The 144179-nt window shown below is 43.7% G+C and overlaps 1 protein-coding gene across 1 annotated transcript; it reads right to left on the reverse strand.

The window, feature by feature from the left end:
• Positions 1-32905: 32905 nt before the first annotated feature.
• TMCC3 (transmembrane and coiled-coil domain family 3) lies at positions 32906-101717 on the reverse strand. Its single transcript, XM_082666673.1, is given in 6 exon segments — positions 32906-34915; positions 40019-40154; positions 42927-43843; positions 62971-62991; positions 62993-63031; positions 101493-101717. Coding segments are annotated over 6 exon segments (1494 nt in total). The 5' UTR covers positions 101571-101717; the 3' UTR covers positions 32906-34612.
• Between the last annotated feature and the right edge of the window lie 42462 nt (positions 101718-144179).

The raw sequence follows: 144179 nt of genomic DNA on the forward strand, positions 1-144179 counted from the left end.
CCCATGAGGCCAGCCCTCAATTAACATTTGCTGAGTTGACCCCAATTACTGTGACTCCACTCTTTTTCGGGAAGGCACAAGGCTCTTTACTTCCATCCTCATCCCTCAGGTACCCACAGCTTTCCTCTGGAGGCAACTAATATATGAGTTTCCGATGTAACTTTATTGACATGTTATGCTTGTTCTAACAATACACACAGGGATAGCTTCCTCCCACCCATCCTTTTTAAAACAGTAATAGTGGATAGAGTACTTTATATTTCTTCTACATCTTGCTTTTTTCACTTTATATATCTTGATGATCATTTCATGTCAGCTGACAAAACAAACTTCTTTATCTTTTTCTACAGCTGAGTAATATCCCGAGGTACGGGTATACAGTAATTTATTTCTTTGGTCCCTTCTAGTTGGACATGTGGGTTGTCTCCCATCTTTTGTTATTGCAAAGGGTGCTGCACATAATCTTGTCTATATGTCATATCATGGGTATGTGACCACATCTACTGGATAAATTCTTAGAAGTCAGATTCCTGAGTCAAAGGGTATATATGTGCTTGTAATTTGGGGAGATATTGCCAAACTGCTCTCCACAGAAATCGTATCTACACTCCTACCAACAACTTATGAGAAAGCTTGTTTCCCTGCATCTTTACAGACTTTCTTTTATCTCTGCCAATCTGATCGCTGGAAAGTGATATTGCAGTGCTATCCTATTTTGCATTTTCTTATAGTGAATAAGGTTGAACGTCTCTCCATATGTCTCAGCGGCATCTTTATCTCCTTTCTCATGAACTGCCTATTTTTCTAGTAGATGGTTGGTTTTCTCAAAAATCGATGTATAGTAACTCTGATATATTAGGAAAATTAATCTCTGGCTGTGATATAAGTCACAGATATTTTCCCCTAAATGTCATTTGCCTTTGGATAAAACCATTGTATGTCTTCTGCCTTTTATATTTTTAGTCTAATTTCTGCATCTGTGTATGTATGTGTGTGACTGCCACCTTTTAATTTGCATTTTATCTTATGTCATCATATGTTTGCCAGTATTCTTGGAAAATGCACCTTTTCCAGTTTCATTTAAGTTGATGCTTCCCTGATGGGGCTTTTAGGATCCACTCTCAACTCTTGATGAATTGGGAGGCTACCCTGTTCCTTGAGGAATCCCGAGAGATTTGGAAAGCACTCAAACTGCAAAACCTTCATCTGTTCCATGTCAGCTCTTATAAGTCTGTTTCAGAGATGTTGACAAATTTTTGACTTTTTCAGGATTCCAGAACCTACCACCTCTCTTAGTCTTTAATCATCTCTCCACTCATTACAGGTACAGGAGGTGGAAGCAGCTGCAAAGCATCTGTTCCCCGAGAAAAGGAGCCCTTCTCTCAACGTCACTCTGCTTGACCAGAACCCACCAGGCACCGTCAACCTCGACGGACCTGCCCTCCCCTCACCCCGATCCCCGTCCTCCATCATCAGCACCGCCACCTCCTTCCTGCTCCACTTCCAGCCCTGACACCCCTCTTCTCCACCTCTGCTCCAGGCAGGCCACTCATTCCCACCTCGTCACTGCAGCCTGAGCATGGGGGCTGACCCAGGTTTACTGGGGCCTGAATCGGGTTCACTCTTTGAAAGAACGTGAATGCAAAATGACAAGTACAAAACTAAATGCAAAAATGAATAGGAGAAAATAAATCATTACAAACTTTGAAAAGTGGGAAAATACAAAACACAAAATATAGAAAAATAAGCTATTCGTTAGTGTTAATGAGCTGCCTGGCACACTTCTAAAATACTAGTTTTCTTCCTTTTTGGCTGCATGCTCTTTGATTGTCTCTTCATACGACAGTAAGCTGGAAATACCATTGTCCAGAGAGGGAATGGAAAGAGAGTTCAGGTTTTTATCCAGCATGGTTGATCATTTAGAAAGGTTGATTTTAGCTTCACAACCTGTTATTGGTAATGTCTTGGTAAGACGTAGTCGGATACATTAGGCGACATTATGCGACTTCCCATACAGACATGTCCACTATTATTTACCTCCCACAGGATTAAATTCCATTTGCCACAATTTCCATCAAAAAAGAAAAAAAAAAGTATAATATGTTTCTGTAGCTTTATCTGGTATATTCCTGCAGGGGACAGTTTCAATTTTGATCAGAAGTCAAGAATTCAGTCCTCCATTTCACAATTTTCCACATCTGATAATTGGAAGAATTTTTTAACAGACCAATCTTCAGCTCTGTATGTTTCCAACTTGTTTCTCCTACACTTCCCACAAATTTCTGGAGGTGAGCACCGTGGGACACAGTCTTATCGTGACATGACCACTCGCCCCGCACCTTCTTGTCACCTGGCAGGGTGAGTCAGGCAGTGGGAGTACTCCTAAAACCATTCCTACACCCAGCCAACGAGTAAACGTAATGAAGCAATTGGAAGTCACATAAAAATATCCATTTAACACACTGTAAATGCATCCTCAGCTCAATTTCCCCCTAGTTGGTTTTCAAAAATGCCCACGGTCATGTCAAAACTGGGGGGAGGGAGGATTTAATCGAGGGGAAGTTGAAATGGAAAGAGACTGACTGATGTGGTCTTAATAATTGCAGCTAATGCACCTCCTAAAAACTCTGCAAATATCTATGAACATGACTCTCACCCAGAGTGGTGGAGGAACTCATGAGTGAGTAGCCTTGAAACTTAAGCGTCATTAGCCTCGAGATAGATTCCCCTCTGCTCACACTGTCTCCCCACCCCTCCTCCACTGCCTAGCCTTCATTTATTTTATTTTCTTCTTGGCCACGTCCCGCGGCATGTGGGATCTTAGTTCCCCGACCAGAGATCGAACCCGCGTCCCCTGCATTGGAAGCACGAAGTCTTAACCATTGGACCACCAGGGAGGTCCCTAGCCTTCATTTAAAATAGGTTCTGAGGGGCTTCCCTGGTGGTGCAGTGGTTGAGAGTCCGCCTGCCAATGCAGGGGACACGGGTTCGTGCCCCGGTCCGGGAAAATCCCACATGCCGCGGAGCGGCTGGGCCCGTGAGCCATGGCCGCTGAGCCTGCGCGTCCGGAGCCTGTGCTCCGCAACGGGAGAGGCCACAACGGTGAGAGGCCCACGTACCGCAATAAAATATATAAAATAAAATAAAATAGCCTTTGTAAATGTCAAGATGATTTTGATTTCTAGGGACAGAAACCCAACTGAAACAAACCGAATGGAGGATATATCGATTTCCAAACTGCTGGTCTTAAGAACAACTGGGACCAGTGCTGGAAACACTGCCAGGACTCTCTATCTGTCCTCTCCACACCTTGGTTTCTAGCTCTACAAGTGCAGACTAAAACTTCTACCTCACAGGAGGTTTCCTCTCCACCAACTCCACACTCACATTGCATTGCTTTGCTATTTAAGAGAAACCCTCAAAAAACTCAGATTGGGCCAGCTGGGGTCACGTGACCACTCTAGTGGGGCGCTCCCCAAAGATGTCCATGTCCTAATCCTTGGAATAGTGACTGTGTTACCTTACGTGGCAAAAGGACTTTGCAAATGTGATTAGGTTAAGGATCTTGAAATGAGGAGATTATCCTGGATTATCTTGATGGGCCCAATGTAAACACAAGGTCCTTATAAGAAGGAGGCAGGAGACTTAGAGACAGAGAAGTTGATGTGATGAGAGAAACAGAGTAATGGGGGCCACGAGCCAAGGAATGCTGGCAGCCTCCATATACTGGAAAAAGCCAGGAATGGGCTTCCCTGGTGGCGCAGTGGTTGAGAGTCCGCCTGCCGATGCAGGGGACACGGGTTCGTGCCCCGGTCCAGGAAGATCCCACATGCCGCGGAGCAGCTGGGCCCGTGAGCCATGGCCGCTGAGCCTGCGCGTCTGGATCCTGTGCTCCACAACGGCAGAGGCCACAACAGTGAGAGGTCCGTGTACCGCAAAAAAAAAAGAAAAAAAAAAAGCCAGGGAACAGATTCTCCCATATTGCCGGTGGAAGGATTGTAGCTTTGTTTGGTTTTAGGATTTACAGAACCGTAAGAAAACGAATGTGTGTTGTTTAAGCTAATAAATTTGTGGCAATTTATTACAGTAGCAACAGCAAACTAATACACGTGCTGAGAAGATAACAAAATATAAGCCCACTGTACCCTTTCTCTCTTCCTTCCTAGACCTACCCATCTGTTATAGGCTGAACAGTGCCCTCTCCAAATTCATACGTCGAGGTCCCAACCCCCCACGCCTCAGAATATTTGGAGATAGGGCCTTTAAAGAGGTAATCAAGGTAAAATGAGGTGCTGTGAGTGGGCCCTAATACAATATGACTCATGAGAAAAGGCGATTAGGGGCACAGACACACACAAAAGGAAGATGATGTAAAGACACAGGGAGAAGAATGCCACCAAGGAGAGAGGCTTCAGAAGAAACAAACCTTGCAGACACCTTGATCTCTGACTTCCAGCCTCCAGAATTGTGAGAAACTAAACTTCCGTTGTTTAAGTCACCCATTCTGTGATATTGTGTTATGGCAGCTCTAGCAAATGAATACACCATCCTTCAAGGCAGAAGTGAAATTCGACCTCCTTTCTCCAACTGTCTTGATTAGACTAGCAACAGTGTAACCATGGTCTTGGGAAACCTAGTGGCTGAGAAAGAAGGACAGCCTGCCATTTGCAACAACATGGATGGACCTTGAGCACATTATGCTAAGCGAGATAAGTCAGACAGAGAGAGACAAGTCCTGTAAGATTGCACTTATACGTAGAATCTAAAAGAGTCAAACTCATAAAAACAGAGAGTAAAATGGTGGTTACCCGGGAATGAGGAGTTGGGGAAAGGACAGATGATGTTTAAGGGTACAAACTTACAACCAGCAGTAAATAAACCCTAGAAATGTCATGTACAGTATGGTGACTATAGACAACAATATTGTATTATAATCATCAAACTTGCTAAGAGACTAGAACTTAATTATTCCAACCACTAAAAAGAAAGGAAAATTATGTAATGTGATCGAGGTGCTAATTATCACTACAATGGCAATCACATTAAAATATATCAATGTGTATCAAACTTAAAAAGGAAACAACTGAGTGTCTGTCACCTCAGTTTAATGCAAGGGTCACAAACCAAATCCCTACGCGGCCAGGAAGAGAACTGACATGAGGGAACTGGCTAAGTGAAGGAACATAGTGCCTGTAAATTACACGTAAGTGATATACACCATCACAAAAATAGGCCCACTCTCAGGTCTGCCTTTTGCTTTCCCACCTTTAATAGAGGATGGGAAACCTTCTCTCTCTCCCTGGCAGCGCTATGGGTTGAGGTGGCAGTACACGGGGAGAGAGGCACTGGCCCTCGGCCCTCATTCTACATGTCCAGGAGCCCATGAGGGCAGGGGCCAAGGGAGCTGGGTACAGCCCTGCCCTGTGTAAAGGGGCAGCTGCAGCCCAGCTCCAGCCAGTTGTCACCAGGGCCAAGTCCAGGCCCCAGGGCTGCTAGAACTTTGCAAATTTTCAAAAGAAACTGGAAATTTAGATTAAAAAGATAAGAAAGCTGATTTTTAAGCATTGGCAACCAATTAAAATTTTTTTCTTGGGCTTCCCTGGTGGCACAGTGGTTGAGAGTCCGCCTGCCGACGCAGGGGACATGGGTCCGTGCCCCGGTCTGGGAGGATCCCACATGCCGCAGAGCGGCTGGGCCTGTGAGCCATGGCCGCTGAGCCTGCGCGTCCGGAGCCTGTGCTCCTCAACGGCAGAGGCCACAATGGTGAGAGGCCCGCGTACCACAAAAAAAAAAAAATTTTTTTCTTAATTGTGCTGGCCACTTGATTAGGATGACTACCATCAAAAAAACCAGAACATTAATTGTTGACAAGGATGTGGAGAAACTGGAACCCTGTGCACAGTTGGTGAGACAAAAAGACAAATACTGCATGATTCAATTCATATGAGGTACCCAGAGTAGTTAAATCATACAGATAGAGAATAGAATGGTGGTTGCCAGGGGCTGGAGCTGGGAAGGGGGGTTGGGGAGTTATGGTTTCATGGGAACAGAGTTTCAGTTCTGCAAGATGAAAAGAATTCTGGACGGTGGTGATGGTTGCACAATATGAATGTACTTAATGTCACTGAACTGTACATGTAAAAATGATCAAGATAGTAAATTTTGTGTTAGGTACATTTTGCCACAGTAAAAAAACTGGGAGAAAAAAACCTGTGCTAGCTAAAATCGTTATTGCCAAACAAGACACACTTAAGGGCTCCATTCAGCCCACAGGCCACCAGTTTGCAACCTATTGTTTAACACTTAATTTTTCGAGTTGTTTTGTGTGTTTATGTCTCATTCACTCAACTAGGAAGTAAAATGCTATGAAAGTAGGAGCTGTGTCTTAACCTCCTTTGATGTCCTGCAGGCAGGAGCTCTGGGCTCTGCAGCCGGCAAATCATAGGTGCCCTGCCAAGTATCTGATGACACACACACTCACACACATACACACTCAACTCACACACTCCACTAGCAACTAATTATTAAAAAGCCGCACGGTACGTGGAGCTGTGAGCCCAGGGGGCTGCGTCATAGCAGCTCAGGAGTGAGAGGGGGCACCGCGTTGGGAGCACTGAAAGGACGTCACCAGACAAGAAGGTGGAGATGCTGTGTCAGGAGAGACAGGCTGAGGGTGGGCAAGTGGGGAAAGTGGGCCTTGTCAGCCATGTTTCTGGAGGTTCACCCTCATCGCAGTGGTGATGGGAAAGCACTGCAGGCTCTTAAGCAGACAGTGACAAGATTGGAGCTGATTTTGGGATAAATCCTAAAAACTAGAGCCTGGAACACCCTGGCTGAGGGACTCAGGACAAAGCTGTGTCCCCAACAGATCTCTGGGGCCTCACACGTGTGTGGGAAGAATGAGGAGACTGGGACCCCAGGAAGCACTGGGGGAGCTCGGGGGGCTTCAGTGAGAGGGGTGATGACTTGGCTGCATGCCCCATTCAGAGCGAATTGCTGTGTGTGTGTGTGTGTGTGTGTGTGTGTGTGTGTGTGTGTGTGTGTGTGTGTGTACACGTGCGTGTGCACACCAATAGCTGGAGTAATTCTCAGGTGGATCTGGGCAAGCCGACTGCCCACAGGTTCAACCTGTTTCCCTCTGTCAGGGAAGAAGACATTTTCCTCTACTTTTCCAGGTTCTTCTGGCTTGTCTAAGAATTAAATTCACATGAGACCGATGAACAGGAGAAAATCAAACAAAACTTAAAAATGTATACATGGGGGCTTCCCTGGTGGCGCAGTGGTTGAGAGTCCGCCTGCCGATTGGGGGGACACGGGTTCGTGCCCCGGTCCAGGAGGATCCCACATGCCGCGGAGTGGCTGGGCCCGTGAGCCATGGTCGCTGAGCCTGGGCGTCCGGAGCCTGTGCTCCACAACAGGAGAGGCCACAACAGTGAGAGGCCCGCGTACCGCAAAAAAAAAAAAAAAAAAAAAAAAAAGTATACATGGGAGAGAGCCAGGAAAACTGTGTAACTCACCAAAATGGCTAAAACCCTCACCTTAAATACCATCTTCAGCTAAAGACATAAGAGGATGTTGGGGGTAGTGGTTTGGGACCTCAAAGGGGAAGCAGATAATTGACATGGAGATGGAAAGCAGATGTTTTGTAAACAAACATTTGCTGGGTAGGCAGAGAAGGTGGGCCAAGAGGGGGATTTTAACAGATGTTGCTAGGTTCCTCCCTCCTCCACCCCTGGTTCACACTGCAGTTATCTACGGTGATGGCTCCCTTCCTGGGACGGGCCCCAGTTAGGGGGAAGGTCAACGTTTCTTCCTGAGTCTTTTGGGTCATGATTGTTTTCAGCTCGAGATAATTTGCATAGGAAAGAGACACTCTGGGGGGACAAATTTTGCTCCCCTCCACTTCCTTTACATGCTTGCTAACCAGTTCCAGGCCCTGATCAGAAAAGGATGGTGTCCTGAGGTCCAGCCATCAGATCATCTTTGCCCCCTGGGGACAGAGGAAATAATAAGTGCTCTCACTTTAAACTGATCCCAGACAGGGTCCCACGCACTCAGTAACCCGTGGCAACCCCTAGAGGCTGCTACAACCTCAGCAATGAGGAGGACTGTATGCAGGGAACTTACTGGTTCCCCAGATGCAGAAATGACTGAGCCCTGGTGACCACCGGCAGTCTAAACGTGCACAGAACTCTCATGCTGACGAGGTCTGAAGGGGCAAAGGCCCAGTCCCCTAACACCCTTCTCTGAGGGAAAGAAGAATCTTAGAAGAAATGATATGAACAAAAGAGGATACTTCTCGGGTGGTTCTCTGGCGGCCAACAGTGACTGAATGTTTATTAAGTGTATTTCTCTCTGTTTGCTCAAGGGCAGCTCTTCACCACTGGGACTTGAAACAATTTCTTCAGAAATAATTAACCAGCCACAATTAGTGTTGCCTCATAAAGCCTGGAAAATACAGTGGTCAGAAGAGCCGCATCGAAGGGGCAGTCTGGGGAAGCTGGAGGCACAGGGATGGGACCACTGTCGTCAGAGGTGGAGTTACTAAGAACTGGGTGACGTCTGGACTGCTGGCCCCAGGGATTTTGAACTTAGGAACGGAGGCGTCATTCTTCATTTCCAAACTTGACCAGTGGTAAAGATGCCAGGATGCCCACGATTGCTCAACTGATAGTCATCAACACATCCTCAAATCAATGTGCACTTCTGAATATGAACAGGGATGCTTCCAAAGGGGCTAGAGTTCTGCGGAGCCCCCATTAGCCTCTGGGCCCCCTACACGCTGGATCTCATCCTTGTTGCCTCTGCCACTGGCACAGTAGGGATTCTGCCTGGTGCTTCCCCTAAGCAAACAAGAGCAGCCACTAGAAGCACCTATAGTTCCAAGACCAGTTCCCCAGCCCCGGTCTCCAACCAGATTACCACTCCTGCACCCCAAGATGGTCTTTGGAGCTCAGCGCAGGAGATGGCCATGATCCCTGTATGATGTGGAGGCAGTCATGTTATGGGCTTCATGTTATAGGTGACCTAAGAGAGGTCTCAGAGGTGCCCTGGGAGCAAAGAGGCTAGTTGAGAAAGAGACGAAGAATGCCCCAGCTAAATGGCGCTCCCCCGCTCAATCTGGGAAAGAAGTGTTCCCATCTTTCCTAAGCCAGGCATTTGACATATCTTGCTCCCATCTTACTCTCACATCACCCGTTCTCTGCGTTCAGTTGGCTCCCACGTTAGCCCAACCCAGGCTCCAGGCAGTTCCCACACACTCAGCCAAACTGGACCACTTGCTGCAGCCTTACCCTCCTCCACATATTCCTGCCTCTACACGTCTTTACCCAAAATGCACATGTGATGGAGGCCTATTTCATGTGACCATTTTGACCCAGATGTTTGATGTGACCAGATTAAAATACCCTCCACAAAGGTACTCAAAACACTACTTTATCTTAAAAATTGCAGTCCTAACTGAAAGGAAACCAACAAAGGACAGGGTGTGGGTTCATATAGATAGAAGCACATGATATCTGTTAAAGACATTACTCAGTGATAACAATAAAAAACTAAATATTTAATCATTTGGTTCTCCCCCCAGCTACCTAAAAATACACTTCACGCTAAAATAGCCGCTTTAGGATCACTATGACAACATGGCACAAGTTTGCGCATACTGCTTCCTCTATCCTCCCACTGTCTGTGTCAGTTAGGAATGCCTTATGATGTAATTAGCAGCCACTAAGAGAGCTTAAGCAGGAAAGACAGTTATGACCTCACACCACAAGAAGTCTGCAGGTAGATGATTCCTGGCATTGACTCAGATGCTCAACAGAGCTGACAGGGACACAACCTCTTTCCATATTTCTACTGCCATCCTTACGCTGGCTATCAGTTCTCACTCTCATCACCTCACGGTCACGATATGGCTGCCACAGTTCCAGGCATTGTATCCTCATACAAGGCAGGGAATAAAGAGAAAGGGACAGTAGTTAAAGAGGCTATTACAACTGTCCTGGGACGAACTGAACCATAACCAACCTGGTGGCAGCTGAGATGGAAACATGACAAATCTGAGACATATTTAGAAGGTAGAATTGACATGACTCTATGGTAGCAATGATGAGGAAGACGGATCAGAGGTCTCTAGCTTGGGTGACTAGGTAGGTGGTAGTGGTGGTGGTGACTTCAGTGGAAGCAAGGAGTACAGAAAGAATAGATCTGGTATAAGGGAAGAACAATGACCTTAGTTTTTTTAGTTTGAGGTGCTCTAGGGACATCTATATACATACAGATATTTTATAGGAAACCTAAAATTGGATCCATGGCTCAGAAAAGAGGTAAGCACTAACTATGTAATTGGGGTACTACCTGTCAAACAGGTGATGCTGAAATCGTAGACAGTGTGTAGAAAGCAGGTAGAGTGGAGATAATGGAGCCCCAGAACTCTGAAGAGGGGTGGAGAAGTAAAAGGACATCCAGGGGCATGGTGTTAAGGAGACCCCCTAAGGGAGGAGACAGCATCAAAGAGCAGGGAGAGATCTGCACTGTCGAATGAACTAGAAATCAAGTAAGACCAGGGCTGTGCAATATATGTACTGGTTTTGGCAATTAGGCAATTGATGACCTCACTGAAAGCAGTTTATGGGAGGGAGGCACTGATTATACTTTATTGTGGTTTGAGGAGCCTTAGGAAACAAGGAAGTGGAGACTATTCCCTCAGGAAACATGCTGTGAGGTGTGGCCATATGACTGACTCTGGCCCAGGAGTTATAAGGTTGGTCTTGTTGGGGGCCTAGAGATGAGATTTTCCTCTCTGTACAAGGCAAGGAGTGAGGAGAGCCTGCAACTCCTGTCGTGTTCTTCTGTGTGAGGATGTGATGGCTGGGTCTGGGGCAGCCATCTTATGGTCAGGAGGACAGACATCATTGCCATAACTGAGGCTCAGCAGAGCAGAAGGATGGGATGAGCTTGGCCCTTGGCCTTCACTGAGCTGATGAACTATCCCTGCAGCCACCTACCTCCCAACTTCTTTTTAGGTGAGGAAAATAAATCCTTGTTGCTGAAGCCACTTTTACTCTGCTTCTAACTAGCATGTTGAGCACACTGCTCATGAGATGTGATAAAAATGAACTCTACTACTGTTTCCCACCATCCCTGGAAACTCTTCAGTGGGGATAATATCTCCCTATTCCTAGATGAAAACTCTGGCAGACCCATGACTTTTGTCCTCACCCTTAGGTAACGGTCTAAAGTCTCCTCCTACAGTAAACATGGTTGTAATTTTGGAATTAAAATGGCCAAAGACTAAATCTGAACCTGATTTTCCATCAAATCTCCCCTCCATCACCAGGCCTGTGTCAGGCCCAAAGCCCGAGGTGGAGGGGCCACAAGGCTGGCTTCTCTCTTTCTCCACCTCACGCTCTTCCTCCTTCACCCAATGCTTATCTCTACCTGCCTAGGGTCAGGGTGTGGGGTGATGAATGCTAAGGCCACTGAACAGGTCCTGCTGTCAGCCGGCTGTGGCTCTCTGGTCCTGGCAGAGGTGAAAGCTGACCTTCTTGTGGGTGCTTTCTGTGCGCTCTTAGAAGCTTCCCATCCCTGGGGATGCTTGCAGTTCCCTTGGCCTGAGGGCTCCTTCCTCAGCCACAGGAAGGCTGTGCCCACCTCTAGCTTCCTTCTGCTGTGCTGCCCCCCAGCCCCACCCACTGGCTCAATCCGACTCATACCACGCAGATTTGTCTGCGGCGTGGCCACGTCAGCCCATGGGAAACACTGGGCGTCTCTGTAGCTGACCCCGACGCAGCCCTCCTCTCCCGGGCAGCCACGGGCTACTTCAGCCGTCTTACTTGTCAGTCAAAGTCCTCTTGGGGACCTGCTTTCAGGTGAGGGCAGTAGAACACCCACCACAGACACCTCAGAAGAAATCCAAGGAAAGAAAGAAATCAAGAACACCCTCTTTCTTGCCCCTCTCTCAATCCTTTTTTTGTTCTGGAATTGGTGAGGGGCTCAGGAGCACAAGGAGAGGTTCCCAATCACTCCCTTTGGAGGTTCTACATAGAGAACCTGGCTTTGGAATTTCATCTTTTGTATTCTGACAACTTGCTCAAAACTTTGGTTTAGCTGCCCACCTCTGAGATGCTTCTTAGTGAGAAAAATAAACCTCTATTGTTTCAGCTCAGTAGTCTATCACCAGGCATGGAAAGCAGTTGAACCACTTCAGCTGGCTTCATGACTCTCCTGACACGATAAAGTCAAAGCTGGTGATTTATAACAGTAAAAAATTAGAAACGTCCAACCACAGGAGATCCAACACGTGAAACATGCATACGATGGAAAATTATACAGCCTTTTAAAATGATACTTTGAGGGACTTCCCTGGTGGCCCAGTGGTTAAGAATCCGCCTTCCAATGCAGGGGATGCGGGTTCAATCCCTGGTTGGGGAAAAAAGATCCCACATGTCGCGGGACAACTAATTCTGCGTGCCGCAACTACTGAGCCCGTGTTCTCTGTAGCCTGCTCTCCACAACTAGAGAGAAGCCCACACGCTGCAACGAAAAATCCTGCGTGCCGCAACTAAGACCCAACGCAGCCAAAAATAGATAAATAAACAAATAAATAAATAAATACTTTTTAAAAATGATACTTTGGAAGAATACAAATATAGGAACATAGGAAAATGTTCATATTTTGTTAAATTATATATATGCAGAGGAAAAAAACTAACAGGAAATGTCAGAAAGGTCAAAGTCCAATACGGCTGAAAGAAAATAAAACACACACATGTTATATATGCATAGAAAATAGCTGGGTGGATACACAAGACATGGGTATCAGCAGCTGCCTCTGGGGAGGGGCCCTGGATATGGAGGAGGCGGCAGGGGGCGTGATTCCTGAAGTTTTCAGCCATATGCATGTGTTCCTTTTTCAACTAAAGAAACTGAATAGTGTTGTTGTTATTTTTTGTTTGTTGTTTGACACTTTTAGAGGGAAAAGGATAATAATAATTTTCTATGGATGGAAGATTTAATGGAGATTTAAAACATCTTTTTGTTTCTTTATTCTGTATTTCCAAATCACCATGTATTACTAAAATAACCAGGAAAACACACACACACACACACACACACACACACAGTAAAATGCCCTCCCTCTCCCTGTTTCCTGCCCTTCCCTCCCTGAACAGTTTGGTTCCAAAGCCATGAGTGATGAGTGGACACAGAAGGTCGGGCTCCGTGGGGGGAAGGGGATGGCCTAGAGCAAGGTGGCACAGCTCAAGCAGGGGGACAGGACCTGGTGGGGGGGTAGCCTGGCAGAGGCAATCAGAGCCCCGGAGGGTGAGGAGGGCTTCCTCGTGCGTCACAGCCAGAGCAGGGTGGGGAGGACATCCATGCACTGGGGTGACCCGGTCAGTGTGCCTGAGACTGCAGCAGGGTGAGGAGAGAGACCCAGTGGAGAGGCAGCCTGGCGTTGAATGCCAGCACCCCAAATCCACCCACATCTGGGAGGGGTGGGAAGCAGAGATGGGGAGTCAGTTACACATGGGGGTTGGGCAAGTGAGTAGGTATATTAGAGACCATGGAAGGCAGTGTTTCACTGTTGGAGAAGGGTGTGCAAATAAAGAAAGGAAGACAATTTGAATGCGCTCGTGGGGTTGGACTGGCGTCAGAAGGGTTGGTGTAAACTCATGGTCTTCAACGTACAGATAGATACAGAAATAAGCAGAGATCTAAATGTATATCTATGTGAATATACGTATATAAGCAAATATAGATGCTGTCTTAGTCAGCTCAGCCTGCAGCAATAAAATACCATAAATTGCGTGGCTTAATAGGGTTTTTTTCACAGTTCTTGGAAACTAGGAAATCCAAGATCAAGGGTACAGATTTGACGTCTGGTGAGGGCCCTCTTCCTGGCTTGTAGATGGCCACCTCCTCACCGTGTGCTCACCTGGCCTTTCCTCGGTGCATGCGCCCCTTCTGCTTACGAAGCCTCTGATCTCATCATGAGGAAACCACTCTAATGACTTCATCCAACCCTAATCACCTCCCAAAGGCCCCATCTCCAAATACCATCACCTCAGGTTAGGGCTTTGACACATGAGTCTGGGGGACACGCACAAATGCGTGTGTTCCCTACTTCTGTCCACTGAGAGGGGCTGCGAGTGGTGACACTCCAATGGCAAAGAGCAAAGCTAGCAAAGCTAGCACCCAGAGCTTGGCTTTTCCATACTGTTTTCCACTAAAAGGAATCCGGATTCCTTGAAAAAACTGCCAGTTGCAGGTCTAGGGTGGGGAAAGCACAAGACGAACCTGGAACATCTTGTGCCAAAAAACAAAGGGTGCTCAGAGGATGATGAGGACGCGCCAAAGGACACAAAAGACAGCGTGAATGCGCTCCCACTCGCCACTCAGGGGACAGCATGTCATTAAAATGAACAGTCAGTATCATGGATTATAACCCTTTGGATAAAACAGAAAGCCATGATCCCATACTGAGAGAAGTAAATTAATGAATACATTGAAAGTTTGCTGAGGAACAGGAGGTATGAAGTACCTTCCCACAAAATACTTATTAATTACCAGGGGGAAAAAATGTCTTTACAGTGACATCACCTTAATCAAGAGTTCAAAAAAAAAAAAAAGAGTTCAAAGCAAAAGCATCCATAGTGAGACACAGCAAAACTGCAGCCCATCTGATAGGATGCAGTGAGAACACGGCGTCACTTCTGTGATATTCCTGCCAGAGGTGGATACGCTGAATCTAATCATAAGGAAACACCAGCTTGGGGGATGTTATACAAATAACTGTAAACTTCAAATGCTCCAAGATCATGAAAGTCAGGGAAAGATGGAGGAACTGTTTCAGACAGAAGGAGACAGAAAAGACAACTAAATGCAGTTCATCCTTCTGGACCAGATCCTCTGGCTGCAAAAGACATTATTGGGACAACTGGTGAAAGCTGAATGGGGTCTGAGGATGGGAGGTCAGTAACACATCTATCTAACTTCCTGATTTTGATGGTTGTATTGTGGTCATGTAGGAGAATGTCCTTATTTTTAGCAATCACACAAAAAAGGGTGTGTAGGTGATAGGACTTCAGGTTGGAAACTTACTCCCAAACGGTTCAGGAAAAATAAAATTCTTTGTACTAAACATCCAACTTTTCTCTAAGTTTGTGATCATAAAAATTTTTAAAAACCCAATAAATTCTATTTACATATATGAATTAAATATCCTTAAGTATAGAATCGGGGTGGTTATATACTACATAGTTATTTTATTTGTGTACTAATACGGCATATACATATACAAATACAGAGCGCTGGGACCTACAAGCAGACCTGGACCTCCTTGTGCTGAATGGGGGCTGCAGCCCCTGGAGATCCAAAGAGGCTCTGGAGATATGGGCCAGCCTCTGGGGGCCGCCTGACTATAGTTGGAAGCTGGGCCCCTCCCTAGAACATCTAGCCCCCCTGTTCTGAGATAATGGCTTCCAAACGTCCTAGAAAATACAGTAATCAGAAATTCATAATTCCTGGCCTGAGAAATCATTGAAATCCCAGACATTCTTCTATTTCAGGATCCCCAGGGCGCGTCCCAGACAGTCTCACGCCCCTGATGGTGGGACCCATCATGGCCTGATGATGTGGAGTCAGACAGAGGAGGCTCTGCCTTCCAGCCCCGCCAAGTTTGTGCCTCAGTTCCTCCACGTGTAAGACGAGAAGAGGGCTGTGGTGGGGAAGAGGTGACATAATCCATAAACCCCCCAGGCCCTGTGCCGGGTAAATGACATGCTTGGTGACAGGAACTGTTTTTCTTTATCAGTTAAAAGTTCATGTTTCCTTGTTTAGATTCCAGAAATGTGGTCACCATTTCGATAAAAGCCACCAGTACCAAACGCCAGTAGGGCTGGGCTCCGAGGTGTGCTCTATTTTCAGCCATGTGGACTTCAGACCCCAGCGAAGTTTTATGAGACACGCTTTATGGCCCCAGACTTCCTTCTGATACTGGGAGAATGGCAGGGTGAGGTGACGGTCAGACCAGGGAAAGTCAAGCTGAAGGGAAGCTTTCCAAAAGCGGCACTGTTCCCGTTAGATATCCTCATCCTTCTGCATTGGGAGGGGTTTCTGGTAGAAAGTGTGAGTAACCCTGATTCCATACTCAGTAATATGTATTAAACACCAATTGTCCAGGAACCGCAGATACAGAAGAAAGAGATGCAGCCCACCAAGTGTTCACAATCTAGTGGGGAAGGAAGGCAGCTCCACTGTTACATTATCTGGCCTCTTTGTTCATTGAATCTATTGATTACCACCCACGTGCGTGGCACTCAGTGAGGTCCAGGGGAAGAACCAGATGAGGAGAAAATGGCTCGGGCTATAAGGAACTCACTGTCTACTACTGGGACAGACATAAACCAAACCCTCCCTGATCACTAGGATAAAGGGATCATAACAGGGCATTCCTTTACAGAATACAGAGTGGGGAAGGGAAGCACAGGAGGTCTTCACAAAGCAGATATGTGAGAGGGTCATGAGGAAAGAAAGTAGAAGAAATGTGATCACAGGCAGAAGAAAGCACTCAGGCATTGCCTGAGGGTATGAAATAGCAAAGTGGGTTCAGGGCCGGATGTGTGGAGCTGGGGCAGGAGGCTGGGAAGTTGGGTTGGCTCCAGTACATCAAGGACCTCATGCAGCTTTGTTCAGAAATTCAGCCTTGACCCTGTGGGCAGTGGGAACCCCTGAAGGGTTTAAACAGTGGAACAGGGTGATCTGATTTGCATTTTAGAAAGATCACACTGGCAGTCACATGGGTTGGGGGGGGGGCGGTCAAAACCAGGCCAGGGGAACCACTGAGGAGCCTGTTACAACTGTCCTGGGAGAAATAATGGTGCCCTGAACCACAGTAGTAGCAAGTGGGATAGAGTGAGGTGAACAATTTGCAGGTTTATTGAGAAGGTGGAATTGATACGACTTGGTGGTGCTGGTGAGGAAAAGGAGGAGGGCTCTGAGGTTTCTGGTTTGGGTGGGTGAGTGGATGGTAGTGGTGTCTTTATGAAATTAGGAAGTGAACAGGAACTCGGCAAAACACCGAGCTTGGTTTTGTGATCTGAGGTGCCCTAAGGATATCTCTGTAGAGACGAAGGGTGAGTCATTGGAAATACGGGTTTGTGGCTAAAAAAAACAGGCAGGTACTCACTACATGGAGCTGGTAGTTATTAGTCAGAGATGATGGCTGAGTCATGGGGAGTCTGTACAAAGCAGGTGAAATGTAGATAATGCAGCCAAAGAAGACTAGCGAATGGTCGAGATGTGGTAGGAGAAGCAGAAGAGTGGCAGCAAGGAAACACCCAATGAGAGCAAAACGTTTTGGCCAAGTGTGAGCATCACAGTGGCAAACGATGTAGGAATTAAGTAAAGATACAGGCTGCAAAGGATGCATCAGATAAGCAAACGGGTCATTGGAGAGAAGTGTTCTGTAAGTTTGGGGGCTTATACTAGTTTTTAGTGGATTAAGGAGTCCGGGGAGAGTGGAGTGGAGACTGTAACTTTAAGAAACATGGTGAGGGGACTTCCCTGTTGGCACAGTGGTTAAGAATCCACCTGCCAGTTCAGGGGACATGCGTTCGAGCCCTGGTCCGGGAAGATCCCACATGTCGTGGAGCAACTAAGCCCGTGTGCCACAACTACTGAGCCTGCGTTCTAGAGCCCGCGAGCCGCAACTACTGAGCCCAAGTGCTGCAACTACTGAAGACCATGCGTCTAGAGCCCATGCTCGCTCTGCAACAAGAGAAGCCACTGCAATGAGAAGCCCACGCACCGCAACAAAGTGTAGCCCCCACTCACCGCGACTAGAGAAAGCCCGCGTGCAGCAACAAAGACCCAACGCAGCCAAAAAAAAATAAATTAATTAACTTAAAAAGAAAGAAACATGGTGAGGGGAGAAGAAGGAGTGGTGAGCTGAGGAAAGGCAGGATCCAAAAAAGTGGGTTCAGGATAGCAGCAGTGTGGACAGTTGTGTAGGCTGAAATGAATCCATGGAAAAACAGGCATGGATGGTACCAGACTTGATGACAGAGGAGCAAGCTCTCTGGAGAGGCGGGGCGGGGAGAAAGTGGGCACAGGTAGGAGGGTCATCTTGGACCAATGCGGGGGTGTGGGGACAGAGGAGAGCAAAGAACGGGAAGAGGAGGGAACCGCTGAGCAAGTTTAGGCCCAGTGAGTAGGGGTCCCAGTGCTCTGTGGAGGGAGAGCTACCAGGGAAGGGAGTGTTTTCCTTGGCACCGGCTGCGGGTAGGCACACTGAGGCCCCAGGTGGTGAGGACGCCCCAGGCTTCCGGGGATGCGGGTTCATCAGCTGAACCCCTGGGTGCAGGTGCAGGGAGCAGCTGGCCCGTCCCGGGGTTGTGCCTGGGGAAGGGTGGCATGGGTAAGGGCCTGGGGTCAGGGCCCAGAGGCGCCAGTGAGAAGCTCCTAGGGGTCCGGAGGAGCTAGCGGGGAGCTGTGTGTCTGCTCAGGGCTCAGCATCCTGCAGACGGGTTACTCACCGCTGACTCAGGTCCAGGTGTTCATTGGCATGTTATTCATTTCAAGCCAAAAAGAAAAAAAAAAAAGGAGCAGGAATACTAAGAGCATCTCATCCTCCTTCCAAATGGAACCACCCCAGATATTCCCAGCACTCCTGCTGTCATGTTGAGTTTCACTGACCTAGAAATCCTTCCACTTTGGAGGGCTCTCCTCAGTCAAGCCCACACGGCTGTCTGTGAAACTGAGCTGGGAAAAAAGCACTCAGAAGTTCATTCCTGGGCTTCCCTGGTGGCTCAGTGGTTAAGAATCTGCCTGCCAGTTAAGGGGACACGGGTTCGAGCCCTAGTCCGGGAAGATCCCACATGCTGTGGAGCAACTAAGCCTGTGCACCACAACTACTGAGCCTGCGCTCTAGAGCCCGCGAGCCACAACTACTGAGCCCAAGTGCTGCAACTACTGAAGCCCGCGCGCCTAGAGCCCGTGCTCTGCAACAAGAAAGCCACCTGGGCTTCCCTGGTGGCGCAGTGGTTGAGAGTCTGCCTGCCGATGCAGGGCACACGGGTTCGTGCCCCAGTCTGGGAAGATCCCACATGCCGCGGAGCAGATGGGCCCGTGAGCCATGGCTGCTGAGCCTGCACGTCCGGAGCCTGTGCTCCACAACGGGAGAGGCCAGAACAGTGAGAGGCCCACTTACCGAAAAAAAAAAAAAAAAAAGAGAAACCACCGTAATGAGAAGTCCGCGCACTGCAACAAAGAGTAGCGCCCACTCTGCGCAACTAGAGAAAGCCCGCGGGCAGCAACGAAGACGCAACACAGCCATAAATAAATAAATAAATAAAGATTTTTTTTTTTTTTAAAGTTCATTTCCTCTCTAAGAGTATCAAGGTAAGTTTTAATTTTAGGTTAAATGCTCAGTGCACGGCCATTACTGCTGCCAAATATTCTATTTTTGTTTGTCATCGTCTCCTCCCACTAGAGTGTAACCCCCGCGAGGAGAGGGACATTGTTTCATATCTCTGTGCCTAGAACAGTGCCTGACACATGGTAGGTGCTCAATAAATACATTAAATGACTGAAGACCCTGTTCCAAGCACTTTATCTAAGCCTTACCACCCTAGGCATGTTCCAGGTTAGGACAGGGAAGTTCAGAGACGTTAAACATTTTCCCCGGGTTCATCAGATTGCGGGTAGGAAGAAAGCCCCCAGAGTTTCAGGCTGGCCTGCCCACACGTCACACAGTCATTCAAACTCTGCTTGATTAGTCTATTAGGTGACCGCACCTGTGAAAATGATTCATGCTAACCCAACTCCGACAAGACCTGCTGACAAGAAGCAGCAAATGTGCTGATTTCCATTCAAATATAGAGAGCTGCCCAGGAGCTGAAATGCTCTGACCAGCTGCACGGCTCAGTCCATCCCCTGTAGGACAGGCCTGTGACTGAGGGAGCCAGAGGAGCATCCCCCAGCTTGGCCAGGAGCCTGGGCGGAGTCCAGTGCTCTCAGGGAGACCGTGAGCCCACTCTGGGAACCGGACACCAGGAGACCCACTGGGCTGACCAGTCAGGATCCTTCCTTCTCAAGGACCAGCGACATGCTGCTGCCCGCCCTCCACTAGCCAGGAGAGCCAGCCGCCAGCCTTCAGCCTCCTTGGGTCCTTCCCAGCTTCTCCTTTGAGAAGTGCTTGTTGAACGATGAATGGGCCTCCTCCCTTCCAGCTCTATATACGGTTTTCATCAACTCTTAGGTGACTGCTTCTTGTTGATAAGGGGAAACCCTATGCATACCAGGAAATCACCTGGGAAAAATTCTGACTCCCGTGTCTGGGGAAAGCCATCTCTCTGTGAATCCAGGCCTCTGTTTGAGTTCCTGCTGGCTTGAGCCACTGCGGGTGTTTATGTCCTGCCTGTGGCCCGAATGTTGGGGGTCTGTCTTATAGTTTTCTGTTCCCTGCAGCTAAGAGGACCTGGGCTTCAAACCACAGGGAAATGTGATGATGAAAGAGCAATTAAAACCACTCTGGGGAGGAAACACCCAGCTTGGAGAGCACCACTGTTTGTAATGTGGACCGTCTGAGATCAGAGTAGAATCCAGGCCTCTGAGAGTTCCTTTAGTAAATGGAGTCCCTTAACTATGAGTAGAGACTGAGGCATGACTTTGCTTCTTGCAGAACAGAAGAAAAAAAATCCAATTCCCATACCTGGCCCAGAGTGGTGTAACCACCACCAACACATGGCTGATACTCGCTCCCGTTAACTTCTTTGGTCAAGTTAAAGGCCTGGCAGGGGAGAAATTCTGGCTGGCTGAGCAAGGAGAGGAATTTGAGAGTAGCCATCACAGACGGTTGGTAGCAGATACTCCAGAGCACAGGGCAGAAGCCACCAGGGACCTCACCGTCTCAGAGCCAAGCAAAAAAGCTGGTAACTACTCAGCCAAACCAACTGCCGATTATACAGCCCAAGAAGCTCAGGGAGCCAGGGAGGGTGTAGAAGTTTCTTTAGTTAATAGCTTTCCATTCTGTTCAACCACAAATCTGTCAGCCCATGTGTTTTCAAAGATCTAGGATATCGGCTTCAGGTAACCATCCTCACCATAATATGTCCAAAGAGCAAAGGTGTAAACGCACGATTTGCAACTGTGGTAATCTGCAACGGCGGTACTGACTGTTCCAGTCCTGGGGCTAAGTGACCCCTTTTAGGGCTCCAGGAGAGTCATCTGCCTCGCAGGAGGTGGGAGCTACCGAGTAACTAGAAGGCAATCGCTCAGTCCTCCCGTTACAGCACAGGGGAGTGGTTACCAGCGTAGGCTCGAGTCATACAAGCTTGGGGCTGAACAAACAGCCCACAATTACCCACTTCATGATGCTGTTAGTTTTTTAGTCACTCTGAGCCTCAGTTTCCTCATCTGTTAAGCAGGGACAATAGTGTCTGTCTTACTGGGTGTTGCAACAATTATGTTTGATAGTGAATGCAAAGCATTTGGCACATAGCATAGTACACAGTAAATGCTCAAAACATGTTAGCTGTCATTCCACAGCGATGAAAGCCCAGAAGGTGCTGTTTGGCACTGCCATGGTCCTTCTGTGTCCTATAAATTCCTACATCTCATGGTCATACCTATCAGAAGGTAGCTCTGTATGTAGGGCTGCAGGTAATCTGCAACCTTATGACTGTAAATTAACAAAAGCTACTATCATGAACTGCTATGAAGATTTGAAGTTACTCGGTTAAATTGTGACTATGGGTGTTCTCAGGTGTCCACGATAATTTTTTCTATTAGAGGTCCATGTATGATTCAAAATCGGAAAGCACTGCTTTATTGTGTGGCAGTATCTTTCATTATTAGCTATAATCTAACTCATCAAAAATTTTCTCCATCTCTCTTTTTAAGGAAATACAGACTTGGTGTTTTCCCTAAAGTGACACTTGGGAATATGCCGGATTGGTCACACATTTAATATAATCAGGTCTATTTTCTGTGTGTACATCTTCAGACATCAAATAACAATGGGTGTGCAAAATAACAACAGGGTCCCATAAGATTTCCAAAGATTCAAATATGCAAATAACCAGGGCAAGGAATGAGCTGACGTATTTACGAATGTCTCCATCACCTAAACGTGCTAGTTATTTTGTTAGTACAGGGGGCGTGAGTGCTGGATGACCAGAGGAGAAACTGCTTAGGACATCGAGCTGAGTGGAAGTAGATAAAAAGGCAGGAGAAGGCAAAGGCAAAGAGAGCTCAGCTCCCTCCTTCACTAGCTGTGACCTTGGGAAAAGTGTCTGAGCTTCAATTCGACCCATATACCAGGGATAACGATGCCTATGGCATAGGACTGGCTCAGATAAGTTACCACACTAGGAAAATAAAGTGCTTCGTCAGCACCAAAGCACCATACAATGAAGAGAGATGCCACTAAACAGGCTGCTTCTTCAGAGGGTCTGCTCACTCCTGTGCCCACACCTGTCCTGGTGTTGCCCTCCTTCTTGTCTGTCTTGCTCCAGCTCAGGACGGCTCTGCCTTGCCCTCAACATCCTACCACACCTCTTCCCACAACACCAGGGAACATCTCCTAGAATTCCAGGTACTGTGACAAACCGTCCTTCCCTCTCCCACCAGGCTCAAGGAATGGGCACATGGACAACTTTGCACAGGGTAGACTTGAAATTAGTTTAAACATTGATTGGGGATGGGTGGGGAGAGGGAAGGATGAATAGGCAGAGGATTTTTAGGGCAGTGTCACTATTCTGTATGACACTATAATTAATGGTGGATGCATGTCATTACACACTTGTCCAAAGCCACAGAATATACAAGAGTGAACCCTAATGTAAACTAGGGACTTTGGGTGATAATGACGTATCAGTGTAGGTTCCCCCTACATTGTACCCCCTGTTGGGGGATGTTGACAGCAGGGGAGGCTGTACATGTGTGGGGACAGGGGGTGTATGGAAATCTCTGTACCTTCCAATGAAGTTTTTTGTGAGCCTAAAACTGCCCTAAAATAGTCTATTTTAAAAAATGATTATACAGACACACAAACAGATCTGCTACTGAGATGGGCTCTGACAAATGTGAAAATTTAAGAAATCTAGCTCTTTTTTTTTTATAAATTTATTTATCTGTTTGTTTATTTTTATTTTTTGGCTGCGTTGGGTCTTCATTGCTGCACATGGGCTTTTCTCTAGTTGAGGGGAGCGGGGGCTGCTCTTCGTTGCGGTGCGCGGGCTTCTCATTGCGGTGGCTTCTCTTCTTGCGGAGCATGGGCTCTAGGTGCACGGGCTTCAGTAGTTGTGGTTCACGGGCTCCGGAGCGAAGGCTCAGTAGTTGTGGCACATGGGCTTAGCTGCTTCGCGGCATGGGAGATCTTCCTGGACCAGGGCTTAGAACGCGTGTCCCCTGCATTGGCAGGCGGACTCCCAACCACTGCGCCACCAGGGAAGCCTCTAGCTCTTGGTTTAACATCAAAGCCAACATCGTGTTTATTTTAAAAAATGATGGCACCTGCTTTGAATGTGGTGAAGGTCTACAGGGAATTTACAATGTTAGGCTGACAGGAAACTATACGATATCCCACAAAACAGAAATTCTACAACAGACCTCACAATGATCATTTCCGGTTTCTATGCTCGGAGCCACTAACTACTGCCTAAACACATCTTAAACAGCGAGCACGTTTTGTTGAAACATTTCTCTAAGGACAAATACAGCAGACAAGCTTTAAATAAAGTTGCAACACATAAATCATTCCTAAAACAATCAAAGTACTTACTTCCCAGCTTCTTATAAACAGAGAATTGTACTGACTTTAGAAAATTATAAATCTGCTTTTATACCCTCTGGGTTATCACTCCTGTTAAATGTACCTTTCTTTTTAAAAAAGCTTCTTAACTACTTTTAATAAAAATAGGCCAATTTCATTCTTTTCAGTGATTTATCTTTTTAGACCAACTCTTTCCTTAGCACATGTGCTAAACTTCTTATACACCTCTCTCCAGATAAAGTCTTGAATTTTAAATAATGCCATTTCATCCTACCCCCGGTTTCTCAAAATTGTAGAAATATGCATAATAGTTTCTTTAATCATGCATGTTCATATTAGTAAGTATATTTGAATGTTTTCCCAAACCAATACAACTATATTTGGATTCAATGCAAAAATGTTCCATGTGAGGCAAAATAATTTGGTATTTAGGAAACAAAGAAAAAGGATCTAAGTGAGTAGTTGCCCGAGGGAAGCTAGTTCCTCTCACTATTATTGAACCCATAATTAAACCTGATACACTAGAAAAATGACAGGGTGAGAAACATACATAGTGGGGAAATATTTAAATGAATACAAGAGTGACAAATCAGGAGAAGGGCTAAAATCACATGGATGCTAATTGACAGAGAAGGATAATAATAGCATTATGGGCTGCAATGGAAAGGGGAGGAGTTTCAGACGATTTCAATTTAGCAATAGATCACAGCAACCATATAAGCAGAACAACTAACTATACATGCTGTAAACTTGGGACGAATGCTACTTTCTTTTTTTTTTTTCTTTTGAACACGAATTTCTATGCTTTTACTATAAGTGGGTGAAAGATTTACAATAATTTCTTTACATAATAAAATGTAGCTATTAGAAAGAATAAAACAGGAGTTCCCAGGTGGCGCAGTGGTTAAGAATCCGCCTGCCAATGCAGGGGACACAGGTTCGAGCCGTGATCCACGAAGATCCCACATGTTGCGGAGCAACTAAGCCCATGCAACATAACTACTGAGCCTGTGCTCTAGAGCCCGCGAGCCACAACTACTGAGCCCATGTGCCACAACTACTGAAGCCCACACGCCTAGAGCCTGTGCTCGGCAACAAGAGAAGCCACCGCAATGAGAAGCCCACGTCCCACAACGATGAGTAGCCTCTGCTCGACACAACTAGAGAAAGTCCATGTGCAGCAACAAAGACCCAACGCAGCCAAAAATAAATAAATTTAAAAAACAAAAAGAATAAGACAGCTGTATGTACTGATACTTAATATATTTAAATAACAAATGCTACTTTCACTGTCCAAAATCAGCAACATAGAGAGGCGGGGTCAAGATGGTGGTGTGGGAAGACACGGAATTAGCGTCTCCCCACAACTAAGGCGCCTGCCAGCCGCTGGTGGAAGACTCGGACGCACAAGGAGATGGGAGGAACCCCAGAGTGAAACTGTAGGATGCAGGGGGACTGAGGGGGGAGGAGAAGCGGAGGCCAGACAGGATCAGTGCCCCTGAGGCTGCGGATATCATGAGAGGCAAGCAGGAGGGGCCCTCCCAGAGCGAAGGAGCAGGAGAGGAGAGGAGGGCGTTTGCCCCACCCACTCTAGCCCAGGAAGCCTGCTGGGCTCCCAGGTGAGGTCCCCCGCCCTCTGAGCCCAGGGGTGGGGGGCACATCTGGGCCCCTTCTGTTTCTTGAGCCTAAGCCCCACTCCGCCATGTCCCCCAGGGCCTTTTCCATCTCTGTGGGTCCTTAGCAGTGGCCCCGCCCACTGTCCAAACCTCACCCTTGCTTAGGCCCCGCCCTCCACAGCCAAGGCCTTCCCCCGCCCCTACCCTTTGTTTTTTTCTTTTCCCTCCTCCTCCTTTTTTACTATTGTGGTACTGATGTACCTTCTGGTTGTTGATCCATCTATATTTTTATTTTTATATTCTAACATATCTGTTAGTTTCCTAGTATAATTTTATTTTTTACTTTGTTATTGTTCTTTTAGTTTAGTTTTTTTTTTTTGGCCGCCCCACATGGCTTACAGGATCTTGTTTCATGAGCCGGGGGTTGGGCCGAAGCTCCTGTGGTGGGAGCTCCAAGTCCAAACCACTGGACTAACAGAGAACCTCACATGCCAGGGAATATTCGTCGGAGTGAGGTCTCACAGAGTTCCTCATCTCAGCACCAAGACCCAGGTCTACCCAATAGCCTACAAACTCCAGTGCTGGAAGCCTCTGGCAAAACAAACAGGAAGATAGGAACACAATCCTACTCATAAAAAAAAAAAATGAGATGGCAAAAAAATATATCACAGATGAAGGAGCAAGGTAAAACCTACAACACCAAATAAATGAAGAGGAAATAGGCAATCTACGTGAAAAAGAATTCAGAGTAATGGTAGCAAAGCTGATTCAGAATCTCAGAAACAGAATGGAGGCATGGATTGAGAAAATACAAGAAATGTTTAACCAAGATCTAGAAGAACTAAAGAACAAACAGAGATGAACAACACAATAACTGAAATGAAAAATACACTAGAAGGAATCAATAACAGAATAACTGAGGCAGAAGAACGAATAAGTGAGCTGGAAGACAGAATGGTGGAAATAACTGCGGAGGAGCAGAATAAAGAAAAAAGAATGAAAAGAATTGAGGACAGTCTCAGAGACCTCTGGGACAACACTAAACGCACCAACATTGGAATTATAGGGGTCCCAGAAGAAGAGAAAAAGAAAGGGTCTGAGAAAATATTTGAAGAGATTAGGTTGAAAATTTCCTTAACATGGGAAAGGAAATAGTCATCCAAGTCCAGGAAGCACAGAGAGTCCCATACAGGAAAAACACCAATACACATATTAATCAAACTAACAGAAATTAAATTCTAAGAAAAAATATGAAAAGCAGCAAGGGAAAAACAAAAAATAACATACAAAGGAATCCCCATAAGGTTATCAGCTGATTTTTCAGTGGAAACTCTGCAGGCCAGAAGGGAGTGGCAGGATATACTTAAAGTGATGAAAGAAAAAAACCTACAACCAAGATTGATCTACCCAGCAAGGATCTCATTCAGATTTGATGGAGAAGTCAAAAGCTTTTCAGACAAGCAAAAGCTAAGCAAATTCAGCACCACCAAACCAGCTTTACAAAAAATGCTAAAGGAACTTCTCTAAGCAGGAAACACAAAAGACCCACAAAAGCAAACCCAAAACAATTAAGAAAGTGGTAGTAGGAACATATATATTGATAATAACCTTGAAAGTAAATGGATTAAATGCCCCAACCAAAAGACACAGACTGGTTGAATGGATACAAAAACAAGACCCATATATATGCTGTCTACAAAAGACCCATTTCAGACCTAGGGACACATACAGACTGAAAGTGAAGGGACAGAAAAAGATATTCCATGCAAATGTAAATCAAAAGACAGCTGGGGGGCTTCCCTGGTGGCGCAGTGGTTGAGAGTCCGCCTGCCGATGCAGGGGACACGGGTTCGTGCCCCGTTCCGGGAAGATCCCACATGCCGCGGAGCGGCTGGGCCCGTCAGCCATGGCCGCTGAGCCTGCGCGTCCGGAGCCTGTGCTCCGCAACGGGAGAGGCCACAACAGTGAGAGGCCCGCGTACCGCAAAAAAAAAAAAAAAAAAAAAAAAGACAGCTGGGGTAGCAATACTCATATCAGATAAAATAGACTTTAAAATAAAGACTGTCATAAGAGATAAGGAGAGACACTACCTAATGATCAAAGGATCAATCCAAGAAGAAGATATAACAATTATAAATGCTTATGCACCCAGCATAGGAGCACCTCAATCCATAAGGCAAATGCTAACAACCATGAAAGGAGAAATCTACAGTAACACAGTAATAGTAGGGAACTTGAACACCCCACTTACAACCATGGACAGATCATCCAAACAGAAAATAAATAAGGAAATACAAGCTTTAAATGACACAACAGACCAGATAGATCTAACTGATATTTATAGAACATTCCACCTAAAAGTGGTAGAATACACTTTCTTCTCAAGTGCACATGGAACATTCTCCAGGATAGATCACATCTTGGGTCACAAATCACGCATCGGAAAATTTAAGAAAATTGAAATCGTATCAAGCATCTTTTCTGACCACAATGTTATGAGACTGGAAATCAATTACAGGAAAAAAAACTGTAAAAAACACAAATACATGGAGGATAACAGTGCACTACAAAATAACCAAGAGATCACTGAAGAAATCAAAGAAGAAATTAAAAAATACATAGAAACAAATGATAGCAAAAACACAACAACCCAAAACCTATGGGATGCAGCAGAAGTAGTTCTAAGAGGAAAGTTTATAGCAATTCAAATCTCACGTCAAGAAACAAGAAAAATCTCAAATAAACAATCTATCCCTACACTTAAAACAACTAGAGAAAGAAGAACAAAGAAAACCCAAAGTCAGTAGGAGGAAAGAAATCATAAGATCAGAGCAGAAATAAATGAAATAGAAACGAAGAGAACAATAGCAAAGATCAATAAAACTAAAAGCTGGTTCTTTGAGAAGATAAACAAAATTGATAAACCCTTAGCCAGACTCATCAAGAAAAAAAAGGGAGAAGACACAAATCAATAAAATTAGAAATGAAAAAGGAGAAATCACAACTGACACTGCAGAAATACAAAGGATTGTAAGAGACTACTACAAACAACTATAGGCCAATAAAATGGACAACCTAGAAGAAATGGACAAATTCTTGGAACGATACAATTTTCCCAGACTGAACCAGGAAGAATTAGAAAATATAGACAGACCTACTGCAAGTAATGAAATTGAAACCGTAACTAAAAATCTTCCAATAGACAAAAGTCCAGGACTAGATGGCTTCACAGGTGAATTTATCAAACATTTAGAGAAGAGCTAACACTGATCCTTCTGAAACTCTTCCAAAAAATTGCAGAGGGAGAAACACTCCCATATTCATTCTACGAAGCCACCATCACCCTGATACCAAAGCCAGAAAAAGATATTACAAAAAAAGAATATTATAGACCAATATCACTGATGAACATAGATGCAAAAATCCGGAACAAAATACTAGCAAACAGAATCCAACAGCACATTAAAAGGATCATACACCATGATCAAGTGGGATTTATCCCAGGGATGCAAGGATTCTTCAATACACGTAAAACAATCAATGTGATACACCACTTTAACAAATTAAGGAATAAAAACCATATGATCATCTGAATACATGCAGAAAAAGCTTTTGACAAAATTCAACATCCATTTATGATAAAAACGCTCCAGAAAATGGGCACAGAGGGAACCTACCTCAACATAATAAAGGCCATATATGACAAACCCACAGCAAGCATCATACTCAATGATGAAAAACTGAAAGCATTTCCACTAAGATCAGGAACAAGAAAAGGATGTCCACTCTCGCCACTCTTAATTCAACACAGTTTTGGCAGTCCTAGCCACGGTAATCAGAAAAGAAAAAGAAATAAAAGGAATACAAATTGGAAAAGAAGTAAAACTGTCACTGTTTGCTGATGACATGATACTATACATAGAGAATCCTAAAGATGCCACCAGAAAACTACTAGAACCAATCAATGAATTTGGTAAAGCAGCAGGATACAAATTAATGCACAGAAATCTCTGGCATTCCTATACACCAACAACGAAAAATCAGAAAGAGAAATTAAGGAAACAATCCCATTTGCCATTGCAACAAAAAGAATAAAATACCTAGGAATAAACCTGCCTAAGGAGGTGAAAGACTTGTCCTCAGAAAACTATAAAACACTGATGAAAGAAATCAAAGATGACATAAACAGATGGAGAAATATACCATGTTCTTGGATGGGAAGAATCAATACTGTGAAAATAACTATACTACCCAAAGCAATCTACAGATTCAATGAAATCCCTATCAAACTACCAGTGGCATTCTTCACAGAATTAGAACAAATAATTTTACAATTCATATGGAAACACAAAAGACCCTGCATAGACAAAGCAATCTTGAGAAAGAAAAACGGAGTTGGAGGAATCAGGCTCCCCGACTTCAAACTATGCCACAAAGCCACAGTAATCAAGACAGTAATGGTACTGGCACAAAAACGGAAATATAGATTAATGGTACAGGACAGAATGCCCAGAGATAAACCCACGCATATATGGGCACCTCATTTACGACAAAGGAGGCAAGAAAATACAATGGAAAGAAGACAGCCTCTTCAGTACGTGGGGCTGGGAAAACTGGACAGCTACATGTAAAAGAATGAAATTAGAACACTCCCTGACACCATACACAAAAATAAACTCCAAATGGATTAAAGACTTAAATGTAACACCAGACATTATCAAACTCTTAGAGGAAAACATAGGAAAAACACTCTTTGACATAAACCACAGCAAGATCTTTTTTGACCCACCTCCTAGAGTAATGAAAATAAAAACAAAAATAAACAAATGGGACTTAAAATCTTTTGCACAGCAAAGGAAACCATAAATAAGACAAAAAGACAACCCTCAGAATGGGAGAAAATATTTGCAAATGAAACAACAAAGGATTAATCTCCAGAATATACAAACAGCTCATGGAGCTCAATATCAAAAAAGCAAACAATCCAGTTAAAAAATGGGTGGAAGACCTAAATAGACTTTTCACCAAGGAAGACATATAGATGGTCAAGAGGCACATGAAAAGATGCTTAACATCACTAATTATTAGAGAAATGCAGATCAAAACTACAATGCGGTATTACCTCACACCCGTCAGAATGGCCATTATCAAAAAATCTAGAAACAATAAATGCTGGAAAGAGTGTGCTGAAAAGGAACCCTCTTGCACTGTTGGTGGGAATGTAAATTGATACAGCCACTATGGAGAACAGTATGGAGGTTCCTTAAAAAACTAAAAATAGAACTACCATATGACCCAGCAATTCCACTACTGGGCATATACCCTGAGAAAACTATAATTCAAAAAGAGGCATGTACCACAATGTTCATTGCAGCACTATTTACAATAGCCAGGACGTGGAACCAACTTAAATGTCCATTGACAGATGAATGTATAAAGCAGATGTGGGGGCTTCCCTGGTGGCGCAGTGGTTCAGAGTCTGCCTGCCGATGCAGGCGACACGGGTTCGTGCCCCGGTCCGGGAAGATCCCACATGCTGCGGAGCGGCTGGGTCCGTAAGCCATGGCCGCTGAGCCTGCGCGTCCGGAGCCAGTGCTCCGCAACGGGAGAGGCCACAACAGTGAGAGGCCCGCGTACCGCAAAACAAAAAAAAAAGATGTGGTACATATATACAATGGAATATTACTCAGCCATAAAAAGAAACGAAACTGAGTTATTTGTAGTGAGGTGGATGGACCTAGAGTCTGTCATACAGAGTGAAGTCAGAAAAACAAATACAGTAAACTAACACATATATATGGAATCTAAAAAAAAAAAAAGAAATGGTACAGATGAACCTAGTTGCAGGGCAGGAATAAAGAGGTAGACATAGAGAATGGACCTGAGGACGCGGGGTGGGAGCGCGAAGCTGGGGCGAAGTGAGAGTAGCATTGACATATATACACTACCGAATGTAAAATAGTTGGCTGGTGGGAAGCAACAGCATAGCACGGGGAGATCGGCTCGGTGCTTTGCGATGACCTAGAGGGGTGGGATAGGGAGGATGGGAGGGAGGCTTAAGAGGGAGGGGATATGGGGACATGTGTGTGCACATGGCTGATTTGCTTTTTTGTACAACAGAAACTAATACAGTATTGTGAAGCAATTATACTCCAATAAAGATCTATTAAAAAAAAGAATCAGCAATGGAATATTTTTATTTACTGCTACATTATGGGTTTAAATTTTTTTGGTGGGGGGGGAATGAGTGGGGGCGATGTTTTGTTCCGACTCAATCATACTCAAAGTATAAGCTGGAATAACCAATTCAAAACCCACAAGAGTATTCTTAGGTTTTTGTTTTGTCCTCAGCAAACTATCATTATCCTGGTGATCATGAAAATGACATGCACCAAACAATCCAGTGCTAGAACCCAATGTCCAGCATCTTCAACCACTCAGTTAAGTTCGCTGAGGGAGCCGGCGCGTACCCACCCCTCCGCTGGCTTTCATCTCTAGGTACGCACATGATGCTGACTGCCAACGAAAGGTGGGGAAGAGGATTCGTTAAATGTATATTGAATATCCAACTCCAGGGTATGTCATAGCTAGAGCACTATTTTCATTGTATATTTATAACATTTTATTTAATCTCCTTGGAGTGAAAAGCAGCAACAGTGGGAAAGTTTATTCTTTAAGAAGAAAATAATAAACTGCGGAGAGTGAAAGTCTCCTTGGAGGATATCATCTTATTAAAAAGCTTCATGAACTTTCAATGAGACTCTAAAATAAATACACTGTGTAGGTTGAGCATCTCCAAGTGAAAACAAGGTTTCTGAAATCTAATGAGAGTCACCAGAAACATGAATTCTTTAAAAAACAAAAAAAATTCATGATCAGGTGGAATGATTTAGATCCTACAGTATTTCAGAAGAGAGTCAGTTTCAAGCAGCTTCTATTAACAGCTCCAGCCTGGAGGGGGTGAATTGTGTTGCTTTCTTCTCCACCTTTCTCCCCGGGGAGGAGACACACTGATCACAGGTCTGGCTGAGCGACGGAGCAGAGTGTTGGGGCGTGAGAAGGAGGCCCATGCCTACCTGGAGGGAAGGGCCAGGGATCTCACTCTTTCTCTCTAAACCACCAGCAGCATCTACACCTACCCTACTGCCTGGCATCTCCAAAGTGCCTCAGAAATGTTCACAGAAATCAAGAGGAGCCCATCCAGGAGCCATCTTGATTCAAGGGCCTAAGTTACACCTGGCCCTCAGCCCACATGGAGACTGAAGCCCACAGACAACAGGGAATGCTGGTCATGAAAACGGAAAAGCAAAAAGGAGCACAACATTGCTCCTCTCTCCCTTCCCTGGATCTGCAACCTGTTTCTGTCCCCTGGACTGGATGGACCACAGTGTATTTACAGCCAACTTGGGAGACCAGGGGAGAGCCTGGCAGTGAAAGGGGACACAGCCATGAGATGGGGTGGGACTCCCTCTTCCCTGAATGCAAGATACTTTAAGCCAAAGATTTTGTGAAATGATGTTTATTGTTTTAAAAAGCTCAAGTCTGGAATTAGATAGTAATGATAGTTGCCTAAGTGTGAATTGACTAAAACCACTGAATTGTAAACTTAAAAAAAAGCAAGCTTAAGTTGTATGAGACTCACCCACACTGGACTTGTACCAAACGCCTGACTATTCCGTTCCCTCAAACCATGGCTTATGTCACATTTTTTTCAGGAGATTTCCCTAAGAGCAGCTATTTGCAAATCATTACACTTAAAATTTAAATCCAGACGATTTGATGTTTTTTGGAAGAAAATGTACACTAACATGCTTCTTTATGCCTTCAGATAACAAAACAGCTGGTGTGAGAAGGGGCTGAACAACAGTTTCCGTTAGATTCTCATAGGACTTGCTTTTTGTTATATACGCAGAGAAACAGATCTAAAGGAAAATATTATCTGGGCTCAAGGTAGTGAATGGCATCCCCCAAACAGACCAAAGACGTTGACTTTCCATGGAGTGAAAGTGTGGCCACTCCACGTATTACCTCAGAACTTATCCTAAGAGAGAGATGGCAACCTTGGCTCAGACACTGGATCTAATTTATTTTATTCCTGCTGGTCTTTCAAGGTCTGACGAGGACCCTCCCTCAATCTTCATCCAGGTGACCTGCACCCACTCATCTAGCTGCCACCCAGTTAGATCATACGTCATATTTTCTTCCCCTTTTCCAGTGTATCTACCTCAGGGCACTTTAGCTTTATAAGCTACGATGCTGTTGTCCTTGAAGAGAAACAGAAACACTGCAACGTGCGCATCCTTTTTCATTTACTGAGTAAGCTTTGCTATCCCTCATAGACTGAATAAAGTGAATCACATCGCAGAGGGGCGCATCACAGCGAAGATGTGCCCAAACACAAACCTCCAGTGTAGTGCTTATCAGACATCAATTTCACGTTAAAGATGCTTTGGAAGCATCTCTACATGCCTTGAAGGTGGTACATAAGACAACCAGTGAATGTGAAATCAGGAGTGCGGCTCCCTGGGTATAAGAAGGTAAGGCCCATTCATAAATATTCATGTCTTACCATTTAAAGAGAAACCGAACACTTAAGTTAGACTTTTGATGGATCAACAGGTGTGTTATTAGATTTCCATGTGATAGAGAGTCACGAACAGTTGACCACTGTGGACACTGGGCACACATGGGACCTATGGTCATCAGTGAACAGTGGGGCGGATTACACGGGATTTACTGTGCTTCCACGGGCCACACGTGCTCACATGGGCAATGCCTATGCTTCCTCACCTCCCCAAGTCATGCCACACCCTCGCTGCTTATAGGACGCAGGGAAAACACAACCTCCAGCAAGAGTGCAGCTCAATTTTGACAGAGACTTAAGAGAGAGATTTAAAATCCCTTCTGGGTCACTAATCACACCAAGTGCTCAGCAATCAGAGGCTGACCATGCTGGACTAGGCAGGTGGGCAGGAAGCCTGGTCTGATTAAGGCAGTGAGCAACGTGGTGAGAGCATGGAAACAGATTCACGGTAACCACGTACAGGGACCCAGCTGGCAAGTGCTACCGAGAGAAGAGAACTGCAGTTATTTACAACGCGCAGCCGTGGCCCTTGTAATCTTCCGTCGGCACAAACGTTCATTTTAAAATCTGGTAGTATGCAGAGAATTTTCTCCAAAATAAAAACTTGAAAGAACATGAGGACAGGAACCAGCGGCTTCATCTTGGTATTATTATCCTTTCTATGGCACAGAGAATATGGTCCCAGTTTTTACAGAATATTGCCAGGAGAGTCACAGCGAAGAAGGTGCCGAGAATGTGGAAGCGGCTCTTCATCATGGGCGAGATGAACTTGGCGATGGTGGACACACACACCAGGATGACAGTCATGAAGGCCAGGACCACATTGATGCATTTCCCCAGGAGGACCTTGGCGTTCACGGTGTCTGTCTGCAGGGCTTGCTGCTCCTGCTGGTGGAGCTCCAACTTAGAAATGCGAGTCTGGCAGGACTCCAAGGCTTCCTGTGGGCGAGAGGGAGAGCGAGGATCAAATGCTGTTGAGATCACCAGCAACACGTGAGCGTGAGCTGGGACGTGCGCGAGGGCCACCCAGCTCAGGATGCTGCTGCCTGTGCAGCTTCGAACTGACGATGATAACGATGATGACGGTGATGACAGACAGAGAAGTAAGACAAGAATCCCAAGGCTCACGTTATCCTGTCCTTCACAGACAGAACGCGCATGTATCTACAACCATGAAGTACCATGAATGAGGAATTACGGTTAGGTATTTTTGACTCCACCTATATTTAAAATAAAGTGCATAAAATACTGGCATCTGGTGGAACCATCAGGGACAAACCAGAAGAGGGGTGGGATTCCGTTTTGTGACAGGTGACTAACTCCAGTCACGGGGTAGGTGACATCTCCAACTGCTAGTCCTTTTGTTGTTTTCTTTTTGGCTGTGCCACACGGCATGTGGGATCTTAGTTCCCTGACCAGGGATCGAACCGGGGCTCCCTGCAGTGGAAGCACAGAGTCCTAACCACTGGACTGCCAGGGAAGTCCCACCAACTGCTAGTCCTTATTCCACTGCTCAGTCCATGTGCACCTGTTACAGACCAGTGGAGGACGGAGGGAGGGATGGGGCCCGGCTGACTGTGGGGCTCTCATGGCTGCTCTTCGAACGCTGCGTTACCAGGGCACTATCTGAAGCTACAGCTTCTCCCCAGATCTCATTCTTGCCAAGGCTTTGATTACTAGACACGGACGACTCCAAGTATCTCCAGTCCAGCTGTCTCTCTTGAGATTGACTCATGTGTCTACATGTGTCCTGGACATCTCCACTTTGAGCTTCTTAAAAGCACCTCAAATGCACCATGGTCAGTTGTGGATTCATATCTGCACCTTCCCTGCTCCTGCCATCAACCGTGTCCCTTCCAATTCCTCTTCTCAGAAAACAGCACCAAGTTGTCATGTGAGAAACGTGAGAGGCATGCCTTGACACCCCTCTCGTCTAATCCAGCACCCGGCCCCTCCGATGCAACATCTGGTATTTAGCTTAACTGGTCCATTTCTCTCTCCTCCCACAGTAACCCCCCACCTCAGTCATCAGGGTCTCCACCTGCAGTAACTTTCCACTCATTTCTCTTCACACCCTCTTGGTCTTCAACCTCATGAATCCACTTTCCACACAGCAGCCCAAGTGATCTTTGAAGGACGCATATCTGATGTCACTCCTTCTTGTAGAAACTTTTAAATCTTTAACGTGGTCCAGACCCAGCCACTGTCTCCTGCCTTGCTTACCTGGTAAGCCTCCTCCCCCCTCACTGTGTTCTGGCCATACCGGCTTTTTGAAGTTCTGAAAAGGACCATGCTCAGGGCCTTTGCACACGCAGTGTGCTGTGGCCGAAAGGTTTGCCTCCCCACACACCATTCCCCTCTACCTTTCAGGTCCCACATTGATGGTCACATCCTGAGGGACACCTTCCTGGACCCACCAGACTATGTCAAGTCTCCCTCTGGCCCTTGTCCCTAACCAAGGGACCATACCTGCACCGCGCAGGAGGTACGTGCTGGCAGCAGGAGGTACGTGCTGGCTGAATGCTCCAGACTGGATGCCAGTAATGGGATATGAGGCTTGAGAGAGAAAAACCTTACACCTCTCGGGAGAAAAGGATCGAAGTAGAGGTGGTACAAGGAGCTCCTTTTAGTTCACGAGCCTGTTTTCCAACTCATTTACCAATATGTGTTTGCTCAATTAAAATCCAGTCATGTTTTCAGGTTTTAAACGAGCATAATGGCTCCAAAACTTATTTATTTTCCTTCTGCTGAACACACTCTATGGGCCAAGGGTTCTCTGTTACTATAGGAACTTCCATTACACAGGCTACCAACAAAAAAGGTACAACTTCTTCAGATCTCACATTCTAAAAAGTTCCGGCTTTCTACAATGACAGGCGAGTGCCCCCAATATCATGCATTCTTTTCAAACACTTAGGCCCATGGTGTCCTCTCTTTTAGGCATGGCATGGAAAAGGTGATAGGACAGGATAAAAGATCAACATTTTAGGCAAATTCATTCATCTGTGATTGGGTTGATGAATTACATATACAAATAGACTAATCCTAGAACTGCCTTAGAACTTCTGTCAAATTTTTTACCAAAAGGAAAATCCAAGAAAATTAAGCAGTGAATTCGTAAGGAATTTTGGTCACAGCACCCACTAAGAGATATACAGCCCCACAATCTTTAGTACTTCCTCGGGCCCAGTATTTAACTTATTGGGGATAAGGACAGAGGACAGGATTGTCTTTAAACTCTTCTAATTGAGAATTCAGGGTTAAAAAACTCATTTGCGTTTTAAAACAACAACAAAACCCTTGCATCCCTATAGGCAACAGTCACCCTCACCTATACGACTCCATCATCTTGTATAACCCTGCCTGTAAGAACAAAAGAAACAAGAAATAAAGAGGAAGCTGAGCAGGTCCAACTGCCAAAAGCCTCAAGAAATATGGCTACTCATACATAATAAATACAAAAATTGGCCAATATTTATTTTTATCCGCTTATTACGTGTCAGGTAAAGATTTAAGTACTTACATGTCTTATCCCATTTAATCCTCCTGACAGCCTTTTGAGGTAGAGCTCATTAATATTTCCATTATATAGATGAGGAAACTGAGGCACAGCGTTGATGTGTGCAGGTTTACGGTAATAGGCAGAGCCAGGATTCTAACTATCCTAACAAGAAAAGACCCTCCAGTCACTCACACAGGCATCCTCTTTGCACTTCTGAGCTACAAGGTGAAACTAGAAAATGCTGAGATGAACTCTTCTAAATTTTTAAGCTCTCTTTGTGAAGTCCCTCCCTTTATCTTACCCCTCCATCTCTAAAGTATGTTTCTTTAAAAAAAGGAATAATAATATAAACCCAAACCATCCCCTAAATAAGAAAACCATATATTTAGACATCAGCTAGTGGCATCCCAGACATATTCTAAAACAGAATGCTCTAATAAAACAGACTGCACTGTTCACCTGGCAACACTTCACATTTAAACGGCTTCCCATTTTTTAAACCAGTCAGCAGTGAAGTTAAGTCTCCTAGCCCAGAGCAGTGGCAGAAATCCCCCAAGTGTCTTCTGCACCAGGGTCCTCAGAGGCAAACAAGTCTGATCTGTGGCTCCCAGAAGTGTCCAAGTAGACGTCTGGGATTAGCACAGGCTCAGCCCCAGACACAGTGTGGAACAAAACGTGGGTGGCTACAAGTCGGCTTACACATTGTGGGAGAAATCTCTCCTTCTGTTTCAGCCCCTTGTAAAGTGGGGCTGGAGAAAGTAAGCACTGCCTACGAAGAAAATGTGTAAAACTGAAGCTGAGCATGACTGCGAGAGTATACTTTTTTGTTTTTTTCTTTAAAGAGGTGATCAATGGGCATGTAAATCACTGCAGCCATTATGGAAAACACTATAGAGGTTCCTCCAAAAATTAAAAATAGAACTACAATATGACACAGCAATCCCACTTCTCTGTATATACCTGAAGGAAATTAAATCAGTACCTAGAAGAGAAATCCACACCCTCATATTTATTGCAGCATTATTGACAATAGCCAAGACATGGAAACAACCCAAGTGTCCACTGATGGACGAATAAAGAAAATGAGGTACACATACACACACACACCGACACACACAGGCACACTATGCAGCCGTGAGAAAGAAAGAAATAGTTCCATGTGCAGCAACATGGACGGACCTAAAGGGTATTTTGCTAAGTGAAATGGGTCAGACAGAGACAAACAACTACTGTATGATCTCACTTATCTGGCAGAATCTAAAAGGGGAAGGGAGGTAAAATGGATGAAAGGGGTCAAAAGGCACAAACTTCCAGTGATAAGGTGAATAAGTCCTGGGGAATGTACTGTACAGCTTGGTCACTATAGTTAACAACACTGTATTGTATATTTGAAACTTGCTAAGGGAGTAAGCCTTAAAAGTTCTCATCATAAGAGAACAAATTTGTAACTATGTGAGGTGATGAATGTTAACTAAACTTATTGTGCTGATAATTTTGCAATATGTACACATACCAAATATTATATTGTACACCTTAAACTAATACCATTATATATGTCAATGATATCAGAATAAAAATTGGGGGGAAAAGAGACCCTCTAGTACCCCTAAAAAAAGGAGCTCAAGAAGCCTAGGGTTGCTTCACTACAGCGTTAGTATCACATTAATACTGGAGCATGCCTTTGTTTATACTGATCCAGTTACCCCTTCCCTCCATCCATCAGGATCCCACCCACCTTCAAGTCCCACCTCCTCCAAGACATTTATTCACATTCATTACTCAAGGATTATCTGCAAGACCTTGGTCAAGTCACTTAACCTCTCTGTGCCTTGGTCTCTATATCTGAGAAATTAAGAGAATAACAAAAACTACCTCAAAGGGCTGTTGTGAGGAACAGATGGGGAAATTAGACATGTAAAGTGCTTTGATAGTGCTTGGAACACGGCATGCACTCAACTGCTTGAAATTCCCACAAATATGAAAGCTATTATTTTAGAGATGAGCAAATAGACTTAAGGCTTGCTCAGGACCATGAAGCTGGTAAATGGCTGGGACTGAAGTCCAGTGTCTGACCACTAAGTGGACCCCTGCCCCACTTGTCCATAGCTTGCTGGGCACTGCACGCCTAAATTTCTGAGGCTTTCAGAGTCTGCGTCACGTGATTTGGCCCTTGTTCACATTGTCTTGAGCCAAGTGGCAGTTGTGTTACTTCTGACCCTCCACCTAGGCGAGCATGCCGAAGGCAAGATTTATCCAATGTTTTAAAATTTGTAAAAACTGTGGTGATGGTGGGGAGAGTAGAGTATCGGTGATAGGCTTGGGGTAGATAATAAATATTTGCTAACTAATTTAGGCAGAAAGTAAACAGAACATAGCTTAATGTCTATAACATGAGCTAATGGGGTTAATATGGTGAAGAATAAATGTTTGCTCCACATGCCAGAAATCCCTTCAGGCTTGGGGGTAATGCACTTAGTTTGTTAAATGAATGAAAGGCTGGGAAGAGCCCACGTAAGCTCTAGTGGGGAGAGGAAAGGCACCTGGATGTCCCGTGACCGCTCGTGGGCCTGGTAGGCCACCTTCTCCTCGATGCTGGCCAGCTCCTGCTTCAGGTTGGACGTCTCGTGCTGATGCAGGTCCGTGAGGTCATGCAGCTGGTCTTCCAGTCGCTCGTACCTTTCCAAAGAGAGGAGGTGATTCTGAACGTGACATTTCAAAGGTGTTCTGACAGCACTTAGAAAACGGCATCCTTTGTGTCTCACTGTCACCAGTGCCCATTGGCTTGCTCTCATCCCCAGGCAGACTGTGCTTCCAAAAAAGTAAGTCAAGCTGTGGGGAACATGCTTTTGGAAAACACTGAACTCTAGCTCCAGAAAGGACTGGTCTCTGCAGTCTTAACTCTGTCTGCACCGCTGAGGGTTCATGCAAACCAAACCTGGCTTTTCCACCCACATCAGACCAACACCTGGCTGTGGGGACAACAGGACAGGCCTTATCACTGGCACATTCACCAGGGCTGGTCAGGAGACAGGGCTGTCAATCCTCCTGCTAAAGGCGAGGACCCACTGGCATCCTGGTGCTCTTCCCTCTTCTGACCCCACAGTGCCTAATGGTTCACGGCCACAGCTCTCATGCGCCAGAGAGGCTGTAAGGAAATGACCGATTTCTACGCTGGAGCCAATTCCACTTATTTCCCAGTGCACACAGTGATTCCGAATACATGTGTCAGTGCTTAGGACTTAAGTGTCAATTAAAAAATCATGCTTCTTGCAAATTAAAGATGGCTTATCAGGTGGCACTTCCGAAAGTCCAAATCTAAAGTAACAGAACCACAAAGATTCCCATTCCCACCCCCAATCCCCTCAGAGAAGGGGAATTTTGTATTGTATTTGAAACCCTGTAATATTTATTTGGAAACAGGAAGCACTATTTGGGGAAGGTGCATTAGCCTGGATGACTTCGATCAACGCCAGTTTTAGACGCTTAGTCACCTCATAGAATCATTTTAAAAAACACTTTGATATAGATTTAATGATTTTTCTCAGGTAGGATTTCACAGGTGCCCAATGTTGGTGTTTTGTAAGCAAGCCTTTAAAAAATCTCTTGACAGATGAATGGATAAAGAAGACAGGGTACATATATACAAAGGAATATTACTCAGCCATAAAAAAAAGTATGAAATAATGACATTTGCAGCAACATGGATGGACCTAGAGATTATCATACTAAGTGAAGTAATAAGTCAGACTGAGAAAGACAAACATCATATGCTATCACTTATATGTGGACTCTAAAAAAAAATGATACAAATGAACTTACTTATAAAACAGAAACAGACTCACAGACTTAGAAAACAAACTGATGATTTCCAAAGGGGAAAGGTGGCAGGGAGGGATGAATTAGGAGTTTGGGATTAATGTCTACACACTACTATACATAAAATAGATAATCAACAAGGACCTACTATATGGCACAGGGAACTCTACTCAATACTCTTAATAACCTATATGGGAAAAGAAGCTGAAAAAGAATAGATATATGTATAACTGAATCACTTTGCTGTATACCTGAAACTAACACAACATTATTAGTCATCTATACTCCAATGTAAAATAAAAACTAAAAAAAAAAAAAAAATCTCTTAAAGGAAGTAATACAGTGAGTGACCAAATCATGGAGATCACAAACATGTTATATAACAAATGAGAGCCAAAGCTGTCCTAACGGATGCTTGTGACTTGAAATAAAGGGATCCAAAGGGTGCTGTATCCCAAACTATCTGAATGGAATTAAAGTCAATATTATCTGGAAAAACTGTGACGCAGAAACACTTCTTATGTGACAAAGAATCCAAAGTCAAAGATGTAGGTGGAAAGTTTTTAAAAAATCATTTCATAAAATATGACAGCCGAAAAAAGCCACATCTCTAAATTAACACATATATAAAATCATATATCATATAAAAAACGTGTAAAGTAAATTTAAATTTTAACTCTTACCATATGTAATAGGCATTCACTTTTTTTTTTTTGCAGTACGCGGGCCTCTCACTGTTGTGGCCTCTCCCGTTGCGGAGCACAGGCTCCAGACACGCAGGCTCAGCGGCCATGGCTCACGGGCCCAGCCACTCCGTGGCATGTGGGATCTTCCCAGACTGGGGCACGAACCCGTGTCCCCTGCATCGGCAGGCGGACTCTCAACCACTGCGCCACCAGGGAAGCCCTAGGCATTCACTTCTTAATCTACATTTTTAGAAGTTAACATTTATTTGACAAAAAAACTTGGGGGTGCATATTTTTATTGGGAAAATGGTGGAAAATCACCTCATACTTGGGCATACACACTAGTTAAGCTAGAGGCACCTAAAAGCCAGCCTACACAACACCGGACTTTAAAAATTAGCTAATATAATCCACAAGATTTGAATTTATTATTGATTATACTTATAATCTTAAGATTCCTTTTGAAAGCTCTTCATTTAGGGCGAAAGTTTACTGAGCAAAATACAATATCATAAAAAAATACACTATATAAAGACTTCAAGATTTATGTACCAAATAAAAGCTACCTAGCTGGACAATGAATTCGTTTTTTACTTGACAGTTATTATGGAGGGAAATCAAATACAGATCTACGAATTGGTGTACCGAGACCTCATAACAGCAGCCTACTGCGTCAGGAGCTCAATATGCACCAGTCATCGACTATATAGTGATATTTTAACAGACCCACATGTATAAGGTCTTTCTCTAAGCTGTCAGGCTTCAAGTCACAAATTACAAAACTAAGAATCACAAGGTATGACAAGAACTACCGATTCCTAAATGCCTTTTGACCTATATCCATATTTACAGAAAATACAACCACTAGCATATCACCTTCGAGCAATCTCTCCGCAGGTAGTAACTCGTACTCCTGAAAGAATGTGAAGAGAAGAGCATGAAATACCTGTATGTCTCCTCTTGCAGGGTCTGAGAGATGAAGCCATACTCCCTCTTGAACTGCGCCTTCAGTGCCTCGATGTCCTCGGCCAGCTGCGCCTGGGTGTCCTTGATCTCCCTGAGCTCCTCCAGGATGGCCGTGAGCTTGCCCTGGCTGTCCAGTGCGCCAGTGCCCCCGGCCCCAAACGACTGGTTCCCGTTGCTATCGGCAGAGCCTGACGTGCCGCTCGAGCACTCGTCGTCGCTGCCGTACTTGGGCTTGTTCACGATGGTGGCGCTGCCCCCGTAGGCCCTGGCGCTGGTCTCGGGCCGGAACTCCTCCAAGGAGTTTCTTAGGTGAGCGATATTGTCGGCACTGCCAAACTTATTCCGGATCAAGTTGGCGAACTCTCTGGGCTTGCTGAAGACGAACACGGGTGGGGTGAGGGACACCCCCGGCAGGCCCGACTTACTGCTCTCCAGGCTGTGGGGAGCGGTGCGAGCCTTGGCCTGGGCATCCTTCAGAGGGGACTGGATGTCCTTCAGGTTGTCCTTGGCAATGTCCTTTGAGCTCCTGGGGGCCCCATTCTGCTCGAGCTCCCGGAGCTTTCTGTGATACTGCTCTAACTTCTTCTGCAGCTGGGCAATGGATTGAGCCGACTTCTGATTCTTCTTCTCAAAGACCTGCTTGATGCGGCCAGCCTGCTGCTTGTCTGCGCTGCTGACTAGTTCCAGATACTCTGCGACATTCCCATCGCGGGACGTTTGCTCGATTCTTATCTGCTCTGTGACCTTTAGAATTTTCTGCTTCAGGCTGTCCGCGCTGAGTTTGACCTTGTGGAAGTCCAGGATGCCATCTGGTACATCAAAGTTGAGGTTGGTGTCCGACCCGCCTCGGCGGATGTTCAGGGGAAGGCTTAGGGTATTCATGTCATGACGTTCTACCTGGAGGAGACAGGGAAGAAGCACTTTCAGACTAGAAGTCGAAGAGACAGTCGCTGTGATGGAATCTGTGCACACACAACAGACATACTTTACGCCCCAGATTTTCAAACTGCAAGTATTCGAAAGATAAGAACTCCCTACTATCCTCTCAAGTTGAATGCAGAACAACCCAACTCCTCCTGCACCCATGTATACGAACGATGAGATTCACCTCTGCCAGGGTATCTGACTTTCTGCCTGATTAGATAGTAACTCTTGGTTGCCAGGATAGAAAATACATAATGAGATGAGGTTATCAAGTCTGTTCTGGTTTCCCAAAGTGCCCAGGTAACTGGGATGCCTGCCATGCCCCATTCACAGTGAACTTCACCATTATGGGAAATGAACCCAATTCGGTCCTCAATCATTTAAAAGGAAAATGGAAAAAAAAAAAAAAGGAAGGGAGGGAGGGAGGGAGGGAAGGAAGGAAGGAAGGAAGCAAAGTCCCAGTAGGTACATTCGTCAACACAAGAAATTATTTTCTTAATGGAATGATTAAACAGATATGATGGAATAATAGGGAGCAAGATTAATTTTAATAATTGAGTAATAAAACAACAGTATTCAGATATGGAAACAAATAACCCAAAACTCAACCAAAGTGATTAAAAACAACAATGGGAAGGGGGAAGGGGAAGCTGGGACGAAGTGAGAGAGTAGCACTGACATATATACACTACCAAATGTAAAACCGATAGCTAGTGGGAAGCAGCCGCATAGCACAGGGAAATCAGCTCGGTGCTTTGTGACCACGTAGAGGGGTGGGATAGGGAAGGTGGGAGGGAGATGAAAGAGGGAGGGGATATGGGGATATATGTATACGTATAGCTGATTCACTCTGTTGTACAGCAGAAACTAACACACCATGTAAAGCAACTATACTCCAATAAAGATGTTAAAAACAACAACAACAGTGACAATATTAAGACCATGTGAAATAGCTTTCTCACTCAAGGGCCACCTGGAAAAAAGGAATTGCAAAGCATCATTGAGCACCCTGGCAAAGGGGGTGGCTAGATTGTGCTCTAAAAGGGAAAGGCATGCACCCCAATGTTTACTGCAGCACTATTTACAATAGCCAGGGCATGGAAGCAACCTAAATGCCCATTGACAGACAAATGGATAAAGAAGTTTTGGTACATATATACAATGGAATATTACTCAGCCATAAAAAGGAACAAAATTGGGTCATTTGTTGAGGTGTGGATGGATCTAGAGACTGTCATACAGAGTGAAGTAAGTCAGAAAGAGAAAAACAAATACCGTATATTAACGCATGTATGTGGAACCTAGAAAAATGGTACAGATGAACTGGTTTGCAGGGCAGAAATTGAGACACAGATGCAGAGGACAAACGTATGGACACCAAGCGGGGAAAGCGGCGGGGGGTGGGGGTGGTGGTGTGATGAATTGGGCGACTGGGATTGATATGTATACACTGATGTGTATAAAATTAATGACTAATAAGAACTTGCTGTATAAAAAAATAAAATTAAATTAAAAAATTAAAAAAAAAACCATACTAGGAAACTTGGAAGGATTTCCATGAGGTATTGTTGAGTGAGGTATTGTTGCTGACAATAATGAATGAATGAATGAATGAATGAATGGGAAAGGCAAATGTGGTCTGCGCGCCAGGCACTGAATGTCCACAGGGTTTGCCTTGCCTGAGCCTCACCACCATGGCAGGCAAAGAATGTGTTACATCCATATAACATGTAGAAACAGAGACTTAAAGAGCTAGGATTTGAATCCAAGTCACCCTAACGCTGGTCCTTTTTCCACCTCAGGACACTCTACTACTCTTGTCCCCAGAGGACTAAAAACAGGTCTTTATGGAGTCTGAACACAATCTCTAAACAAAAATACTTAAGATCTAAACTGAAGCATCTTATTTTTCAAGTTAACAACCCTTTGATTAGCAAAGTGCCTTGATATAGAGTCTTGACAGAAAAAATGGGAGACAGGACAATATTCAGCTCAAGTTAGCTTTTTTTTTTTTTTTTTTTTGCGGTACGCGGGCCTCTCACTGTTGTGGCCTCTCCCGTTGCGGAGCACAGGCTCCGGACGCACAGGCTTAGCGGCCATGGCTCCCGGGCCCAGCTGCTCTGCGACATGTGGGATCTTCCCGGACCGCGGCACGAACCCGTGTCCCCTGCTTTGGCAGGTGGACTCTCAACCACTGCGCCACCAGGGAAGCCCTCAAGTTAGCTTTTTTTAAGGAGAGAAGAGGCTGACATAGTAAAAAATCGCTAAGATAATAACAGACCTCATACTGCCAAAGTGACTCAGGCTCAAATGTGGACCATTTCCAACAGTGAGCATTAACATTCTGCCACATGAAAAAGGCTACCCAGGGCTTTTTCCGAAAGGGGGGAGCCCAACGGTACAGTGGGACACAATCCCAGGTTGGTGGGTCAGGCCTCTTTCACAACTTACAAAAGTTTGTTAGCGTTATTTCTCGACCCCTCTCTTCCCACACACAGCTTTGTCATGAGAGACCCTGGTTGCTTTATCTGGCAGAAGAGCATCACATAGGAAAGGCTGGAAGGAAATAAATGCCACATCAGTGTAAGACTAGAAAAAGGGATAAAGGAATTGTGACTTCACCTGGTCAGGGGGAGGACGGGTGCAGAGACTAAAGAAGGCACATAATCATCACCTTCAGGTCCTGGAGAGATGACCGCAGGAAGTTCATGGAAGCCAAGCAGCTATGGCTCACCAGGGGACCCAAACAGGAATGGGCTCAAATTACAGTAACAAAGGATGCACTAAGCCCAGGAAATGTTTGTTTTGGGCAGACAGGGTAATTAACGGTAACGGTACAACCACGAGGCTGGAAATTCTATTTCACTGAAGATATCCAATCTGATTGTGCTACTCTACTTCACAGAAAAGCTCTTTGGCTCCCTAGTGCCTCCCAAATTATGTAATACAACTTGGTCACTGTTCAGTCCACAGCTTACCTTTCAGGCCTCACCTTCCACCTGATGGATGCCAGTCATCTTAAGGGAGCCACGCAACCTAAAGTTCACATGCATGATATTCACAATGCCGTCCATCCATCCACCTGTTTATCAAACTCCAACATATCTATCTATCTATTTATTTATGGCTGCATCGGATCTTAGTTGCGGCACGTGGGCTTCTCCCTAGTTGTGGCATGCGGGCTTAGCTGCCCCAAGACATGTGGGATCTTAGCTCCCCGACCAGGCATCGAACCCATGTCCCCTGCATTGGAAGGTCCCAAAATCCAACATACTCTTCACAATCCATTTCAAGTGCTACTTTTTCCATGAATCTTTTCCTAGTCCCGCCAGAAAGCTGCCTGTCCTTTCTGTGATTCCCCCATGGTGCTCTTGTGGCACTTTATCCCTCCTTTTATCGCTCATCTGCTCCTTCAGGGGAGAGGTGGTACCACACCTGCACCCAGCTAGTAGAGCTAGCACTGCCCCTTATTCACAGGAAGCTGTCAATTAAATGTTTGCTGAACTAAAGCGACATCATTCTTTATTTCCAGGAGAATCTACACTGAAATCATTTAAGATACATTTGAGGAGAATAAAAAAATGACCATAGCAGTTCAGTCCACATAGACACGACCATTCCAGGTAAAGATGTTTTCTTAATACCTAGGTAGTAAGTTAGTTCTACGTCATTTCAACCCGATTCAACTAAACAGATTTTTTTTAGTATCAATGAGCAACTTGATACACAAATAAAGACTTAAACTTTAGTTGAAGTTTCATTTACATGCAGAAAAGAGCACATCTAAAAAGAATAAAACTCAAATCTTCACAAACTGTGAAACTAGTGTAACCAGGACCCAGTTTAAAAAAAAAAGAACAGAAGCTCCCCTTGTGCTCCCTTCAGTCATAACAACATCACCCCCATCTCCAGAGGTAACCACGAACCTGACTTCTAACAGAATACACTAGTTTTTTTTTGTTGTTGTTGTTTTTGCGGTATGCGGGCCTCTCACCCTTGTGGCCTCTCCCGTTGTGGAGCACAGGCTCCGGACGCGCAGGCTCAGCGGCCATGGCTCACGGGGCCAGCCGCTCCGCGGCATGTGGGATCTTCCCGGACCAGGGCACGAACCCGTGTCCCCTGCATTGGCAGGCGGACTCTCAACCACTGCGCCGCCAGGGAAGCCCAGAATACACTAGTTTTGATTAATGTATCATGTGTTCCTCTTGTCTTTCTTTTGCTCCACATTGTAAGAGTCATAAGAAGGAGGGCTTCTGCCCTCCTGGAGCTCTGATAAGATCAGATTAGGTTGTTTAAAAAAAACCCACCTGCTTGATAGCCCCTATTAAGAAGTCCACCAAACCTCTGATGATACAGAGGCTTTTAAATCTTACCTTACCAAACACAGCAAGAAGGCATCACCGCATCACCTGCTCCTCTTCCTTTAATTCTCAAGCCCATGGCAGCTGGCCACCCAGCCCCAACATCTCAGGGCAAGGGCCCAGTTCTCTCACAGACGCTGGGCCAGGCCAGCCGTGTACGCAGGAATGTTTACGCACGGATGGCTGGCTGACTTCTGGCTTACTTTCAAGCTACAACAATGCCTGGCATGTCCCCGAGAGTCCAGGTGGAGGAAAGCAAGAGCGTTTAAAGCTCAATCAATCAATCTTACTGCTGGTTGGCAAATCTCACTTAGAAATGTCTGATGAGGGTGGAAAGCCGGAACTATTGCTGGGCTGCACGTTTCAGCCTTTTGCAGCCCTAGCTCTGCAGGATAATTAAGATCCAGCTAACACGTATCACTAGCTGCCCATCCATTTCCCTGAACTCAAACTGGGATTTCAGGTATATGCTGGAAGAAAGCTGTGGGAGTCCTCCGTCCTCCATTTCATCTGGACTCGGCACGGAGGTCACCAGTACAACGCAGCTGCTTCAGGGCTGGGGCCCAGGGAGGAAGACAAAGGTCCACAGATCGCCCAGAGTCAATCAGCAGGTGGATCGTGGGACACGTGCTCCAGTTTTGGCACTAACATTTACCAGCTATATGTCCTCGGGTATATCTAATCACCTGTGTGGTCTTTGATTTCCTAATCTATAGAATGAGGAGACAGAACCAGACAACTCAGAGCTAACACTGCAAAATGCCATGAAGTGTACTCCAAGCTATCTTGACTGTGAGACAGTGCCACACACAGGATAGTCAAAACCCTGGGCTCAGGAGACAGACTGCTTTGGTTTCCATCTTGACACCACTCTTATGAGCTGTGTGACCTTGGAAAAATGACTTAGCCTCTCTGTGCTTCAGTGTCCTCTTCTGTAAAATGGAGATAATGATTCTTTGAAGAGTCGTGAGAAATAAATGAGATAATGCGCATGAAGTACTTAAAGACTTCCTGGCACAGAAAATGGTTTCAGTAGAGGTTTGCTATTGTTTATCATCCCGATCTCATTTAAAAAATGTACCTGTACGAAAAAACTAACAGAAAAACAGGTCCAAATTGTTAACAATGGCTATCTTTGCACCGTGGGATTGTAAGGAGTCATTCTTTTTATTATGCTGTTGTATTTTCCAATTTTAAAAAAATAAGGAAGCTGGACTTCCCTGGCGGTCCAGTGGTTAAGACTCCGCACTTCCACTGCAGGGGGAACGGGTTCCATCCCTGGTCGGGGAAGTAAGATGCTTTATAGCACAGCCAAAAAATTTTAAAAATAATGAAATAAAAAAAGGAAGTTGAATTACCGATTTGGCAGAAAAGATGCTGTCTTTAAAAATGACTGCTAACCTCCTTCAGTTCTCTCCGAATTACCCGTCTATTATTACCTTACGTGAAAAGCAGACCACCAGCGTGCTAGTGAAAAGCCATTTCTAATGGTGTTTTCCTTCTGGCAGCAGAAACATTTCCACTGTCATCTCAGTGTTCTGGAACAAAGGCAAGGAAAAGCTTTAAGCCCTGGACAGATGTCAAAACCTGACACTGAATCATCTCTGCTCCAACCCAAGACTCCAGCACCATTACCCCCGGGAGCTCACCTTCCTCACTGGGATGCCAAGCACATCTCGGTTGTTATCAGTGCTGCTCAGACACATGGTTCAAGCTTCCAGAGAGGGCTGCCCCCCATGACATGTCATGTGTGCCCCCTGAAGCTCCAGAGAGACATGAACAAAAAGGGCAGCACAGCCAAGCAGAGGCACACCATCCAAACCAGGAGAACTGGAAAGGGGAATGCAGGCTCCTGTGGACACCGGGAGGGCGTGGACTGAGGCAGGAGAGCCTGGGGCTCTGGGGTCACAGAGTGGCCAGAAGGTGCAGGGGCCGAGAGATCAGGACCAGCGGACAGATAACAACCAGCTGCTTAGTCCCGAGGCCAGATAACAACCACCTGCTTAGTCCCAAGGCCAGATATAGTAAACTTTTGCCTCAAGAAAAGCTGCTTGAGCTCGGTCATGTAAGGAAAGGGTCAGGTCCTTCAAACCAGTGGTCACTGCCCAGGCAACAGGTATTTCAGAGCACACACGAGAGCGGTGTTACAGACAGGCCCACAAAGGATCTCCAGGTTCAGGACCCAAAGGCTTTTGCAGGTTTTTGTGGCCTAAGTGTCCGAGCCAACACAGCTGACATTCTGTAGTCTTACTCATTTCAGCTGAAATCTAACTTTAGGTGTAGCATCAAGGCTGTTCCTCTGGTGTGCCAGTCAGAATGCGCTAGGCTTTGCTGGGGTAACCATCGACGTCAAAATCCCAGGGGCTTGAAAAAAGGGAAAGGCTTCTCTCTCGCTCATGCTAACAAGCCTGCTGCTGGTAGGCTGAGGGACCCAGGCTGTGATGGAGCCCCTACCATCAGGAACGCTGCTGGTGGCCACGGCAGCGGCAGGGAACTTGGCGAATCGTCCACTGGTTCCTAAAGATTGCCCCAGAAGGGACTCCTGGGCTTCCTGAACTCACTGCACTGGCCCTACCTAACTTCAATCCTACCACACGCCTGGGAGGAAAAAGTATCCTGTTAGTGACACGTGCTATATCCTATTGGCTAAAAAATCTGAGACAGGTTCTACTATTAGTACCATTTTACAAATGAGAAAACTAGATGCAGAGAAGCTAAGTAAATTGCCTAGTAAACATCAGAGATAGGACTGAAATCCAGGCCGTCTGTCTTCAGAGCATGCTTCCCTGACAATACTGACCGAGTACTTTGATTATGAGTCAGGCATTATGCTAAATATTTTTTATGTATTCACATATTCTTCACACCAGCCCTATTTTACGAGAAAAGCAAGCCTCATAAAGAAGATGTATGTTTCTTGAAATCCCCAGAAAATAAACAGCTTAGCTGGGGCTCCACTCGGTTTATATGAACTATGCAAGACTCTGGGAGATCTGTACAAGCCACCAACTGCGTGAGCACCCATTCTGTAGTGTCCCTCACATGGTCACCCGGACTTCTGTGGGCACTCCGGGTTCGGTCCAGACCCAACCCTCAGGCTGAGCTTGAAATCTTCATCCACGCGACTTCCTACCAAGGCCCTGGTGTTGCCACCTGAAGCCACACCCCTCTCGGGTTTGGCACGGCCTGTAAAGTCCATTCCACTTCATCCATGCTCTAAAAGGCAGACAGTGACTGAGGCAAAAAAATTTTATGAGGATAAAAAAGCTATTGCTTTTATCAGAATCATGCCCATGCATTTACAATCACAAAGAGAAGAAGGAGAAGGAGAAAAATGGTAAAAACCAGAAAAGCAAGTAAGACAAGGAGCCTATAAAGAAGATGCTGGGGCCTTACAAGTGAAGAGTTGATATCTAGATATATACAGGAACAGGCGCTCAGCAGATAAGCCATGGACTTGCCCGGAGAGAAGGGAAGACACCCTTCCCTAGGCTGGGTGACAGAGCTGAGAAAACAAGGCACTGCTCAGCATGGCCCTGAAGGGGGGAACTTTGTACGTTCTATCAGAAGAATGTGAGCTTTATATCACTTTCTTTTTCTTTTTTTAATGTATTTATTACTTTTGACTGCGTTGGGTCTTCGTTGCTGAGCGTGGGCTCTAACGGCTGCGAGCAGGGGCTACTCTGTTGCGGTGTGCGGGCTTCTTATTGCGGTGGCTTCTCTTGTCGCGGAGCACGGGCTCTAGGCACACGGGCTCAGTAGTTGTGGCACATGGGCTTAGTTGCTTCGCGGCATGTGGGATCTTCCTGGAACAGGGCTCGAACTCATGTTCCCTGCACTGGCAGGTGGATTCTTAACCATTGTGCCACCAGGGAAGTCCCTATATCACTTCCTTACTGGTAATATACATGATGCTACCAAGCCATCTTCCCTCTTGCTACACTGTGGTCACCTGATATGCACTTGCAAAATGTCTAGCCACTCAGTGAATATGGAACCCAGGGAAGCCAACCCATTCACGGGACCCTAGCATCAAACATCTGGTTTTCTTGCTAACTGAGCCAATCTGTACTGGAAAAATAACTCTGAAGGCTCAATAAGCATCCTTATCAAGACGTCACTACTCCAGATACCTATACAGAATATTCAAGACCTATATTTGAGAAGAAAGCTACTTCTCCACACTACATGCTCAAAATGAAAAAGCCGAAAAGACCCTCATGTGGTATCCAAAAGGATATGTTATTAGTAAAGTGTCTTAGTACAATGTTTGTTCTAATTTGTTTAGACAAAGAGCACTTCCTTTCACAGTCCACTTCTGACAGTGGTACATTCTGTTCACGGTGTACGGAACAGGAATTGAGTCACTAGTTTTTACCATAAAGGTTTTATTTCTCCCCACCTCTTCCTCTTGGTATCCCTGAAAAAAGAAAATCTGTAGCATCAAAAGTTCTCTTTCTTGACTGCAGGTAAAGTAAACCTGGAATCAAGGATCCTTTGGAACCGGGGCTGGAATACACGTACTTTTGAAAGCCCAATCCTTTATCCACAGATACTGCTAATTAACAGTGTAAGGGAGATTAGGCAAAGTGTTCAGGGTTCTCAAAAACAAATTCTTCAAATATCTTCAAGCACTTACAAACACTTGATACTGTAATTAGAAATAATTATCTTCTCATTTAACCTCTACCAGGCAACAGTGGTAGGGAAATGACTTTGAGTTACATACACTAGGAAAAATACCTATTTCTTCAAAAGAGCTTTCAATTAATGCAAACTAATCCCTTACCTGGTGAGGATTTACTGTGTACTTTATAATCTACACAAGAATTAAATTAAAGGAGGAGGGAGGCCAGATTAAAAAAGATTGTGCCTTGAAGAGCAGAAGGGGAAGGGTATGGTAATGAAAATACCAATCTACACTGAGAACCACGGGCAGCTAAAGGACAGCCATGTCCCCGAGGGAGGGAGCGGTGGAGGCTGTGAGGAGACCTGAGAAAAGGGTGCTACTGAGAGGAGGAAGGACTCTCTGGGAACCCCATGTACCTCAAAAACAGGCAAGTTTAGGGACGGGAAGTGAGCCCCTAACGCCGGCCCCTCACCTCTACCAAGAACTCCGCCTTCCTGATGGAAGGGGTCACAGTTCCTTCTTGCGGGGAGACGCGGGATGGTGAGTCCTAAAAAAGGGGAAACAGGAAGCCCCAAACTTAGGAGTAAACTAGAATAAGCGTCATTGAGGCTTTTAGTTCCTATACCCAGAACAAACCAAGGGAAGGGGTGAGTGAGAACCCCTGGGCACTAACCTAACAACTTCGGAGGGGTTCTGGGATCCGTCCCCACCATGGTTATTCCCCGTCCGTTCCTAGCAGCGTCTGTCAGCAAAACCTTCCCAGGAAAGGGACCTGAGCACTCGCTTTGAGGGTTAAGGGAGAAGGGATGTTCTGCTCCAGGAGAAGCACCCCCAGGAACTGAGGGAGCAGAGGCAGCTCTAAGGGGCAAAAACTGGTTCCCAAGGCCCTGATCCAGTGGGCAGAGCAGAATGTCTGGAAAGGAAGCCTGCGGGCAGAAGGCCTGCCTCCCCCCAGGGCCGAGGCCTAACCTTCTCCTTTTCCTATAGCATTTATTCACTGCCTCTCCTACCCCCGAAACATGGAGGGTGAGTGTTCTTGGCAGGGACGTGTGCTTAAGCTAAGCTTCTGAGCGATAACTACGAATCCCAGGCCTGTCCTGCTGTCTTTCGGCATCTCCAATCTGAACAAGGTGTCTGAAGGACACGTATCGCCCTCTTAGATACACAATGATGGATAACTTCGTATGAGTGGCAGTCACCTGCAACAGAAGTTACTTTCAGAGGTGGAAGGATCCTTGGAGATCTCACTTGGCCTAATGCCTGCTTTTAAAAGAAGCAGCCTGAATACATACCCGAGTAACTTTTCATTTCAATCTATGCTCTGTTCATTACAGGTGCCCTACATAAAAGGGAAGGCAATTTGTCTACTAAAGTATAGCTTCTTGGATCAATACATAAAGTGGATATAACAGTAAATATGATAGGGGTGTCTATCAGATACCAATAATCATGTTTCCCTTTTTGCTGTGGATACTAGGAAGTTCAGAACCAAACTGAGAGTAACTGTTAGACTTGACAATGAGCCTATTTGCTTTTCCTTCCTTTTTTAGAACTTTTGGGTATTATTGCTACTCCACCTATATTTTCCATGTGCCTATCATAACCTGATTCTCATTGGAAAGAGGTAGGTGAACTTTAATCTAAAGATGCTAGGTATGTCAGGCTGCCTGGAGATGAAACTAGACTCACTCCCAAATGTAACTGGGGGAATGTGGTCAAACACACTGAGCTTATAAGTTGGCACAGCTCTTTCCACCCTCCTTTCCCAGGGCACCCAGAGAAAGCAGGGTCACAACTTGGTCCGTGTCCTTTGAAAAGATGCTATATTAAGACTGAGCCAGAAAATGGCATTTGGTACTCAGGCCCTAAAGCACATTCCCTAAGCAAACCTAAGCCTCATAATTGAACTATTCCCTGCAGACCAGGGGTTTAATTTGTTTTTGGTACTATAACAAATACGGGGTAGGGGCATATGTACTGGATGACCTGTAGTATAGAATTCTGTTTTAAATGGATCAGAACACTACTAGACATCACACAGGGCTTAGAAATAACATAGCTAAGTTATGAGGGAGCAAAGGAAAACTGATCTATATTCATTTCTTTCCCTTTTGCAATACTGAAGTTATTTCCCTTGAGCAACTTTATTTTTTCTAATGTAAGCCAGCAGCATTTTCACCAAATAGCAATTGGAAATAAAAAGCTGCTTTCAGTTCTACCAAAATTATAAACAGCATTACATTTAAAGAAACAACCTTTAGATGTCCATGAAAAATGCATTCAATCAACATTTTGATATTTATTAGTATGGAAAAACAACCTTACTTTGAAGCCATGCTGGACCTTCAAATGAGACAATCAATATAACAACTCTGACTTCTTTGGACTGAATAAAATTATCTTTTTATTTTTTAGTTTTTTAAAATACGGAACGCTTCATGAATTTGCGTGTCATCCTTGCGCAGGGGCCATGCTGATCTTCTCTGTATCGTTTCAATTTTAGTATATGTGCTGCCGAAGCGAGCACAAAATTATCTTTTTAAAAGATAAAACAGACCATGTCCTGTTCCTTCTCAAAAATCTTTTAAGTTCCCTAAAGTGTGAAATCCTTAGCGAAGAATTTAAAATGCTCTTGATCAGGGTCCCGTCTTACCCTATACCAGCAGACTCATCCGTAATGCTACTGTGAGCACATCTACGCACCAGCACCAGAGTAAGGATGCAGCTTGATACACGCTCTCCTTTACTCCCCGCAGCTCCATGAAGTAGGCGCCATTAGCTTTGCTTTACAGATTTGGAAGTGAGGAGCCATCAGATAAGTCATGGTTACGGCTAATAAGACACAGAACCAAGATTTGTACCAAGCTCTAAAGCTTTTAACCTTCACTGCATTCCATTAGTCCAATAAACCCCAGAATGCTTCCCGCACTCTCCTAAATCTCCGTGTTAAGCACCTCACCCTGGCCTTCCATACCTCCCTCCCCAGGTACCTTCCAAGGACCAACCCAAACACTGTCTCTTCCACAAAGCCTCCCCCATTCCCATGCCCAGCTTCCTTTATACTCTCCCCCAAATCTGCATGTTCCCCTTTTCCAGTACTTCTTCTCTAGGTCTGGTAAGCATTTGTGTAACATTTGTTCCCCCACTGTCTTGAAGCCTGGAGGGGAGGGAATGTCTCCTAAGCCACCTGTGTCCTGCCCCACATTCCTTCCTCAATAGGACCTTGTTATCTGTTGCGTGAATCAATGGTTGACAGAGCCAACTGGGGCAGCCAGTTGTCCCACATGTTTAACATCCTCTCAGCTGCTTGCAACGAGATCAAGAAGAACCTACAGCTGAGGTGGTGCTGGACTGCTTTCAAGACAGAGTGGACTTTGGACTGTTAATTAATGGCTGTGATTCATGCAAGAGATCAGATATTCAAGAGACTAATGTGTCTCACGGCTCTTAGCTGCTCCAAGCAGAATACAGGCAACCAATTATCAAACGACAGATTCTAAGACCCACAATGTACAGAACATGCAGGTGTACTCCCTTCCTAAATGACATTTCCGCTGCGGTTACCATCCTAACTGTTGCAGAGAACTAGGTGCCTGCTCCTTCTAACACATCCATGTCTGAGCTCAATCCATTATTTGTGGTAGCATATAAGGAAGCAGTCTTGTATTGCATTAAATGAAAAACTTTAAAAAAGAATTTCGCCAATACACCAGCAAGAATGTCAAGGGTACAGATGATCCCTGAACAACATGGGTTTGAAATGCACAGGTCCACTGACACACAGATTTGTTTTCAATCAATACTACGGCACTACGCAACCTGTGGCTGAACCTGCGGAAGCTGGGGCCGACTACGGGACTTGATCATCCAAGGATTTCGGTTTTCAAGGCGGGTCCTGGAAACAACGGCCCAGGGATACCAAGGGGCGATTATAGCTCCTTGTGCCTTAGGAAATCACAGTTCAATAGAATAGGAACACAAAAATAAAGGAGCCCTTTTATCCTCTGAAGTCTAAGAAGGCAATGACTTGTTTAAGGCCAAAAGCAGGCATCAAGAAGAATGGTCCGAAAGAGGCCAGGATCTTGGCAAGACAGTTCAAATTTATTCTAAAAAGAGAAGCTACTAGTTACGAAGGACTTATTAAGTATCGTATAATTTTCTAAATGCTTCACATACATTATTTTATTTTTCCTTTTAAGAATCTGAGATTACAACAATTATTCTCATTTCCAGATCGAAAAAGTAAGGGACTTATCTGAAGTCATAAAGCTCGCATGTAGAAGAGCTGTGACTCCACCTGGCTCCAAGGGCTGGGCTTTCGTAATATTTCCAACCTCTACTGAGATCCTACTGCATATACCAGACCCCTTCCTAGACATGAACATGTTTTCCATAACCCTTACAATGCCTAAAATTTCCTTTACTTAAATCACTGTGCTACCGTTAAATATTACAAAGTAAAAAGTATGCATGGTAGAGAAACCAGAAGGGAGAATACTAACGGACGGCTTTGGACAGTTCTTGGTGCTATAAGGCAATTACTGGAGATATTCCAAATTTGACATTTAATAAGTAAAATGAAACACTAGCTTAAATCCCAAGATATCTTGTGTAATTAAAAATGTAGGCTGCTTCTGTTTTAACCATTTTAAAAATGATTCTCAATGCCAGGGGAACATGCCAGCTTACACATCAACTCCCTCTTTTGGCTAAAGCTCTAGTGGATACTGTAATCATTAGAGGCTCTGCTACCAAGATGCAGATAAGAGGAGGCTTCCTTCTCCCACAGCTACAGCAGTTCACAAGCACCAAAGAGTCATGTTTCGGAGAGACAATAGTCCTCTAGGAACTTATTGTTTTGTAATCTGGGAGGAAGGAAACTGCAAGAAATGAATTGAATTGTGGATTGTGATTTTTAAGATAAACACTATACCATGACCCTTCTTAGAATCCAAGTCTGTATTTGGGTTGACTGTATTTCCAAACGGAGGCAACAGCCTTCTAGGGCCACTCACAATACTTGCAGCAACTAGCCAGCTCAGATTCACAGGAAAAGCCCTGATTCCAAAGCCGTGTGTCCTAAACAGAGCTTAACTGTGGCACAGTGGTAGCCTAAGCTAGTGGTTTAAGAGCACAGATTCAGAGCCAGACTATGCAGGTTCAAATCCCAGCTCTGCCATGTTAATTGTATCCCCTTGGGCAAGTAGTTACTTACTCTATGACTCAGTTTCCTCGTCTGTGAAGCGGGGGCAGGTGTCGACTTCACAGGGTGACTGTGAGTATGAAATGAATTAATATTTATGAAGTGCTTGGAACAGGGCCTTGTACAGAATAAGTGCTGTAAGTGTGAGCTATCGTTTATGAAACACAACATACCCCCAATAGGTGGGAACTTCAGAAAAGTCCAGAGACAAGAACAATGGTGCTGCTGTTGTCATGATTAAGCTCTTCCAGTGGAAGCTGAGCACTGCCACCCCATGGAATCTGCCTGTGCGTGCATCTGCATCTTGCCGCAGAGAGGGAGGAGTCTCAAACGCACGCCAGGAAGTGCCTTAAGGATCATGTTTCGATGAACCTGAACAGCAAAGCTAATACTTCTTAAAACTGCCCACCAACCCAAAAGCAGACGACCTAGTATTCGAGTGATTTAATCTAACTTTTAAAAAGGTACAGTACCTCTAATGACTAAAATTTTAAATCTCAATATCTGGTCCTTAATTTTTAAATAAGTGTCATTAATCTTCTAGGTTGCTATTTTCAGTAAAACCAGAACTCTAAATTAAGACCCTAAAGACAGATGTCTAACATTTCCTATCTCTAAGTCTTTAGGCAAAACAAGGGGAAATTGTATTAGAAAAGCTTATCTAATGATTATAACTTGCTACTTTCTCTAAAAAACCTCCTAAATTATTTCTTGAGAGTATTATGTCATGGAAGCTTGTCTTTATATAAAGTGTGAGTTTTTTTTTCAATCAGGCTATAGTTAATCCCATGACCTTATCTATCAATGGCTTCATTCTCTAATTTTACCAGGTTCTCTCTCCTTCATCCCTTATTCAAGCTGCCACCAAATTCTGTTATTTCTTTGTCTAGCAATTTCTCTCTAGATTGACACTTCCTTGCTATTTCCAGGTCCATCTACCTGAATCCGGCCCCCAACTCCCTACCTCACATATACAAAGGGCAATGGTTTAATCGGGTTTCATTGCTTTCAACATTTTACTTCTATCTATCTAGTCCATGGCGAATCCTTACACTCGTCTTCTAAACTTCCACTTACATCATGTTACAAAATGCTCAAGATGTACGATTCTTCTTTTTAATAAAGGAATTGGGTTCTTCCTCCTGTTGGTATTTAATCTGAGTAATTTTTCCCATTCCAGTTCTCCAATGTCTTCCTCCTTTCTTCCAACCTCCACCAGACAGATCCCAGCATTGTAGAACACAATACATTTCTGTACTTTTTTTTTTAACCTCAGTAGTTACATCGTTCCCTTTGGACACAACATTTCCAAGGCCTCTCTGTCTTATCCAAATCCTACCATTCCTTCAAAAATCTCTTCCTTGAGGCCCATGTCACTTCCTATCCTTCCTGATCCATTTTGGCTCTTATTTATACTGTTGAGTGGGGGTCCCTACTTGTTTTATCTTCCTTGTTGGATTTTTAGATTACTAGAAGTATTCATTTTTTTAGACACCACACAATACTCAGCACAGAACTAGCAGTATCACTGGGTAGCAAATACTTATTATAACCAACTTTCCTATGCTATAAAGCAGTATATTCCCAATTCTGAATGAGACCCATAGTAAGAAATACATATGTACCACTACATACATACATATGTGCACATGTATACACACATACATAACTGAAACACAAATTTTATCAAACACTTATCTTTATACATGCAACAGTATTTTAAAAAAACACAGTTGGTTAGCTCATTTTTTAGACAACTGCGTATTAGGAAATTACAATTAATTTTGTTAGGTATGTTAATTTTATTATATAGGAAAAGTCCTTATTTTTAGATACATATCAGAAAAGATATGCCCTGATATCTGTATGTAACATACATACACGCAGACACAAAGCAAATGTGAAAATGTTTGTTGAATCTGGGTAACACAGATGGGTATCTGCCGTACTCTTCCTTCTGCCTTTCCGTCTAAAAATATAAAATGATAGTTGCTATTCATTAAATCTATTTCATAACCAACTAATGGGTTTCAATTCTGTTTGAAAACCAGTGCTTTATAATTAGGAAAAAAGATAAGCCACTTGTTTCTATGTTTACTGATTATATTGAAGGAGGCTCTAGCATTCTGAAGAATGTTACAGTAAGGGATTTAATCTTCCATTGCTTTGAGTCCACTAATCTCTTCTTTAAAAGCCTTCCTATGGAACTTTCTATGAATCACTACTACCTTAGCAGAAAGGTGTAAGATTAAGGACTACTTTTTTTTTTTTTTTTTTTTGCGGTACGCGGGCCTCTCACTGCTGTGGCCTCTCCTGTTGTGGAGCAGAGGCTCCAGACGCGCAGGCCCAGCGGCCATGGCTCACGGGCCCAGCTGCTCCGCGGCATGTGGGATCTTCCCGGACCGGGGCACGAACCTGTGTCCCCTGCATCGGTAGGCGGACTCTCAACCACTGCGCCACCAGGGAAGCCCAAGGACTACTTTTTTACTTACAGAGATCACAGAATCAGAATTTACCCTAAGACTTCTCATCCTAAAAATAATCTTTGTGGTTTTCATTGAGGCTTTAAAAGAACAACATCCGGGAACGGCAAAAGTTCAAGACAACGCACTGAAACTGAAAACATCATAATAAACACGCACATTGGTTTAAACGTTCCCCTTCCTTCTCCTTTAAGCACTGGTTCTAATAAAAGAAGAAGTTCCATAAACAGAATCAGTAACACCTCAATTTAATTGACACAAAGAGGGAAGTACAATATTATAGATGAATGAAAGAAATTTCCAGATAACTGAAATTCTTACCATTTATGGGCCAACGTATTAAGTCTTGCTGATGACTGATTTCTAAACTGCTAGCTTCCCGAGACTGCTTTCCTGTTAACTGGGATCATCCATGTGACCAAGTCTGAATTGTGACGCAGCATGTTGACCTCAGGAAGAAACCTGGTCTAGATCCACGCGGGACCTGGGGTCTAGTTAACCCTCCAGTCTTAGGTCCCTCACTTGAGAAAATGAAGTGTCTGAACTCTGCAACCTCTAAGCCTTTGCAGCTCTTCTTCTCGACAGTTCTATCGCTACTAGGTCTGTAAAGCTGGCAGCCCTCAGCACATACCAATTAACACATATTGAATATTTACACTTCCGTATAATGAATCTTATTCACCAAAATGAAAATGAAGCAAAAAGCAGTTAAAAATAATATGCAGCAAGTAAAAAGAAGGAACAATTATTAACACACAACATAAGTGAATCTCAATAATGTCATTCTTAATGAAAGAAACTACATACCCAAAAGGACATGCTCTATGATTCCAAGGATAGGGAGGTCAGAACTGGTTACACTCGTGGGGAAGCAGGGGAAGGGAGAATGATCTGCCAGAAGGTGGCACAAGGGAGTGCTGGGTACGGACAACACTGACACAGGGGACAGTTACATGGTGCAACACAGGTAAAAATCATCCAACTGTACATTTAAGATGTATGCGTGTTACTACAAGTTATTCCACAAAATAGTTTAAAAAATTAAGTAAATAAAATACAAAAAAATCATAGAAAATACAAATTCAGGAGCTGTCGAAACTACTATTTTATCTTTACAGTACCTATAACATATAAGTACTCAATAAATGCATGTTGATTAACATACAAACTTGTTCAGTTCTAGCAGGAAAAGAACTTTAATTTCAATGGTGTGTCAATTCATATTGCACTTTGTCAGCTCTTTAACATATTTAAAGTTTCGGAAATTTTCATGATACTCTCTAATAAATATTTGTTTTCAGTACCAGAATATAGAAGAGCAAATGTACAAAATACAGAAAAGGAGTAGAAATCTGTATGGTATACTAGCAGGGCACTAATACCTATGGTGTAACTAAATACATCAGATTTAGACACGAAAAGATTTAATCTTACATTCTGCAAAAGGCAGCAAAATCCTAAATACCATGTTGATGCAGATTGAAAATGACCTGGTTCATTACATAATAGTTATTTAGAAAGCCAATGCTTCTCAAAGAGGCTGAATTTAACTAAAAGCACACAAAGTACGACTAAGGCTTACTCGCTGACTTAGCCCCAATTGTTTTTATGACAGTTAAAGGAACTGATTAATTTAGGTTCCAAGCCAGGTCCCCTAAGATACAGAACTGACACTTAAAAAATGTTTTTCTGGGCATTTTTTGTGAGCCAGGCAGTATCCTAAAAGCACTGGAGTCAGAAAGATGAATATGCTAAATTTTAGCCTAGGAGTTGTTGGGCTGGGAGACATACAGAACTATACAACTGTAGAAAAATGTAATATGGACTACAGGAAACAAAGAAGTGGAAATAAGTAAGGCTTCAGTGAGACACCTGCTAAGAAGATGATATTTGACGTGGCCTTAGAAGAGGAGGCTCAAAAACCAGCCAAGAGAACCGTATCCACAGAGGCAAACAGTAGAATATTTAGGAAACGAAAAGTTTCTAGAATTTAGAGCTAAATGGGTCATCCTAAGTCAGGGTTTGATCGAGGGCTGGGGCAAAAAAGAGGTACAGGGCAAGTATTTCTAAAGGGAGGAGGCATGAAACTCTGAAGAATACAGACAGCCTGTGGCAGGCTCTATGTAAACCATGCTAGACTTGACACTTTATCATGCAGGCAAGGGGAAATTTTTTTAACCATAAAAATAAAATATTGAGAAACAGAGAAGTTGAAATAGCAACATGAGTAGGAGGAAAATCACCCATAACCCCCCTTAAATATAGACACTGCTTAGATTCTTATTAATTTTTTAACAACACAGAACCATGACTATACTGTACATATAGGGATTTCAGACTTGGTTCATGTACTGCGCATAGTCACATAAGGATTTATTAATGAATTTGGAAGACTTCATCATTATGTGCCTGTACACTCACACTGCACTGCACAGCAACACTAAGTGGGTCTCTGTCTGGGATGCAGGGATCAGGTAACCAGATCTGCTATTAAAAAAATCATGTGAAGTTAAGGGCTGTTGAATTCTCACCTGAAGTAACCGTATCCATCACATGATGGAAGATCAGACATTTTGTCTCAGAAATACATGACTGATGATTTATTCCATCTCTACTCATCTGAAATGCTAAACTAATTATCACAGTGCCCGGTGCTTCTTATCAGAAGGGTCTGACAGATGACAAAGGGCAAAATTTTTACCTAGGATGAAAGAAAAGGCAAGAATTATAAAACAACTCCGCTGAAGGAGACACTTCTTTTTGTCTTTTACTTATGGATTGAAAAAAGAAATCCTTCAACATATGCATGTTGCAAATCATATTCTCCTCACTGTAAGCCACAGTTACAGAAAACAACTCAAGATTCTTCTGACTGTAGGAAGGCACCACAGTACACCTAATCTACACTGTGTTATCTATTATGACTCAAATTCTGTAGGAAAAATATTTAAAAATCCAAATTAGATTTGTAAAAGGGAAAAAAAAAAAAGCCTGTGAAGGATAGAAGGTAGTTTGGGAAGGCTTCAATGACAGATGCTTTTTTTCTCTCTTTACTGGGAACTGTAACCAAATCATGGGCCTGTACCTGGCTTAGTGCCCTAACTTCCCAACGAGACTGCAAAAACTCTCAGACAGGACACCTGCTCTGAGCTGATTACAGAACTGCCTTGTGCAGAATTACCATTGGAAAACATTAACTTTGTGCCCAAATGGAAGAGTGCCTACTTCCCTAAGATATATGAATGGTAGGGTTTTCTTTTGCCTTACTTTGGGAAAGCTGATGAACTAATAAGACTCCAAGGGCTGCTAACTACACACTAATACTCCAGTGTGGTACACTTTATTAATTTGACTCAGTCCATCTACCTTATTCAGCATTCCAAAATGTTAGAGAACCATCTGTTCAAGATTCACCAACTGAGAACACTATGAAACCTCATTCAGCCCAAGACGTTATTGAATTTGATGAACTGAAACTTCTTTGATTTCTATACTTGATGATGCCTGTGATGTCATCCTTACTTTAGATGTTCCCTTGACTGATGTTTTATTAATAAGGCCACTGTAAATGTATCTGCAAGGACCATAATCCCTGTGTCAGAAAATTTTGCTCAACTGCTTTTCATACTAGGTTAACAAGCAGTCAACAATTGCTGAACGTATACTTCATACTACAGGGCTGACTCAAAGTGTTCGATCATATCTAATCAGAGGCAAGGGTATGTTTATTTTATTAAGTATCACATCCTTCAAAGAAACCAAATATTATATATAAACAGTGGGAAAGTGACGAACATAATTAGGCAAGAATTAAATGACAAGCAGAGTTGGGCATTATCATTTTTTTACCACTAATATAGCATCTTTCATTGAAAATTTCGATAAATCTTGCCAAATGTTCTTGCCCCAACCTAGGATATGATTATCTGAAAGTGTTCCAAGTCAGTTCTGAATTTCACACTGAACAACTGACAGGCATTCAGGTTTTTGAGGCTCACTGCTAAGTCTTTCCTCCCCCTTGCCTCACACATCACTAAGTTCTCTTTCTTTTTTGATGTTCTAACACCTAACCCTTCCTTTCTTTCCAACATCTGATACCTGCTCGGTTCAGGTTTTCTATACTGCATATCTGGACTCCTGTAACCATCTCTTAACTCATCTCACTGTCTCCAGGCTGCCCCGCCGTCAATGGTCACCGCAGTTGTCTATAGGATGAGGTCCAAATTCCATTACCTGAAAAGTCAAGGTCTTCCATGTCTTGACCCAATCCTGTCTCTCTCCAGATTTTGTACACACACCTTCTTTCCTAGACCAAATGACCTGATCCAGTGATCTCTGACCAGATCAAGAACAACATACCCAGATCACTTCTACTAACTCACCTTACCTTTGTTCATGCGCACCCCACAACATGCAGTCCAGCCACACCTTCCACCTCCACCATCTACCTGGTGCCTGCCACGTGCCCGTCAGCATGACAGATGTTTGACATATTTTGTCTCTAATCCCCACCCCAATCCTACAAGTTATGTTTAGTCTATCATGATGAGTATCAAAGAAATCAGAGACTTTGACAAGTTCACAAACTAGTGAGTGATGAGCCTAAGCTCCAGCTCAGGTCTGATTCCATAGCCTATGTTCTTTCTAAAACTTCAGGCTTCCTGGAATACCATCCCCAACTCTCTACTTACCAAAACCTTGGGGTTCCTTCAGAGTCTGACTCAGTTTAACCTCTTCCACACAGAGGTGTTTCTTATCACCTCCAATCTAGTAAACAGTGCTTACTCAGAACCCCTGCTGCTCTTACTGTCTGAGTCCCTCTGGTTGCACTAAATTCATTACTGCCTCATATCATTAGTTGCCTTATTCTTTTTCCCCCTTGTTTGCAGTCCCACGGCCTCATATTGCCTCTTGAACACAGTAGGCACTCAACTGTCCTATAACTGAGTTCTCTACTTTGACAGCATTTCCTATGGATAAAATTCCACATCAGGTAGGATAATTTCAGTAACTGGATAAAAGACGTTCAATAATAAGGGCACTTATGATGTCACAAACTAAGAAGATCAGCGGACAGGGCTAATTTGGTGGCTTAAAAATGTTATCAGGGGGCTTCCCTGGTGGTGCAGTGGTTGAGAATCCGCCTGCCAATGCAGGGGATACTGGGTTGGAGCCCTGGACCGGGAAGATCCCACATGCTGCAGAGCAACTAAGCTTGCGCACCACGACTACTGAACCTGCACTCTACAGCCCGAGAGCCACAACTACTGAGCCTGTGGGCCACAACGACTGAAGCCCATGCGCCTAGAGCCCGTGCTCCACAACAAGAGAAGGCATCGCAATGAGAAGCCCGCGCACCGCAACAAAGAGTAGCCCCCGCTCGCCACAACTAGAGAAAGCCCACACGCAGCAACTAGAGAAAGCCCGCGTGCAGCAATGAAGACCAAACTCAGCCAAAAATAAATTAAAATAAATAAATAAAAAAAGAATGTTATCAAAGATCCAAGCTCTTGTCAATTCTTCATTATACTATCTTCAGGGCATTTGCAAGTTCTCTCATGGAGGCAAGTGAGCTACTGGAGTTTTAAGAATCACATGTAGACAATTTCTGGCTATATATGAGAATACTGCTCTTCTTTCATATTTTGTTAGGAAGGAAAATATTTTCCAGAAACTCCTCAGCAGATTTCTCCTTAGGTCCCTCTGGCCGGGCCTGAGTCATATGTCCATGCGCTAGCTGCAAGGGAGGCTGTGGAAGCAGTATCTAACATTTTCAGCCTCTACTGTACGGGCTCTGCCAGCCAGGCAGAAAGGGAAGGAAAATGGTGTTTGGATAGGCAACCAACACCTTTAGAGAAATATTAATGCAATGATAAGCTCTGTTTAATGAAAGTCCTCCACGGTCCCAAGAGATTAATTATCTTAAGAAAGGTTTGCTAATCAGGTTATGAGAAATACTCCTGTTACAATAAGGTGCTGTTTGCACTAGAAGTAGGAGAGAAGAGGACTGGAATCTCCCAGCTCTTTAGCCAACAAATTGTAAACACATTCCTTTCCCTCATATCCTTAAATATCGCAATCTCTTCCAGCACTATGACCATCACAAGGAAGGAAAGGCAAGCAGAAAAAAAACTTGTTCTCTTCAGCTTCCATACAGTTCTCCAAACACATTAAAACAGGTAAAAAAAAAAAAATTTTGAGAGATTTAAAGAACAGAAGTGAAGATGAAAATATTTATGTCTTTGCCTCCTTCTCCTATTCTTTGCTTCTTCTAACAGGACAGTCTGCCTTTATCACCACCATCACCACTACCACCACCATTACGTTTCCAATTCTGGAATCAGCTTAGATATCCATTAATGGAGAGCCACTTAAAAAACTATTACAATGGAAAACAATGCAGACGCTAAAATAGAGGTGGATCTCAACTGGCTACTACGGGAAGCTGTCCAAACTAAACTGTTAAGCAAGAAAGATACAGAGCTATATATCTATAGTACACACTCATTTGTGCTTTAAAAGAGGGGCAGTGGTGGGGTTTACATAAATGTGATACAAGTGTACTCTATTTGTAGAGAAATTTCTAGAAGGATGTCTTAGGAATTGTGGATGGTAATTACCTTTGGGGAATAGGATTGGGAATCTGGGACCAGAGATACTTTTTGTTTTATATTCTCTTTTTGGTATACTTTGGTTTTTCCCCACCTTGTATTGTCATATTTTTATTATTTTTATTTATTTATTTATTTATTTATTTATTTATTTATTTATTGCAGTAGGAAGGCCTCTCACTGTTGTGGCCTCTCCTGTTGCGGAGCACAGGCTCCGGACACGCAGGCTCAGTGGCCATTGCTCACAGGCCCAGCCGCTCTGCAGCATGCGGGATCTTCCCGGACCGGGGCACGAACCCATGTCCCCTGCATCGGCAGGCGGACTCTCAACCACTGCGCCACCAGGGAAGTCCATGTCATATTTTTTTTAAACCCACTTTGAGGTTGAGTCTGCAATCTCAAAGCAAATACCTACAAAATTTCATTAGCTCACTTAACATACTTCTTTGTTTCCTCTTAGGACCTGTGATTTTAATAATAATAGCAAAATAACTGGCCTCAATATTCAGGATAGTATTTTTGTAACTCAGACTAACTTGATTTAGTTTATGTAATTACTTTTACTCCCTACTGAAAAGAGGGCTTTTAAATCCAATTTCCCAAGGAAGTAAGACCACGTCTCAAAAGGTAGTTCTTTAAAAAAAGTTGTGGAACTAAGCTGGAATTACCAAGTCATAATTAGCAGTTTTCAAAAGAAAATCCCATAAAAAATAATGTATACTAATGTTACACCACTTTTATATGATGTAACCAAAATACCATCTCTTCAAGGGACAAATCCTACTGAAACATTTCTATTGAGAACTCAGTTTCCTAATGCTCACAGCTTCGAATCTATTCCATGTGGGCAATGATTTTTCCCACAGAGGGTCTTCACTGAGAACACCACAGACGCGGATGACACCAGTGTGTGACCGGCATATACAGTTGTCCCTTGGCATCGTAAGGAATGGTTCCAGGGGCACCCCTCATGATGCCCAAGTCCCGTATGTTAAATGGTTTTGCATTCACAGGGTTGGAGAGCCAACTCTACGTATTCACTCATCTGTGGTAGCTGAAGAGACTCACAGGGTCCACCGAGTGACAGTTTACATGTGGCTCATGTGACTCTGGAGGGCTACATTGTTTTATTTGTGATTCTCAGGTTCTAAAGGTTGATTTTTGCCTTTCAAAAATGGTTTCTGTAACAGCTACGGAAAGCATTAAAGCTATCTCCTTAAGGTTGAAGTTGCTCAGGACCCAAAACAAGGCAGGACTACTTCCATTAAAAAATTTTTCGATGGTCCTAGAATTTATTTTTAAATGAAGCAATGGAATTGGATTCCAAGATATATCTGAAATGTTTACATTTACTGAATTCTTAAAACATGAAAAATTGTTTGGCATTTGAACATACACAAGCTCTAGAGACCCAGAAATTCCATTCCTAAGAACAAGTGCCCACGTTAGGACAGTGCATGAAAAATATTCATAGCAGCAATGTCCACAACAGAAAACAACAGTAACGACCACCCAAAATAACCCAAAGGTCTACAGGCAATAGAATGGATACACGTACCTTGTGTGCATTTGTACAGTGGAATGAAATGAACCAGAGCTTCAAGACTTAAAGTGGATAAGTTTTAAAAGCAGCAAGTCAAAGAAGAACACATGCAGTATGAACTCCACTTTATAAAGTTCAAATGCAGGCAAACTCTTGTTTAGGTATAAACACGCAGGTAGTAAACGATAGAGAAAAAGCAAGGGGACGGTTAACACAAACCTGGGGACAGCATCACCTCCTGGGTGAGGAGGTCTGTGATAGCGGGATATGAATCAGGGAAAAGGTCAGAGGGTCAAGTCTGATTTCCTGCCCTGGGTTTTAGGTGCAGGGGTGTTTTTCATGTTACTTTCTAAAATAGAATATCTTCTATATATAATATTTTACAAACACTTAAAAATAAAAACTATGGAATGAATTACACAGTAAAATAAACTGAGTGTGCATGTGTGCGTGTGTGTACACGTTTAAGTTATATGATAAATAACATCTTCTTTTAATCCCATTGCTTTTATCTCTGGGTCTATACTTAACTCTTTGGGTAATAATGTTAAAATCTAAATTTGAGGCCCTACTTAAATTGTGACCTGGATTCAAAGGCCCTCAGGCCACCTCCTGCAATAAATAGGTCCAGACTTAAGTCTCCCTGGGTCATTATCCTCAGTGGCTCACACCCTGGAATGTGAAGGATGTAGTCAGGAGAGAGCCCCAAATTCCCCCCAGGCTACAAAGTAACCGCCAGGCAGCCTGCAAACAACCCATGTTTGTACTTTAGGTAACCGACTGAGTTCTTCAGTGGCTGCAAGAGGGGAACAGAGAGGAGGAAGAGCCTGAGGGGAGCGGCTGGCCGGCGTTGCAAGGGCTTCTCCAGAAGAGCCCGTCAACCGGCGGCTGGCAAGAAGAGACCCATTCCTAGCCTTGCACAGACGGCAGCTATAGTTGTTTCACAAGCTGTGCTCTAGCAGTTTGGGTGGTAATTTCTCCCTTTCATTCCAACTGAAACCGTGCACATCAATCTCTGTCAATCACTGCGCTCACAATGCTATGAGGCTATTAAGATGCTCTGCTGTCAGAACAACTAGCCCTCCAATTATTTTTGCAACTAGCCCTCCAATTTTTTTTTAACAACAGAAATTTAATCTCCAAGATTCAAAGGATCACACAATAAGCAGCAAACTCCTCCAACTCTCCATACCCCTCACCCCCCCACACCCAAGCTGTTTGTTTCCAAAGGTTGGGGATCATTATCAACAACAAGCCCACCTTTGTGACATTCCAGGTAAACATTTAATACAGAACTAACTGGGGGAAAAATGACCTGAATTCATAAAAGTGTTCAAAATATTTTAACGTCCAGGAAATGAAAGACTATTTATTTTGCAGCAATATCCCAAAGTCTTCGCTGACACAGATGCACACACACAACCACAAATTGAATACGGATTCCCCATGAGCTCAAGCAGCTCTTATAGGCAGAGTTCAGGTGATGTGGAACCTTCTCTGTCCCACAGGGGGCACTGCATCCACCACCACGGGGTGGCTGAGGACAGCCGGCGGGGGAGCCCTGATTCTTCAGATCACGACGCTTCCCCTCCGCTGCTTGCTCTCCCAACCACAGCCACCACACCACACGCTGTCTCGCAGTCAGTTCTGTGGAGTCTGAAGTTTCAAGGAGGGATGTCCGCTTGTCAACAGACCGGGTGTTAAAGTACAACGTTAGACTCCAACTCAGCCTGGTCAGACCCGGGATCACTTTCAAAATGACAGGGAAGTAAGAGGAGAACTGGCTCTTTTCCAGCCAGTAGCCGGCAGGCTCCTACTCAGTCAGATATTTGCTCACCTCTTAAATCAAACTCACTGAATTTACATTTTTAAAGGACCAAACCATAAGGATTTTGGTGGCTCATTAGGAATTTCAGCAGTTTAAGTATCTAGAAATCCAGTGAGAGATTACGGAAGGACTCAGCCAAGCATAAAGACAACTATTAAAAGCCCCCAAATAACCTGTATGTCTTTCAAGCATCTCATAGGATACGAATTACTACACAGCTCTACGATACATATTTACACAGCCTGGTTGAAACCGCAGAGCGGGGAGGAGACTTACCAAACGCCGCACCACAAATCAGGGAGCAGACTGGGATCAGCAAACAGTTCACTCCCCACCCTGTCTGAGAGGCATCTGAGCCTGTAAGGCAGGCAGGCTGGATAGTCAAACAGCTCCTACCATGACTCACCCTGAGCTTTGGAGATACTGCTCACGTATCTCTGGGTATTCCCGTGTTTGTCTCCGAGAAACTCCACACCCTGCACTGTAACCAATGCTACTGCCCGCAATAATACACTGTATTCAACCCACTGCTGACAAACGGGCTCTTGGTACTGTCAGAAGAAAAGATACGCATTCTGTATATTTGGAGAGAGGCAGACTAGAACAAAGTTCTGTTGTCACACAACTCTGGGGGTGGGAGAGGACCTTAGAGGATGTCCAGCCTGGCACTCCTGATTTACCGACTAGGAAACAGGCTCAATTCAACAAACTCCAGTTGGGCAGAGCCAATGCAAAGCAGTGAACCGAGTACAGGAAACCCCAACATGGATGAAGGCAGGGCGAGCGGTAAGCGGTCCAAGCGCATAGGGAAGGGCAGTGAGTGGAGTCAGGAGACTCTTTCCTCTGTTGCTTCATTCATGAGACACATGCTCACCGGTGCCTTCGAGTCTCAGACGCAGCGAGGCGTGCTGGAGTTGCAAAGGGATGAGTGCCATAGGAGGTGTACACGGTGCTAGAAGGCAGCACTTGGGAGGGGTAGCCAGGGTGGGGGGCACAGAGGAGGGGGAGGAAGGCAGGAGAGGAAACAAGGCTGGTGCAAGGCAGGAAGAAAGAGACTTGTCAGTCAGAAGGTGCTTCAGGTAGTGCGCTCTGATTCATTCGGCCAGACGGCATGTGAAGATGTGAAGGGTACCGGGCACGGCAAAGGAGGCAGGAGAAGAACTGGGTCAGCAGACAGGGATGACATTTTGAGGGCTCCAGTTACATCACGCCAAGGTGTTTAGATTTCAGCTGATAGGACAGGTGGCAGCCGCTAAAGGGATTAGGATAATCAGATCCCTGTTTCAGACAAGTCCTTCTGAAAAAGCAGGAGAGCAAATGCATCTCAGTGGAGCGGACTGGAGCCAGCTGTAGTCATCTAAGGCGAGAGCTGGTGACGGCTGGATGCAGGGTGGTCCTGGGAAAGGAGAGAACAGCGTCTGAAGCAGACAAAAGAGGCAGCATCAAAAGGGCGTGATACCAATCGGATGGGGAGTGAACGGCAGAGTCACGGAAAACCCCACTTGTTTCATCCCTTCTGGTGGCCAAAAGATCAAGCCAAGCACAAGGCAGGCAACTGAGGAGAGGTAGGAGAAGGAAGAGATTTGGGGTAGCGGAGGATTCAGCATCAGACATAATGAATCCGAGGCTCCTGTGGGACATTTAAGCACAGGTGTCCAGAGGGGCACTCAGAGAGAAGGGGCTTAAGAGAACTGGAGCCCATCAGTGACAGTGCCTTGGGGCAGCTCACCGATACTTCCGTGTCAGGCAGACCTGATCAAATCCCCAGTCTGCCACTTAGCAGCTGTATGACCTCCGGCAAGTAAATTAACCTTTTTGAGACTGTAGTCTCATATGAGGAAATTCCTCCTGGAATGTAATAAGATCAGTAAAGAACCTTCTGTCAGGCCAGACACAAATATTAAATATTTTTCTCTTGCCCTTTTGTGATCATATACTGCTTTTTATTATAATAATTTGAGTACTAACCTCTGTAACAGATTACAAGTTGCCTTGCTGTCAGTCACCAGTCTTTGAATCCCCTTTGACCTTCCTGGCATGAAGAGATTCTCAAATATTTGAACTGCCATAAGTCAAATGAAAAACTCAGGCCAGAATGAGTCTAGGAGACCAGGGTTTCTTGCCCTTGACATTAAATAACTAACGCAAAGATCTCAAAATGGTTATGTGGTTTATACGGTACTGATTTAATTCTGTGTTGGGGGTGTGATGGGGGGAGAAAAGGGCAATGGGGGTTCGCAAAAGAAAGAAAATTTTGTCGGGTCTAATAAAGCCCTGTCAAAGTAACAGAACTTTACTCTTTGCGTAAAACTATACCGTAATGTTTAAGAGGAAGAGTGTCTACTGATGTTAGTATTTACACAGCCTCTATCCTCTGGCTCAGTTCAAGTAAAAGTCTTAAATTAAATTTTAAATAATGAATTCTAGCAAATGGGTCTTGCCTTAAACCAAATTTTAAATCAACAGTATACTCTGTATATAACAAGAAATATATATTTTCTTCGTTAGGCTCATTTTGCTTTATTTATAACTCTTAAATGGACATTTAAAAACTACAATAAGGGGGACTTCCTTGCTGGTCCAGTGGTTAAGAATCTGCCTTCCAATGCAGGGGACTCAGGTTCGATCTCTGGTCAGGGAACTAAGATCTCACATGCCACAGGGCAACTAAGCCTGCACGCCGCAACTGCTGAGCCCGTGTGCCACAACTAGAGAGAAGCCTGTGCACCACAACGAAGAGCCCGTGTGCCGCAACAAAGATCCCATGTGCCACAACTAAGACCCGACACAGCCAAATTAAACAAACAGAAAAAAACTACAATAAGGGACTTCCCTGGTGGTCCAGTGGGTAAGACTGTGCTCCCAATGCAGGGGACCCGGGTTTGATCCCTGGTCGGGGAACTAGATCCCGCATGCATGCCGCAATTAAAAGGAAAAAAAAAGACCCCCACATGCCGCAACTAAGGATCCCACAGGCTGCAATGAAGATCCTGCATACCGCAACTAAGACCCAGAACAGCCTAAATAAATATTAACAAAAAAAAAAAACTACAATAAGATTTAAAAATCATACTGACCACTAAGGCACACAGAATTCAACTCCACATAGCCAAGCTTGTTCAGTTTTCTCCTGGTTTTGCCTTCAAATTTAGGCTGTAATTTGCCTTACCCATTTTTTAAAATTTTATTTATTCATTTATTTAATTTTTGGCTGCATTGGGTCTTCGCTGCTGCACGCAGGCTTTCACTAGTTGCAGTGAGCGGGGGCTATTCTTTGTTGCGGGGCGCAGGCTTCTCATTGTGGTGGCTTCTCTTGTTGCAGAGCACAGGCTCTAGGCGCGTGGGCTTCAGCAGTTGTGGCACAAGGGCTTCAGCAGTTGTGGCTTGCGGGCTCTAGAGCACAGGCTCAGTAGTTTTGGCGCACGGGCTTAGTTGCTCTGCAGCATGTGGGATCTTCCTGGACCAGGGCTCGAACCCGTGTCCCCTGCATTGGCAGGCGGATTCTTAACCACTGAACCACCAGGGAAGCCCTGTCTTACCCATTTTTATGGCTGCCTCCCTAGTCTGAAAACATCTTGGTCACTGGATATTTTATTTCATCTCCAACTTACTTGGCTGAAACACATTAACGATCACCTCTTCCTTGCTTCCTGATCCTTCCCTGGTAGCTTTAGATATTCTCATTCTTTCATCGACAGCCTAGTTTAGCATACCTACTTCATGTTCTGTGTCTAGTCATAAATATCTCCAAAAAATTCTCACAGGTTTCCAATATAAATTTGTTTTACGATTGTCTCAAAGTTCTCTAGTTGTTTGGCTCATTTAACTATTCTGATTCAAGACAGAGAATGATCCAATTCACAGCTATGGTCTTCGGGACTTGTTTAATTCCCAGCTGCCTTCGACTCGGCCACAGGTGGTACGGCTCAAGCATGACCAATTTTAGAGGGCACTTGGGTACCTACGCGCTGAGGAAGAACATGTATCCCTCTCCCCAACATGCCCAGCCCTAACCCGAGGTTCTTGCTGCTCTTAAGATTGTCTGGACTCCGGATGGCTCCCTTTAAACTCACACAATACAGCCGGCCATCCCTCTTTAGCCAATATCTAAGATTCTGACTCCTCACTGACATACCGACCCCCTCCGAGATACCCCCCAGTCCTTCCCTGCCTTGAATGGACTTGAACTTCCCAGACTTGAATAGACTCAACTAATTTTCTGTGTGTCTATAAGATTCTCTCCTATCTTGCTGTCACTAGGAGGCAAAATGAAGGCAGAGAGACAGAGCCAGGCCGTATGGCAACGGCCACTAAACCAGCGCAATCCCCCTGCCACCTGGCTCCTGACCTGCATTAAGGAGATGCACACACATCTGACTGACAGACTACTGAGATGTAATTCTTTCCATTTAGACGTTACTTTGAAACACACATTACACACACCTAACTACTACACCATGACTGACAATAGACGTGTTTAAAATGAAGAGCATTTCATCACAATGCTTCACCCAAAACTGCCCTACGGCATCTACTAAAGGAGCAGGTCAGATCCAGGAAACCGTTTACCATAATCTAGAGCATGATTTTCTCATTATCACATTCTGCTGCAGGGCTGCCTGACTCGCTTCCCAACCCAGCTCAGGTTCTGTGAGCTCGTGTGATCCAAAGCCCCTCTCCTGGCAAATGGAGTGTTAGTTACTTGCTTTGTCAAGCCATTCTCTATTCTCTTCTCCCTCTGAAAACCCGAGATATCTTTTTAATTATTCTCTTTCTCAAGAAATATCTCATTTAATTCCTTCAACCAGAGGCCCTGGTGACACAGGTTTTGAGTAAACAAGGAGAGTTAGCTGCTTATCTGCTGCATCAGAACCAACTGGGGCAGGAAAGCCTTTCGAAAATAAAAGATTTCCCCGGTAAACTGGTAGAACCCTCTGGAAGGACATCTTGTTCCCATCTATCCCTATTTAAAAGACACATGCCCTTTAACCCAACAATTTTGCTTTTAGAAATTTATCCATATACGGTTACAGAAAAAAAGATGTACAAAAATACTCAGTACAGTATTACGAGGCAAAACAAACATGGAAAAAAGCACTCTCGAAGGAACTTAAATTGTATTATCAGTAGGAGACTGGTTAAATAAATGATATATATAGGTTTTGTGAGAACATTGTTTGAGAGAACATTTCTGTAAAGATACATAAGAAACTTAACATCATTTATCTCTGGGGATAAGGATGAGAAGTTGGAAAGAGACTGCATTTTCTACCATGTGCCCTTTAGTACTACGGGATATTTTTCCTATGAACTTGCACTTTTTAAGTGTAGCTAGTTAATAGGAAAACAAAGTGAACCTTCATAATTTGGGCTTACATGGATGATCTACAAGACACTTCATTTAACAATGTCATTCAATCTTCGTTAAAAAGGAAATAGAACGAGGAACAAACAGAAACTCTATAGAGCGGATATACATTAAAATGTATTTGCTCCGGCAGGTAATGATCTCATCATTACACTTTAGGAACCCTTGTCTTAGCCTCTCAGAAGACCAGGCTTCTTTTCTCCAAAGTACCTGCTGTATGTGTTATAGACTCTTCCATAATCTAAGTGGCTCAATTTAACCATCACCCTTGTGCTAAACATGTGTGCTGACACTTAAACTTAGTTTTACTCTGGAAATTGGGGTGAGGTTGGGAGGAGCCCACAACTTTTGTCAAAACCTTGGAAAGAAAAAAAAAAAAAAAAAAAAAAAGACTGATGCTCAAGCTCCAGATAGGATTTACTGACTCCTTGGGTCTGGGAGTCCAATTCCTATATTTTTTAACCAGCTCTCCAGGTAATTTCTACACTGCTGGTCCTACCTCACGCACACCAGAAGTAACCATGCTTAGCAAACACTGTGTCTTATCCAAACGAAACTACACACGACAGAGTAGAAAATTCTATAAACAAAGGTGTTCACTATTGCATCACGCCACGATTTTAAAACAATTTTTTTCGAACACTGATACGGAGTTTGGAGCCAGCGCTGGCTGTAAGCAGAACCCACCAGGCCCTCCCATCAAAGCTTCTGGCTTATCTGAGGTGGGGTACGGCGGGGGGGAACATGTAGAAAAGCCACCTTTGGGGCTGGAAGGGACCTCGCGTAGTGTAGACTGATTGATGTTTCTCAGATCGTGGCTGCGATCACCTGATCACACATCCTCCTTTCTCCCTCCCACCCCCACCCCATTCTCATGTCCAAATAAAGTCTGAGAACTACCAAGCTCTTCTGGTATTTCCTGAACATCCAACTGTAAGATCACCTAGGGCCCCTGCTATCCTTGCCCCACCTTAGACCTAGTGAATCAGAATCTCTAATAGAGGTTCTAGATGTTAAACCAGTGACCCAGGTTGTTCTCATAAACAGGGAATTCTGGGAATCACCAATTCCAGTCAAACTCATTTTAAGATAAGGAAGTCAAGGCTCAAGGTGTTAAATAAGTTTCCCAAGGACTTACCAGCTGATTAATCATAGCTGGGACACCTGAAACCTGGTGATCTATTTCTTGCCTCTTATATCAATATTACTTATTATTATGTTTATCATGAGTATGAGGTATGAGTATTATGTTTATCATGAGTATCTATGAAATTTCTGATTCACCATGATGAAGCCCCAAGTAAGTGACTAATGAAGTCTGAAGGCAGAGGGTGTGTCATTACATGCCACTGGTTTAAAGAATAACTATTGCTATAAGGCTGTCCAACATCTAGCTACCTGCCGCTTAGGGTTCTTTCACTTTCAGTATCAGGACGAGGGGACACATAAAACAGCACATCTGATAGAAAAGGAAATACAGTCCCACACATTTATAACCAGGGGAGGGAGATTCAAAGTCCTCCGATCTCACTACTTCTTGATCAAATATTAGAAACTTTAGCAAAAGAAGTCTAATAATCACACTTTCATTTATAGCAACAGCCTGCACCTTGCTGTTGGGAGAGAGAAGAAGACAGCTCCTACAGAGATTCCACAACCTTGCCCTGAAACCAGTATCTCTAAACCTATCAACAAGAAACAATGATGGGAAACTAAACCCCCAGCTTGGAAAGCACACAGCAAGCTTTAATTCAGGGAGGGTTCAATCAAGTTATAATTGCCTCTAACTGGTCCTCCCACAGGTCTTACAATTTACAGCTGTAATCAGTTCCACAAAGAATGTGCTAAATTTCTTTTCTACCTTTGAAGTCAGAATTCTCTCCCGCTAGGTTCTTACAACATTGCTGTTTTGATTCAAAAAACAAAACAAAACAAAAAAAACCGAGATACAGAAAAGGATGAATGAGTGAATAAAAAGCAAAGATGCAGACAGATCTTTTGGCAATAAGCACTGACCCCTCTGACCTAATGATAACCCAGTGAGATTGAAATTTGTAATGGAGACTGATGCCAGTTTGGGAAACCTTTCTGTTCCAGGGCACAGGATCCAAAAAACACATTCATCTGGTCAGACATTTTCCATACTCTGATTTTTATCTTTCTTGGCATGCTCTATCCTCCCCTAATAAAGTCACAACCCTTTGTTGCCATGGAACCCAATCAGACATGGAGCCTGTTACTATGACTGCCCTGAAGGTCTAAAAAAAGATCTAGTGACCAAAAGAACAGCCCTTTAAAAAAAAAAAAATTTCTAAGGCAAAGAGCTCCAAAAAGGACCCAACCCTTTTATTTCAGGCAGGTTAACTTGAACTCCTGAGCCAAAGCTAAACAGTGTTTCATAAAAATTTGTCCGCTGGGACCTTCCCAAGAAGATGGTTTTATAAATAAGTACCTGGCAAAGAGGATGAAAATATTCTTAGGATTTCTTCCTTTTTTTTCCCTTCCAGGTAAGTTTCCTGAAATTTGAGTAGCTGTTTAGCAAATAATGTGTCAATCAGCAGCTACCAAATTGCAATATTCATTTCCACCAATAATTAATTTTTGCCAAGAGCTCATGATTTCTCTGTAAAGAAGAGATAAGCTAAACAGTACAACCAACCCTGTGTTCTGTTGTATCTGGAGCTGGACGAAACCTGTAGGAAAAAAATACCTGAGACTAATAGCAGAGCTACTTAAGGAAAGAGAATTAACATTTGTTGAGTGCCTACCATGAGCTGTGCACTTTTTAGGTCATCCCGAGAACCCAGCAGCAGAGGCATTTCCCTGTCTCTGTTTTGCAGCTAAGGGACCAAGGCTCAGAGAGCTTCAACAGCTTGCTCCAAGCTGCCATATTAGAACGTTGTCTGGAGCCCAAAGCCAATCATTTGTTCACCCAACATCTATTTCTGGCCTCATAGGTGTTTTGCCTTTTGTTCCGTTCCTTGTTCTTTACAATAAAATCTGCAGCCTACAAAGCTTGTCTGTAAAGAGGGCATGGAGTCTCTCTTCACTGGAGCAAGGGGCCAGTTCTGGCTGTCCCCACTTATAATAACCACCACATCTGCCCAGCAGCAGCTAACCCTTGGGAGAATCATGAGCAAATGCCCTCCCTGGTCACTTACCTAAGTTGACATGGGCCAAACACCTACTACATCCCTCAAAAGGCTGGCTGCTGACAAGGCCTTCCAACCCTGGACTCTGTGGCATGGGGAGGACCAGGAAGCTCTAGGTACTTGTTCTTGTGCAATTTCAGCAACGAAGTAAAAGCCAAGCCATGAAAACTCAACGACAATTATTCTACCCAACGCTGGTTTTGGATACACAGCTTCGAGAAATGGCTAGTAAGAAGGAATGTGGTAAAGCATGGAAGTTAATTTCAAAGTTGTATTATTAATCATAGCAGCCTTGCAGCTAAAGGTATTTTATCCATCTCCTCATATAATGAATACAACTACGTTCATTAAAAGAAATTTCAAAAACCAACACAAAACCATAATGAGATACCACTTCACAACCACTAGGATGACCGCAATCAAAAGATATATAATAACAAGTGTTAGCAGAGATAGGGAGAAAACAGAACCCTCATAAACTGCTGGCAGGAACAAAAGATGGCGCAGCTGCTGTGGAAAACATTCTAGCAGTTCCTCAAAAGGTTAAATATAGAATTAGCATATAACCCAGCAATTCCACTCTTAGGTATGTTCTCAAGAGGAATGAAAACAAACGCCTACACAAAAACTTGTACACACGTGTAGAGCAGCACTAATCATAACAGCCAAAAAATGGGCGCAACCCAAATGTCCATCAACTGGATAAATAAAATGTGATACATCCATGCGCTGAAATATTATTTGGCAATAAAAAGATATGAAGTACTGACACATGCTACACCATGGAAGAACCTTGACATTATCCTGACTGAAAGAAGCCGGACACAAAGATCGCATTATATCTTATTCCATTTACAAAAAATGTCCAAAACAGGCAAATCGATAGAGACAAAACGTAAATTAGTGGTTGCCTTGGCTTGGAGAGTTTGGGGAGGGAGGCAATGGAGAGTGACTGCTAATGGATATGGAGTTTCTTTTGGGGGTGATGGAAATGTTCTAAAATTGACGGTAGTGGTGATTTCACAACTCTGTGAGTATACGTAAGTCATTCACTTGTACACTTTAAAATGGGTCAATTGTATGGTATATGAATTATATCTCAATAAAGCTGTTATTTTTTTTTTAAAAGGAAAAACCAACACAACTCCTTTTTGGTTTTTGGTTGTCCTATTAAATAAAAAATAACCCAACTGACAAGACCACCTGACCCTGGACAAGTTACTTTGTCTCTGGAGTCTCTGTACCTTTTTAAGGAAACAAGGCTCATGCCTGAACCCGATGTTCTCTTCTGCTGCCCCATGAGCAAAAGAATCTGACTTTTTGAGGGGAAAAACCACGTGGCGGAAGCCTCTCAGGTAGTGTTCAAACAGGGGAATCAGACCCCATCTGTCAGCCAGGCCAAGCTCCATCCCACTCTCGCCGACTCTCTTCAGGTTCCCTCTCCGGGTTCTTCCCTTCACCCCAGGCTCCGTGCCCCAGTTGATTCCTGAACATGTGCCATGTGCAAGGTTCAAGAACAGACTCAGGTAGACTATGCAAGGTGATCAGGACTGCACAGCTGCACAGTAGCAGAGATGAGATTTGAACTCAGAACCAGAGTCTGAGCTGCTTCTCTTATTCCTACACCTGAGTTTTCCAAACTGGGTCCACAGACGTATTCTTGGGGTTCCATGAGTTTGCTACAGACAATTTACAAGAATGTGCTTATTTAGATGGTAAAAAATATTTATATAATTTGGAGGATCACAGAGATAACCATCTGCTAACCAAGTACCTCGAAATCCTGGGGTTTCAAGGCTTTCTGTATTTCTACTCACGCTGGGTCCAGGTATTAGTACTTCTTTAGTTGTCATGGGTGGATAGGAAACGTGTCGGCTAACTGTATTGGTTTTCTAGGGCCGCCGTAACAAGGTACCCCAAACTGGGTGGCTTAAAACAACAGATATGTATTGTCTCACGGTTACGGAGGCCTGAAATCAAGGCGTCAGCAAGGCCATGCTCCTTCTGCAGGTCCTGGGGAAGGAGCCATTGCATGTCTCTCTCCCAGCTTCTCAGACATTCCTTGACTTGTAGTTTCCTCCACTAATCCTCTGTCTTCACATCACCTTTCCTCTGTGCATGTCTGTCTCCAAATCCCCCCATTTCAAAGAACACCAGTCATGGTGGATTAAGGCCCACCCTAACAACTGACTTCCTTTTAACATGTGTGGACGAAGAATGTCAACTGCCACATCGGTAAACAAAGGATGGGGGCACCTAGAGGCCAGTGAGCCATCAGCCACCGCAGCCTCCCCCAACTTCGCACCCTGAGGGGATCCAGGATGGAGAAAAACAGGATACTAGTCCCAGATAAAGTGCATATCAAAGGAATGATTTCAACCAGCCCAGCCTCTTCCATCTTCCCCAAAAGAGAAAAGTGCTAAATTCATTAACTTGACATATCTGGTTTTCTTTAACTATGATCTCTTGATGGTCCAATTCTCGAGTTTTTGTTGCAAAAACTCCTATACCTCCTGGCTCCCAGCAGTCCCTCAGGGCTATCTGAAAGGCTGCCTCCCGGGCTTGAGTCCTCAGAAAGTCCGCTGAATAAAACATAATTCTCAACTTTCAGGCTGTGCATTTTTCTTCAGTTGACACATCATTGTCTCTGTAAAGACCCTATTTCCAAGGAAGGTCATGTTCTGAGGAGCCGGGGGCTAGGACATTATACAGGAAACACTCACAAGGACTACCACACTTCTGGTCACCTAGTGTTGCAGCTGGGGGTGGGGGGAGGTTCCCACACCAAACAGTTCTTCTCCATCAGCAGGGTGTCCTACAAATCAACTCCTTCTGACACTATCTACCCGGAGATGGCATCAGATCCCACAGCTTAAGGACTCAGTCCCCGGAACTGTCTCCTCCCCCGACTTCAGACACCAGGCTCAAGTCCACACTGTTACCTGTGCTTCTGAATGACTAGCTCTAAACTGGAGGTTCCCACAGCCCTCTTTTCGGGTTGATTAATTTGCTCGAGAGGCTCACAGAACTCAGGAAAACATTTACTTAATGGATCACCAGTTTATAATAAAAGGATGTAACTCAGAACAGCCAGACGGAAGAGATGTACTGGGCAACGCATGTGGGAAGGGCAAGGATATTCCATGCTCTCTGGGCACCACTCTCCCAGAACCTCCGCGTGTTCACCAACCCAGGGACCCTCTGAACCCCATCCTTTTGGGTCTCTATGGAGACGTCATTACAAAGTCATGACAGATTGAATCACTGGCCATAGGTGATGAATGCAACCTCCAGCCCTTCTCCCCTCCCCACAAGTGGGACTTAAAAGTTCCCCTGGCAACCTGCCCCCATCTTTAGGGGCTTTCCAAAGTTAACATGAACTCAGGTGTGGTTGAAAGAGGTTTGTTATATGAATTAACAAAAGACACCCATTTCACCTTTATCACTCTTATCACTTAGGAAATTCCTAAGGTTTTAGGAGCTTTGTGTCAGAAACACGGGGATGAAGACCAAATATATATATTTCTTATTGTAAATCACAATTATCACAGACTTCAACACATCTCTTTGAGGGGACAGAATTCAACCTATTCAACACTGACTTTACATATAAATGATGCAGAAATCCCAGATGAAAGTCAAACAATCTCACAATGAACAAAGGTGTCACACAGAATTCTTCTCACAGAGAAGTTACAGATTAAGCCTTTCCATATCATGGAAAATGATATAGGTAATAGAGTCATCCAAACTCAAACAACAACAACAAAAAAAAACCTGCCCTGAAGTCACTACTATACCAACATTGTGAGTGACTCAGATCTGTATATTAAGTTAATGTCAATAGAAACTGCTATTACCTTTGTATTTTTTTCTCTGTATCATTCCGATTTTTTAGTGTATGTGCTGCTGAAGCAAGTACTACCTTTGCATTTTGTACGTATTTGTTTGAAATTTTTCACAATAAAACGTTGGAGGAAAACTTTCTTAGACTCTTGATGAAAGCTGTTAACAAAACATTTCTTCTTAGAGAACACCTAAGTAAAAACACCAGTTAGGATCTTCGAATAAGCATTTCTCTACACAAGTGGAGAGAAGATAATTTTTTTTAAAATAAACTTATTTATTTATTTATTTTTGGCTGCATTGGGTCTTCGCTGCTGTGCAAGCGCTTCCTCTAGTTGCCACAAGCGGGGGCTACTCTTTGTTGCAGTGCGCGGGCTTCTCATTGTGGTGGCTTCTGATGTGGAGCACGGGCTCTAGGCACGTGGGTTTCAGTAGTTGTGACACATAGGCTCAGTAGTTGTGGCTCACGAGCTCTAGACCGCAGGCTCAGTAGTTGTGGCACACAGGCTTAGTTGCTCCACAGCATGTGGGATCCCAGACCAGGGCTCGAACCTGTGTCCCCTGCATTGGCAGGTGGATTCTTAACCACTGTGCCATCAGGGAAGTCCCTTAAATTTTAAAATATGGAAATAAGAGTACATTACTTGTCTTCCCTAATGAGATCTATTTAAATAAGAAATGTAGCCAAAGCCTTAACCATTTGACATCCTCAAACATTGACCTCTGAACAGAAAAAGTCCTACGGTCTGTTGGAACGTGTGAACTCAAATATTACACTAATACCTATGCATGAAATCTTAATTCATTCTTTCCTTCCTTGCATCCTTCTATTTCTCTATCCATCCAAACATATACTGTGCATTATGTGTGAAGCCCTGGAGATACAATCCCTGCCCGCTTTCCAGGGGGAGAGAGACAAGCGAACCACACATGAGAAGAACACGAAGAAGGCTCACAACAGACTTGGGTACCAGTCTGGTCAGGGAGCACCCAGGCTGGGGATGAGCTGAGAAGGGGAGTCAGGGAAGACCCCTTCAGTTCAGGATCTTACAGAAGCCTTCAACATCTTTATAAGACAAGAATTACACTTATTTTTTCACATGAGGAAACTGATGCTCAGATGGGTTGGGCAAACTGCCTACGATGAGTCCACACAGTTTGTAAGTGGCAGAACCAGGATTTAAAAACCAGGCCCGTGGTCCCCAGAGCCCTGACACTGAGCTGCCCCTCTGAGCTCTAACACGCCAAAGAAGGGCTTGAAAATGGCCTGTTCTGAATCTAGCAGCCCAGGTGATCCTTGTTAAACATGAACTGCCCTGTGAACTGGCCTGCCCCTGCCTCTTGGACCTCACGTTCTAAATGATTCCTCAACTCCTTGCTCGCCCCGTCCGGCCACGTGGCCTCTTTGATGTGCCTCAAACACAACAGGCGCACGCGTGTGGCAGGGAGTCTGCATTTGCTGTTCTCTCTCCCTGGAGAGCTCATCCCCTGCACAGCTGAATAGCTTTCTTCCTTGGGCCCATCCTCAGCGGCATCTCTGAGTAGAGCTGACCTTGAGCCTCCTACTTGAAACTGCTTTCCTCTATCCCACCCACAGCCCACCACACACACACACACCTTGGGCCTCCCCAGCCCTCTCTTCCATGCTTTCTTTCTCAACATTGCATTTATCACCACTTAACATACCGTGTAATTTACCTATTGGTCTGGGCTCTCTGCCTCGACCTACCTGAATATAAGCTTGGTGAGAGTAGGGAAATTTCTTCTGTTCCCTGGGATGCCGGGCACGGAGCAAGGTACTCAACACGTGTGTGTTGAATTAGGCTGAAAGCAGAATTGTTGCAGGCATAACCCATACCTGTACTGCTTACGCGTGGACAGTGGCCCGACATCTCCCACATGAGATGCTGCCGACTTGGTGGAAGGGGGTCAGAAGAAGCCAGCCCAGGGGCTACAGGGAGCTCATTCTTAAATCAGTGCCATGCAAAGGTGCCCGAGTGAGTCCTCTTCCCTGGCATGTGCTGAGGAGACGCAGACACTACCCACCTGGATGCTACTACCCAAGGAGGCCCATCAGGGCTCTCGATCTCAAGGTGTGGTCCTGGGTGAAGGGGACACCTCAGACCAAGAAGTTAGGGGAAGTAAAGTGTAGCCTATGTTTCTGCCTTCTCCCAAAGTGCTAAAAAACAAAAAACTCTGCCTAGCCACTCAAGGAGGTCCTTATTCTCCCAAGTTAAGCTCCACCTGTTTGCAGAAGGGCTCTCTTCTTACACTGGCCTTTTGTACCCCAGGTTTAGGAAACCTCACCAAAGCTACCGAAAGAAAACCATAACGGTTCAATCCTCCAGGAGTTCTCAGACAGCAAAGGGTGGACTCTCAACCTGCCTACAGAGTGACTGCAGGAGTGAGATGTTCTAAGCATCTTGGTGTCTGCTGAGTCTAGAGAGGGATGAATGGTGAAGACCGAAGCACAAAAAAGATCGCACAAGGTCAAACAGCAAACGCATTCAAGGGGAGGGAGAGTGTACACTTTTCATCAGGGAGGAGCTCGTGCCACAGAGTGTATAACGTCTCCCAAACTCCAAATGCAACCTCAGGCTAATCCCTCGTATCAGTAAAAATCCTGGCCACGTAGATTAAACTGGGGTGAGGTGGGGGTGGAAACGAGGGTGATGCGTAATAATAATGCGAAAGCCCTAAGTACTGACTTCACAAAATCCTAAGGCACTTAAAGGGTGACTTTCATAAGTGAAATTCTACAAAGGAACCCAAACCACTGCAAGACAGTTTCCAAAAAGCAAACAAAACCTCACTGAGAGATGGGACTATAATTTCTGGAGTTTGCATCAGTCTGTTTTCTGTAGTTAGGAACTAAGGGTGTCTGGTTTGGGTTACAAAGGCAGTGTTCCACTATAAAAACCTGCTGGTTGCCATGACAACGAACAACTCTGTTCCTCCCTTTTCGGCAGCATCCTGCTTACATCTGAGTCAAATCAAAGGACCTATCTGTGATGCCCAGGGTTTAGTATTTCCTTTGCACGAGGATGTAACGATACATACACACACATATACTCACATACAAAGCACATCATCAAAGGGCTAATCAGAGGGGAACCAAAACCTCAAAAATGGGTACCACCTGTCCTTCTCTCCCAATCACATCCTACAAACATCTATCAGGAGACACTCATGCAGGAGAGTGTGAGCATGAAGGGAGGTGGGCCAGGAAGCCTTAACAGCGGACACCTACTGCTTCCCGTCTAGAGCCTCTCAGGGTGGACTCTGGGTCAGTTCTTTCCAGAAAGGCCCATGTGAGGTCAGGGCTCCCTGGAGCACTGCCATTTTCTGTGTGCAAGTCTGTCCTCCTGAGCCTGAGCACCTCCAGGGCAGTGCCCACGTCTGACCGGTCTTAGGGCCCAGCCCAGCGCTGAGCACCCAGTGAAGCACTTAGGACAATGAAGGGGGAACTGGAATAAGGCAGCCTCTCCTCATATTTTCTACGGAGACCTCGAGTTGGAACACATCCTGCTTCAAATCATCCCTGCCTAGGAAGAAAGCCAGGGAATTCTAGATCCATGCTCTAGGGTGTGCAGCGTGGGACCTACAATGCAGCGCTGCTACTGGTTTCTGTCACTGGGGTCACAAGTCTTGACCACTGACCCTTCCCCAGACCTGGGGCAAAACAAAGAGTAAATGAGAAAGTTATAGCATTACTGTGATTTATCTTCTCCTTTTCAGGACAAAGGCTGCTCATCATGTAGCTAGATTTAACTGCAAAACAATGTTTGTTTTAGAAAAGCTACGAAAATACCAAAAAGCCAGCGGAAGAAAAATAAAGCACCCAACGCTCTACTTACCCAGAGGTAACCAGTGTCTAGATTTGGGTTTCTATGTCACTATCCTTTCAGCGGTTGTTGCAGTTCTGCCTAATGGTTAGAGGCAAAGGCTCGTGAAGGCAGACCAATCAGGGTTCAAGTTCCAGCCTTTCCATTTCTTACTGGTATGATCATGCTTGAGTTATTTACCCCTGTTTGAGCCTCAGTTCTTCATCCATAAAATGCGGATAACTGTACCTACTTTTTGGTACTGTTGTAAAAATTATCGTAACCCACGTAAGCCCTTGTCACACTGCCAGCAGAACTACTCACTTCTGCTAGCTTTATTCACGTTCTATTTGTATGTGCCAATTTACAAACAAAAATGGTATCTTCTGTGCACATATTTTGAAAACTTCTTCAATCAACGTAAAAGCATGACCTCTTGACATGTCAATGAATATACTTCTATAAACTGATGGCTTTAATTCTAAAACAAGAGCTTTGACAGACATTAACGAGAGTATAGATGCTTAAGTTCTTGGCGTGGTCCAAAAAACTGCCTACTAGCAAACTCAAAATAACTTTATATGTGCTTTCAGAAAAAATTAAAATGCGTACAAACTTTAAACAAATACTATTCAACATCTACATAAAATCTAACATCATTCTGAAAATCTTCTATGACAAATATTAAAACATGACTTTAAGAAATCACTCCTGTAAATAAAGTTACTTGACAAAGCTATTTAAGAATAGATGGTAAGGTTGAAGATATTCTTTTTCCTCTGCCCCAGGAATGTCACTTCTAAGTATCTTTCCTAGAGAAACCCTCCCACAAGTATACAGACCTTCTCAGAATCAACCTGCCTGTCCACCATTAGGAGAATGGCTATCAACAGACTCTGGTTTACTCATATACTGAAATAATGTACAGCAGTAAAAAATGGAAATGAAGTTGAATAAATGTATAAACACCATGTTGGAAAAAATAACCAGTTACAAAAGATTGCATTTATATAAATATTTAATCCAAAATACAAACTATACATTGCTTACGGATTCTCGCAATTATAAAAACATACAAAGGAATGAAACACAACAAATTCAGCTTACAGAGACCTCTGAGGAAATAGGAAGGGAGAAGACATCCAGACATTGTATCTGGGACCATTTATCTCTTAAAAACAAGTGACAGAAATCTGGTGTAAACATGGCAAAATGTTAACACCTGTTACATCTAGGAGGTAGGTCTATGAGCACCACACTTTAAAAAAAGGTCTTCTCCATATCTGAAGCATTTGGTAATTAAAAATAAAGTTGTCTACTATTTAACCAGAACTTTGGTTAATGATTTGACACAGGTTTTCCTCATGCTCAGAACATCCTTCCCTGGTTTACTTTTAAAATATGGTGTAAGTTGCTGTTTCTGATGGGCCATTTCATTACCATATAATTTTGGAATCTGATGTCACTGCATTTACTTCCATAGGACATTAACTTCAACCTTAAATTAAATTTAACAAGCAAAGCAAGCATAAACTTAAGAAAATTAAAATCCACTGAGAGTTTAATAAGCTAGCTGCCCTAGAAAAACATCCAGGCTCATTTTAGGCTACTGTACAAATAAACTAAGGAGCAATTACTTTAAAGAATTATTTACTAACAAAGTAATTGTGATTTCTGAAATGTCCAAAGTATCACAAAATAAAATAATCTTTGTATACAGATTTAGTATCTCTGTCTTTCAACAATATATGTATTATTCTTATTTAGCAAATCTGTTACCATTAAAATCACCCCAAATTTGCAACAAATTATTTCAAAAATGAAGGCTGAGAAGGCATCAACGTTAATTTAAAGGAAGCTACATAAATACAAGATTATTTCATTCATCTATTTGCCCAAAGAAAAGTTTCAAAATATGTCTGTTGGAATGGTGGGCTCAGTTGCAAAACCATCCTTTAAACAGCACAAGGCTGAAGAGCTCTCCTTTTAACTCCTTCTTTAAAAATAAGAGCTTAGGGACTTCTCTGGTGGCACAGTGGTTAAGACTCTGCGTTCCCAATGCAGGGGGCCCAGGTTCAATCCCTGGTCAGGGAACTAGAACCCACATACATGCCACAACTAAGGAGCTGGTGACCCACAACTAAGGAGCCCACCTGCCGCAACTAAGGAGCCCGTCTGCCACAACTAAGACCCAGCGCAACCAAATAAACAAATAAATATTTTCAAAAAATAAGAGCTTAATTCAAGCCCTGAGTCCTTTAAAAACTTTCTTGCTATTAGACCATTTTTAAATGGCCAGAGTGCTAGTCAAATTTCTCGACAGAACTTAATGTTCCCACCTACCCAAACAGTAGGAACACTTCGGGATATTAGAAATAGAAAATGATTTGGTGTTAAGTAAGAGCCCTATGGCTCCCCAGGTTGTAACAAGACATAAATGGGCCACCTGAATGAAAGAAGACTCTCACTTTAATTCTGGTGCCCACGTAGCCAACAGATGCCAATTCAGTGAGTACCTCTGAACTGCTCAGCACATGAGGTAAATTTTGGCTGGCTTTATACAACAAATATTACTTGATAATTTGCTTAAGTCAGGAGGTTTTGACAAGCACAGTGCCTTTCCAAAATGAAAATACACGTAATAAAAGCACACTCATTCCACCATTAACATGCTCTTGGGTCAGCTTATGAAATGTTAAAGTGTTCATTTCGGGGCACAATCAACAGTTTCAACCTCCCTCTGTGTCAGACACAGGGATTATAAGCCATGTGAACCTCTCAATAATTAACTTAGGTGCACAGAACAACCCCTAAACATCTACTGATATTAACAAGCCACAGGAGTAACCTACAAATAAGGATAATTAAGCCAAACAAAGCAACAGCTCATTACCTACAAACATGAAATCTTGTTTTATTTATTTTAACGTGAGTCATAAACCAACTTAAATTCCTAGTACCGAGGACAGCATAAGGGTGCTATATATGCTTACTAAGTGAGAGGGCCACAAGCTTGAAAGTAGGCTGCTGAAAGTCATTCCTGCTCTTTCATCTCCAGAGCTAGGATGGTGGACCACAAGGATTAAGGCAGCACAGAGGGCTTAGGAAACAACAACACATACTCTTTATACTGTAAAGAATATGTAGAACTTGTTGAGAGGTAACATCTACTTCAAAAGAATTGAAAGCAAATTTTTTTTTTAAATGACAAACTTTACCATCTCTTCTCCTTTACCCGTTGGTCTTTCCTTACAGTAGGTGATACTGGAATCATGCCTGTTGAAAGTTTCTAAATGCATGAGCTACAGTTCTCAAAACGCTCATTTCAAATCCTGGATGAAGGTGTGGGAGGGAGGGGGGATACCAACCCAGAATAAATGAACCAAAATTATAACCTTTGATTCAATACTTTTAAAACAGGAGAAAGAAATTTATAAAAATGAAACTCTACATATGGACAGCAGTGTATTTTTAAAGAGAAGTAACTATGCAAAAAATGGTGCAGGGATAACTATGTCATTTATGTGTAGACATCTTAAAGAGAATCAAATTCTAACTAGATCAAGATTAAAATACATAAAAACAAAAATCATAAAACGTATTTAAAAAACATGGTGTTTTGGTTTTTTAAAGGCTCTTAAAATCTGGAAGGCCATTCTAAGAATGACACAAACCTGTAAGCCCTAAAATTTTTAAATTTCTTCATGGCAAAGTCTGGTTAATATTTATTTGGTGTTTGGTATATGCTAGCTCTATACACACACAACGTGTCATTAAATCAGTGTGGAAGGCAGAATTCTAAGAGAGCCCCCAAGATTCCTACCCACTGGTGTATACACCCTGTCAGATAACCTCTCCTTGTATATGAGCAAGACGTGTGACTATGATGGGATTTTACTCCCATAATTAGGTTACATTACATGGCAAGGGTGAAAGAATTTTGCACATTTAATTAAGGTTCCTAATCAGTTGATTTTAGTTCATCAAAAGATGGAATAACTGAGTGGGCCTGGCCCATCAGGTGAGCCCTCTGAAAGAGCCCTTGTCTGGAGGTAGTGCCACAGAGACGCTCTCCTATTGGCCTTGAAGAAACAGCCTACCATGTTGTGGAGAGGGCCACATGGCAGGGAATAGTAGGCAGCCTCTGGGGGCTGAGGGCCTCAGTCCTACAGCTGCAAGGAACTTAACTGGGTAAACAACCAGTGAGCTTGGAAAAGTATTCCAAGCCTCAGACGAAACTGTGGGCCTGGCTGACACCTTGATTTTAGGCTGATGAAACAGAGCAGAGGATGCAGGTAAGCTGGGTCTGGACTCTTGGCCCATGGAAACCGTGAGATGATAAATGGGTGTTGTTTTAAGTTGCTAGATTTGTAGTAATTTGTTATGCAACAGAAAATTAACAGTTAGAAATGACAAACTGGAAAAAATGTAGGTGCAAACAACCTATTTAATAAGAAACTTCTACAAATCAAACTAAGAGATGAATAACCCAATAGATAAATGGCCAGAATACATAAACAGGTAGTTCACAATAAAGACAAATGTTTTTTAAGTGTGTGAAAATATAATTAACACATTGTACTACAATTACATAAGATGTAACCCTTGGGAGAATCCGGGTTGGGTAGAGGGGTGGTACACGGACATTTCTGTACTATTTTTTTGCAACTTCCTGTGGGTCTGTAATTATTTCAAAATAAAAATTTAAAACTACAATCAACCTCATTCGTATCAGGAAAAATATAAATTAAAATGAGGTACCAGTTTTCACCTACCAGATTGGTGAAGATCAACAAACTTGACAGTACACTGTGTGTCGGAAACATGTGAGCTGAGGCATGTTCATACACTGACCGTAACATAAACTGTATCAGTTTCGCTCTCTGCTGCACAGGGGCGGTGTTCAATTTCACAATAGCATGATTTAAAACGCACACACCCTTTGATGAACAATCCCACGTTTAAGAATTTAGCCTATTAACATATTCTTCACGCGTGGGAAAAGAAGCATGCCAAGGGCAGTCAATGAGGTGCCTATAATAATCAAAGATTGGAAGTAATACAAGTATCCTTTAGTAAGGAAATGGTTCAATAAATTATGGAATACCCATATAGTGGAGTCCTGTACAGCAATTATAACAAGGTCGATTAATCTGCACTGATACGGATCAAGAGTAGAATACACTTTCCAGCTTCTGAAGTCCTGTAGAGCACACCCACACCCACTCCTCCGGTCAGTATTCACAAGCCCCAACTTCGTACCACCCTCCATGTCTGGCTAAAAAACATAACCATCCCCATGTGAGAGGATGAAGCAAGTGCCCAAGGCAGAAAGGGGAGGCACGGGAGCCCACAAAGAAAGGAGACCAGAGCTCAAGGGCAGAGAGAGGGAGAAAGACAAAGGTCAGATGAAGAGGCTCTGGTGTCAGGGTAAGAAGCTGGGATTCTGTCCTGCTGAAGGATTTAAAGCAAGATATTGACAAGACACTATGCAAAGCATACAGTTACTCTAAAAATAAAGCAGTGGTCCAGCTGGAGAAGCTCATGATCAGGAGACCATGCATGATTTCACGAGAGGTGTCTTAAGGTACCTCAACTTGAGCACTTGCGGTAAGCTGAGTCGCCCAGGCACACCCTTCACCTCACGCCTGTCGAGGTGCTGAGACCTACAGAGCCAGGAGGACAGCATGAAGTCCTCTTGAAACATGCCAGCTTGTGGGGTGGATTCAAAGGACGTACATAAGACATCTTCCTCACTTGGAGAAATATTTACAAGCAGATGTCTCAAGCATCTAGACAAGCTTTCCTTAACCACGTTCCTTTACAGCTCTTCACCCAATATTTAAGAATGGAGTCAAAGCAGCAAACTATTCGACTGCATTTCTTCAACCCTCCTCTGTCTCCTGTGCTTTTAATGGTTGAAGCTTTCGAGCACTTTGCCTGATGCCAATGCACAGCCTGAACAGCTCTTACTGAATGGGCCTCATATGTTCAGATAAATTAAAATCGATGCCAACTAGTGATTCAGTCTCAAATCGAGGCCACCTGTTCCAATTAGTGAGATTAAAATAGTACGCCACTGAAGCCGAGTTCCAAGCCTTCTGGATTATGACAACATCTTTACAAAGACAGAGAAAGAGGGACTTTCGGTCCCAACACACACTTGCACACACATGAGTAAATATACCGAGGTGTTGAAGCACAGCTTTCACTAAGGGCAGACTTTATTTTTGGACAAGTGCTTATATCAGATTTTCTGAGAAAGGATGCAGCTCAAGGCATCATTTAGTTTCCTTACGTTACAACAAGCCTACAGATACAGCTTAATTAGATTCAACTTTACTTCAGAGAAACACAGAGCTTAAATTTCTTCTCCACCCACTTTCTGTCCTTGCCTGAATCTCCCAAAGAATCCGCATCTCCTGGATATCCATTCTTTAGCCTCAGGCCTTCCCTCGGTCATGGGAAGACTAGAAACACAGCCTGGAACACAACTCTTGTCTTCCCAACCTCTCCCAAGTATCCCTACCCAGACAAGACTGCCTTCAACTCAACAGGGTGCACTTTTGTTCATCCCAAAACATTCAATTATTCAAATTTTCACAATCCATGAGAAGAAAATATATATATTTCTAAGCATTTTCTAGGCAGACGGTCTAAGAGAACTGTTTCATAAAGGAAGGGAGATGATACATGAACACCAGTGTTTTCCTCAATGATTCTGAATCATTTTAGGAGGACAAAAATGAAAGCGTTAAACACACAGAATCACCGGGAGTGAGTCAGTCCCTTGAAAACAGTCCTCAATCCAACACAGCTGCTTCAGTCCAGGAGAAAGTCTTGTTCTGCACTAACAGCTCCCTGACAAAGCTCCCGCATTTGCTAATCTTTTTCATCTGTGCTGCAGGCCTCAGAGGCCCAGACAGTATTCAGCTAGAGTAGTCACATGAATACTGTAAAGATAAAATTTTAAGGAGTGAATTGATTTAGAAATATTAAGTAAATAAGGGTACAGGTGGCCCGAAGCTGTTAGGAGGAGGCGTGGGAATGAGTGAAGTCTGGGGAACTCTGTGGTAGACAAAGAATGACTCAATGTCAGAACAACAAACGCTGTGATGGGTTTCCCAATGCCACTTCTCACAGTCATTCACACAGCTGGTAGGTGGAGAAGTTGACATTCCAGCTTGGCTCCAAAGTCCAGACTCTGAACCCTTCACTCCAGCCCTCAAATCTAGAAGTAAACTGCGTTAAGTGAGGTTGGGGATAAAAAGGAAAAAGTGGTTGAGAAAATTTAAGAAGTAAACCACTGGATGTGGTGGACGAGGGGGGCTGATTGACAGGGCTTCCCATGCATCCAGTTTGGGGGCTGGCTGTATGGGTAAAGTATTCATCAGGAATTGCGGGGGATTGGAGAGAACGAGTTAAGTCTGACACACAGACTTCGAGGTGCCTGTGGAACATCTGGGTACGCTGGGGTAAAGCCACACCTAGGTTGGGCTCTCAAGTCAGCATGTTAAGACAGGAACCACACACACTTTCACTCAGGGAGGCATGTCCCTGGGATGGGCACTGGACGTGCCATCTCTCAAAAGGCCGATGGACCCCATCCCCGTCTTCCCCCGGGGTTGCAGCACATGACTATTTCTTCAGCGAAGAACCAGATGATGTTTTCGGTTTGTGTTTACAGGCTCTGTTATATGGAAATTATATATACCAAAGCCACTTGGTGCTGGAAGATGCTCTCAAAAGAGACTCACAGGAACGGAGAGCTTCAGAGGTGACAGAAGACTGGGGATGAATTCTAAGTGAAGTCCGTATATGATATATTCCAAGACTTCTGCATGTGGTATATGTTTTTTCCCACTACCCTTACCCAACAGGTAGAAGGTCAGACAAAGATGAACTCACTTCTCAAAACTTTATTTTGAAAAAAAAAAAAAGACAATAAAAGTGACCTCAGAAAAGATAATTTTTAAAAAGTGGCGGCAGATCCAGTGCAGCTAAGTAGTTTGATATATGAACTGTTAAGCCTCCTCTTCACTCCAGCCCCACCAAAAATCTGGAAATAAATTCAGAAGGATAATGGCCCAACACTAAATCATTCAAAGTCAGCCTTTTTCACCGAAAAATCACAAAATTTTAAATCTGTTCATCAATTAATTCTCTACTGAAAATAGTTAGAAATTCCCATTTCACCCGAGTTCAATTTTGAGATGTTTATCACACGTAACTTAGCAATTAACTTGGTATTTAACAATGTTTTAAGCAGTTTTCTTTAAAGAAATTCTCTTCTAAGAGAGAAGCTGGTATAATGGTTAGTCCTAATCAGTCTGTATTAGTTACGTAATTTCACCGGTTACAGTCTGGCTGGATGTCACTTTCCTACTTCTGCAAGTGGAATGGTCTGGAGTTAATGTCTGAATTCTCCTTCAGTTCTAACACGGGGAAACCTTTGAGTCTAAGTTACCAACCCTCTGCCTTAAGTATGAGAAGCGTATGCCTTCAGCTCAGTGAAGTTCAAGTCCTACAGGGAGATCCTGTGAGGCCAGAACGTGACTCAGTTGTCACAAGGAGGAACGACCCTCGTGTACTTCAACTGCTCATCCTCCAGAGACCAAAGACCAGGTAGAAGATTCCTTGACAATGTCTTTAAATCATAAGCTTATTTAACAGCCTTGAAGATGTCCCCAACTACTGTCAAAATTCTTACATCTTAGGCATTATAAAAAGTTCATAAATCGTGCATTCTCCAAATGCTTACTGGGAACATACAACTATCTGCAAAGCACTGGCAAAGTGCTGTGTCCTAAGAATCCCGAGCGCACAATTTTGGCTGGGCACCCTGTGGAAGTTGAGCAATCCATCCCCAAGCAATCAGCAGGCTTATTAGGACTGAACTGCTCGTACTTCCCTGGTGGCGCAGTGGTTAGGAGTCCACCTGCCAATGCAGGGGACACGGGTCTGATCCCTGGTCGGGAAGATCCCACATGCTGCAGAGCAACTGAGCCTGTGTGCCACAACTACTAAGCCTGCACTCTAGGGCCTGTGTGCCCCAACTGCTGAGCCCACGTGCTGCAACTACTTGAAGCCCGCGCGCCTAGAGCCCACACTCCGCAACAAGAGAAGCCACCGCAGTGAGAAGCGTAGCCCCAGCTCGCCGCAACTAGAGAAAGCCCGCATGCAGCAATGAAGACCGAACGCAGACAAAAAAATAAAATAAGACTGAGCTGCTCTCCAATACTCAGCTCAAAAGCACAAGATTGGGAAGTGGTTAAAATGCCAGCTCTGTTATTAGATCTGGGTTCATCAAACCCTGGTTCCACCATTTCCTAATAGCCACAGGGCCTTGGACAAATTACTTAACCCATCTGGGCCTTAACTTCCTCATCCGTAAAATGGAACTATAAATAGGATATTGTGAGGATTAAGGAGGTAGTGCATTTAAAGTGCTTAATATTGTGCCTGGTGTATAGTAAGGAATTGGTACACGTTGGCTATTATCACCATTGCTGCATTCTTTTCTTCATTTACGTACTTTTTGCCTTCTTACAGAGGAATAATCAACACACACACTACATTCTCCTTCAAGTAGCATCTCCCTCCCCCAAGTCAGTGGAAGCAGCTGGATTATGTACAGATCATGCACAACTATGACGTTCCTTTTCTGAGGAATGTGAAGTCCTCATTCTGATTCACAGTACAGTGATCCATGGTTCTCTTCTCTCTCACCACCCGCCTCTCTGCTGAAAACATGAAAACACAGTTAAGAAACAGCAGGGCTGAAAGCTACAGCCTCTCCTAAGTTAAGACTTGGGCAATATCCACCTAGAAAGATGAGGCTGATTTCGGACCTTAAGAGCAGCCCTGGAAATCCAGGCGGTGGATCTGAAGCAAAGAAGTCCTGCGATCCAACTTGGGAGGAGCTGTTTTGGTGTTCTACAGTGGATGTGACAAGCAAGCATGCTGGTGGACTGCAGTACGCTCCGATCTAAAGGGAGAACCGGTGAGACTGCAGCAAAGCATCGCTCAAAAAACATGCACCGCATCAATCGTTCGTGTTGCACTTAAGAAAATTCTGACTTGGACATTCATCTATTCACCGTTCCTTTAATTAACTCTTGAGAATAAAACAAATCACTGATTAAAAGTGTACTCACACATCACTTACTCAGCTTACCACTTCACCAGGTCAGTGTCACCTACAACAGAAGTTCAGTTTCCACTCACTCCGGTTCCTGCCCAGGGAGTAAGCATGCGATCATCAACTTACTACACCACTGCCCAACCATTTCCATGGTGAGAAGGGATCTGACATCTGCTTCTTCCTGACTGCCTCTGCCCATTACTCAACTTACTACACCACTGCCCAACCATTTCCATGGTGAGAAGGGATCTGACATCCGCTTCTTCCTGACTGCCTCTGGCCATTACTCATCGTGCAATTCTGGATCAATTTCTAAACCACAGCATGTATAAAGATGTACTACAGGTAGCAACCATGCCCAACACAGGTTTTACTTCAGATGCTAGAGGCTACTTACTATCATCATTTCCTCCTGTAAAAGAGAAGGGTATTTCCTGGGGCCACAAGTATAAATAAGATACACTCACCAGATACTAAGTTTCCAGAGAGGCCAGACTGTTTCATTCACCCTTATATTCCTGACGCCTGCAGCTAGCCCAGAGAAGGTGCTCACAAATATTTGCTGAATGAAACTTCTTGCTCTCAAAGTGCCAGTGTCTATAGTTTATAAACATGTAAACAATCAACTGATGAGGAATGTGCAATGGAGGGAGGTACCAAATGCTAAAAGTGCCAGAAAAGTCTCTATATTCTATATTCACAAAATTAGAGTCTTTTCATTTCCAAGCTTATGAATATGTCTTACATAGTAATAACAACAACTGGCCACTATCTATTGAGTTGTCACTGTGGACCTGGCATTTTTAGACATTACTCATTTATTACTCACAACACCTCTATGGTGTGGAAGAGGAAACTAAGACTTAGGATGACTATAAGGTCCAAGGTGACATGGTTAGGAAGCAGCACTACTAGCATAGAATCTGTCTTCTGCGGGCAGCCCAATGAAAGTGCTTCTGTAGACAGAACAGTCAGGTCCTTGCAGGCTAGATGGATAGAAGTTGATGACATCAGAGACCAAAGAGGAAGCTAACGTACCAGTTATCTCTTCCTGAGGTCTTAAGTGGCTAAACTAAGGTGGGATAACTGGGGAACATGGAAGGAACCAATTCCAGAGAAATGTCAAAGATCCAGTGGCATGGCTGACAGACTAGAGATGGGGGGAAGGCAGGCACTCAGGACAACTAGCAGTTCTGATTAGTGGTATCAACAGAGCAAGAAAAAAAAATTATCCACCTTACATATATGGAGAAAAACAGCTAATACTTGAGTATACACAACCATTGTTTTTACAAATTCTCTTATTGAAGACTCATAATCACTCCCCAAAGTAGGGATTATTATCACCTTTTATAGATGGGGAACTGGAGGCTCAGAAAGGTGAGACCCTGCTCCAGCCGTCACCCAGCTGGGAAGTGTGAAGAGCCAGAATACGATCCAAGTCTTCTGCTCCCAGGGCCACAGCTGTTCACCACTGATACCCAAGTGGCTGAAGATGGTATTTTAGGACATTTAAAATTAGGACTAACAAAAATTTGATTCAGACATAATTGATGAATAAAGACCAGTTGCTGTCTAGAAAGCAGACTGCCTATATTCTTAAAAAGATAATAGGGGACTTCCCTGGTAGTCCAGTGGCTAAGACTCCATGCTCCCAATGCAGGGGGCCTGGGTTTGATCCCTGGTCAGGGAACTAGATCCCACATGCCGCAACAAAGGGTTCGCGTGCCGCAACTAAAGATCCCGTGTGCGGCAACTAAGACCCAGTGCAGCCAAATAAATAAATATTTTTAAAATATAAATAAATAAAAAGATAATAGGCTTTAACTATCTAGGACATAAAAAAAGAAAGCAGGATTCTAATTACAGATGCTCTTTATTTTAAAGCAGAGGGATATTACATTGAGTGCATTGAGTTTTAACATGTACCATTTCTGAGTTTTACCCAGATGAAGTTTAAAAATGTGAACGATCCTGACTTGTCAGCTTAGAGACAACCACAGAATTCATCAGTTATATTAAATTTTCACTGAGGGGGGAAAAATTTAGGTTAATCCACCTGGCTGTAAAAATAGACTTGTACACTGTTAAAATAGTACACTGCCTCATTATTATTCCAGTCTCAAAGGCTTAAACAAGCTCAGCAAGAGAGATGTGTATGTTCCCTGTTTTCTCAACAAAGTATCAATTTTGAACTCAAAAAATGACCGTTCGGTAACCGAGAACTTGATCTCATAGTCTCAGCCCCTGCCTGGGAGGAATCTGCATATCTCTGAAAGTTTATCAGCTCTTCACATGCACCTCCAGTTCTCATTATAGTGTTTTTAGGGGAGCTCATTTACCAAATGAGTCCATAAAAAAGTTATTTTTAAATCCTGTACTAGATGGTTTATTGCTAAGTCAAGAAGGTGACATCAAGAAATTAAACCTTAATGCCACTTGATGTTTTCCCTTGGCATTATACACATTCGAAGTGTAAAGAAAATAAATCTTTACAGCTACATCTAAGTGAGTTCCACAAAAGAGGAATTAGAATCATCTAATGGGCTACCTGCTGCACAGGAAACTTACTGCTACCTTTCCTTCATTACAGCAGACTTATTGCTGCCTTCAGGACAGACCAAAATTACATCAGCCCCACTTGAGAAAGGCTCTTAGGAGTTTTCAAAAATGCCACTCATTCTTTCTATTCCCCACTGTCTCAACAATAAATACCCTAAAAGCAGACAGTCAAGAAGTTTAAACGGGGATCTCAGCATCATCAGTGCTGTAGAACCTGTGATCCCTGTCCACTGAAGCTCTAGCCTTCTTTGATCCAATTTCTTCCAGCCCTCACCAGATTTCATTTGCCCAATAAGCTCATTTAGAATAATCAGTACATATAATGTCTAACTCAGTTTTAATACGCGCTCTATATAAAAACCAGGTATCTCCATGCTAACAAAACAATGTAGTAGTTTGATACTGTGGGTAGAATTTTAAACAAAATAAGAAACACCCTTCACATAAGGTTGCGGTCCTTTAACAGAAAAAATGGCTGTGGAAATGGAACAATGGCAGATACAGGAGAGATAAAGTCTTCAGCTGACTTACACATCTGCTTTGCCACTTTCCATCTCAGTAGTAAAAAGAGTGAGTTTTGGAAAGTTCCGTGAGTTTTGCCAAATTGCTTAAATGGGCTCAGTGAGCCATCCATCCCTCAAAGATTACTAATCCTGTTGTTTACGCGAAGATCACCACAGTTGTGACAAGAGAAACCCAGCTTCCACATTTTTTTTCAAATCTGAAATTTCTTCTGTCAGCTACAACATTATGAGCCACCCCTCCCAATTACAAACGCGTTAGAAAAAGATCTTCACCTTTCTTCGCATTTAACACTGTATTCACCAGCAGCCATCCCTCCAAAAACTTCTAACTGTAGGTAACCAAAGATCTTTTATCAATGTTTTCTTCCAAATGGAGTTTCTAGTTATTTTCATGACAAACTGTATGGAACTTTTAAAGAAAGTTTAAAAGATTAAGAGAATTATTTGGGGGGAGGGTAGAGTGAACTGGATGCAGGAGGTAAGTATTATTCCACTAAATATATTTAATCCGAAAAAATTTAAATCATTCTGTTAAACTGATTAACCGATGCGAGCACGACCCTACCTCCGTGAACTTGATGCAGGGAGGCTGGCACTCAAAGGCTGAGATCGGACAAGTGAGCGGTCAGAGCAAAGAACACCCCCAGGTATCCCCCGCCCGAACAAATGCCAGGGTGGAGGAGCTGCTGTTCTAAACGGCACTTCAATCAGCCAAGGGGAGAGTGAAGTGTCGAGCCTGGACGATTGAACACCTCAGGAGAATAAAGGTATCCCCGAGGGACCAGCGCTCAGGCTGAGGCCTCCCTCTACGTTCAAGCACTGTACGGCTCGTCTCCGCTGCATACTCTGAAAAGCTATTTTCGCCCACAGCCAAAATCAGCAACAGCAAATTACCCTGCAAACAATGGAGAGGGCGCCGGCTCCGCACGGCTAAAAACTCTGAAGAAGCAGCGCGCAGAATGACTTTTCACTGGGGCAGAGCCGGGAGGAGCGGCCGCGGGAAACCGGGAAGCTGGTCCGCCGCCCCTCCGCGCTCCGGCCGCGCGCAGCGCGCGGGCTCCGGCCACCAGCCCCGAGCCCGAAATCCCCGACGGCTGCGGAGACGCGGCGGCAGCACCAGAGCTTACAAAGAGGGAAGGAGGCCGTCCTCCGCGAACACGGTGCCGCGGATGGCGGGATCCCCTCGCGTCCCCCACCGCGCGGCGGGCGCTGCCTGGCAGAGAGGGCGGCGGAGCACCGGCCGTCGGGGAGACCCGGGCGTGCTGGGACCGACGAGCGGAAGAGGACGGCGGGCGGTGCTTTGCGCCACCCTCGCCCGGGAGGGGGACCTGGGATCTCGGAACCGCGGGCCGGGCTCCCACTCCCCACTTCCCAAGCCCGTCAGCTCGAACTGAGCGGGGAAGCCCGGACTCGGGGCCGCCGGGAAGAGAGGGAGGGAGGCGGAGAAACGCGCAGGGCGACGTCGTTCCCGCGGGAGCCCAAGCCCACCCGGCCTCGCCCCTCGGCCGGGCGCCCCCACCGCCACTCCGCGCGCGCCTCTCACCCGGCTCTTGCAGCGGTGGTGCCGGCCCGGGTCGGAGTAGGTCCGGTCCACGGTGAGCGCCGTGTCGCTGCCCGGCATCTCGGCGCTCGCGCTGGGAACTTTCCCGGGGCCCCGTGCCGCCGCGCCGCGAGCTGCCTGCCGTGCTCGGGCTCGGGCTCGCCGGGGGTGAGCCTCGGCCAGGGGGCGGCGCGGGCTACCGCAGATGCTACAGACAGCCTGGCGGCCACCCTGCGCCGCCACCGCCGCCTTGGGGTGGGGGGGAAAGGCGGGGCAGGGACGCAAGAGTCTCCTCCCCCTTCCCCTCTCCGCCCCTCCCCCTGCGCGCCCCGCCCGCACGAGACTACTCTCCAGGTGCTGCTGTTTGCCTCCCTCCCTGGCTGAAACTTGATTCCACCCCCTCCCACACTGCCCTTTTTCCTCAAGAGATGAGCGACATCTCCACTACTTGTTGACTTAATCTGTATGTTTATGATAAAAGATGGATTTTTGGCAAGACGTTGTGAGGCTTGCCTTAAATGCTTCCTTTCGTGTTACTCTTATTCCAAATGCACTTACGGGACATCTTCTATGTGCCAGGCCCTGGAGTAGGGACCAGAGTTGGGTTTTCTTGTTTTTTGGGGGGTTTTTTAAGCACATATTTTTCTTCTTCTGATTCCACTGAGCAAAGAATACACTTCCCCCTAAACAACGATCTGTGGTGTTGTGTATTTTAATTTTGCATGTCTGGCTCACCTTTATGTTGGAAGCTGCTTAAAAGTCAAGACATATCTTTTCAGTTTAGTATTCCCTATTTCCAGGGAAGAGTCCCTGCTCACAAGAAATATGGCGTCTAGAAGAGACATTCAGAACACCTGGTCTGGTTATGAAGGGTGTACTAGTGGGAGACTGAGTTGAAATATTTAAAGTGCAGTGCACATGACCAGTCTAGAAGGAAGGAGGGATGTGCTCCTCCCCTTCAATGCGTTGAGCAGGGAGGGAAGTGCAGGCAGAAGAAAAATACTGAGCATAAAAACAAGGGTACATTTGGAAAACCTCAAGTCATCAGTTTAGAGAGTCTCTTCAGGAACAGAAAGACGAAAAAGTAGATGGACACCATGTGGTGCAGGGCTCTACTTTCAAGGCTAAGAAGTTCAGCCCTATTCTTGGGTATTGGGCAGCTGCTGGAGGTTTCTGAATGGGGACATGACAGTATCAGGATGGAAATTTAAGAAGAGGAAATATCTGATAACTGTGTGAAACACTGATTAAAGATGGGTAAGGGACACTGGTTAGAAGGCCACTGCAAAAATTGAGAACAACCTCAATGTCCTTCAGAAGGAGACTAAGTATCAATAAATTATGATAGGGTTTCCCTGGTGGCGCAGTGGTTGAGAGCCCGCCTGCCGATGCAGGGGACACGGGTTTGTGCCCCGTGCCCCGGGAAGATCCCACATGCCGCGGAGCGGCTAGGCCCGTGAGCCACGGCCGCTGAGCCTGCACGTCCGGAGCCTGTGCTCCGCAACGGGAGAGGCCACAACAGTGAGAGGCCCGTGCACCGCAATAAATAAATTATGATACAGGCATCCAGTGGAGTGTTAGGTACCTGTAATAGAATGGCAGCTCTCTATGTATAGCTACAGAAATATCTCTAACATATACAATTAAGTGAAAAAAGCAATGTGCAGAATAATATATGTGGTATTCCACCATTTATATAAAAACAATATATGTATATGCTTAAATATGCATAGCATATTTCTGGGAGGATTAACATGAAACTAGGGAAATAGACAAGAAACTGATGGAAGGAGAGAGGAACTAGGTAGCTAAAAGGAGGGTTGGGGATTAATTTCTCACTGTATATGTTTTTTAAACTTGAATGCTTGAACTGTGTACATATATTAACCATTCAAAAAGTAAAATAAAAAGATATATTTTTAAATAAAAAGGATAAACTTATTAAAACTAATTTAAGAAGAAATAGAAAAGCCCATACAATCCTAAAACCGTTCAAAACATTAAATCAACACTTTAACATACTCCCCCCACCCCCCACCGTATATGATACAACTGCACCAGGCCCAGGGAGTGTTTCAGGTAAGTTACTCCAAAGCAGAGAAGAGAGATATGAAATGTGAGTGCGCGTGTGTGATTTTAGCTAGGGTGGCCAGGGAAGGCCTCCCTGATAAGGTGACATCTGAGCAGAGACTTGGGAAAAAGACAGCCAGCCATGTAAATATCTGAACACTGCAGAAAGAAGGAACAGCAAGTACAAAGGCCCTGAAGCAGGAACATTTGGGAGTGTTCAAGAAAGAGCAAGGAGGCTAGTGTTCTCTGGAACAACAGTAGATGAAATCAGAGACATTTCAAAGGACTAGATCACATAGGGCCATTTAGGCCATTTTAAGAACTCTGAGGAAAATGGGAAGATTTAGAAATTTTTAAGCAAAGGAATGGAGTGACGTGCTCTGCCTTTTCACTTGGGGGAAAAAAAAAATGGATCCCTACCTCAAGGCATACACAAAAAATCAATGCCAGATAGGTTAGAGACCTAAAGGAGAAAACACAATTTTTAAAACTGCCAGAAGAAAATGGAAGAATATCATTATGATCTCAAGTCATAAAAAGCAGTTCACAAAAAAGCATAAAGATTCAACAACATTAACGTTTTAAAACTTCTGCTTATGAAAAGAAATAATAATAAAGTGAAAAGATAAGCCACAAACAAAACTTGAGCTAAGAAAATCAATATGGATGAATTTCACCAACGATACTGAGAAACAAAAAAAGCAAGCCATGTAAAATTACCTGTTGTGAGATTCTATTCAGATAAAGTTAAAATATGAAGGATAAATGACAATTTTTAGGAGACCTAAGATATATAAACTATTAAGAAACGTAAGAACATCATATACACAAATTTCAGAACAGTATTTACCTCTGGTGGGGGGATACAGAAGGATACAGTAGGAGAGGAATACAAGATTATAAATACTGCCATATTTAATGAATGGTTATTTTTTTGAATATTATTTTATTTTATGTATTTATTTTTTATTTTTCGGCCACACTGCACAGCATGTGGGATCTTAGTTCCCCGACCAGGGATAGAACCCGGGCCCCCTGCATTGGAAGTATGGAGTCTTAACCACTGGGACCACCAGGGAATTCCCTAATGAAAGACTATTGGTATACTGGCTATGTATTCACTCCTACACACATACACAATATTTCATAATTTAAAATTTTAAAGACAACAAAGACTCAAAGGACACATACAATGATGGTATTCTTAATCCTGGATTTAAGTCACCAGTGGTGGTGGTATCATCTCAAATACACAAATGTAATAGCACTTTTACAGGTATAAATTTTGATACAAAGGCAAGACAGTCTGTTATTATTAAGTCTTTATGTCAATTTAATCTTATAAAGATCCATTCTGAGATCTACAAGAGTCTATCTCTGGGTTCCTCTCCCCCATTTGCCTGATACCTCATTTATTCCAGGTAATTAGGACTATAGAAATTATATTGCTCAAGTGTATGTGTGTACATGTGTGTGTGTAACTGTGTCTGTGTGTAACTTTCGAGAGGGCAGACCTAAGTAAGGTCCCTGACAAATCAAGGTTGGGCATTGGTCAGTGTGACAACAGTCATCTACTTTCCATTTCTATTACTGTCTTGGTATTGCTTAGAAGAGCTCCATTCTGGAAATGCTGACCCTCCGTAAAAAGGATGAATTAAAATTTTATTAGGCTCATTTCAGTTTTAATTAACAGAGAATGTTGTTTTTTAGATCATTTAGATCTATTTTATAAGCTAGTTGCCCAAAAGCTGCTCTACTGGGCACTCATACAAAATAATGTTTTTAAAAGCCCAAATTAAACAGCACAAGAGCAAGCTCCCCAGAAAAGAAAGAAAACAAGCAGTGCTGATCACCATTTGGCTCTCCTATTTGGAATTAGGATCCACGGGGAAAAGAGACCATGCACCTTCTTTTGGAGGCAATGACCAGGATTTTGTCAGACCCACAGAGAGAGAGAGACAGAGACAGACAGAACACTTAAATTCTTCTTCAATGTAAGAAATTGTCTGTGCCTCTGATAATAACCTCCAAAAGCCTCTATGAAAAAAGTAATTTTTAAAAAAATCACAATTTTTAAAGTAGCGAATGCAGTCAGAACAATAAGGAAGACAAAAGTACAAAATCTAGGGTGTGAAATAAGAATTTAATTCCAAAGTGTAAGTGGCACAATAAGGCGGCACAGGCTAAGCACAAAAGAACTGGAACAGGTCTTTTGAGCTGTAAGAGTTTAAAGTTTGGAATGATGAGAAAAGGTTCATAAAAGAGGTATGGCGTTTCTGGAAGCTTGGCCGCAGCCACCGTGGTGGGAAGCGGGCTGAGGATGGCCGGGGGCCTGGAGACCAGCTTGCAGACAACCTCAGACCCGGAGAGGCCAGGCTTGGCAGGCACCTGTCCAGGTGCCCAGACTTCAGTGGCCGCAATGCTGCCATCAGCACAGGGTTGGGTGGGCGGGAGTCGGGAACGGGCCACAGGAGGCCCAGGGCCTTGAGGCTCAGAGAGGACCTTCAAGATGGTGGAGGAGTAAGACGTGGAGATCACCTTCCTCCCCACAAATACATCAAAAATACATCTACATGTGGAACAGCTCCTACAGAACACCTACTGAATGCTGGCAGAAGACCTCAGACTTCCCAAAAGCCAAGAAACTCCCCCACATACCTGGCCGTGTGGCTGACAAGGTCTTGGGGCTCCGGCCAGGTGTCAGGCCTGAGCCTCTGAGGTGGGAGAGCCGAGTTCAGGACATTGGACCACCAGAGACCTCCTGGCCCCACATAATATCAATCACTGAGAGATCTCCCAGAGATCTCTGTCTCAACATTAAGACCCAGCTCCAATCAACAACCAGCAAGCTCCAGTGCTGGACACCCCATGGCAAACAACTAATAAGTCAGGAACACAACCCCACCCATTAGCAGAGAGCCTGCCAAAAATCATAATAAGGTCACAGACACGCCAAAACACACCACCGGATGCAGTCCTGACCACCAGAAAGACAAGATCCAGGCTTATCCACCAGAACACAGGCACCAGTCCCCTCTACCAGGAAGCCTACACAACCCCCTGTACCAACCTTACCCGCTGGGGGCAGACACCAAAAACAATGGGAACTACGAACCTGCAGGCTGCAAAAAGGAGACGCCAAACACAGTAAGTTAAGCAAAATGAGAAGACAGAGAAATACCCAGCAGATGAAGGAGCAAGGTAAAAACCCACCAGACCAAACAAATGAAGAGGAAATAGGCAGTCTACCTGAAAAAGAATTCAGAGTAATGATAGTAAAGATGATGCCAAAATCTTGGAAATAGAATGGAGAAAATACATGAAACGTTTAACAAGGACCTAGAAGAACTAAAGAGCAAACAAACAATGATGAACAACACACTAAATGAAATTAAAAATTCTCTAGAAAGAATCAATAGCAGAATAATTGAGGCAAAAGAGTGGATAAGTGACCTGGAAGATAAAAGAGTGGAAATAACTACTGCAGAGCAGAATAAAGAAAAAAGAATGAAAAGAATTGAGGACAGTCTCAGAGACTTCTGGAACAACATTAAACGCACCAGCATTCGAATTATAGGGGTCCCAGAAGAAGAAGAGAAAAAGAAAGGGACTCAAAAAATATTTTAAGAGATTATAGTTGAAAACTTCCCTAAAATGGGAAAGCAGAGAGTCAATCAAGTCCAGGAAGCACAGAGAGTCCCATACAGGATAAATCCAAGGAGAAACACGCTGAGACACATAAAATCAAACTATCAAAAATTAAATACAAAAAAAATCTTAAAAGTAGCAAGGGAAAAGCAACAAGTAACATACAAGGGAATCCCCATAAGGTTAACAGCTAATCTTTCGGCAGAAACTCTGCAAGCCAGAAGGGAGTGGCAGGACATATTTAAAGTGCTGAAAGGGAAAAACCTACAACCAAGATTACTCTACCCAGCAAGGATCTCATTCAGATTCCAGATTTGATGAAGAAATTAAAATGTTTACAGACAAGCAAAACAAAAGTTAAGAGAATTCAGCACCACCAAACCAGCTTTACTACAAATGCTAAAGGAACTTCTCTAGGCATGAAACACAAGAGAAGGAAACCGCCTACAAAAACAAACCCAAAACAATTAACAAAATGGTAATAGGAACATACATATCAATAATTACCTTAAATGTAAATGGATTAAATGCTCCATCCAAAAGACACAGACTGGCTGAATGGATACAAAAACAAGACCCATATATGTGCTGTCTACAAGAGACCCACTTCAGACCTATGGACACATACAAACTGAAAGTGATATTCCATGCAAATGGAAATCAAAAGAAAGCTGCAGGAGCAATTCTCGTATCAGACAAAACAGACTTTAAAATAAAGGCTATTACAAGAGACAAAGAAGGACACTCCATAACAATGAAGGGATGATGGATGATCTTGGATGATGAAGGGATCAATCCAAGAAGAAGATAAAACAATTTTAAATATTTATGCACCCAGCATAGGAGCACTTCAATACATAAGGCAAATGCTAACAATCATAAAAGGGGAAATTGACAGTAACACAATCATAGTAGGAGACTTTAATACCCCACTTTCACCAATGGACAGATCATCCAAAATGAAAATATGGAAACACAAGCTTTAAATGACACATTGAACAAGATGGACTTAACTGATATTTATAGGACATTGCATCCAAAAACAACAGAATACACTTTATTCTCAACTGCTCATGGAACATTCTCCAGGATAGATCATATCTTGGGTCACAAATCAAGCCTTGGTAAATTTAAGAAAATTAAAATCGTATCAAGTATCTTTTCCGACCACAACACTATGAGACTAGACATCAATTACAGGAAAAAAAACTGTAAAAATTACAAACGCATGGAGGCTATATAATACACTACTAAATAACCAAGAGATCACTGAATAAATCAAAGAGGAAATAAAAGAATACTTAGAAACAAATGACAATGAAAACACGACAACCCAAAACCTATGGGAGGCAGCAAAAGCAGTTCTAAGAGGGAAGTTTAGAGCAATACAATCCTAACTCAAGAAACAGGAAACATCTCAAATAAACAACCTAACCTTACACCTAAAGCAATTAAGAAAGAAGAACCAAAAAAACCCAAAGTTAGCTGAAGGAAAGAAATCATCATAAAGTTCAGAAATGAAAAAGAAACGAAGGAAACAATAGCAAAGATCAATAAAACTAAAAGCTGGTTCTTTGAGAAGATAAACAAAGTCAATAAACTATTAGCCAGACTCATCAAGAAAAAAAGGGAGAAGAGTCAAATCAATAGAATTAGAAATGAAAAAGGATGGGCCTCTCTGGTGGCGCAGTGGTTGAGAGTCCACCTACCGATGCAGGGGACACGGGTTCGTGCCCTGGTCAGGGAGGATCCCACATGCCGCGGAGCGGCTGGGCCTGTGAGCCATGGCCACTGAGCCTGCGCATCCGGAGCCTGTGCTCCGCAATGGGAGAAGCCACAACAGTGAGAGGCCCGCGTACCACAAAAAAAAAAAAAAAAAAAAGAAATGAAAGAGAAGTAACAGCTGACACTGCAGAAATACAAAGGATCATTAGAGATTGCTACAAGCAACCATATACCAATAAAATAGAAAACCTGGAAGAAATGGACAAATTCTTAGAAAAGCACAACCTTCTGAGACTGAACAAGGAAGAAATAGAAAATATAAACATAACAATCACAAGCACTGAAACTGAAACTGTGATTAAAAATCTTCCAACAAACAAAAGCCCAGGACCAGATGGCTTCACAGGCGAATTCTATCAAACATTTAGAGAAGAGCTAACACCTATCCTTCTCAAACTCTTCCAAAATGTAGCAGACGGAGGAACACTCCCAAACTCATTCTACGAGTCCACCATCACCCTGACACCAAAACCAGAGAAAGATGTCACAAAAAAAGAAAATTACAGGCTAATATCACTGATGAACATAGATGCAGAAATCCTCAACAAAATACTGGCAAACAGAATCCAACAGCACATTAAAAGGATCATACACCATGATCAAGCAGGATTTACCCCAGTAATGCAAGGATTCTTCAATGTACGTAAATCAATCAATGTGATACACCATATTCGCAAATTGAAGGATAAAAACCATATGATAATCTCAATAGATGCAGAAAAAGCTTTTGACAAAATTCAACACCCATTTATAAAAACCCTCCAGAAAGTAGGCACAGAGGGAACCTACCTCAACATAATAAAGGCCATATATGACAAACCCACAGCCAACATCATTTTCAATGGTGAAAAACTGAAAGCGTTTCCTCTAAGATCAGGAACAAGACAAGGGTGCCCACTCTCACCACTATTATTCAACATAGTTTTGGAAGTTTTAGCCACAGCAATGAGAGAAGAAAAAGAAATAAAAGGAATCCAAACTGGAAAAGAAGAAGTAACACTGTCACTGTTTGCAGGACATGATACTATATATAGAGAATCCTAAAGATGCTACCAGAAAACTACTAGAACTAATCAATGAATTTGTAGAGTAGCAGAATACAAAATTAATGCACAGAAATCTCTTGCATTCTTATACACTAATGATGAAAATTCTGAAAGAGGAATGAAGGAAACACTCCCATTTACCATTGCAACAAAAAGATAAAATACCTAGGAATAAACCTACCTAAGGAGACAAAAGACCTGTATGCAGAAAACTATAAGACGCTGATGAAAGAAATTAAAGATGATACAAACAGATGGAGAGATATACCATGTTCTTGGATTGGAAGAATCAATACTGTGAAAATGACTATACTACCCTAAGCAATCTTCAGATTCAATGCACTCCCTATCAAACTACCAATGGCATTTTTCAGAGAACTAGAACAAAAAATTTCACACTTCATATGGAAACACAAAGACCCGGAATAGCCAAAGCAATCTTGAGAAAGAAAAACGGAGCTGGAGGAATGAGGCTCCCAGACTTCAGACTATACTTCAAAGCTACAGTAATCAAGACAGTATGGTACTGGCACAGAAACATAGATCAATGGAACAGGATAGAAAGCCCAGAGATAAACCCATGCACATATGGTCACCTTATTTTTGATAAAGGAGGCAAGAATATACAATGGAGAAAAGGCAGCCTCTCCAATATGTGGTGCTGGGTAAACTGGACAGGTACATGTAAAAGAATGAAATTAGAACACTCGCTGACACCATACAGAAAAATAAACTCACAATGGATTAAAGACCTAAATGTAAGACCAGACACTATAAAACTCTTAGAGGAAAACATTTTGGAAGAACACTCTATGATATAAATCAAAGCAAGATCATTTCTGACCCACCTCCTAGAGAAATGGAAATAAAAAATATACAAGCCGCTCATGCAGCTCAATATCAAAAAAACAAACAAGCCAATCCAAAAACAGGCAGAAGACCTAAATAGACATTTCTCCAAAGAAGACATACAGATTGCCAATGAACACATGAAAGGATGTTCAACATCACTAATCATTAGAGAAATGCAAATCAAAACTACAATGAGGTATCACCTCACTCCGGTCAGAATGGCCATCATCAAAAAATCTACAAACAATAAATGCTGGAGAAGGTGTGGAGAAAAGGAAACCTTCTTGCACTGTTGGTGGGAATGTAAATTGATACAGCCACTATGGAAAACAGTATGGAGAGTCCTTAAAAAACCAAAAATAGAACTACCATACAGCCCAGCAATCCCACTACTGGGCATATACCCTGAGAAAACCATAATTCAGAAAGAGTCATGTACCACAATGCCCATTGCAGCACTATTTACAATAGCCAGGACATGGAAGCAACCTAAGTGTCCATCAACAGATGAATGGATAAAGGAGATGTGGCACATATATACAATGGAATATTACTCAGCCATAAAAAGAAACGAAATTGAGTTATTTGTAGTGAGGTGGATGGACCTAGAGCCTGTCATACAGAGTGACGTAAGTCAGAAAGAGAAAAACAAATACCCTTTGCTAACACATATATATAGAATCTAAAAAAAGAAAATGGTTCTGAAGAACCTATGGGCAGGACAGGAATAAAGACACAGATGTAGAGAATGGACTTGAGGAAATGGGGAGGGGGAAGGGTAAGCTGGGACGAAGTGAGAGAGTGGCATGGACATATATATACTACCAAATGTAAAACAGATAGCTAGTGGGAAGCAGCTGCATAGCACAGGGAGATCAGCTCAGTGCTTTGTGACCACCTAGAGGGATGAGATAGGGAGGGTGGGAAGGAGACGCAAGAGGGAACAGATATGGAGATATATGTATACGTATAGCTGATTCACTTTGCTATACAGCAGAAACTAACACAACATTGTAAAGCAATTATACTCTAGCAAAGATGTTTAAAAAAAAAAAAAGAGGTAAGATTATACTTGACTCTTATAGTACATATTTGTCATTTTTGTCTGCCTAGCATCCAGTCCATTATTCTCAACATACTGCCTGGATTTTTCTTTTGGGACCCATCCCACCCCCACCCACAGTCCAAGAGGTTTAGGTGAGGCTGACCATGCACGACCCCTGGCTCCAGGAAGAGGCATGTGATCCAGCCTTGGCCAATCAGAGTCACTGTAAGTTGTGCAGAAATAGACATGTGACCCAGTCAGAGCCAATCAGAGTTTCCCCTGAGACTTTTGCTGTAACTACTGGGAAAGAACTATGCCCTTCCAGTAGGCATGGTTAAGCTGGTAGACTATAAGCCTGCTACTATCATGGGCGGCCCTGCTGTATGTGGTAGACATACAAAGACAGCCTCCTCCAAGAGGAAAACAGAGCCATGGAAGGAGAAAGACTCATTACTGAATTGTGAGAGCACTAGATCCAGCTTTTTCCACTATCTATTGCTGCATGACAAATCACCCTAAAACATACTGACTTACAACGACTACCATTCATTTGCTCATGATTCTGCATTTTGAGCAAGCCTCCAAGGGGGATGGCTTTTCTCTGCTCTTCTAACACTGTCTGGGGCAGGAGTATCCAAGATGGCTTCCCTCATATGTCAGCACCTATAGGAATGGGGGTGGCTGGAATGCATGGGGCTGGCCAGGTCTCTGTCTCTATTTGTATATGTTTATACATTTAAACAAAATATTTTATATTTTATAGTTCTTCTTCCAGGGCTCCCCCCTCTCTACCAGGGTAGTTGGACTTCGTTCCATGGTGACTGGTTTCCGAGAGATTAAAAATAAAAGGTGCCAAACCTCTTTAAGGCCTAGCCTGAAGCTGGCAGAATTCCACTTCTGTCACATTCTATTGGTCAAAATGAGTCAAAAGTCCAGCCCACACTCAAGGGGAAGAGAAACAGTATCTACCACTTGATGGAAGGAGTAGGGAGTAATGTGCGCATACAGGGATGGGAGAATTGTTGGCTGCCATCATGGCAGACGACCCACCACGTCAGATGTGGCTAGACCCCCCTTTCTGGTTATAGGAGGCAAGGCATTCCTCTTTTTACTTAAACCTGTTTTAAAAATCCTAATACAACATTCAATGCTGCGTCTGGGTAGAAAGAAAACAATGAAAAGGGTGGCATTTCAAGAGAAAGCAGGAAATGTGGAAAGCATGAATAGAGGGAAAGTGAGCAGAAAATTCTAGTGGGGGCAGAGGATTTTCTCAGACCACTAGGTAGAGAGCCTTCCTTGGTCAGTCCATGCCAGATGACCTCCTGCAGACTCTTTAGCTAATTATATTCTGTACCTCTCATTTTAACACAAAAGTTATAATATCTTATCATGCTATTTAAATATTTTATGTGGTAATTTATATGTGCCCTCCCCCCAACTAGATTGTAGGTTACCTGAAGGAAAAGACGATACCTTCTAGGTAAGTGTGTATATTCCTGGTTCCTAACATAGTATCATGTATTCAGTCCATACTTGCTGAGTGAATGGATAGATTCAACATTTATGAAATGCCTAGTTATTTTCCAAGCAATAGGGTTTTAAGAAATGAGTAAGACGTAAGCAAAAGATAGCTTTTGCCCTCAAGGGGTTGGAGCAAACAATATGTAAGGATGAAAATTTGCTGAACGATGAATGCTGCCATTTTTCAGATACTGACTGGTTACTGAAGTTTGTGAACTCTGAAATTACTTAGTGAGCACCTTTGATGTGATGGGCTCTGTTCTTGGTGCTGGGGATTATAAAAACAAATAAGACATGGTCCGATCCTGAAAGGCCATCCCATTTAGACAGGGAGACAGACTGCCAAAAAAAAGTTGCTAGAGATGCAAGGATAGTTACATCCTTGGTACAGTGGTAGGGCAAAGGAAGAAAATGGTCTCCTGGTGAAAGTCAGCTCCTTAGGTATGTTAGGCTTCATGTCATTATAGCAGGGAGAAGGAATTAAACATAAAGGAAAGTCTGACTTCAAAGATGAAAATGTAAGTCTCTTATAAAGTAAAGGATAGTGAATTTCCTTTCATATTCCATTTTTATTTAATAATATAGGAAAAGTGTTCCTTCTGCAGGGAAAATTTATAGGACAAAAACTACAGCAAGCTTTTTTTTTCCCCCCAAAGGATTTAAGGACAGAGCGTGGAAAGAGAAGAATAAATCAGATTTTAAACATTTATTCAGGGACTTCCCTGGTGGTGCAGTGGTTAAGAATCCGCCTGCCAATGCAGGGGACACGGGTTCAAGCCCGGGTCTGGGAAGATCCCACATGCCGCGGAGCAACTAAGCCCGTGTGCAACAAGTGCTGAGCCTGCGTGCCACAACTACTGAAGCCCGCACGCCTAGAGCCCACACTCCTCAACAAGAGAAGCCACTGCAATGAGAAGGTCGGGCACCGCAACAAAGAGTAGCCCCCGCTCTCAGCAACTAGAGAAAGCCCGCGCACAGCAACAAAGACCCAACACAGCCAAAAGTTAATTAATTAATTAATTTAAAATTTATATCTATATAAAAATTTGTTTATACTGCAGGTCGGAAGCTTCCAGGGCTGAGGCGAATATGAATTTCTAATTTTAACTGCCTGATTTACAGCCAACTGGAAATGAGCACTCCTGATGTTTATATTTAATTTTTAAGATAACATGTTCTATATGACTGTAAGAAAACAATCACTGCTATTTATTTAGCATTAGCAATCATCTGGCACAGAAGCTCAAAACTTCCACTTGCCAAGATTTTGATGAAAACAGGAAAGTAGAAAGACTTAAACTCTGCAGGCTAGTGAACTTGCCTTCTAAAATTCCTTTTTTAGCAAACGCAACAATTTCATGCAATTGATTTCTCAAGAGCAATGTATCTTAAAGAGGATTCTACAGGGAGACTTCAAGTGTTCAGGAAACTGGTCTCTAACATTTATCTTCCCTGTAGACATGAAACTACATTAAGAAGTACAAAAATGGGGCTTCCCTGGTGGCGCAGTGGTTGAGAGTCCGCCTGCCGCTGCAGAGGACACGGGTTCGTGCCCCGGTCCGGGAAGATCCCACGTGCCGCGGAGCGGCTGGGCCCGTGAGCCATGGCCGCTGAGCCTACGCGTCCGGAGCCTGTGCCCCGCAACGGGAGGCCACAACAGTGAGAGGCCCGCGTACCGCAAAAAAAAAAAAAGTACAAAAATGTATTTTATCTCATCAAAATGGAAAACTTTTACTTTGTGAAGACCTTGTTAAGAGGATGAAAAGACAAGATACAGATGGGGAAAAATATTTGCAAAACCACAATTCAACAAATTAGTTGGATTAGTATCCAGAATATATAAAGAACTCTCAAATCTCAGTAGTAAAAAAATAAACAATCCAACTGAAAAATGGGCAAAAGACATGAAAACACGTTTCATCAAAGAAGATAACAGATGGCAAGCAACACATGAAAAGATGTTCAATGTCATTAACCATTACGGAAATGCAAATTAAAACCTCAATGAGACATCACTACATACTTGTCAGAACTTATCAGAATGGTTAAAATAAAAAATAGTGATAGCACTAAACGCTGGCAAGGATATGGAAAAACTAGATAATTCATACAGTTCTGGCAGCATTGCAAAATGGTACAGCCTCTCTGGAAAATACTTTGGCATTTTCCTATAAAACTAAACACGCAAATACCATTTGACTCAGCAATTGCACTCATGCGCATTTATCCCAGAGAAAAGAGTACTTATGTTCACATAAAAACCTGCAGGGCTTCCCTGGTGGCGCAGTGGTTGAGAGTCCGCCTGCCGATGCAGGGGACACGGGTTCGTGCCCCGGTCCGGGAAGATCCCACATGCCGCGGAGCGGCTGGGCCCGTGAGCCATGGCCGCTGACCCTGCGCGTCCGGAGCCTGTGCTCTGCTACGGGAGAGGCCACAAGAGTGAGAGGCCTGCGTACCGCAAAAAAAAACAAAAAACAAAAACAAAACCTGCAGAAAAATGTTCATAGTAGCTTTATTCATAAAAGCCAAAAACTAGAAATGGCCCAGATGGCCTTCAGCAGGTGAACAGTTCAACAAACTGTTGGCCGTCCATGCTATGGAATACTATTCAGCCATAAAAAGGTACACACTACTGATATACAACAACTTGGGTGAGTGCTGAGGGAATTATGCTGTGTGAGAAAAGCTACACTCCAAAGGTTATATACCATGTGATTTCATTCATTTAGCATTCTTGAAATGACAAAATGATAGAAATGGAGACGAGATTGGTGATGGCCAAGGATTAGGAACTGGGCCTGGAGGGAGGGGGTTGCAGGAGGAGGTGGATATGGTGATAAAACGGCAACGTCACCAGGGATCCTGTGGTGATGGAAGTCTTCTGCATCTTGAGTGCAGTGGTGGACAGTACTCACCCATATGATAAAACTGCAGGGAACTAAACACACACACACACACACACACACACACACACACACACACACACACACAGTCATCCCTCCGTATCCAATGCCCTCCGTATCCACAGGGCATTGCTTCCAGGACCCGCTGCAGATACCAAAATCCAGAGATGCTCAAGTCCCAGTCAGCCCCTAGTATCTGCAGTTCCACATCCTCAGATTCAACCAACTGCAGGTTGTGTAGTACTGAATGTGTTCATTGAAGAAAATCTGCATGTAAGTGGACGCATGCAGTTCAAACCCGTGTTGTTCAATGATCAACTATACAAGCAACTCTGAAAAAATCTGAGTAAGACTGTGAACTGTGTCAATGTTAACATGTTATCTGTACTACTAGTTTTGCAAGATGTTACCTTTGGGGAAACTAGGTAAAATATACATGGGATCTCTCTGTATGATTCCCACAACTGCATGTGACTGTACAATTAAAAATTTAAAAAAATTTTTAATTAAAATTTAACTAAAAATTTAATTTTAAATGTAGGTGCAATTGGGATAATTTTCACAGGAAAATCTTTGGGTTTGGGGAGGGGGAGAAAACACAGCAAGTAGGAGTGGGTGGTACAGGGAATTTTTTCTCTGGAGAAATGGTCCACAGAGCAGAGTTCTTTCAGGTTCTGGCCCCTCGCTGCACCAGAAGAGGGGACCAGCTGTAGACATCGAGGGGCAAGGGCAAGACTGTGGGTGGTGCTCATTATGCGACCACCAATATCAGCACCTGGCTGCAGCGATACCGTATCTGAAAGCTCTAGTCAACCGTGAAGACTTTGAGGCCAAGGACAGAGTCCTTTATCCTGGGCCAGCCAGTGCTGAGCATCACACCTGGCACAGAGCTGTCATTCTATAAGGTTTTTGTTGAATAAATGACTGACAAGTCCTGATTTGGTTGGAAGAGTATATATCAAAGTTCATAGATTTGGTTCATGTTCAAAAAGACTCATTACATACTGAGTTGTTCAGTAAAAATGTACATTGTTAGTAAAATGCAAACATTTACATTCTCTACATTGAATAGAGAATTCCACAAATTCCCTGTTCTGCAGTGGGGTTCCCATATTGGCTTGAGTCTTTGTATTGCATCATGTAACACACAGATGAGAACATGAGCGCTATGTTATTTCTAACCTCTTGACCCTACCATTTACTAGGAAAGGGTTGCACTGTGTGATCATTGTGTATGACTCTTGGCTGTCTGCTCCTGCAGTTTCCCAGAAGTCACAACAATGACAGAAAACAAACATAGAGGAAAATGCCTCACTTTGTACTCGGCACAGAGTGTTCCGTTCGGTTGAGTCTTTAACCGGAGCTGTGATGCTGAAGGTTCCTACTGTCCTCCACCACAGAGGCAGCAGTGTTCTGGAGATTTCTAGCTGATTCCACCCTATGCATGACCAGCCAAGGAGACTTCTTTCTCATCAAACACATACCGAGCCTGAAGGATGAGCTAGCTACGCTTCAGAAGGAACGCAGTGTCTGTGAATTCACTTTGCATTTGATCAATTCACTTTGCGAGAGAAGGATGCTGAGAGATGATACTGCCAGAGAAATCTGATGTGATGTATAAAGAACACTCCAAGTCACAGTCCAACCAAAAGGGAAGATGCTGCTTGCTGAAGCCTTCCTCGTGCACTCCGGTCCACACTCATCTATCCCTTCTCTGAATTCTGATGGTATCTATTGCTTCTATTAGTCACATAAACATTAAGTAGAAATGCTCTTATACTGTTGCAGGGAGACGGTATGGTACACTGGAGACACATTGCCTGGATTCAAATCTTGACGTTGCTACCTACTTAGCTATAAATCTTTGGTCCTCTCATTCGTAAGCTGAGAATAATAAGAGAATCCACCTCATTGTTGCTGAGGATTAACAGATAATATATGTAAAGCATTTCCAAATAACAGCTCAATAAATGCCTACAGAAAACAAAATAAAACCTAAAATCTGTCTTCACGTGATATGTTTTTCTCCTTATCAGTAAGACTTCAAGGATTGCTGTTTTCCTGGAAAGTGTCCTATTAAGGAAGAGGGTGCATTCCAATGTCACACCTCACCTTCACAAATTTCAGTAACAGAACTAAGAAACTAGGAGCCTCTGGCTAAGCTCTGGACCAAGAAAGGCAAACTTCTTCCCTTTACACTAATCTTTGATTCCCTTTGTCCTCAAGGCACCTATGCCAACTTAAAACAGTTTGTTTTTGCTTGTACACTTTGACTAAATAATTCCACTTCTAGGACTCTATCCTAAAAAAATAATACAATACAGGAAAGGTTTTACAGATGAAGATTGCCCATCACAGTGTTCTATCATTCTGAAAAGTTTGAAGCAATCTAAAGGATTGTTTATGAAACAGTTGTTTATTGTTTATAAAAAATAAAGGGTTAATTATGTAAATTATGATAGTCATACAAAAAATACAGTATACCTATTGCAAATTATACTTAGGAAGAATGTGTAATCATATGGGGAAATGTTTACTTAATAATACTATACCAAAAAAATCAGGATAACCCTACCAGAATGTCAGAAATTATGAAGTATTATAGTATTTAGTGCTGGCAAAGATCTGAAGCAGCAGGAACTCTCACACATTGGAGGTGGGAACATAAACAGGTACGACCCCTCTAAAGCACGATGGGGCATCATCTCATAAAGCTGAAGCCATGCCTATCCTATCACCCAAACTCTCCACTCCTCGGTACATATCCTAGAGCAGAGGTCCCCAACCCCCGGTCCGAGGACCAGTACTGTCCCGTTAGGAACCGGCCACACAGCAGGCGGTGAACAGCGGGCGGGCGAGCGAGCAAGGCTTCATCTGCTGCTCCCCAACGCTCGCATTTCCTCCTGAACCGTCCCTCCCATCACTCGCATTGCTGCCTAAACCATCCCTGCTCACCCACCCCGACCCCCGTTCGGGGAAAAATAGTCTTCCACAAAACCAGTTCCTGGTGCCCAAAAGGTTGGGGACCACTGTCCTAGAGGACACAAGTCAACCAGGACACACAGACAAGGATGTTCATGGTGGTAAGAGTCCCCATGGGGAAACAACCCAGCTGTCATCAACAAATGGATAAACTGTGGTACTTGTATTTGGAAATTGTATTTATTTTCCAGTTAATGTCAGTCATCTGTTTCTGAAAATCAAATGCATGAACATGCTAACTAGAGCCTATTTCCCATTGTCTTAACTCATTTTACAATGTTAGGTTTTTCTGTTATATGTAGCCAAACCTAATACTGACTGACCCAGAGCCTAACAAAATGCCTGGTATAAAGTATCACAAATGCTAACACTCCCTGACCCACCACCCCTCAAATGTTCAGAGCAAAATGGTCAGCAGAAGCCCCAAAATATTTTGCTACTGAAGTGTAAGAAAACAATCTTCCTCCATTTCTTTTGTGTCTTCCTGCAGCATCTCTCTCGTACTCTGTACGGAGTCAGCAAAGGACCACAGTTATTTATTTAGCCTACTCCATCTGCACCAGAACTTTAAGTACATCAACTCCGAGTTATGCCAAACCCCTTTCCTGCCCCACCTCTGTGATAGTAGGTGCTATTAGTTTTTCATTTTACTGAGTAGCAATAGGGTCTCTGATTACATTAAGTTATTTGACCAAGGGTACTCAGCTAGTAAATTGCAAAAGTGGAGTCCAAATTCCAGGCCCATTTGATGCCAAAGCTCACTTACTAAGTATATGTCCTTGAACAATTTATTTAACCTTTATAGGCCTCAGTTTCCTCACCTGTAGAATGGGGATAATTACACCCATTAAACAATAACTGTCTCTTAACAAAAGGCTTATGCTGGCATCACTGAGACTAGGAACAGGGAAGAACCTCAGTGCATCTGGAAACTCCACTGTTGCATGGCCCCTCACTTAACACTTAGCTCATATGAACTTGACCTGCCCCCACCCCCTGCTTGACCTTTTCCTGCTTCTCTCAAACAGTTTAATGAACAGCAGCATTCCTAAGAGCCCCATGAAGATGATTTCTATATTCTTCATGTTTCCTGTTCTTTCCTTGATGAAAGAAAATGAACAGGGCTTTTGAAATTCAAAATTACATCATTTTTACTTTATCTGAAGGCTCCTGTAAATCTTCCTCTTTCTTTTTTTTAATAATTTCCAAGCACTTCTAGATTTCCAGTTTTGCATTTCAAGTTTCACAAAATGAGAACTCAATTCTCATATCACTGTGGAATGAAGGTTAAATTTCCTACCAGTATTTTGAAGTACTCACCATTCTAGATGACAGTTTTGAAAGGTATCCTATAGTTCTATTATTTCTCATTGCTCCTTGCCAGATCAGCTGGGGCTGATGTACTTCTAGTTAATATTTCTGACATTGCATTGAAGGAACGTCTTTCACTAAAGGGAGAAACTGCTACCCCAGGCACAAGATTTAAAATATCTAATATGGGGCTTCCCTGGTGGCGCAGTGTTTGAGAGTCCGCCTGCCAATGCAGGGGACACGGGTTCGTGCCCCGGTCCGGGAAGATCCCACATGCCGCGGAGCGGCTGGGCCTGTGAGCCATGGCCGCTGAGCCTGCGCGTCCAGAGCCTGTGCTCCGCAACGGGAGAGGCCACAACAGTGAGAGGCCCACGTACCACACACACACACACACACACACACACACACACAATATATATAATATATAACATCATGCAGGTACCCAGCAGGCAGGCACCCCCGCTTACAAGCATGAGCATGCGCTTACAAGCATGAGCATGCCCTTACACACACATATATAGGAACTATCAGAAGTTACCAAAAATGCAACATGTCGGTTTTTCAGGGTTTGGTCATTTGGAGTTAAAAACAATAATCCTTTCAACGGTAGAACGGGACTCTTGCAGGTAATAAGAGGAAAAACAAACAAATAAAACATAAGAGAAGAGACCAACAAGCTTGTAAAGGTTGATTTAGAATTTCTGCTCCACCCAAAAAAGGAGAAAATCCATACATTTCACTGTAGCCTCCTGACACTCCTAATTGCAAAACTATTCTCTAGACAAAGCCCTACTGAGATGAGGCTTTTCCCGTTATTGATTAGCTCCATCTGATCCTTTTACAAACAGAATTGCATTTTCTTCAATCCAAAAATAGCAGAATGTTTTAGATATAACCCATTAGAATACAGGTTATCAATTAGAATGTATATTATTCATAAAATTCCAGCCCAGAGACACCTATTTAAATTACTGTGCTTTAAATATTTTCCCTTATTTATTTATTTATTTATTTTTGTGTGTGTGGTACGCGGGCCTCTCACTGCTGTGGCCTCTCCCCTTGCGGAGCACAGGCTCCGGACGCGCAGGCTGAGCGGCCATGGCTCACGGGCCCAGCCGCTCCGCGGCATGTGGGATCTTCCCGGACCGGGGCACGGACCCGTGTACCCTGCAACGGCAGGCAGACTCTCAACCACAGCGCCACCAGGGAAGCCCAAAATGAAGGTTTTGTAAGGACATATTTTAAAGACGCCCACAAAACAGGGTACGTAAAACACATTTGTTTCTTCTTTAATATACTGAATCAAGCCAGCAGTCACTGTGGCTTTATGCAAGTCAAAACTGCAGAACCGGGGTGGAGGCCAGTAAATCCAGGGAGGGACTCAGTTACTGTATAAAGTACTTCTAAAGACTTGTTTGAAGTTAACTCCGTAAAGCTGGAACCAAAATCCAGCTGCACAGTGACAGTGCGCCACGCTCTTGAACAGCACCTCTTGGCTCACCCCAATCTGGGTTGGTTCACTGAGGCAAGCTCAGTGTGACCCTCACTCTCACCCAGATCTAAGCCGGTTACTCTCAGAGTAACTCCACGCAGCAGACATTCAGAGCATCAGTGTGGAGGCAGCACTCTTTGGATGCTGCTAGGTTTGCTTACACTTCTGTAGTTCTGAGCCTGGCGTGGAATTTCTTCCCTGACTTCCAGGGAGGCCCAAACCCCAAAACTGGGCTTGGAAAGAAAAAGAATCTTCCAAACACGTTTCACATCAGTATCACATATGCTCCAGATCCCCTCTCCAGTGAGTTTATTTACTGCTGGAGAGGTGTTTCACCCTGTTTTCTAGATCTCATATCTTGGATTCTCCTGTTGGATCCTGCAGCGACCTCATAACACAGATGTGGTGTTACTATAACCATTTATAGTAGTTTGTGGGGCTGTCATGACACAATACCTTCAATGATAGAGTGGCTTCAATAATAGAAACTTATTTTCTGCCAGTTCTGGAGGCTCGAAGTCCAAGATCAAGGGACCAACAGGGCTGGTTTCCTCTGAGGCGAATCTCCTTGGCCTCCAGATGGCAGCCCCCTTGCTGCTTTGCCTTTCCCCACGGTCATTCCCCTGTGCACTCGCACCCCTGGTGTCTCGGTGTGTTCAAACTTCCTCTTCTTAGAAGGACACCAGTCAGATCAGAACAGGGCCCAACCTAACGGCCTCAACTTAATCACCTCATTGAAGACCCTATCTTCCAACACAGTCACATTCTTTTTTTTTTTTTTTTTTTGGCTGCGCAGCTTGTGGGATTTTAGTTCCCTGACCAGGGATCGAACCCAGACCCTTGGCAGTGAGAGCGCAGAGTCCTAACCACTGGACCACCAGGGAATTCCCCAACACAGTCACATCCTGAAGTTCAAAAGTTTAGGGCTTCAACACGTGAATTTTAGGGGGACACAATGCAGCCCCAAACACCACTTACGGTATGATTAATTTGGTAAATATATGTAAGCAGCTGTGCTGTGAGGCCAGGAGGAACAGCAGCTGGGAAGTGAAAGAGAAGGGATCTCTAAACCCACAGAGAAACACCACAGCCTGGGAAATAAAACCCTGATTTCTTTTGTAGAAAACTGCTCATTCTCATTAGGTACTCTCTTAAACTCCTACTTCGCATAGAGAGAGAGTCACATAAAGGATTTCACCCAAAGAGGTAACGGTCCATTAAATGCCTTTAGCAGCTCCTGCAAAGTATCCAGCCTTTTCTCCTTCGGAGCCAGCCCAATTCTCAATATGCCATCCCTCTGTGTAAGACATATGTGTAGGGCCAGGCGATAAATGGGCAGAAAGCAAGAGTGTGGGGTGAGAAACAGAAGAGATGGGAGAAAAGGGAAACCGGTGAATTGAGATTTTTAAAGAAAGAAGTACAGTAAGAAAAATAAAATACACTATTGAGAGGTAAGAACGTACAGCAATGGCGCTTCTCTGAATGAAAAGCTAGGTCAGGATGGACCAAGTGAATTTCAGGTGTGAAAAAGAGGTAACGGGAAGGAAAAAGAAATATAAAGTTGCTATAAAACTCAGGAATTCACTTTCGAAATGAGACATGATCTACTTAAAAGGACCCGGGAGATAAGGAGAGCATGGAGGTATCAGAGGAGATGATGCCACAGCAACCACGGGGGGTGGGGCAGGAGGAAGTTCTGCCATTGCTGGGTCAAATGAGGAGTGGGTTTTTCAGGTCAAATAAACAGAATTGAAGCTGAGGTTAGCAAAGGACTCTACAGTCCCAGATTCTGGTGTTAAAAGTCTATACCAGGCCTAAGTAAATATATTTAAAGAGCTGTGGCCAAAGATGGGATTTTATAATTACATACTGATTTATATTGGACTTCTTGGTCTGCTGCAGAGTTTGGAATCTCTCCAGGAGTACTTCCCTGCCAATTTCTAGGTAGCTTATAGCAATTTCAAAGTACCTCCGAATATACATTTTCAACAGATGGGATTATTAAATACTTAGTGCAAACAATGACCCATAGATGTGTTACCACCCACCAGCAGACAAAGCAGATCTTCTCTTGCTCCACTCTCATTCCAATAAATATTTATATCCTTCCATTTTACTCATTTCCAGACTGCAGAAGATGGAATTTCATTGCTCTTTTAAGGTGAATGCAAGAAATTATTGCTGCTTTCTGGATTTTCCAATTAACTTCCTCTCAGAAGAATTTACTTTTAGCGTAAATACAGTTCATGGTCTGTAGATTCTTTCATTTACAGATCAGTCATAATTCTCAGTACGGTACCAATATTTTTTTTCCAGGTAGGAACACTTTTTTAAAGTATTTATACATTTAAAGCCTAGAATTGTAGAACTTTTCAGAATCTTCAAGAGTGTATGGTCTAGCCTTTTTTTTTTTTGATGAGGAAACTGAGGCACAGATGTGTAAAATGACTCGCTAAATCAGTGAGGGGGCTGGAGGAAGAAGTGGGAGAAGAGAGAGAAGAGAGACTGCAGTTACTGTGGGCACTGGTCAGGTCAATGTCCACACACTTTTACACACATACCTCACAGCATCCTTGTCACAGTCCTGGGACGGGGGCTTGAGACTGAGAGATGCCCACTGTCACGTGAAGTGACTGATTTAAACCCAAGTCTGTCTGATACCACACACCAATGCTTCCCCATTTCCCTACACTTTCAAAGAAAATAAACAGACCAAGTTATATTTAGTTCAAAACTGATACTTAGGCATTATATAAAATTAGATTCAAGAGCTTCTCAAAACCTTGGGTTTATTTCCTACTATTCAAATCTCTGGATTGTTACTGGTTTCTGTTTTGGCAGCATAATTGACATTTACTTAAGAAAGTACGAATTAATACATCTCTAGGTATAGGACTTCCCTGGTAATGTAGTGGTTAAGAATCCGCCTGCTGGGCTTCCCTGGTGGCGCAGTGGTTGAGAGTCCACCTGCCGATGCAGGGGACACGGGTTCGTGCCCCGATCCGGGAAGATCCCACATGTCGCGGAGCGGCTGGGCCCGTGAGCCATGGCCGCTGAGCCTGCGCGTCCGGAGCCTGTGCTCCGCAACAGAAGAGGCCACAACAGGGAGAGGTCCGCATACCGCAAAAAAAAAAAAAAAAAAAAAAAAAAAAAAAAAGAATCCGCCTGCCAATGTTGGGAACACGGGTTCGAGACCTGGTCCGAGAAGATCTCATATGCCGCAGAGCCACTAAGCCCATGCTCCACAACTACTGAGCCTGTGCTCTAAAGCCTGCGAGCCAAAATTACAGAGCCTGTGTGCGACAACTGCTGAAGCCCGCGTGCGTAGAGCCTGTGCTCCGCAACAACCGCAATGAGAAGCCCGCGCACCGTAATGAAGAAGAGTGGCCCCCACTCGCCACAACTAGAGAAAGCCACGAAGACCCAACACAGCCAAAAAAACAAAAACAAAAAATCTCTAGGTATAAATCAAGTGAAATCCTGGCTGTCTGACCTTAATTAGTCAGTGATGAAAAATTCCATAATCCTTTGAAGTATTACTTGAATTATTCGAAAGAAATGCAATGCAGACACTTCAGCATGTCTTACCTGAATGGGAAATTTACTGAGTACATCTTACATACCCATCACCTGATGTTCATGGTGAGAGACACAAAAAGCTACAAGAATTAGCTAGTCACTGATGTAAACTCAAGCCTACCTGGCACCAGAAACCAAGCCAAGGAAGGCAGAATGTACATTTAAGATATACCAAGCGTATTTAAATGAGAAAGCTTCTTAGAACTTCGTATTTGTTTCACAGAACTTATAGTCTTGTTGGGAGACGTTTCATCAAACTGAGTACTGGTGCTCAATTTCTGTGGTCCTGTTAATTGGAAACAGTTTTATTTGGCAGACAGAATAAATAATTTATATTTATTTAAAATAGTTTGGTAACTAGGTACCTACAACACAACACTCTTGAACCCCAGGGCTAATGAGACCTGATGCTTCACACCTGTTGACTCAAAGTGCTGTGAGCACGAAGGTCATCCTTAAATCTCCGTTTGGTAAATCTGAATTGCATGAGTGATTAGGTAAGAGTGTGACCCATTACCTATTACTGTAATAAAAAACGACTCAAAGAGCATGTACTTTTACTACTGTAGGAGCCCCGTGGCGTAATATTATTTTTCAACAGATGGCAAGTAATATTCATTAGCAGACTTTTTGTGTCCTTCTGCTCACATTTAATGCATGAGGTTACAGCCTAAGGTTAAAGCTGTTTTTCCTTAAAATACTCAATTTTCTTTCAGAACACTTTGAAAATTTAAATCTGCCCTTGGGTCAGCCTCACTAGAATGGAAATTGGGAAGGGAATGATTGCTTTTGTTTTTATGTCACCACGTCCATAATTAGGTGGTATTTTTAAAAAGAAAAGAATCAATAAGTTCCAGGCACGATACCCTTGTAACCTTGTGCAGTTTTGTAACCCAAAGTGGTATACTGACAAACCTGGTAATTATTCTTTTTAAATCTCAGATAGCCTTCTCTCAGTTGCCAAGAGTATATTCAGTAAATCAAATCTACTTCCTTCAGTATTTGAAATCCCATTTGCATCCCGGTAGGAACACACATTTCCTGAAGAAAAGGGCCAACGTTTTAAAAAGGAAGCTGAAGTCTTTAAGCTTGGGTTAACTCTTTTAAAAATGGAAAAAACTTTTCCAAAAATCCAGGCAGGATTTGAGCGCCTCCTACACCAATGGAAATGGGGAAAGCATCCCTTATTTCATGGACATTACTATACAAATTATAAAACATACTGGTACCACAGCAACGAACTCCACAGAGTGTGTCTGCAGTTTCTGATAGCAATCTGGGCAGGGGGAGGGAAAAGTAACTTGTTTTTTCAATGAAAGTATAGTTGATGTAGGATATTATATAAGTTACAGGTATACAATACAGTGATTCACAACTGTTAAAGGTTATATTCCATTTATGTTATTGTAAAATATTGGCTATATTCCCTGTGTTGTACAATATACCCTTGTAGCTTATTTCATACATAATAGTTTGTACCTCTTATTTCCCTACCCCTAAATTGCCCCTCCCCCCTTCCCACTCCAAAAGTAACAATTTTGGATTTGGGCGTTTGTGAGGATACTTTCTATCTTCACTATCCCAGACTTCCCTAGACCTTCAACTCAGGGAGAGCACATTATGCATATTCATTCAGTTGACTTAAAAAAATGCACAACATGAGAGTTGCCAGTTAAGTTTTATTTGGGGCAAAATGCGGACTGCGGTCCAGGAGACAGCGTTTCAGATAACTCTGAGAAACTGCTCCCAGGAGGGGAGGGGAGGAGCCCGGATATACAGGAGTTTTGCAACAAAGGACAGGTAGTCGGGAACGTCAAAGGATTACTGTTAGTCAAAGAAAACCAGATATCTCAAGTTAAGGAATTTAGCGCCTTTCTACGTATGGGAAGATGCAAGAGTCTGGGCTCACTGAAATCCTTCCTTTGATATGCACCACAGCTATCCGGGGCCAGTATCCTGACGCATCCTGAGTTTCCTCAGGGCTCACCACCCGGAGTGACTGCAGTCTGGCTGCTAGATGGCAGGTATTCTTTTCAGCCCTGAGTTTCCTCAGAGCTCACCAGGTCATGCTGGAGGGCTGCAATCTTTGGTGACTATGAAATCCTTTGTTTATTGATATGGCAGGAAATATTCCATTTATAAATATTCCATTTATCAATTCAAATCTAGAGTGTGAGGAATCTTATTTTGCTGGATTAGGCATAGAAAGTCATTACAGTTTATGAAACAGAACCAAGTGAAATGAAACCCAAAACAAGGCGGATAAACGGCCACAGGATTATCCCAGCTTTCCTGCTCTCTTAGTTCACCATCCCCCTTGGAAAATTTGTTTCCATTTTTTTTTGTTTGTTTGTTTCCATTTTTTTAAGAGGTACACTTGAAACAACTACTGCACCTTTCTCCTGTGAATAAAATGAACCACCAAATTAATGAGAGTGGCAATTGCAATCCTCACTTGGAAAACACTTTGTTTTATGAAACACCCTGACATGCCAAGCAAACCAGCCAGTTGATATTTTTTGAGGGCCCACTGTGTGTCAGGCTTTGGCCTGGCTGTAGGGAGACAGCAGCAGAATGAGACCACCAACAGCACCTGGACGAGAAGAGCAAAGCACTGATGGGGCAGAACGACGCTAAGCAAGTAAGTACAGTATGCTGTGGGCTCCAGGCAAGAAACAGAGCTGTGAAGGGGGCCTATGACCAGGAGACCTAACCAGATCTAGCAGCTGAGAAGGATTCCCAGATAAAGAGACATTTAAGTCGAAGCTTAAAGAAAGAACAGCTTTCAAGGGGGTGCACAAGGAATAGAGAAAGACAGCTGAGGGGAGAGTGGTGTATATTTGAGAAATGGAGATAAATCTATCGCAGCTGGAAAAAGTAAGGGATAAAGCTGGAGAGAAGGCAAGTACCAGATCATATAGAGCCTGGTGGGCCAGAGGAGGGAATCTAGAATTGATTGCCAGGGCAATTAGAAACCACTGATCCATTCTAAGCAGAGAAGTCATATGATCTGATTGTTATTATTGTTTGTGGTCATTTTAGGTCACTCCTGCTACAGTTGGGGTGGAAGTAGAGAATCTAGTTTCTTTCTTCTGATAAAACTAAATAAAGAAGAGAACATGCGTAGGTACCACACCCACTCCACCTCCTTTTTTTAATTAAAAAAATCTCTAATTACGTAGCAGGGTCCTCTGAGTAGCAGGATGTAGGTACAAAACTATTATTCAAAACCAGATGTTAATAAGCTTCCTGTGGTCAAGGGAAAACGTTACAATTCATATCTGGGGTTTGCCCAGGTATGATAATAAAGAAAAGCATTCTTTATTCTGAGAAGTAGCATTCTAGTCATGCAAATGTTAGTGGGATACCTACTGTCCTTGGGTAGCTCTCCAAGCCAGTAACATAATCCAAAAGCAAACGCTTCAGATGTTATTGTGTCCCCTTTACTAACTGAAAAGGCTGTTCCACTGTGAGAAAGGCACATCTTACAGAAAAAAAAAAATTTCTACTGCTTCTCATAGAGTTCTACATTTTTGTGGAAAATATCATTTAACAAGCCAGTGGTAGCTGGAGGGGCTGAGTAGGTTCAGTTACCAGCTAGGAGGCTACTGCTCTCTACTAGGCTTGGAATAGAGTGGAGAATTCAGCTGAGAAATGCTGTGGGATAGAAAGAATAGGACTTACTGATTCCCCAGATATGGTGTTCTAAAGGGTTGGAGGAGGACTCCTGAGCAATTGGTTGGGTGACAGGTGCAACCCCAGAGGAGCCAGAGGGGACGTGCAGGAGTGTAGGTACATTCGGACAGACTGAGTGGCCATCGAGTGCAGATGGAAGTAAACAGATGGATAAGTAAGACTGGAGGTCAGAAGAAAGGGAGGAACAAGAGAGTTGAGTGCGGGAGCTGTAGGCACTTCGATGCTCTTTGAAGCCAAGCGTGGTCTAGAAGAGAGAGCAAGATGAGAGGGGAAGGGTCTGCAACAGACCCAGAGAGATGCTGGACTATCTCGATAGCCTCCTAACCAGCTCCCTGCCTCCACCCTTGCCCCCAATAGTCTATTCTCCAAACACAATCCAGGGTGATTATTTTAAAACTAAAGTCATTCTTTTGCTCAAAACCCTCCAATGGCCTCTAAGTTCACTCGAAGTAAAGCGAAGTCCTTACAATGCCTGAAAAATGCCTCAGGATCTGCTCTGCCCCTCTCTTCACCCCAGGCTGCTTCTCCGACTTCATCTCCATGTCTACCCCTCTCCTGCTGGCCTCACTCTGCTCCAGCCTCACCGATTTCTTGCTGTTCCTCAAATGTACCAAGTACTTCTTGCCTCAGGGCCTTTGCACTTGCTGTTCCCTTTGCCTGAATGGTCTTCTAGATATTCTACGTGTATTACTTCCCACTTCCTGAGATCTCTAGTTAAATATAAGCCAACCAGTGAGGACTTCCCTGAGCGGCCTATCCTAAATTGAAGCATTCATCCATTCCCCTTTCGCTGCTTTCTAAAGCTTATTAATATCTGATATATAACCACTTGACATATAGTTCATTATATATAATATAGTATTATATAACATAGTAGTATATGCTATATATTATATTTATATTTACTATATGTCAATCACCATCTGGTATAGTATATATTAATTTTTATAATTTCCCAGCTCCAAATGTAACTCCACGAAGCCAGCAACTTAATTTTATTCACTGCTGGATTCCGAGAGCCAAGAAAATTTCCTGGCAAGAAATATGCACTTGCTAAATGATTTATGGAATAAATTCCAACATTTCATGATACCATAGAAAAAGTAGAAGGGATTGAAGAACACCTTCAAGAGGAAAACAAGAAAACGGTGTCACTGAAACCAAGGAAGAGTGTGCTGCTAAAAGCAATGGTTAACATTTATTATTGCTTATCGCTGTAGCAGACACTGTGCTAACTACTTCTCATGAACTATCTCATTTAGACCCCGCTACAATCCTATGAGGAAGTTAAGTAAATTTCCCAAGGTCACTATGTATACTAAATCCTGCTGAGAGAGGAATTAAATTGTGTCCTAAAAACTGCCCACTGAATTGATTCACATGGAGACCACTGGTGAGCTTAAGAAAAACCTGGCAGTGTCCAGACTGGAGAAGAGTGAGAGGTGAGAGGGAGAGGAGGAAACGAGGACAGGGAAGCAGCCAGGTCTCCCCAAAGTTGGCCTGTGAAGGAGAGGATGGAGAGAGAGCTAGGGCTACAGTTAAAGGGAAGGTGGGTTTTTTTCTGTTCTTTTTTAAATTGAAGTATAGTTAATATACAATATTATGTAAGTTACAGGTGTACAATATAGTGATTCACAATTTTAAAAGATTATACTCCATTTATAATTATAAAATAATGGCTATATTCCCTGTGCTGTACAATATATCCTTGTAGCTTATTTTATACAAAAGAGTTTGTTCTTCTTACTCCCCCACCCCTATCTTGCCCCTCCTCCCTTCCATCTCCCCACTGGTAACCACTAGTTTGTTCTCTGTATCTGAGAGTCTGCTTCTGTTTTGTTACATTCACTAGTTTGTTGTATTTTTTAGATTCCACATATAAGTGGTATCATACGGCATTTGTCCTTCTCTGACTTATTTCACATAGCATAACACCCTCCAAGTCCTTCCGTGTTGCTGCAAATGGGAAAATTTCATTCTTTTTTATGGCTGAGTAGTATTCCACTGTGTGTGTGTGTGTGTGTGTGTGTGTGTGTGTGTGTGTGTATCTATCTATCTATCTATCGATACCATCTTCTTTATCCATTCATCTGTTGATGGACATTTAGGTTGTTTCCATATCTTGGCTATTGAAAATAATGCTGCTATGAACATTGGGGTGCATGTATCTTTTTGAATTAGTGTTTTGTTTTTTTTTCCGGAGATGTACCCGGGAGTGGGTATATGGGAGTTCTACTTTTAGTTTTTTGCAAAACCTCCATACTGTTTTCCACAGTAGCTACACTAATTTAGAATCAAGGTGGGTTTTATTTTAGGTGACAAGATAATTTGAATTTCTAAAACACAATCCCTTTTAGAGTTTTGCTTAGCAACTCTATGGGAGCGATCAGCATAGATAAGGTATTTGTTTTCCCTGTTTCCTGCTCCAAAGAAATTCAGATTTTTGCTTACAAAGTTGGTTTTTAAAAATCCTTGGCTATGCATAAAAATTGCTTGCCACATCCTACAGGATGGAGAAATCTATAGAAAAGATGTGTAATTAGGTCAACATAAAAAAGAAACAAAAAGACCTGCTCCAGTTCTCTTGGAAAGCTGAAAAATCAGGGCTTTAGAAGACTCAATGGAGCCATACTATTCTGTGACAACGCGCAGGAGAGGCCCACACACTGGACCTCCGAGGCAGAAAACCCAGCTGGCTGGTCCTTCTGGGCTAGCCACCGTTGAACTTTGTCACCCTGTGCAATCTGCCCAACTTCAGTGTCAGGATAATGTTTATTATGGCTCTCTTGGCTCTGGGCAGAATCAGATGAGGGGAGTCAGTAAAAGGGCTTTAAACAAATGCGAGGTATTGCCAGTATTTCCTGTGACTGAAGGTTAGTAAGCATCAAATGATACTTACTATAATGTATGCAGCCTGGAAGCAACCTGTTTGGATATGTGTACAAACATTCACCAACTGATTCAAGGGAACAAAAAAAAAAATTCAGCGGTTTCTTAACAATTCCACAAGGTCATTTATTTAGACCTGCATATTTACTTTTCATTCCTACAACTGGTGCTGTGGAAGCTGACTGACTGTGAATCAGGTTAAACCAGGCCTAAGCTTGAAGTGCTGTCTGCTCTCTGAAAATGCTGACTGTGACATACTTACTTTCAGTTTGCTCTGAATCTGACAATGTAGCAATTCTGTACCCAGATCCTGGCACATCTAAATGCCTGTGCATTTACTAACCAAAGAAAAACCAGTACAGCCAGTCTAATTATAGACTAAACAAGCTTCCAGCCTCTCTCCTAAACACTTCCCAATTGAGGCCTTACTTAGGGCAAGATCACACATGACTCCAGCCCTGTACCAACTCCCTGAATGCGTTCATTTCTTATGGAGACATGGACATGGCCACCTCCAATTAGAGGGACAAAGAAGAGAACGGTTAGGGCTTTACTTTTAATTTTTAAAATGTGAAACATCAAGTCCTGCCCTTTAGCTATCACTGTATGTTACAAACACTGAAAATGTTGAACGGGGTGGGGGGGTGGAGATGGTGGATTAAGTGTTACAGAGACCAAATGCATCAGGCGTTTCACTTATGTAACATTCTGGGCTCCAAGAACCTCTGAGTAGGAGTGAATCAATCCCACATTCAAGCAGATACCAGCTAAGTCACCCTTTCCACACAATTCTTCCCGGCATCCTCCTCTCTCTCTGCAAAACAAGATTGGTTCTCCTTCCTTTCCCGGACCCCCAGAGCCTGGGGTCCTCTGCTGCCCAATGATAGTAACACTCAAATTGCACCATCTGGGCTCCTGCGGCTGTAGCTAGCAACAGCCAAGGTGGGGCTGGGGAGAGTAGAACTTCGGTGATGCACTGGTGACTTCTAAAAGAGTTGCCTTCTAAGGCTGCCAGGGAATTCTCCTTGTCTCCAAATCGGCCCTGACTAGGATATTGAGTATTTTCAATGGAAAAAATGGGAGGAGGGCTTCCCTGGTGGCGCAGTGGTTGAGAGTCCGCCTGCCGATGCAGGGGACACGGGTTCGTGCCCCGGTCCGGGAAGATCCCACATGCCGCGGAGCGGCTGGGCCCGTGAGCCATGGCCGCTGAGCCTGCGCGTCCGGAGCCTGTGCTCCGCAACGGGAGAGGCCACGACAGTGAGAGGCCCACGTACCGCAAAAAAAAAAAAAAGGGAGGAGTCGGGTGGGAGAGGAAAAAGAAGGCAGTACAATTCTGCTTTACTGGGTGTTTGGCACCCGAGACTGAAGTTGGACTAGGAAATAAATATAATTGAAACCAAGTCCCCCTAAAACAAAGTTCCCTTACCAAGTTGATGATTAAACACTCTCTCCAAAACTGTAGTCCCATTCTTGTCCCCTCTGACCTCAATTCTGTGCTAACTGAACACTAATCAACCAGTCAGACGACTAAGATTGCTGTTGTCAATAACATTGTTAATGTACTAAAATTGCTATTCTAGATGTCATCTTTAACGTACAAACTCAGGTTGTTTCTCTACGGCAAGATGAGCTCACAGACCCCCAAGCCATGGACCACCCGGACAGAGAATGGTAAACCAGAGACATACTGACTTCCGAAAGCACCATTAAGAAATGTCACAAGACGATGATGACCAGGTTCTTTGTTCTTCTCCTTAAAATGACCCCTAACTCAAAGACCAAGCTGGAGTGTATCTGAGGCTTGTCTCCCACTCCCTGGCTTGGCGCTCTGCAAGAAGTCCTTACTTTGCTGCAAACTCCTGCTGTCAGTTTGGCTTTCCGCGCTGCGGGCACACAAGCCCTTTGCTTGGTCACATGATGATTATCACCATTGGTGAACTTCCACAAACTACCTCCGACCAGACTTTCCCTCCTCCCCTTCTGCAGCTGGCCCACCCTCCGTGCCTCAGCCATCCTGCATCGCTCACCATTCCCTACACGTGCTAACCTGCCTCATCTCCGTGCTTTGCACTCCCGCTGATGGGATAACCCCTCCTCTCTCACAGAAACCCCACCCTCTGGGCCCAGATCAAATGCTCCTCCCCAAAGAAGTCTTCCTCAATTATTAGAAGCAATAACTTCTTCCTCTCACCCCAAATAACATTTTGCCTACATCAGTAAGTAAAGTTGGTAATAAGCTTACTTACTGAGCACACACTAGGGGACAGGAATCATGCGACGCACTTTATACATTTTATTTCCTTTAATCCTCACAATGACCTCCATGAGGACACACCGTTATTACTATTGTTCCCTTTTGTAGATGAGAAAACTGAGGCAGAGAAAGGTTAGGTACTTTAAAAGGGCAGTGGGGGCACTGGACTGGGGCCGGTTTGACTCCAGAGCTCACATGTTCTACTGCATCTTGCCTTGTATTGTAATGATTTGTGCACGTGTCCCACCTGCTCTATGAATTTCTGAGGTCATATATCTTTGGATATCCCATTATATTAACTCAGGGCCTGGCTCAAAGTGGGTGCCTGAATTTGAGCCAAAGTAATTTGGTGTGGTTTTATGCATCTCTAGATAGATCACTGGGCCTGATTTTCCCAGGCATATGATCCCTCTCGACTGCATCCAGCATAAAGGCTTTAGGACAAGTCAAGAGCAGCAATTATAACTGGCCGTCCAAAGTCAAGAATCCAAGACCTAGGGAAGTAGGAGAAATACGACCCTTGAAACTTTCAAGCAGCGTCAAAGGGGCCCACAGGGCATGGGTACCACTGTTTCCTAATTTTAGTGACCAGGTATCTGAGACATATAAGAACTCTTAGAATGGCGAGTCCTAGGACGGTCTTTCTTTGCAGGTAAGTTTATTATAAATGTATGTGTGTTGCAGTCAATGTTTCTTCATATTCTCTGTTTTCAGTCTCGTGGAGAAAAATAAATTCTTGTTGAGAGCACATGCCGATATGGCTCAAACAGCAGATGGGCTTTCATGTTAAGTGGACTTGGTCTGAATGTTCTGTGGAGAAGGAAAAAGTCTTCCTCGACCCTCTTAGGGTCCCTGGCTGGGCCTGAAAAGTAAACTGACAGGAGAAAAGCATACATGTTTATTTAACGTAAGTTTTACATGACACGAGAGCCTTCATATGGAAATGAAGGCCCCACAAAACAATTAAGCCTGAGTATGCTTACGCCAGGTTTGGTGGAGATTGTACAGTGGTAGAGGAATATGATAGGTTAAGGAGTGTGAGGTAACTGCAATAAACTGGGGGAAACCTGGCAAATCCTGTTTGTTCGGGTTCTCTCCGAGGTCCCTTTGTCTTTGGAGATAAGGATGCTCCTTTCCTCCAGGTGTAGGGAAGACACCTCTCCCCTGAGGGTTTTAGAACCTGTGTCAGGGGAGAACACAGAGGAAAGGTCAGGGTGACCCTCCTGCTTGTGCTGTTTTCTCAAATTCCTTCAGCTAAAAATATTCAATATGCCAAGTGCCATATTTTGGGGCAGCGTGTCCTGAACCCCATCAGTCCCAAGTCTGCCCCACTTTTGCGACTTAACATTTGTGCCTGGGTCTCCCTGTCTGATAACGGAGGTAACATCAGCACCTATTCATCCGTAAGGTGACTGGAGGACAGAATGGGATAATGCCTATAGAACACCCAGCACTGTATAGTCAGGAAACATTAGCTCTTATTATTTAGCAATTACTATTATTAATATTAAATGGCTACTGTTGGAAGTCATGGTTTATAGCTCACAGGAACACTTTTTTCATCTGAAAAATTCCTCACTGAAGTTTATTGGTTAGTGTGATTTTTTTCTGCTCTACAGAGCTAACAGTGAATATAGACACCCACACCTCTGAACATAAAGAATGAGGAGAGATAAACTGTAGCAGGACCATCTAACAATTAAAGCTGCTTGAAATCTGAGACTGTTAGCAGCCCCCCTTTCTGTACCCAAGGGAAGATGCCTCATATGGATGTTGCCTTTGGTTCAACTTCAGCCCCCTAAGGTCCTACTTTTAAGAGCCTAGCCACTTTCCCCAGCTACTTACAATGCTGATTCTCAAACTTTAGAGGCCATAAGAATCACTTAGGGTGTTTAACAAATGCATATTCCCAGGCCCACCACAAAGCATTATGATTTTTTTTTTTTTTTTTTTTTGCGGTATTCGGGCCTCTCACTGCTGTGGCCTCTCCCATTGCGGAGCACAGGCTCCGGACGCGCAGGCTCAGCGGCCATGGCTCACGGGCCCAGCCGCTCCGCGGCATGTGGGATCTTCCCGGACCGGGGCACGAACCCGTGTCCCGTGCATCGGCAGGCGGACTCTCAACCACTGCGCCACCAGGGAAGCCCAAGCATTATGATTTAATAAAGAGCATCCCAGGTGATTCCAATAACAGTGGTGCGAAGTAACTGACACCTTAGAAATACTTAACATGGGTAAGTTTATTTCCTGCATTAGAAAAAGACAGAAAAACTTCTTTTAATTTTCTAACTATCTACATTTTAAAAAAAAACGAATGTTGGGGCTTCCCTGGTGGCACAGTGGTTAAGAATCCTCCTGCCAATGCAGGGGACACGGGTTTGATCCCTGGTCCGGGAAGATCCCACATGCCGCAGAGCAACTAAGCCCGTGCGCCACAACTACTGAGTCTGTGCTCTAGCGCCTGCGAGCCACAACTACTGAGCCCACGTGCCTAGAGCCCATGCTCCGCAACAAGAGAAGCCACTGCAATGAGAAGCCCACACACTGCAACCAGAGAAAGCCGACATGCAGCAATGAAGACCCAACGCAGCCAAAAATAAATAAATAAGTGGGTGTGTCTATTAGCTATGACTTATTCTGGTGAGTAATTTTTAAAGTCTCCCTTAACTTCTTGTTGCTGATGAAACACTGAACAGTTACTCTATTGTTCCTTCCCAAGGTTGTAGACTGGTGTATTATTTTAAGACAGGCCAAGATCTTAACATGGTTCTTCTGATTCTGGGACAGGGGGCCTGAGTTTACTATTACTAACAAACTCTGTGGTTTCCCTTCCAAATGGCTACAGTCAGGGTGGTGATGGTGATTACAGAGAACATGATATAAAGAGATGGCTGCAGTCTCTGAAGCAGAGTGCTCACAAACCTAAAATTCAGTAACATCTGATATATAACCATCTGTCAGATATACATACATATATATATATACATATACATACATACATATATATATATAAAATCAATCCGCAGAGATCTGGAACAGAGGACATCAGGAGAGAATGCAGGTGCAAATACTAGATCTGCTCCAGGACCAACCAATCAGAGCATTCATTCCTTTCCCTTGACTCCAATGACTGGGGGCAGCATAGTACTTAAGACCAATAAGACCACAAACTCTAGGGGTAGACTGCCTGAGTTTCAAATCCAGCTCCTCTACTCACTACTGTGTGATCCTGGGCAAGTTACATAACCTCTCTGTGCCTTGATTTCTTCATCTATAAAAGGGGATGTTGTAAAAATAGAGTTGGTTCATAGTAAGTGTTATCATTATTAGATGCTATTATTGGATGGTCATGTGACCCAAACCAAGCCAATGACATTCAGTCCGAGCACTTTTCCTGGAGATACTTCTGCTAGAGTTGCTAAATTGGTGAAAATATAAGCTGAGAACTGCCAGGGGCCACCTGTGGAGAAAGTCTTCCTGAGACTGAAGCTCCCACAGAGGAGAGCTGAGCGACAGAGCAGGCATCTGGGGTCTAATGTTATTGTTTGAGACCAGAACCTAGTCATGCCTGGACATCTAGTGTGGGACTTTTCAATGACATGGGCTATTAACTTCCCCTTTTTTTTAAGTTGGTTTGAGTTGGTTCCAATTAGCTGCAAACAAAAGAATTCTGACCTAGCTTTATTGAGACATAATCCACATGCTATACAATCCCCCCATTTAAAGTATACAATTCAATGGTTTTTAGTACGTTCACAGAGTTGTGCAACCATCACTATGGTGTAGGAGTTTTGATCCAAAACTCCTCAGAGATGGCTCAGTAGGCATGAGGTGTGAATGGTGGTGGAGACGGACATGTACAAATCTGCTTTCAAAGTCGCCACAATTTTGAAACTACTTTTAAAGTTGGAATCAACCAACTTTTTGATTTGGAAGTGGCTTACAGCTCAGCACAGTATAATGGAAAAGAAGTGAACTGGAAATTAGAACCCCTAGTTTCTTTTGAAGCAAATTATCAAATCCCTATGATCCCTTCATACTCCACATAATTTTATAGTTTTAGTCAAATCCTGTCATTTTTCATGATAAAACTGAGGACCAGACAGGTTAAGCCAACTGCCCAAGCTGACAGAGGGATTTACTCTTAGACACATTCAAGAATACAGTTCAGTTTTCTCTGTTGCTAGTTTCAAGAAGTTCTTACTTTTTCTGCAGGATTTCATAACTCAAGATCCAGGTCAATCCCTTGAAATGCTTGGAGGTTAAGAGAGTCTTTGAAATACTAATCAAATATTTATTCATTAATTCTAGAAATACACTGCTATTAAGGGTATTCCCCAAACTTATGTTCAATTTCAGTGTTGTCTCTCTTTAGATAAGATAGTGTTCTACCTATAACCAAGAGGAAAATTAATATACTTTCTTTAAAGCAGGATATGATAGTTAATGGTAAAAATATTCTATGGTGTTTAGTATGTTAAGTAGATCATGGACTGGCAAGTTTCTACACACGTTTGTGCAATAATCTTGGTTTGCAGAACCAGGAGGTTTAATTACAAAATAAGTCCTGCTGGGGATAAGGATGGATGATGGTGAAGGGAATAACTGCACTCTTCATCTAATAAAAAGAAAGAGATTTGATAACCAAACTGAAAATTTAGAATAATTTCAGCTCTAACAGCCCGAGGGCCTTTAGATGAGTTAGCAAAGACATAAAGAACCCTTTAGTTGTTAATAATTACAAATCTGTCCATCTGGGCACAAAAGAACTCTCTGTACAGGCTTTTGAAAGTTTTAGAAACACACTTCCTGGAAGAACCTGAGAGTTTGGATCTGGCCAACAAAACGTAATGCAGTCTGGGGCAGGATGCATCGTACTTAGCCATATTCAGGGACAGAAAGGCATTTGCTTTATCTGGGATATCCTGTGAAAACACATTAAGAACACCCAGGGAAATATCATCAGCAGGGGTAGTATTTGTGGTCATCGTTGGTTTTTTTTTGTTTTTTTTTTAACATCTTTATTGGAGTATAATTGCTCTACAATGGTGTGTTAGTTTCTGCTTTATAACAAAGTGAATCAGTTATACATATACATATATTCCCATATCTCTTCCCTCTTGCGTCTCCCTCCCTCCCACCCTCCCTATCCCACCTCTCTAGGTGGTCACAAAGCACAGAGCTGATTTCCCTGTGCTATGCGGCTGCTTCCCACTAGCTATCTATTTCACATTTGGTAGTGTATATATGTCCATGCTACTCTCTCACTTTGTCACAGCTTACCCTTCCCCCTCCCCGTGTCCTCAAGTCCATTCTCTAGTAGGTCTGTGTCTTTATTCCCATCTTAGTCATCGTTGTTTTTAATGCATGTTTTTTCCTCTGTGACTCTAGATAAAATTAGTTGAACCCTGTAAAAGAGTATACTAGATGTTTTATTTAAGTTACAAGCAAGAGGTAGTAGAATTTTTACACGGAGTTCAGTGGTGAGATCTTTGTATGGGCTTCAAGGGGAAAATAGTGAAAAAGAAAGGAAAAATTGTCCATAATTCCACCAGCCTGATACAACTATTATGAGGGCTTTGATGCATTTTCGTTTACTTTTCTCCTAAGTAGTCACTGTATACACTTGCAATTGAGAGGAGAAAAAGCTCTAAGATGTCCTGGAGAGACCTGCCTTTACCGAACTATCTTCCTTCCCAGCACATATATTCTCAGCCTTCAAAACCAACAAGCCCCATCCCATCACCTCAGCTAAGGTGGTTAATACAAGCCCAGGACTCCCAGGGATGCAGGCAAATAAGCATCATCACCAGGCTGTCACCCCCATACAGTTCTGACAGCCCAGTACCCCAAACCTCTCCACTCTGTCCTCAGAACCCTAGTACTTCATCAGCAAATTCCTCTCTATCCTCAAACTTTGAACATTTTCTTCACTTTCTTATTCTAATTGAAACCTTCAGTCACTGCTTCCTCTGCTGTTTTCGCCCCCACTCTCATCGTGCTATTGCCCCGAGTCCACCTCCAAAGTTGGCCTCCTTGCTCCTGTGTCAAACATCTTCCTTTCTCTCTATACTCACCAGCTTTTTTATTTATTTATTTATTTTTGGGCGGTACACGGGCCTCTCACTGCTGTGGCCTCTCCCATCGCGGAGCACAGACTCCGGACACGCAGGCTCAGCGGCCATGGCTCACGGGCCCAGCTGCTCCGTGGCATGTGGGATCTTCCCCGACCGGGGCACGAACCCATGTCCCCTGCATCGGCAGGCGGACTCTCAACCACTGCGCCACCAGGGAAGCCCCATACTCACCACCTTTTAAGAGTTGTCATTAGACTCGACCACAGGCTGCTTCTCCTCGCTGCAGTTACCAAGAGAAAGTCATCCCCTATCACTCTCCTCTCATTCTTTTTTTTTTTGGCCATGCTGCACGGGCTTGGGGGATCCTAGTTCCCCAACCCGGGATTGAACCCGGGCCCTTGGCAGTGAGAGCGCGGAGTCCTAATAACCGGACTGCCGGGGAACTCCCCATCTCCTCTCATTCCTTAAAGAGTTTAGCCCCTGACTCACTGTTACCTTTGCCAACATTACTTATGTTATAAAATACTTCGTGATTTCCAAATCCACAGGGCAGCCTCCCAATAGCCCTGCCTCTAGATTCCTTGACCACTTTTCCATCAAATATCTTGTCCTCCACCCTACCTCAGCTTCCCCCACAGTCATGCTCTAGACCGTGTCATTGCCAAAACCCCGCTGCCTCTCTCATCCATTTCAAGCATCCCAGCCACCACTTCCTTGATTTCCAGCTCACTCCCCTCAGTACCCTCCCAATCCACGGAGACCTATGATGCACTGATCCTACCATCTGTTCACTATCATTAATATCCTCCATGTCTCCACTTAGCTTCTTAAAGCAGCTTATCATTCACTTACTTATATCCCCAACTCCCTTGCCTCTCCTTCCCTTCATAGTATTCACCCAGCAAAACCATTGCCTTGGTTAAATCTGACTCTCCCCTTACTCTGTGCCTGCACGAGTGTAGCTCAGCATGGCTGGAAAAGAACATACCCATGTGGCTGCTGTCATCTTAGATCCATGACCAGAAACCAGGATTGCCACCTGGTAATCCTACATTTCCCTGGTCCCTCTGCTCTTCCTCTCTCCTAGACGGTTAATTCATGCTCCTCTCTCTTCAAACCTCCAATACCTCCTCCTCCCCTGTCCTCACCCTTGGCTCATGATTTTGCTTTCCACTTCTCTGAAAAAAAAAAAAAAAAAGTAGCAACCAGGAGAGAACTTCCACAAGTTCCCACTGCCACATCGACCCACCATGTGCATCGGTGCCCATACACACACTGTACTTTCCCTCCTGTCGCAGATGAATTGTCTGTGATCCTGAGGCCAACCCTCTCTTCCTGCTCTGCATCCCAAACCCCCTTCCCTACTCAAGGGCGTCTCGCCAGCGATTCTCCCCTCTCTTTCTTGCATCATCTTATTTTCTCCCTCACGGATTGTTTACAACAGCGCACAAACATGTTGTTATCTTCCCATTCTTAAAAATCCCTCTCTTGACCTCATTAACCTCCATTAAAACTAAGTCAAATCTTGTCCATCCGGCTTAAAACCCCTGACATAGCTCCCATCCCACTCAGAAAAAGGCCAAAATCCACCAAAGACCTCCACAGCTGGACCTCACCTACTCCTTCACCCTCTGTGCCTCGGCTCTTCAGTTTTCCAAGCACACATGCCCAGCATGCTTTATTGGGGCCTTTGTACTTGCTGTTCCCTCAGGCTGAACACCCATTCCCTCACTTCACACCTTTAACCAAATGTGTCATCTCAGTGAGGTTTTCCTTGGCCTCCCTGTGTAAAACTGCAATGCGACCACACTCTCGATACTCCGTTCCCTGCTTTATTTTCCTTCTTTGCACTTACTGCTTTCTAACATATAATGTACTTACTTGCTAGGTTTATTGACTGTTTTCCCCAGTCAATATCCACAGAGCTGGAATATAAACCCTGTAAGAGCAAGAACTTTTTGTCTACTTTGTTTACTGCCAATGTATCCTCAGCACTGCAGTGCTTGGCACGTAGTAGGTGCTCAATAACTATCAGTTGAATGAATGAATGGTTAAAATTAAAGACACCGGCATAATGTCTTATAATTTTAAAGTTTTCACAATCATGTTTATTTACAATTCTCCTACAGCATCTGCATTAGAGTTCTCTGAATCAAACACAAGGACCTTCGTTTTATCATGTTCTACTGTAAACATGTCCTTGTCTTTCAAATAGAAATTGATTTCAGAATGGGAAAAGTGAAAATCTTGGAGCACCTTCAGTAATTCACCGAGTCTCTTTCCCTGCTTTAATTTTGGTTTATACTGAGTTTGGTTTGGAGGGAGGAAGCCTTTGTCTTGGGGAGTAGAGAAGACCGTGGGAGGATTTAAGAAAGAATACCTGGCAACAGAAAGCATCATTCAGAGCTTAGAAAGAAACCCGTTCAGAGAGTAAGGGGAAAAAAAATAGTCACTGGAAAGAGAAGGTGGAATCAGTCACATACCACCTGAGAATATGGTTCTCTGAGTCAGAAGAACACTGTGGCCCAAAGCAGCTTCCAAGATCAAAGGAAAAGTGGCATTCCACAATAGAAATAAAGATTTTAGCCATGATTAAAAGTAAAAATAAAAACAAACCCACAACAGAGATTCCAAAACAACAGGGAGACAGCGAGCTCTGAAGCTGGAAAGACCTCAGTCTGAGGCTGGTCCCCCCACTTCCCAGCGCTGGGAGGTAGTTCTAAGCGCTGCCTGGGAAACGGGAGGGGCTGCGCGGATGTTAGCTCCTCCCCCACCCCAACCCCCACTGTGTCCCCAGAGCCCAGCATGGGCTGTAAGACACTGAGCGGATGCCGAACAAATAACACTTTAGTGCACAAATTCATAACCCAGGAGAAGGAACTTCTCAAATCGAGCTGCCTCTACCTTTGCACCAGACTTCACAGAATTTGCTTGTTTCTGTTTATTTTTTTTCTCACTTCACTGCACCCTCTCACCGTCTCCTTAACCCACTCCTGAAATCATCTTCCCATTTGTTGTTTGTGTCTCCACTCCACAATGGAGCTGGCGTTGGAGACATCAGTCTCTCAGCTACCAAACATTAATTTCCATTTAAAAACAAAGTGTTTTAGCAGAGAAATGGGACTCAGGAGGCACTGTGCACCCTGGGCTCCTCCACTTATTACTCCAGGCTGACAGATTTTTCATCAAGTTATTGTTTTTCTCCTCTGGAGGAAAGCTTATTTCCATAGAAGGATTTCCCCCCTTTGTGCTCATTCTTGGTTCACAGTTTCAGTGTTTACTTTTGCTTTTTATCTTTGCATAATCCTTTCAGTTTCAAGAATCTAAAGAGATTCTGGATTGGAATCCCTTGCCCTTCCCTGAAAATATCTCCCGTTCCTGCCAATAGGGGTTGACACATTTCCCTAGTGTTCCTTTCACATCTTTGTAATGCGAAAGGGTGCTGGTAAATTGTGTGGACAAGCCTCAGATAACCTGGTGTTTGTTTATGGGATATTTTTCAAGTCTTCAGCCAAGACTGTGCAACAATAAGTTCGTTTC

The sequence above is a fragment of the Grampus griseus genome (genome assembly GCF_964374135.1).
Source record: "Grampus griseus genome assembly, chromosome: 11".
Classification (NCBI taxonomy): Eukaryota; Metazoa; Chordata; class Mammalia; order Artiodactyla; family Delphinidae; genus Grampus; species Grampus griseus.